This window comes from Callospermophilus lateralis, chromosome 20 (genome assembly GCF_048772815.1).
Source record: "Callospermophilus lateralis isolate mCalLat2 chromosome 20, mCalLat2.hap1, whole genome shotgun sequence".
NCBI classification, from domain to species: Eukaryota; Metazoa; Chordata; class Mammalia; order Rodentia; family Sciuridae; genus Callospermophilus; species Callospermophilus lateralis.
This window is the reverse complement of record NC_135324.1, coordinates 1,451,632-1,574,524: the sequence shown is the minus strand read 5'-3', so window position 1 is coordinate 1,574,524 and position 122,893 is coordinate 1,451,632. Positions and strand designations below refer to the sequence as shown.

Here is a 122,893-nt window from a genome sequence, read left to right as displayed (position 1 = left end):
GGTCCTTTTCCTGGGAACAGGGTTCTCCCTGATGCCTGTGGGCTCTGCTCTCTGATTTCCCTCATGGCTTTCTTTGAGATGGAACCCAGGGGTGGCAGGAAGGGGTCACCACGGGGGCTCCCTGGGCTCAGGGTCGGGCTTCAGAGTCACTTTCTGTATTCCTTGCTGTGTGATCTGGAGAAACTGAACTCCCTTCTCTGGTCCCGTTTCCCCTTCTCCACAGTGGACCCATGGCCCCTCCTGGAGACTTGTGAGAGCCCCTAGGGCTTCCACAGGGCTCCCTGCAGGGGCTCAGGACAAGTCCCCTGTCCCTACCTGTGACCTCCCTGATTGGCAGCTCACGGAGGTGGGAGGTCATTTGTGCACCTGGGTCCTGGGGTCTGGCCCCTGGGACCGGGGGTGCTCATTGGGGTGCCTGCTTTGTGTCCATGTGAGTGTGTCCCCGTAGGGAGTGACGGTCCGGGTCCACTCCTGTGAGGGTGCGTGCCTTTGGGTGGCCGCGCGCATGCGTGGTGATCCTGCGGTCAGAGTGACCGCTGCCCAGGACCGGCCTGTGTCTGCTGGCTGGCGCCTGCAGGCCCCTGTGAGACGGTGGCAGAGTGACTCCGTGTGGGACAGGGGCCTGGGGCGGCCCAGCCAGTCCTCACCGGCCAGGCTGGGGTGCGGATGAAGGTTGTGTCGGCCCCCCCAAGGCAGCCCTGGGGGCACGCGAGGCACCCACCGTCCCAGCTGACTGGGCGGCTGGTAGGTGAGAACTGGAAGAGGCTGCTTGAGTCTGGATGGGGGATGAGCCCCTGCACCCCAGAGCCATCCACTCCCAGGATCCCGCTCTGCTGGTCACACTTTGGGTCCAGGAGGCAGGAGGCTGGAGGCTGGAGGCCGGAGGCCAGCCTCACTTGCTACAGCCTCAGGAACAGCCCCACTGATGCGGCCCCTCTCCTCTTCAGGTGTCCCCTTGGAGACCAGGGTCCTGGCCCATCTGGACACCTCCCTCTCCAGGGTGGGCAAGAACCCCCCAGGGCTTGATTCATTCAATGCTCATCCAACCCCTGCATGTTTGTTGACTGAATAAGTGATGGGTGAGATCTGGAGGAGTTGCTGTTTCTGCTTCTGGCCAGGCTGTCCTCAGAGTCCCCACCCCACAGCCGACGAGGGAGGAGCCTCCTGCTCAGGCCACCAGGACACTGGGTGACACAGCCCTCTGCCCTGCCTTCCTCATCCCCAGACTCCTGACCTTCCAGCTCAGACCTAAGGGGTCTCTGCGTCTCCCCACCAAGAATCCCGGCTTGTGGGTGGGGGTCTGTCATGCTCCCTGTCCCCACACATCCCCAGCAAAAAGATGTCCCCTAGTCTGAGCTGGGTAGAGAACAGTAAGTTTCCCTGTCAGGTGTCCCTCAGCTGTGACCTAGTGAAGGACTTGCTCTCCAGGGCTGGGGACAGGCTAAGACCCCTAAGAAGGACCTGTCCTCCCTTGCCTGCTCAGGAGCCCCCAGGAGTCCTTCAGGAGGGCCCTGTCCCCTGGGCACAGAGCAGAATGAGCCAGAGGAGTGAGCTCAACTCCAGGAAGCTCAGTATTCTGAGTAATTAGTACTTTGTGAGGATTAAATGGGATCTCAGTACTTGGTCCTAAGCACTCCATCTGAGTATTCATTACTTAGTACTCCATAAGGGTCAAATGGGATCTCAGTACTTGGTCCTCAGTACTCTGTCTGAGTATTTATTACTTAGTACTCCATGAGGGTCAAACGGGACCCCAGTACTTGATCCTCAGTACTCACTCCATGAGGGTTAAATGGGACCTCAGAACTTGATCCTCAGTACTCCATCTGAGTATTTATTACTTAGTACTCAGTGAGGGTTAAACGGGATCTCAGTACTTGGTCCTCAGTACTCCATGTGAGTATTTATTACTTAGTACTCTGTGAGGGTTAATGGGATCTCAGTACTTGGTCCTCAGTACCCCGCCTGAGTATTTAATACTTAGTACTCCATGAGGGTTAAATGGGATCTCAGTACTTGGTCCTCAGTACTCCATTTGAGTATTTAATACTTAGTACTCCATGAGGGTTAAATGGGACCTCAGAACTTGATCCTCAGTATTCCACCTGAGTATTTATCACTCAGTACTCCGTGAGGGTTAAATGGGATCTCAGTACTTGGTCTTCAGTACTCCACCTGAGTATTTATCACTCAGTACTCTGTGAGGGTTGAATGGGACCTCAGTACTTGGTCCTCAGTATTCTGTCAGTGTTTAGTACTTAGAACTTCAGGAAGATAAAATGGGATTTCAGTACTTAATGCTTAGTCTTCCATCTGGTTCCTGGCTGTTTCTAGAAGCATTAACCCTGGGATTGGAGACGGGCAGATGGGGAGAGAGGGGGACAGAGAAGCGTCAGGGAGATGGAGACAGCAAGCCCGGCTCACACTCAGGGCCACGGAGGTGCTGAGGGCCAGGCCAGGGCCAGGCTGGTGACCAGAATGCTCAGGGCCAATCCTGAAATGGCTCCGCTCTTCAACCCCCGCACGGGGCATGTGGGACCAGGACTGTGGGCCACAGGTGGCCCTGGGCCTGGAGGGTCTCCACACAGGGCCTCGCCATGGCGCACGGACAAGGTAGGGGCTGTCGCCGGCCTCTGCTGCGTGTGTCCCTGTGTCCCCGTGTGTGGCCGCCTCACGCCCTCAGTGGCTTTGCCAGGGTGCCACCCCAGAGTCCCCGAGGAGTGGACCCCGAGCCCTGGCCTGCCCACAGGGGTGGGGGTTTGTCCCTTTCAGAAGTGACAAGAGACACACAAAAGGGCTTTTAATTAAATCAGAGGCGGGGACGGGCCAGCGGCCGCTATTATGTTACCCAACGTGAAAATGGAAACTTAGTTGAAGGCTCTGGGATTAATTTGAGATTATGGAGATAGTTAATTAAAAGTGCGCCATGTGTTAAATATTATTGCAGCCCAGATTGTCATCGGCCTCCATGTAACGCGATCCAAGGGCTCGGGGACCTTATGCAAATGCTCAGCCGCAGGGACCCGGTGGCCTGGTGGCCCGGTGGCAGGCGGGGTGCCCAGCCAGGGGCTCTGTGCCTGCTGGCCCACCTTGGGCCTGGCTCCTGGACACAGGGGGCGGCTCTCCTGGGCCCCCCTTCCAGGACCCAGGGGACCAGGGCTCCCTCCAGGGACCCCATGTCCCCCAGTAGCAGGAGAAATCCCTCCTCCTGGCTCAGTGGGCCTTCAGGGGACACTGGCTACCTGGCCGTGGCTCTCAGGGACCATATGCACCAGTGTGAGCAGGGTGGGTGTGTGTGCCCCACGCTGCCACAAGCCTGGATGTGGGCAGGTGAATCTGCAGAGGTGTCCTCTCTTGCACACTTATCCTTGCACCCGGGAAACACGCCTGGCCACCTGCCCTTGTGACGAGTATCCACAGGTAAAAAGGAAAAAAGAAGGACCCATCATATTACCTTGGATCACCTCAGTCTCTCCATCCGTAAAACAGGGACAACACAGGTCTCTAGGGGACGATCACCTGAAGATTCTATGGGATCTCAGTACTTAGCATTTAGTATTCCACCTGAGCATTTAATATTTAGTATTCCATGAGGATCAAATGGGATCTTGGTACTTGATACTTAGTACCCCACGCGGGTACTTGACACTCAGTACTCCACGAGATCAAATGGGGCCTTGGTACTTGATACTCGGTACTCCATATGGGTACTTGGCACTCAGTACTCCACGAGATCAAAGGGGCCTTGGTACTTAATGCTCAGTACTCTGCCAGGATGCTTGGTACTTAGTACCCTGTGAGAATCAAATGGGATCTCTGTACTTAGTATACAATATTCCACCTGAGTATTTAGTACTTAGTATTTCATGAGGGTTCAATGGGATCTCAGTACTTAACAGTGTCCATCTGAGTATCTAGTATTTAGTGCTTCACAAGGATTCAATGGGATCTCAGTATTTAGTATTCCAGCTGAGTGATACTTAGTACCTCATGAGGATTCAATGGGATCTCAGTACTTAACACTTAGTATTCCACAAGTTTTTAGTGCTTATTCTTGGGGATCAAATGGGTTCTCGGTACTCCATCTGAGTATTTAGTACTTAATGCTTCACGAGGACTAAATGGGATCTCGGTACTTAATGCTTAGTACCCATCAGAATATCTGGTACTTAGTACTTCACAAGGATTCAATGGGATCTCAGCACTTAGTACTTAGACTAAAAGGTAACCGAGAGTAGTTTCCCAATTTGATTTGGCGCAGACGGCTCAGCGCAGTGTCCTTGCGACACTTTTGATCAGTGCCATCCGTGGTTTCTTCTTGGAGGTGGCAAGGTCCCCTAGCACAGCTCAATTCCCACTGGCCACATTTCAAGGGCTCAGGAGCGGCCTGGGGACGTCACAGTCTTTCAACTCAAGGTCCTGACACTGAGGCTGGGTCTCTGCGAACCTGGGGCCACCTCTCTTGAAGGTAGGAGTCCCCAGGGGAGGACACCCTTGGAACCCAGCGCCAGGCCCAAGGCCACTCTGTGTGGCCCTGCAAGGGGGCGGCCCCGCGCACCGGCTCCCTGCCTGCTCCGTGCCCCTGGATCCTGCGGGCCAGGCACAGGCTCTAACGGGGACCCAGCGCCCTGCGGCCTGGCTGAGCCGCGGGCTGCTCCGGGCGGCGGAGGCGCGGCCCGCTCCTGCCCTCTGTCGGCGCCCGGCGGCAGTGCAGCTCCCCATCCGGGACATCTGCCGGCTCTTTCCCTGCTCCAGAGGATCCCTGCGCCCCTGACCGGCTCCTGTCACCACGGCCACCACCACGGCCACCCCGGCCACCGCGGTGCCAGGCCCTTCCTCACGCCTTATCCCACCCTATTTTGACCGCAGCGATGATGTCTCCTTGATGTTACAGATGGACAAACAGAAGCTCAGAGAGGGCCAGGAACTTGCCCAGGGTCACACAGCATGGCTGCCCAGAGGGATAGAGCTAAGGGCTGAGAGTCCCACTGGGTTCAAATCCCACCTCCGCTTCTCTGGTCCTGTGCCCGAGACAGGTGACAACCTCGCAGTTGCTCAGTCATCAGCAGGGGGCTGGCAGGACCCTTCCTGCTTGGGGCTGCTTGAAACGCTGGCCCCCTCCATCTTGGATTAAGTGGATCCTGGATTAGTTTAACCCCAAACTCACCCGGATGGGATTATTCGCTCTAAGGGTCGTTTTTTACTGTCACATGTTTACTGTGACTTTTGAAAAGGTCACAGAGTCGCAGGTTCTCAGCGTCAAAGGGGTGACAGAGCCCCTCCTGCTTGGGGTCAGGGAGAGGGGACAACTGATTCAAGGTCCTGACCTAGAGTCCCCTGCCTCCCCCAAGCACGGCCATTGGCATGGTGTGCCCCAGGTTGGAGACTGAACAATCTCTCTGAAAACAGGAGGTGGGGGAGGAAGGAGGGGGACAAGAGGGTGACCCTGTGGCTTGGGCCACTCAGAAACAAAAACGGATTTTAAAATGAGACTCGAACCCAGGAACATTCAGGCTCTGAGCCCCGTCCCCAACCTTAAAAAAAAATTTTTATTTTGAGACAGGGCCTTGCTAAGCGGCTGAGGCTGGCCTCCACCTTGCGATCCTCCTGCCTCGGCCTCCCACTGGGGTGACAGGCGTGGCCACGGCGCCCTACGACACACGACGTCTCCCAGGCATTTAGATCATGCTTTCGTCCAGTGACTGACCCTCGGTCACTTGAGGAGACCAACTCTGCTTGTCCATTTATCGGCCCATAAACACCTGTTGATCAACAGAGTTGCTTCTGCTTTTTGGCCGTGACTCTCGGTGACATCGTTGCGAAATACCCAAACTGTTAGCCCAAGTGGTGGCCGTCGGGCCTTTAGTGAGCCCCTGCTGTATGTCCCTTCTGGTCTCCCAGTGAGGCAGGTCCTAAGGCTAATTTCATTTTGCCCAGGCACAGAGAGGGTGAGACACCTGGTCTGGGCCTCCTTGGATCCCAGATCCGTCTGAGTTGTTCAGAGCGAGGCTGCTGGGGGGGCTCCCTTTGTCCCTTCCGTGGTCCCCAAAGCTGCAGCGTGGAGGCAGGGGAACTGGAGTGACATCAGATAAGCCTCCCCACCCCACCCCCACGCCCCTCGGGAGGTGAGCAAAGGAAAGAGCTGGAATCCTGGGGAGGGGATGAGCTGGCGAGGGCTGGTGCTGGGCAGCCGTGGCTGGGGCGGGTGGCCCTGCTGCAGGACCCCCAGGCCTGGTGGCCAGCCACGTCAGCAGAGGGTCAGGCGGGCACTGCCCAGCATGGACGTCTCCACCCGAGATCTGGGCACCCCCGCTGGGCCTCCCCCACCTTCCGGCCACCGGGAGATGCTTGTCGCTTTATCAACGCTGCCCCGTGACTGACAACCGCCTCTTGTTACGGGCAGCCCAGCCGCGGGCTGTCCGTGGGGGCAGGACTGGTGTCCTGGCCTCTGGGCAGCACTGTCCTTTGGGCTACCCAGGGCCAGGAGAAGGTGGGGACCCCCCTCCCCAGGGAAGGTGGCAGGGACGCAGCTCAGGATGGGACCTCATGTGACCGGGAGGTTGCTGCTTCCCCGCCACAGACACCTGCTCCCAGAGGCTGAGGCAGGAGGATCGCAAGGTGGAGGCCAGCCTCAGCAGCTCAGCAAGACCCTGTCTCTAAATAAAGAAGAGGGCTGGCTTGGCTGCGGGGTCCCCGGCAGATCTGAGGGGACACTTGGGGTAAGGGGGTGGTGACCGTGGAGTTGATCTCTGCAGCCTTGGGAAAAATCTGTGGTCCCAAGGCCTGTCCCGGGGCTGAGGGACGCCACACCGGGCTTGTCCCCTCCTGCCTTTTGAGATTTTTTGGGTACCCAGGATGGAACCCCGGGGTGCTCGACCCCTGAGCCCCGTCCCCGGCCCTTTTTATGTCAGGGTCTCGCTGAGTGGCTGAGGCTGGCCTCCAACTTTTGATCCTCCTGCCTCAGCCTCCCGAGCTGCTGGGATGACAGGCGGGGGCCACCTTGCCGGGTCTTGGGACCTTCTCTGCTGTGACCCCCTCACCTGTGAGGCTCAGCAGGGCCCCGTGGGGACCCAGGTGGGATACCTGGAGGCTGGGGTGTCCCGTGGAGGCGGGAGGCAGCCTCTGGGCCTCGCCTGGTACCCAGCCTCCGGTCAGCCAGGGCTCCCTGTGGCCTTTATCTGGGGCCCCAGCTGTGGCTGTGGGAAGTGACCGTTTCTTCTGGGCATGATATCTTGGTGGCGGGTTGAGCAACCCGGGTGGCCTGGGGGGGGGGGACAGGGCCACGTGACCTCTGACCTGCAGGTGCAGACGGGGCAGGTGGGCAGCCATGGGAGACCTAGGTTCCGACTGGGTGCCGTCCCCCAGGGGCCTCCATCCCTGTGGAAGGCCACCCCTTTGGGCCTCCTCCCGGGTCTGTCCTGGCCCCCAGGGCCACACGCCTGTCACCCAGTGGCTGGGGAGGCTGAGGCAGGAGGATCTCGAGTTGGAGGCCAGCCTCAGCCAAAGCGAGGCCCTGAGCAACTCAGCGAGACCCTGTCTCTAAATAAACTGCAAAATAGGACTGGGGACGGGGCTCTGTGTCCGAGGTCCCCTGAGTTCAATCCCTGGTACCCCCTCCACCCCCCCAAAAAAAAATCGCATCCTGTGGCGTCTTAGTGGCCTCTGCCCTTTACAGGGCTCATGGGGTCCCCCCTCCCCTGGGACCCCCTCCCTGCCAGCCACTCAGCCCTGTGACTGGCCAGAGGACCAACAGCCCGTCCAGCCACTGTCCCAGAGGCTGGGAGGGACGGGGAGATGCTCCCTGGCTGGAGCCTGCTTCTCGGCCAGGATGCTGCGAACTCCTACTCAACCTTCGAAACCTTACCCAGATGGCCCCTTGGCGGGGGTCTCCGTCACCCTGGGTTAGGGCCACAGAGGCCACACAGGACTGATGTGGGGGCTGGGAGATGGTGGCCAGGGCCACCGCCGGAAGGGAGCCTGGACATGCTACATGTCACTCGTCAGGGGAGGCCGGGGAGGCCAGAGACCCGGATCAACCTGAGGGTCTTATTATTATTTTCGGTCCCAGGGATGGAACCCAGGGACACCTGACCCCTGAGCCCCGTCCCCAGCCCTTTTTAGATTTTATTTAGAGACAGGGTCTCACTGAGTGGCTCGGGGCCTCGCTAAGTGGCTGAGGCTGGCCTCCACCTTGCGATCCTCCTGCCTCAGCCTCCCGGGCCTGTGTCCCAGTGCCTGGCCACCAGGAGGGTCTTGGGCCACCCGGCGGAGGACCCTGCCTGGTTCCTTGGCATGGTGAGTCCCTCTTCTCTGGACCGGGAGAACATGCCACCAACCCGAGTTGGGGGCAGGAGCAGGAGCCTGGGAGACCAGAAGCCACCCGCGTGCTGCCCGCGCCCCAGGGCTTCCCGTCCTGCGACCTTATCTGTCGCAGCTCCATTAGCCCAGAAGCCTGCTCCGTCCAGTCTGGTTCCAGGGACAGATAAGCCTTATCTCCTGCCTGTGCATTAGCCCGGGGTGGGGTCCTGCCAATCAGGGCCACCTATGACTTCACCAAGTGGGCAGGCGGGGGACGGCGGCCTCCACCGGGCAGGGTCCCCCAGGGGTCTCCCTCCACGGCGTCCAGGGACCCCCAAAAGCACCCGAGTTCCAGTCTCAGCTTTCTGCAGGACGCTGGGCGCTGGCCACGGTCTGCTGTCCCCATGCCCTGCCGGGGTGGGTTCTCTGGGGGACAGAAAACACGGGTCTGGGCAGCTGAGGACGCTGGGCACCCTCTGAAGGTGCCCAGCCCTGGGGACAGGGGACAGGCCTGTCCTGCTCACCTGCCCGGCTGGGCTACGGCTTCGGGATGCCAGGCCCCATAGAGGGGCCACACCCGTGGGTCACCGCACATCCCAGGGTCCCACGCGGGGCTCCTGCTCCCTGTGAGGGCTGTGGCTGGCCTCTCCTCTGCTGTGGGCCTCCATCTGTCCCCTGAGTCCACTCTGGGGTTTTTTTTTTTTTTGGTCCCAGGGACTGAACCGGGGACACTCAACCCCTGAGCCCCGTCCCCAGCCCTTTTTAGATTTTATTTAGAGACAGGGTCTCCCTGAGTGGCTCACCATCTTGCTTTTGCTGAGGCTGGCCTCCACCTTGCAATCCTCCTGCCTCAGCCTCCTGAGCCCCTGGGAGGACAGGCGTGCGCCCTGTGACCAGCTTTCCTGGGATTTGGGGGCCCGCAGTGGGGTCTGCTGTGGGGATGTGGAAAGGGTGGCTGGTTGGGTGGTGCCACATTGGGGGGCTGTGTCTCCCCCCGATGGGTCCTGGGCCCCCCTGGCTCTCCGTGGGACCCGTCTGCTGGCCACCTCCCAGGCTGTGAGGAAGTGGGTGGCCACACTCCACCAGGTAAGTCCCCTGTCCCAGGACCTCACAAGAAGTGGGTGTGTCTGTGTCTCTGCCTTTGATAACTGGATGCCAAGGCACAGGCTGGGGACATGTCCCTGGTCACACATCCTACACAGGACAAGACCCACGGCTGAACCCAGGCTGCTGTCCCCCCTGGGAAGGGCTGGGAAGCAGAGGTCAGGCGCATGCCCCTTGGTCAGGGGGTGTGCTCTGACTCGGGGGGACGGAGGGACGTTGGGCTCAGCTCTTGGCACCGATGCTGCTGCCGGATGCTGTCACCAAAGAAGGGAGGTCCCAGTGTCGGGCTCCTCCCTCCCCAGCAGTTCCCGTGGCGCTCGGGTGGGGCCAGCCTGGGACCCTGCCTGTGCCCCCGTGTGTGTGGTGGTGGTGGGGGGCTCTGGTCTCCTGGATCAACCCTGACCTGAAGCCCTCACCTGAGCCTCATCTGCCTGACCCACGGGGGGAAGCCGCGCTGTGGGAGGAGGGTGGCCACACAGGCCCCTCAGCTGGGGGGTGGCACTGGGCGGGTCCCCAGCCCCTCGTCTGGCTGGGAGCAGCCGCGCCTAGTCCTGGGGGCGCAGGTGCTGGGCCGTGTCACAGGGTCCTGGGGGGGGGGTGCTGGCCCTGTCACTGGTATCTAATTAGGGCCTCCTGGCTCCCCGGCCACAGGACGCCGTGTCCCTCCCCTTCCCTCTGCCTTCAGCCCCGGGGCTCGGCGGCCCCAGTCTCCTGGTCACAACGCGCCCTGCTCCTAGTTAATGTCATTTTTTGCAAATTAAATCACAGCGCGCGATTACCAGGACGAGAGGAGGCGGCCACGTCCGTCTGCGGCCACCAACAGGGACAGGCGGACGCCTGCTCCTCCTGGACGTCTCGGGAGGCTTTGTCCCCCCCCCCAGCTGGTCCCACAGGCCACCCTCTGCGGAGTCCCCGGCCTTTTAAATGTCTTATTTAAAGAGTCAGGGCCTCGCTGAGTGGCTGAGGCTGGCCTCCACCTGGCCATCCTCCTGCCTCAGCCTCCCGAGCCATGGGGCCGGCCTCCTAGAGATTCCTGAAAGTCCCCTTGGAACAGAGCTGGGAGGGGTGGGGACATCCTTGAGATCACAGAGACTGAGACAGACAGACAGACGGACAGACAGACCAGCAGGCGGGCTGGGGCCATGCGGTGTTTATTCGCAGCTTCCAAGGGCCCGTCCTCCTGGGCAGGGGCTGGGGCCACCAGGCAGGTGCCAGCTCTGGCCACAGCCCTTTCCTAGGTGGGGGTGGCCGCTGTCCCCGGGAGAGGGCGCAGGGGGCCAGTCCCAGCCCTGGTCCTGTCCCTGGGGGAGGCGGAGGCACGTCAGGTTTGGCACACGGTGGCCTGGCCTGGCCAGGGGAGGGGCCTGCGGGTCACCTGGTCCCTCAGGGGGCCTGGACCATGCGTTTCTGGGTGTCGAAGACGTAGCGCTTGAAAGACAGGCTGAGGGTCACGTGCTGCGGGGGCTCTGGCCGCTCGGCGCCCTCCTCCTGGCGGGTGGCCTCCCCGGGTCCCCCGCGTCCCCTCTTCTTGAGGGCGGGCGTCAGGATCCTCTTGGCCTCGGGGCTCAGGCCACCTGCAAGAACAGAAGAGGCCGGTCACTGCCACCCCCAGAAGCCCCTTCCCTGGCCGGCTGCACCCTGCGTCCCCCGGGCAGGGCCAGGCTCTCGAGGCCACCAGGGGCCACCAGAGGCCACCAGAGGCCCCGGGAGGGACGGAGGGGAAGAGGTGGAGGACGCGGCGGAGGCCACCGCACGGTCTCCTGGACACCTGGGGTCCCCTCAGGGGGTGGGCACCGTCCTGTGTGCACGGGTGGCCTCTGCAGCCCTCTGTGACCCCAGGTTGGTGACACGCTCCCCCGGCTACAGGAGCTGGCCCCGGAGGCGGTCGGACCCTGGACTGGCCTGGGTCCAGCGTCCCCCGTCACAGAGGCCGGGCACCCACCAAGCAGCCGCCACCCGCGGGTGACAAGAGGGCCGTGTCCCTGACGGCTGGACGCGCTGAGTGGCCTTGGTCCCCAGGAGCCTCTCGGCCTGGTCCACCTGGAGCCGGGCCCTGTGTGCACCCAGGTCCCCTCCTGGTCCCTCACCTCCCTTGTTGTCACTTGGCTAAGGAACAAGGTGGCTCCCCAGGCCACCACGTCACGGGGCCCAGCAAAGCGCGTCCTGCCATCTCAGAGCAGTGACCGATGGCCCGGTGTCCGGTGCCAAGTGGAGGGACAGGAATGCGCCCAGGTGACGGGAGCCCACAGGGACGCTCCTGTCCCCCTGCAGACCTCCTGGCTCCGGGGGCCACGTCCTCGGGCCTGGTGCCACCCCCCGCTCTGCGCAGGAGGGACAGGCTCTGACCTGGGGACTCGGGGACCTGCCCCGCGCCGTCCCAAGAGGCCACCTTCCCCTGGGGACAAGGGCAGGGTCCCGTCCTCACGTCAGGCACCCAGAGTCCCCAGCCTTCCCAGGTGACGGGGGTGACAGCAGTGACCGTCCACCTGTCCCAGGAAACGGGACCCTGTGCGAGGTGCAGGTCACCCCTGGCCCCGACGGTGCCCATCACCTGCTCCCTGCCCACTCCTGTCCCTCTCAGGCCCAGGATGCAGGGGTGGGGACGGGCTGCGTGACCCGGGGTGACACTGCTTCCTGCGACTCCCCTTGGGGACACTCTCCCAGGGCCGGTTGGCCTCTTCTCACCAGTGACCAGCTGGACACAAAGGCCCGCAGGGTCCTGGCTGGGGCAGACTCAGTGGCCTATGGGGCTCAGTGCCTCTGGGCTGGTGGCTGGGCCCAGGCTGCGCAGCTACAGGGGACCAGAATGTGGCCGAGCAGGGCAGGAGGAGCCTGGGGACGTCGGCCAGGCACGGGTGGCCCTACACAGGGCCCCTAGAGGCTGCATGTCCCGACCTAGAGGCTGCCGAGGACACCCTGGTCTCGCAGGTGACCAGCTGAGGAGCATCCCGGGTGGTGACTGGCCCACGGCCCTGCAGCAGTGTGTGAGGCTGGGCGTTGAGGACAGGCACAGGGCAGAGGCTCGGGGACACCAGCCTGGCTCCTGACCCAGCTGGGCTGCCACACTTTGTTTTTGGTCCCAGGAATTGAACCTGGGGACACTCAACCCCTGAGCCCCGTCCCCAGCCCCTTTTTCTATTTTATTGAGAGACAGGGTCTCGCTGAGTGGCTCAGGGCCTCGCTAAGTGGCTGAGGCTGGCCTCCACCTTGCGATCCTCCTGCCTCAGCCTCCGGAGCCCCTGGGATGACAGATGTGCGTCACAGCGCTTGGCTTCCAGCTGGGGGACCGAGAGGCGAGGAGGGTGGTGCTTAGCAGGTCCCCTGGGGGGGACCGAGAGGCGAGGAGGGTGGTGCTTAGCAGGTCCCCTGGAGCCAGCCAGGTCCTTCGGGGTGCTTCTGAACCCCTCTGGGAGGAGCCCCAGCAGCTCTGGACCGTCCCAGACCTGTCAGGCTGAGCTCTCCTGAAGTCGCCTTTGGGAGCCACCGTCTTTAACGTCCCCGTCCCTGCCTCTCTGGCTGGGTGTGGGCGGCCCCCCAAGATTTCTCCCCTTCCTTCCCTGCGAGGGACCCCGTGTGTAAACAAAGATGCAATTTGCTGTGACAAGATAAGGTGATTAGGCTTTATCAGACCTGGGCGACGCTGTCCCCAAGACAAAGGGAGTAGGGAGCCGGCGGCGGGCGGCCCACGCACCCCTTTGATTGGGAGGAAGCGGAGGCTGGGGCGCCCGCACCCCCATTTTGATGTCTTAATGTTGCTTAAATCCCCCTTTAATTTCTATTAAGCCTCTTAGCACAATGGAGGAGTCTTCAAAAACACAAAGGGCCCTTTGCTGAATCCTTCCCGCCCCATGGAAACCGAAATGGGGACGCGGGGCTTTGGAGATTGGGGGGCACGTGGGGAGGAAAATGGGGGTGCGGAGAGGAATGGATTGTCAATTTTTTTTTAAGGCAAAAAGGAAAGCGTTCTGGGCCGGGCAGGAAGGGGCCAGTCTGCAGAATCCAACCTGGGCTCCATTTGCAGAGGGCGGCCTCCAAGGAGGATATCTGCACCCTAAAATTTTTTGGGGGGGTACCAGGGATTGAGCTAGGGGGCATTTGACCCCTGAGCCCCGACCCCAGACCTATTTTGTATTTTATTTAGAGACAGGGGCTCCCTGAGTTGCTCAGAGCCTCGATTTGGCTGAGGCTGGATTTGAACTCCCGATCCTCCTGCCTCAGCCTCCCCAGTTGCTGGGAGGACAGGCGTGTGTCACCGTGCCCGGCTGGGTGGCCCTCAATTCTGAGTCCTTCTGTGACTAGCCTCTGGGAGGGACAGCTGGTGGCAGCTGGCCAGGGCTCTGATCAACTGAACACAATCAAAGGTCAGTTTCACACTGTCACCCACCTGAGGCTCCCAGCATGCTCCGTCCCCGGGATGTCACCCTGTGCCTGACGGGAGCCGAACCAGCCAGCAGGCATAGGCGCACAGACAGACGGACAGATGGACGGACGGACCCCACCCCACGGCCCCCGGGGGAGCACTGGCCGGGTCTCCAGAGTCACATGATGAACCCGGTGGCAGTCACAGGGGATGCTCACCACATCCTCACCGGGAGCCACCCTGAGTGCCCGTGGCCAGCAGCACTCTGGTCCCACAAGCACCCGTGGTGGGGGCAGGGAGCGCCATCCGTACACCAGGAACCAGGCACAGAGACGCTCAGGCACTTGCCCAAGGACACACAGCAAGGACAAGTGGGTCGGAGCTCCAAGGTCCCCGAGGCACCACTGCCCTGCGCCCACGGGAGTTGACTGATCCTGGCTCCCGGCGGCTGTGAGGCGGTCCCCGGGGACGTGGGAGCACACGAGCTCACGTTCTTGCACAGACAGGGGACCTGCGGGTGCAGAGGCACAGGGACAGTGGGTGATGTGTCCCCAGGAAGGAGCAGCCGGTCACTCTGTGCCTCTGTTCATGTCAGGAGGGCAGGGGACCCCGCCATCGGGCAGAGACTCGGACAGACTGCTCAGTGGCTGAGGCCGGCCTCCAAATCACAGTCCTCCTGCCTCAGCCTCCCGAGCCGCTGGGAGGACAGGCGGGTGCCCTGGTTCCCGGCTGGGTGTGGGCCTTTAGAAGACCTGTGCGTACACGGCAGCGCCTCGCCCGCTCGGGCCTGTCCCCACACACCTGCCACGCCACTGTCACACAGGGGGTGCTGGAGGGGATGGTGGCTGTCCTCGCCCAATGGCCTTGAAGGTCACCTTCCTACCTGCACGACAGTGAGCTCAGGTCGGCCGCTGACGTGCCAGGGCTCACGCGGACAGACGGACAGACGGACAGGCGGACAGGCGGACAGACACACGCCTCTGGAATGAAGGGCCCTCCTGGGGCCAGGGGCCGTCTGGCCAGTCTTCGGTGATTGCCAGAGGAATGCGACCAGGCCCGGGGACACAGCCAGGGGACCTGGCTCTGGGCTCTGGTTTCCTGCTCAGTCCCCGTGAGGGGCTATGGGGGCACAAGAGCAGCCATTCTGGTGACGGAGTGGCAGGTGTGCAGGGGACGGGCCTGGCCAGGAGAGGCGCTGCCGTGAACGCACAGGTGTTTTAAATGCCCGCACCCAGCTGGGCACCAGGGCCCACGCCTGTCATCCCAGCAGCTGGGGAGGCTGAGGCAGGAGGATCGCAAGGTGGAGGCCAGCCTCAGCCACTTAGCGAGGCCCTGAGCAGCCACCCGCGGCCCTGTCCTGTTTATAAAGTGGGGACCCAGGTACCAGCCACGCGCTTCTGTGTGTCCAGGGGCTGCTCTGGCCCCAGGCACAAGGCCAAGGCCACACAGAACGTCCCGTGGGGGACCAGCCACGGACCCCAGCGCTGTCCCCTGCTCCTGGAAACCAAAGCTGGGACCAGAGGCAGCCCTGGGGAGCGGGCAGGGGAGGGCCGCTCGTGTGGCCTCTCAAGAGAGCACCGTCCCCGCCCCCAGGGAGCTGAATCTTAATGTCCCCAACGCTCCCTCCCCAGGCGCGTCCCCTCTTTAGCAGCAGTTAATCTTCAATTAAAATACCTAGAGCCGAGGCGCAGAGCGCGGTTGAAAAGGCAGGGCTTAGTGACAATAAAAGTCCCCTTCATCCTGCGTTTCTTAAAAAGAGAAAAAAGAAGATTCCACATATTAAAAATGTCACTTTTATGAGTTGGGAAGAAAAAAAGAACCATCCAGAAGAATGTGCCGAACAAAAGCTCCGAGCTGTCATTTCCCAGGGCCCATGTGTGGCCTCCTGATTACTGTATCGGGCCTCTTCCCGCGCACAGGGAGACGCGGTGACCGGGGCAGGCCGGCGGGGACGCAGGGTGGCACTTGGCTGGTCCCCACGCGCCTTCCTGAAAGCGGCCCATTTTTTCTTTTTGGTGCTGGGGATTGAATCCAGGGGCCCTCGACCCCTGAGCCCCGTCCCCACTAGAGACAGGGTCTCGCTGAGTGGCTCAGGGCCTCGCTAAGTGGCCGAGGCTGGCCTCCACCTTGCGATCCTCCTGCCTCAGCCTCCCCAGCCATGGCGCCCGGCTGAAGCTGCAGAGGCCCTGTCTGCCTGGTGGCTGTCCACCCTGACCCCAGCCCATGTGGCCCAGCGGGTGTCCAGTCCCCAGCACAAGGCCGGGGAGAGGAGGTGACCACAGCGACCACGTCCTGGCCTCTGTCCCCACACCTGGCTGGGCGCGGCTGCCTGCTGGCACAGGCCGGCTGTGTCACGGGGGACATGTGGTCCTGAAGGACCTACCGAGGGTGGGCACTGGGTTCTGTAGCTCCCCCGGGTGCTGGGGAGGCCGCTGCAGGCCCCTGGTGGGGGGCCGAGGCGCCAGGGTGGGAAGGGGTGGGTCTGGCCTGGCACTGGGCAGAGTGGCCGGGCGTGCCCCACTGGACACGCCACGCGTCCGGGGCAGCCAGCGAGGGGCACCTGGGTGGGTCAGTCCCCCTGGACTCCGGGTCCCGTGTGGCTCCCAGGCCCTCAGAGTCCAGCCGAAAAGGAGCGGCAGGTCCTGGAGGCCCCCAGCAGGCCAAAGGGTCACTGCGACGACCTAATGCACTCAGTCTGTCAATCCATGGTCACTTAACAGCACGGCGAATACTCAGCTCATCCCAGTAGACCAGGCTTTACCATCTAGAAGAGTCAAGTCTGATATTAACGAAACGGAGTCGATCATCTAATAAACGGAACAATTAGATGTTAAATATGTTTAATTGCAAATGAGGGAATAATAGGATCATTCACAGTGGACACCATCGAGGACGTGATTATGTCACCACACCCATTTAATGAGATACTACAGCGTGATGAGAGATTGATGGCTATTGATTGTCATTGATGGTAATAATTATTAATAACGTATCAAATGTGGCTCTGATCTAAACACATTTAACCATATAATCAATATACCCATAATGTGATTGATCACGTGGGGCATTACTATATCATTAAATGCATTTAAATAATAGTTAAATTAAACGGGATCATCTGCACCGACCGTCCCTGTTTAGCTACGTGAGACCTCCCAGGTCTGTCCTGTCTGCTCACCTGGGTGCCGCGGGGACGGACCCAGTGACCCCCAGGCGCGGGACAGGGCTCTGTGGCAGGCACATGGCCGCGCCCGTCACGGCTGATCGATGATCAATTAGTTAAACATGTTGATATGTAAATGAACCTGGTCCACTTAGAATATTATTTGAATATAAACGAGCTCTTCAAGTGCCCACGTGGGTTATTTAAATGTCATCTGAATGATGGGGACAGTCCCTGGGGACAGTGCGCGGGACCTGTGGCCGGGGCCACCTCTGTCCCCTGTCCCCTGTCCCCAAGGCCAGTCTCACCACAACCCGAGGCCCTGGCCTGGGGTCTGGAGGGCTCCCAGGTGTCGGGCCCCTGCCCTCTCTGGAGGCCTGGGGACTCAGGTCACAGGGGTGGCTCTCTGAGGGGCTGAGGGTCCTCCCGGGGGACCCTGGGCTCAGGGCGCCTGCAGGGGTCACCACAGGGACCAGAGACGCCCTGTGCGGGTGGCCCCTGCCCTGCTGGCCCACAGCGAGGTGTGGCTTGTCCCTGAGCGGGCCACCCCCTGGGAGGGGCAGCCCCATCGGCCACCGCAGCCCAGAGGGACAAGCCCTGGGGCCAGGCCAAGGCCACCCCCGCGTGGTGGCTCCCCAGCAGGGCGCGGCGTGAAATCAGTGTGTCCAATGCAAACCAGACCCTCCCTCCCTCCAGAGCCACCCGGTCCCCTCCCGGTCCCCCACCACAGCCTCCTCCTTCCCGTCACTGGGCCTTGTTTATAAACTGGGGCTCGGTGGCCAGGCCACCAACCCCACCCAGTAGCGTGAGGTTGGGGCGGTTGGGGGCTGTTCCAAGGACCCAGGGCCAGTCCCTCCCAGGGACACCGAGAGAGACCCGGGCTCTGGGCCTGGGTCCCCTGCGGACGGGCGGGGCAGGCTGCCACGTGCTTACAACACCCGCTCCCTGGGAGGCTGAGGCAGGAGGATCGCCAGGTAGAGGCCAGCCTCAGCCGCTGAGCGAGACCCTGTCTCAGAATATAAAATGGAAAGGGCTGGGGACGGGGCTCCGTGGGGCAGTGGCCCTGGCTTCCATCCTCAGCCCAACGACAACAATTAAAAAAGTTGCCAGGTGGCCCTGACGACCCCCCAGGAGACCAGCGGCTGGGACCGTCCGCCTCTACTCAGGACAGTAAGATGGCCGCCCGTCCACCCACGTCTTCTGACTCAGGGACAGAGCTGGCAGAGTGGCCTCTCCCTGTGTGGTGTGGGAGACTGGGGGAGGGGCACGCGGTCTCAACAGACTGTCCCAGGCAAGGGGACACTCACAGGGCAGGGAGGCCTGGCCGGTCCGTTCCTGGAGGGCAGCCAGCTGCGGTGTGTGACTGGGTGGGGACGTGCAGCCTGGGCAAACACCGGGAGACGCATGCGGGACATCACAGGCACAGAGTGGCCCTGGGAAGTCCTGCTCCCTGTAGCCAGAGCTGCCCCAGAGCAGGGCGTGGGGTTTGGTTAAACTGAGGATTGAACCTGGGGTGCTGACCCCTGAGCCCCTTTTAACATTTTATTGAGAGACAGGGTCTCCCTGAGTGGCTGAGGGCCTCGCTAAGTGGCTGAGGCTGGCCTCCACCTTGCGATCCTCCTGCCTCAGCCTCCTGAGCCACTGAGATTGCAGGCAACCTTGTCTGGCCCAGATACCTTTGGGGATTGAACCCAGGGGTGCTGACCCCTGAGCCCCTTTTAACATTTTATTTAGAGACAGGGTCTCGCTGAGTTGCTCAGGGCCTTGCTAAGTGGCTGAGGCTGGCCTCCACCTTGCGATCCTCCTGCCTCAGCCTCCCAAACTGCTGGGATGACCGCTGTGGGCCACTGCACCCGGCTTAAAGCACAAAGTTCCAAGGCACACTAAGGGTCAGGCAGAAGAGGCACAGAGTGACCCCCCGGTGGTCAGGGGACCTGGGGAAGCCAGGGGTCCGTGTGCGGACTTCCTCCTGGCCTGGGCAGCTGGCCTCTCAGGCAGGCGGTAGGAACTGTCCCCCTGTGGGCCCCTCTGCTCCTTCTCCCCCTGACCCTGGGCAGGCCCTCTGTGGGGAGGGTGGATCCTTCCCTCTCCCTCCTCCTGCGCAGGCTCCTCCCTTGGCTGGACCCGGGGAAAGGGCAGGAGTTGAGAGAGTGACCAGGATTTATGGGCCGGGCCTGGGGGGCCCGGGGGGCTGGGGGGCGGGGAACAGGGGCGCCTTTGGCCAAAACAATATTTAATATTTTTTTTCAGGGCAGCTACAAAGCCAGGATGAGGCTCCGGGCCCTAAAACAAGCCCATAAAATCGAAAAATATTTATCTGGAAGGGTGGCAAGTCCCATAAAAGTTTTATGAAGGTTTTACGGCCACCCCGTCAGGAAGCTGGCCGCCCGGTCACCTCCCTCCTACCCAGGGGGAGCGGTCAGCCCAGGCGCAGGCGCACCCACGTCCACACACAGGTGGACACGCAGGCCAGCCGCGGGGAGGGCCCCTGACCGGGTGACCTTGGGGCCTCAGCTCTGCGCGGCCTCCCCCTCCGCCCTGGGTCTCCGCTCTCACTGTGCCAGGAGCACAGGGCCCGGGGGGTCACAGGCTGGGGGTCCTGTCGGGGTTCTTTACCAGGCAGCCTGGGAGGGTTTGGGGGAGTGGGCAAAGACGGCCAGGGCTTTGCTCAGCTCCTGGTGAGGATCCCCAGTTGGTGGGCACAGTGGCCCACGCCTGTCCTCCCAGGGGCTGGGGAGGCTGAGGCAGGAGGATCGCAGGGTGGAGGCCAGCCTCAGCCAAAGCGAGGCCCTGAGCAACTCAGCGAGACCCTGTCTCTAAATAAAATGCAAAACAGGGCTGGGGTCGGGGCTCAGGGGTCAGGGGTCCCTGGGTTCAATCCCTGGTACAAAAAAATAAAAAATAAAATAAAACAACAATCTCTATTTTAGAGAGAAAGGCCCAGGAAGTGGCTCAGGGAGCGGCAGGCCCAGGCCTGTCTCCTGTGCTTGGTCGTGTCCTGAGGTGGTGGACAGAGTCCTCCAGGCCTCTCCCAACAGGGCCCACTAAGCCGGTGACGTCCCCCATGACTGTGCCCAGCCACGGGCCGTCTTCGCCTTTCCACACCATTCCTTTCCTACCCCAGGGCCTTTGCACAGACTCCCTCCTTTAACACCCTCCCTGTCCTGTTGGTGAGCGCTGAATCGCACGCCATCTCTGGGTGGACACAGCCTGCCAGGAGGGCTCCGTATTCCCACAGGCCCAGGAGCCATCTTGTCCTGCCACACCGTCCCCTCCCTGTCACACTTGGGTGCCTGGAAGGAAGTTTGTGCTCTGTGGCACCCACCCCACCGCCGTGGGAGTCCCAGTTAGGGCACTTTCTCTATTTTATTTAGAGACAGGGTCTCCCCGAGTTGCTCAGGGCCTCACTAAGTGGCTGAAGCTGGCCTCCACCTTGCGATCCTCCTGCCTCGGCCTCCACCTTGCGATCCTCCTGCCTCAGCCTCCCGAGCTGCTGATATGACAGACACCATCAGACAGCCTCTCTCTGGGGACCCTGAAGCATGATGGCCGCACTTCTCAGGGGCTGGTGCGGGCCCTGCCCAGGGGGAGGCCGCTGGCAGATGGTTCCCGTCCCGGGGGCTGTGCTGATGCTGATGGCAGATATTCCTTTCGCATTGTCTTACTCCATCCATCTTCGTGAGGTCTGTCTTGTAAAATGGCCTTAATTATGGGATTTTTTCGGGTCTATCTTCCTCATCTGAGTTATTTACAGGATCATCGTCTCGGTCGCGAGTGCCGGGTCTAAACATTGTTCTAGCTGGGCCTTCACATGATTTTTACAATCGCTTTCAAAAGCTTCGATGGCTGGGGAGGAGGCTGGTCCCTAGTGGGGGGACAGGACACCCCAAAGTGCTCTCTGTCTGGGCCCAGGGACTCCCCCCCCCGCAGGGTGGCCTCCGGGAGGGGCTGGCTCTGGTCACAGGCTGGTCCTGCTCTGGGGGCGGGGTGGCTGCTGGATTGGGTTTCCGAGCTGACGTCCCCACAGGCCCCAGGGCCAGCCCCACCCAGGGCCAGCGGGCGGGCAGGAGGCCTGAGATGGACAGTGGTTTGTTTTGCTTTTTGGAGGGATTTTTGGAAATGTCACCTTTCACCCCTCACTGAGTTCTTCTCCAGCGTCCCCCGTGGGAGCTGGGGCCAGCTGTGGGGACACGGTCCTGGGAGTGCCCAGGGAGGTGGATCCACACTGACCCTCCCCAAGTCCACCTTGGACCTCCCCGTGACGTTGGCTGGGGACAGTGGGTCACGGGGAAATCCGGCCAGCAGCTGAGGACCCCTGATGGGGAGGGAGGCTTCCGGCTTGGGTGGGCTCTGGGGGGACATGTTCGTCCTGAATGTCACTATGGAAACATGGACATGGCCAAACGGTCCTGTGCTCGTTACCAAAGAAATTCAAATAAAAGCCACCGCAGTGACGCACGCCTGTCATCCCAGCGGCTGGGGAGGCTGAGGCAGGAGGATCGCAAGGTGGAGGCCAGCCTCAGCAAAACTGAGGCCCTGAGCAGCTCAGCGAGACCCTGTCTCTAAATAAAATAGAAAAAGGGGCTGGGGACAGGGCTCAGGGGTCGAGGACCCCTGGGTTCAATCTCTAGGACCAAAAAAATAAAAATAAAAAAATAGAAACAGAGAGGCCATTTTCCGTGTATCAAATTACAGGGACAGACACGACAGGGGCGGCCTGCGGTGGCAGGGAGGAGGAGCCACCAACCCCTCCGTGCCTGCTGACAGAAGTCCAAGACGATGTGACACTTTGGGGACTCTGTGGCAGGCATTCTCCGGCAACTTTTAAATGACTGTGGTTATTTTCTTTGTCAAAATCAGAACAATCTGCCTTCTGAGAATCTGTCTTCAGAAAACCCCCGACGTATATTAAAATGGAGACCCACAGCGTGAGGCAGTAAGAGAAAAGGCCTTTACAGGGACATTCACTGAAAGGGACAAGGACATCACCCCGGAGGATCCAGCCACCCAGAAGAAGTCTCTGCAAAGCAAGGTCAGAGGAAGGGGGAGGCTCTTTCCATTTCTCTAACATGGACAGAGGAGAGACGGGGATGAAGGACGTCACCTCCCATGTCACATAGGAATGCACGACCAGGGACACCCCACAGCAGGTCCGTCCCCAGGAATGGAAAGTGACACCTGCGTGTGCACCCTATTGTCACAGAGAGCTAGAAGAAAAAATGAGAAAAGAAAAAAAAAAGAAATGTTCTTGAATGAGCATCACGGCTGCTTTCAGGTTTTAAAACAAGAGTTTGTGGTTGCTTTTCTTTTTTCCCCCAAACTACCTGAAAAGTCTCATTTGGAGACAGATGCTGAGGCCAGGCCCTGATCCCCCTGTGGGAGGTCGTGCCTCTGCGGCCAAAAGCTACCCCAAGACTGAGGTCAGACCGAACTGGGACTTTTGGATTTCATACTAGGCTTGGCTAGACAATGGAGAGAACTGTCAGAGGCAGAGGATGGAGGGCTAACAGCGTGGGCTCTGGGGCTCGACAGCTGTGTGACTTCAGGTCTCTGTTTCCTTGTTTCTAAAATGGAAATTTCACTCATTAGTTCTATGGCACACGCCTGTCTTTCCAGTGGCTCAGGAGGCTGAGGCAGGAGGATTGCAAGTTGGAGGCCAGCTTCAGCCACTTAGCGAGATCCTGTCTCTAAGTAAGATATAACAAGGGCTGGGGACGGGGCTCAGGGGTTAAATGTCCCTGAGTATCAAAAAAAAAAGGGGGGGGGGCCAGGGTCAGTCCCTCCCGCTGGCCCTGGAGGGACATGGAGGCTCAGGAAGCCTCCTGTGAGTGGTTGGAGGTTGGGAGCGACATGTTCTGGATTCGGATCCCAGCCCTGCTGCTCACTGGGGTCGCTCCGGGTGCCTCTCTGAGCCTCGGTCTCCTCATCTGGAGAATGGGCCGACCTGCTGCGGGGCTGTGGGGGCCAGTGGGTCTGCAGAATTGTCCATCTTGTGAGGACGTGAGGTTCTTCTCTGCCTGGGGACAGGCCCCTCTCTGCAGGGCGCAAAGCGAAGTCCCTCTGCGTTGTCACCTCTGAGTGAGTCTCCTGGAGCCCACGGAGTTGTGGTCAGTGGCGGAGAGGCTCGTTCTAGGCCACCAAAGTGGTCACGTGGGGTCCCCTGGACCGTGCCACAGTGTGGGGCGGGCCTGGAGCCTCCCGGGTCAGCTGGACGCACTGTGTGTCCCCTGTGGCTAAAGGAGGGCCCCACGCCAGCCTCCCGGGTGGCTGCTCCAGGAGGGCTTGGGCCTGGCAGAGCCGGCCACACCCCAGCGCTGTGTGGCCCATTGTCCCAGAGCAGGTGACGCAGAGCGACTGCGGGGGCCTTCAGCTTCTGCCCTGATTGTCTCCAGGGGCTTGTCACCAAGGTGTTCCCCCAGCGCACTGTGGCCATGGGGGGTGGCAGGAGCTACTGTCCCACCCACCCCTCGGGCTGCTGGTGCCCCATGTGGAGGGGAGGGCGGGCGCTGCCGGCCAAGGTGACCCCGAGGCTGGGCCACTGGGCTTTCTCCTGGTCCCAGGGACTGAACCCAGGGGTGCTAACCCCTGAGCCCTTTTTAGATTTTATTTAGAGACAGGGTCTCGCTGAGCGGCTTAGGGCCTTGCTAAGCTGCTGAGGCTGGCCTCCACCTTGCGATCCTCCTGCCTCAGCCTCCTGAGTCGCTGGGATGGTAACCTGTGCCCTCCCCCGCCCCCAGGGCTTTCTGACACTAAGGACCTTTCAGGGATGAGGCCCGCTTCATGGGCCCGACGCCCGGCATTTCAGGGATGAGGCTCGTCTGCCCACTTCATGGGCCCGACGCCTGGGGGCTCTGTGCTCTGGGGCAGGAGGCAGGGGCTGACGGGGAGGGAGGGCGTGAGACCCAGCCCCACTCCAGACCTGGAGACCCAGGACAGACGGAGCCTCCTCTCCACAGAGCCTCCCAGCCTCCTCTCTCCACCAGCAAAACTACCTGGTGTTCAGGACGACACTCAAAGGGCTCCTGTCCTCTCAGGCCTGGCAAAGGGTGGGGACTTTGAAGGCAGCTGTTCTACACACATGGGGCTTTTCAACCTGGAGGTCTGAACTGGCGATCCTCCTGCCTCAGCCTCTCAAGCTGCTGGGATTTTTTGCGGGTATGTGCCATGGTGCCTGGCCAGCTTGTTTTTAATTGGAAGGTTTTGTATAAAAAGTAAATAAGATAGAACCGAGGCCAGACATGGTGGCACATACATGTCATTCCAATGGTTAGGGAGGCTAAGGCAAGAGGATTGAAAATTGGAGGCCAGCCTCAGCCACTTAGCGAGGCCCTAAGCAACTCAGCGAGACCCTGTCTCTAAATAAAATATAAAAAGGACTGGGGACGGGGCTCAGGGTGAAGCACCCCTGGGTTCCAGCCCTGGTACCCCTCCAAAAATAAAAAACAACAAACCGAGGATGAGGCTGGAGGACAGACTCTGTTTGTTTCTCCTCCATCCTGGCCTCCACCACACCTGCTCAGCCTCCCAGGCATCTGGCCTCCCAACCCAAAGAAAGAGGCCACTGACAGGAAACCCTGAGGGCCCCTTTGCCTGTCCCCAGCCTGCCCTGCTGAGCCAGCGCTGGGGCCACCGGTGCCCGAGCCTCTCCTGGCTCCTCCCAGTCCGGAGGCCGCAGCTCCAGCACCTGGACTCCGCGCCCCACTTTCCAGCCTGCGGCTCCCCGTGCTCCCCCGCCCTCCCTCCGTCACCTGGCACCGGGTGGCTCCGGCTTCCTGAGGATTCTTTCCCAATTAAGGCGCCTCCCACAAGGTCAGAGAGAGGATGGGGCTGGGGGTGGAGGATGGGGCTGGGGGTGGAGGCCGGCGGTGGCAGGAGGAACCCACCAGTGATATTAGCAAGAGCTCGGGGCCACCCCAGGCCACACGCTGCAGGGGCAGCTGCCCGAGAGGAATGTGCGCTCCAGAGCTGGGCTGTCCCCGCGCCCCGTCCCCGGGCCCCACGCAGCGCTGGGGGCCTCCTCCCGGACCTCCCTGCTGGAGTCTGCCTGAGGCTGGGGAAGGGGGAAGCCGCCCTTGTCCTGGGGTCTGTCCCTCGGGGGAGCTGGCCTGCCTGGCCCCCGCCCAGCTCCCACCCAAGCCCACAGAGGCCAGGGCTGTGGAGCCAGGGGTCACCGTGGAGTGCGTTGACCTGCTCTGTGTCTGTGGCTGTCCCTGTCTGGGAGCTGGATCTCGCTGTGGCTGGGGCGGCCTTGAACTTCAGGGTGTGGGTGACCCCCTCGCCTCAGAGGGGACAACAGGCAGATGCCAGCACATCCGGGCTTTTGTTCTATACTTTTAAAATTTAATAACATGGATTTCACTTTGGGGGATAAAACACTGGGGTGGCCCACGCCTGTCACCCCAGCAGCTCAGGAGGCTGAGGCAGGAGGATCCCAAGTTGGAGGCCAGCCTCAGCCACTCAGCGAGATCCTGTGTTTGAATAAAAAGTCAGAAAGGGCTGGGGACGGCGCTCAGCGGTTAGCACCCGGGGTTCCATCTTTAGTACCAAAAATCAAAACAAAGGACCAGGAAGCTCACTGGACATTCTTGTGAAGGGGCCCTTTGGTCCCTCCCATGCCATCGAGAGCTGTGGTGCCACCCCCTGCAGCCGTGGCCACCAGGGCACTCTTGCCTCAAACAACCCTCAGCCCTCAAACACACCAAGCCCACTGTCCCCTCTGGACCCATGAGCTGGCTCCACTGTCCACAGAATGTCCTTTCCCAGGCGGTCCCCGCGGCTCCGCCCTCCCCGCGGCTCCGCCCTCCCCGCGGCTCCGCCCTCCCCGCGGCTCCGCCCTCCCCGCGGCTCCGCCCTCCCCGCGGCTCCGCCCTCCCGCGGCTCCGCCTCCCCGCGGCTCCGCCCTCCCCGCGGCTCCGCCCTCCCCGCGGCTCCGCCCTCCCCGCGGCTCCGCCCTCCCCGCGGCTCCGCCCTCCCCGCGGCTCCGCCCTCCCCGCGGCTCCGCCCTCCCGCGGCTCCGCCCTCCCCGCGGCTCCGCCCTCCCCGCGGCGCTACAGAGCCAACCTGGTGCCCTTCACAGGTGGATGGATAAGGAAACACAGTGGAATATTACGCAGCCTTAAAGAAGACTGAAATGATGGCATTTGCAGGTGAACGGATGGAGCTGGAGACGATCAGGCTACACAGAATAACCCAATCCCCCAAACCAAAGCTGAATGTCCTCTCTGATGTGCATATAAGGGTGGGGTGGGGGGCATAGCAGTTCCCTGGATTAGGCAGAGAGGAAGGGAGGGGAGGGGACCGGGAGAGACAGGAATGAATGGACGTCCCTTTCCATGTTCACATAGGAAAACAAGACCAGAGACACCCCACAGCAGGTCCAGCCACAGGAAGGGGATGTCACACCCCGTATGTGTGTGACACCTCCAGAATGCACACCATGGTCCCAAGTAAGTAAGAACAACAAGTTAAAAAAAAATTTAGCACGTATGCAGGGACAGAGCCATCCCCTGGGCCACCCCCTACACAGAGAAGGGGCCAAGGTCGGTGGAGTGGGAACTTGACCTTGACCTTGACCTGTCCAGACCACACCCACTCAGCCACGCCCCCACAGGGAAGCGGCCAAGGTCGGTGGAGCCGGGAACTTGACCTCTGACCTCAACCTTGACCTTGTTCAGACCACGCCCAACGTGGCCAAGGTTGGGTAGCATGGGAACTTGACCTCTGACCTTGACCTTGTTCAGACCACCCTGACCCCTGACCCCTCCCAGGCCCCACCAGGGTGTCCCAGCCTCCGGCTCTGCCCCCCCCAGGGCCGGGAAGCTGAGCCCACGCCCTGGCGCCCTCTGGGTGGCCTCCCTGTGCCCTGGGCGCCCTGGCGCAGGAGGGACGGCCCACTCACCCGGGACGTGCACCTTGAACTTGCCGCTCTGGCCGAAGGCGCTGTCGATGACGCCCAGCTCCCCGGTGGACAGCTGACCCGGAGCCCCACGAACAGCTGGATGTTGGTCTCCTTCTTGAACAGGGAGCGGCCGATCACGTTGTAGTCGTCCATCGCCTGTCCCCCACCGTCCCCGAGAGAGGGCGTCAGGACAGTCCCCAGACAGCGCCCCTGAGGAGCTGAGTCCACCCCACAGGTCGCGACTCCCACCCAAGTAGGGCAGAAACCCCAGGTGGGAGCTGGAGGGTCCCTGTCACGGTCACTCCCTTGACATGAGCACACTGTGGGCAGGGTCAACACTGCAGTGCCCAGGACAACCCCTGAGCCCCACCTTACAGCTGAGGACAGCAGGTATGGCTCGATCAAGGTGTCCAGGGCCACCTGACTTCCTGCTTCCTCTCCCCGTGAGGCTGTCCCCACCTTTGGGACCGGAGGTTGACTCCCATCCCTGGACCTGTTCTGGGTTTTACTTAGAGACAGGGTCTCACTGAGTTGCTCAGGGCCTCACTAAGTGGCTGAGGCTGGCCTCCACCTTGCGATCCTCCTGCCTCAGCCTCCCCAGCTGCTGGGATGACAGGCGTGCCCTATGGCACCTGGCTCCCCAACCCTTTAAAAAATTTTTTATTTTCTTCTTCCTCGTGCCTTTATTGTGTGCCTCAGGTTTACAGCATCGTGGGTGCACTTTGACATGTTCATGAGTGCCCAGAACACAGGCTCCGTTCCCATTCCCCGCCGCCCTGGGCTGTGGCCTCTACCCCACTGGTCTTCCTTTTACTGATTCAGTTTTCAAGTGGGTGCACCAGTGTCCCCTCTTTTCCTTTGGGTCAGAAAACATGCACTTAGCAAAGCCAAATGCCGGGGACGTCCCCTCCTGCCGGGGGCCTGCTGGGACACACTGAGTGACGTCAGAGGACTCAGGACAGAGGCCCCAGGTTGGTTTCAGTGCCTCCTAAACAGGGGCCAGGGCCAGCTCAGGGCGCCCGCGGTCATTCTATGTCCCCAGCTGTCCCTTAGCAGCAGCTGACAGCATCTCTGCACTGGGTCAGCCCCACAGAGGGGACCGAGGGTGACCATGGGCGTGGCCACCCCTGGGGAGGAGCTGAGGGGTCCCCCAGGCAGACCTGTCCCTCTGGGGCCCTGCTGGCCCTCGGCACCCAGTCTCCTAACTCCTGTCCTGGGGCAGAGGAGAAGGGGCCACGTGTCCTCAGCCGTGTCACGGGGGGTGCCCCAGGGCGCTGCTGGATCTTTAGAGATGCCCCCTGGGGTCTGGGGACTCGGCAGGTGTCACCCAGCCAGGGAGTGTGACAACACCACGGTCTCTTTTTTTCTGTCCCAGGGATTGAGCGCAGGGACGCTTACCCCTGAGCCACGTCCCCAGCCCTTTTTTTACATTTTAGAGACAGGGCCTCGCTAAGTGGCTGAGGCTGGCCTCCAACTTGTGATCCTCCTGCCTCAGCCTCCTGAGCTGCTGGGATGACAGGTGTGTGTCCTGGCGCCTGGTGCAATACCGCGTCCTAATTCAGGCTGAGAGGAGGGGACCTCTTCTGTGGCTTAGGTCACAGCGATGCCAGTTGTGCCCAGAGTGGGTTTCTCTGTCTTTGGACTCCCTTGGGCTGGGAGGAAGAGGAAGATGAAGAGGAAGAAGAGGAGGAGGAAGAGGAGGAGGAGAAGGAGGAAGAGGAGGAGGAGGAGGAGGAGGAAGAGGAGGAGGAGGAGGAGGAGGAGGGGGAGGAGGGGGAGGAGGGGGAGGAGGAGGACCTGGTGCTGGGAAGACAGGGCTTAGAAGCTCTTAAGAGGTCCTCTCTGAACCTCAGTCTCTTCCTCTGAAAAAGGTTGTCGTTCAAATCAGGGCCTGAGGTCGGTCAGAACACCAAGACCTGGTGACAGCACAGCCACCCAGGGGACAGCAAGCAGGGGGCGGAGACAACGAGGGGATCGTCCCAAATTCCAGCCTCTCCCAGCTCCAGCAGCAAGACACCAGCCGTCCCCCAGGAGGACGCGGCCAGCTGGAGGCCGCCCTGTTGGAGTCAGTCACTGTGACGTGACACGGGGCGGGCGGGGGCTGCTCGTGGGGAACAGTGACGGGCTCCGGCCACCTCCGCGTCTGCCCGAGTGGTCTGCTGTCCCTGCGCCTGGTCGCTGGCTGCCCGGGGTCTGGCTCACGTGCCAGGCGCGTCCCCAGTGTCCCCAGCGCTGAGCGGCAGCGTGGCAGCCGGAGCGCGTGATGATGTCGTTACGTGTGTGGCGCCCGGGGCTCGTCCCGAGAGCAGGCCCAGGCTCTGAGGCAGCTGGGCTCATTCAAACGGCAGAGGGGCGTCCGGGGAGGGAGGGACACAGCGGTGTCACTGTCCCGGCGAGGCCCAGGGCTGCTGTGAGGAGGACCCTGTGCCCAGGGAGGCAGGGCCTGGAGACCTGGACCAGGTGAGGTCCTCTCTGGACCTCAGGCTCTTCCTCTGAGAAAGGCCGTCATAGGGTCAGGGGTCGGTGACAGAGTGGCCACCCGGGGCAGGACCTCAGGGGCGTCCAACTCGGGGAGAGGTGACGTGAAGAGCGAGGTCCCCTCTGGGCGGATTTTAAAGGTGCCCAGCGTCCCCTGGTGTGCTGAGCCAGGCAGGGGACGGTCACATGCTCGGTGCCCGTCTGCCCACGGCTCTTGGGCTCTCTCCTCAGTTACCACTTGTCACCGACCAGCAGAGTCCTCCTGGGGGGCAGGGACCCGTAGTCCTCTGGAGCAGGGTGGCGGGGGGTGCCGGGGTCGAGGATGAGCCCTGTGTAATGCGGTGACTCTTCCAGGTCACCTGAGAGTCACCAGAACTGGAAGATTAAGAAGCTCTATGTTTGGCATCACCTACGGCCTCCCCCCAGGGCAGGGCCGAGGCCTGGCAGAAAACAGAGGCCTGGGGCAGCCCCGCACAGGGCTGGCTTCCGGGACTCCTGGGCGAGCAGGGTCACCCCTCTGAACCTCAGTATCCTCTTCTGAAAAATAAGGCAGCCGGGTGCGGGGGTGGCCCACGCCTGTCATCCCAGTGACTTGGGAGGCTGAAGCAGGAGGATCGCAAGGTGGAGGCCAGCCTCAGCAATTTAGTGAGGACCTGAGCAACTCAGCGAGACCCTGTCTCTAAATCCAAAATAGGGCTGGGGACGGGGCTCAGGGGCCCCTGAGTTCAATTCCACCCGCTGCCCCTGCCCAGGTTGGGCAGGACCTCTATCCTCAGCGGGCCTCCGCGGCCAGCCTCCGCTCCCCACTCCGCCCCCCGTGTGGCCATCAGCAGCCCCCACAGAGGCACATCCCCCTTCAGGGGCAGGTCAAGAGCCTGAGGGACAGTGGCCAGGCGGCTGGCCTTCCAGGGAGAAAGGGAGATGACCTCTCCCGAGCACCTGCTGGGCCAGTTGGGCCACCAACTCTTCTTAGAGGAGAAACCGGTTCTGGGGACAGTGGCCCTCTTCTCCAGAGCCAGCTCTTCCCCCCGCCCAGCGGCCTGACCCCGGGTCCATGTGAGCGAAGCCATTTCCACGGGAGGCAGGTCCGCAGCTCGTGACCAGCTGGACAGCAGGACGGGCCACAACAGGCTGTCCCCTGGGGCTGGGGCCTGCTCAGGAGGAGGCCGGAGGCCGGCCCAGCCAGGGGCAGCCAGGGGCAGGTTGCCTGCGGCCAGCGCCCTGGGCACCTGGGCCAGGCCGTCACCAGCGGAGCAGGCAGAGCCGGGAGCCAGGCGGCGGGGGACAGCGGACTTCAAAGCCACCAGGGCTCCTGGTGGCGTCGGCGCGTCCACACTCGGTTGGGCCCCGCCGCGGGCTCCTGCCGCCCAGCCCTGGGGCCCTCCCGAGCGGCGCCAGCGAGAGGTCCCCGTGCCTGGCCTGACCCTGGGGGGGCAGCCTGTTGTCCCCACCCACCTGGGAGCCCTGGTGTCTGGGCCTCGAGGAAAGTTCTAGAAAACAGTCCTGTGCTACCCCCCGTGGTCAGGGTCCCTTCAGGGCCTTACATGGTGTCCCTGTCCCACCCACCCCACCCCACGGGGGGAAGGTCCTCATTTTTCTCATAAGGAAGCTGTGGTGGCCCGGCTGTCCCCGGCCCTGGCAGCCGCTCTGGCCGTGTTCCCAGAGCCCTGGCCACGGCTCAGCCGCGCGGGTCCTGTCACCAGCCCAGTCTCCTGCCACGGGCACCACAGCCGGGTGAGGCAGAGCCACAGGACCATGCAGCCCAGCATGGCAGGCCACCTTCTGTCCCTCTCTGTCCCCCTCTTTGCCCGCTCCTGACAATCCCAGTGGCTGGGGAGGCTGAGGCAGGAGGATGGCAAGGTGGAGGCCAGCCTCAGTCACTCAGCAAGGCCCTCAGCAGGTCTTCTAAATGCCCCCAACCAGCCCCAGGGCACCATGGCGCACACCTGTCCTCCAGCAGCCATGGAGGCTGAGGCAGGAGGATGGCAAAGTGGAGGCCAGCCTCAGCCACAAAGGAAGACCCTGACTCTAAATCAAACATTCAAGGGCCGGGAGGTGGCTCTGTGGTCAGCGCCCCTGGGCTCCATCCCTGGGACCTCCCTGGCCGCCGACACCGTCGGGACCCCATGGACCCGGCCGCCCTCCCCGAGGAGGCCCAGACTGGAGGCCGTCGCTCACCCGCTCCACGAGGCCTTGCTTGTGCTTGAGCTTGTAGACCCTGAGGGCGGGCAGCGCGCTCTCCGCGTAGCCCTTGTCCTGCAGCCCGTGCAGCAGGCGACCGTGGAAGGCCAGGCGACACGAGTTGGCGTGGATGTCCGCGTCCAGCCGGGAGCCGATGACCAGGCACAGGCGAGGGCAGGTGACCGGCCTCTCGAACTCCACCAGGGCCCACTGCTGCCGTGGACAGCGGCCCTCGGGGGCCTGGCCGGCCCTGCCGTCCGCCTGGTCGCCCTCGGTGGCCAGCTCCCTGCTCAGGTAGCGCTCCTGGAAGAGGTACTCCTGGGCCAGGTCGAAGGAGTCCGTGTGAGGCTCCTGGTCGAAGCGCTGGGGCTCGGGGCTGAAGAAGAGCAGGCGGCCCATGACCGTCTCGTGGCCCAGCGTGATGTGGAACTTGGCCTTGGTCAGCAGCGGGCCCCGGAAGTAGGGGATCTTCTCCACGGAGATGATGGCCGCGTGCAGGGTGGGCAGCGACTCGGGGGTGCACACCAGCCCGCGCTCCAGCAGCTTCGGGTCGAACTGGGTGACGCAGATGCCCAGGCGGTCACCCTGCATGGCCGAGGTGACGGGCGTGTGGAACATCTGCATGGACTTGACCTTCTTCACCACCTGGCGGGGGGGGCGAGAGGGGTGTGAGACCAACAGGGCTGCGGGCGGACCCGTCCCGACATCCATGATCCCAGAGGAGGCCGAGGCAGGAGGATCGCAAAGTGGAGGCCAGCCTCGACAACTTAGCGAGGCCCTCAGTAACTCAGCGAGACCCTGTCTCTAAATAAAATAGAAAAAGGGCTGAGGACGGGGCTCAGGGGTTAAGCACCCCTGGGTTCAATCCCTGGTACCCCCCTAAAAAGTCACCATGACAAAGTGTACATGTCACTTTGCACACAGCAGTTTCTCTGATGTAGACCCTGGGAGGGGACCCACTTGTGGTGGGCACGGTCTAGTCTTCCTAGAGGCCACTGGGGGTTACTGGTGGCTCTCTGCAGAGGCTGGTTACGCCTCCTCAGGGCCTCGCTAAGTGGCAGAGGCTGGCCTCCCACTTGCGATCCTCCTGCCTCAGCCTCCGGAGCCGCTTGGGAGGCCCAAGTTCTCCAGGAGCCTTCTTTCTGTGACCAAGGGACAGTCCAACAAGCATCACCCGACTCTGCACAGGGTCAGCCGTGCTGGGCACCCTCTGGGATCAACAGACGCCCGGGTGAAGCGGCCTTGTGTGTCGCAGCCTCGAGATGCAGGCGATAAGGCGCTGGCCGTAATGAGATTGGGCCTCTATGATCTATTTTTCATTCCATTAATGAGCCTGGGAGCCCCTGGCTGGGCCAAAGGCGAGGGCCGGGGCCTGGCAGGTTCCTCTTTACTTAATAGAATGTAAATCGGAGGGAAAAGACACAGGAGGCTGACACTAACGAGCTGACAGGGGATCAGTTACTGGACTCCGGGAGGCTCAGGTTGGAGGCGGGGGAGAGTGAGCTTTGAGAGCCCGTCTGGCCGGGCTCATCAGCCCTGGCCCATGTCCCTTAATAAGGTTTCAATTTAACCTCCTGATTCCCCTCCTTGGAGCTGGGCCTACAGATAAGACCCTGATGCATCTGATCGCATCTCGCACAAAAATGCAAACCCGGGCTCTGGGCCTCCAAGGAGGACGCTTGGGGATGGGGTCCTGGGGGTGCCAGGGCCCCCCTGCGGGGCCAGAGCCCAGGCTCCCTGGCAGGTCCCCCCGGGGCTGCAGTCAGACGTGGGTGAACTCCCCCCCACACACACACAGACACGGATTTTGGGAAGGACTTAAGTCATTTTGAGAGGTTCAATGACAACATGACCACGCCTGTTCCCAGCACCTGGGGGTGACTGCTGAGAATCTGTCCCTGACACTTTAGGTCTTGACACTGAGTTGAAGACCCATGATCCTATTTCCTTCCTCTGGAGTAATTACCTTTATGAGTTCATTTTTTTTGGGGGGGTACCAGGGATTGAACCAGGGGTGCCTGAGCCCTGAGCCCTGTCCCCAGCCCTTTTTCTATTTTATTTAGAGACAGGGTCTCGCTGAGTTGCTCAGGGCCTTGCTAAGTGGCTGAGGCTGGCCTCCACCTTACAATCCTCCTGCCTCAGCCTCCCGAGCTGCTGGGATGACAGGCCTGCGACACGTATGAATTCCTTATGTCTCCTTCATCCTCATACATGTATACCCATGGCGTGTCCTTGAATAGCATATGTACTCTGTTGTGTATACAACGGTATAGCATTATTGTTTAATTCTCCTCTCTCTGGTGTCTGTTCACATCCAGATACATACACACGTGTGTTATTTTTGACTCCTGTATAGTACTGTTCTCTATGGAGACTCCACCTGTCATTTACCCGTGTCCTTACTGATGAATGTGAAGTTTGCTAATTTTTGCTATGAAAAATGTCACCATGCTGATGTGTTGGCCCACGGCTATCATCCCAGCATCTTGGGAGGCTGAGGCAGGAGGATCGCAAGGTAGAGGCCAGCCTCAGCCACTTAGCCAGGCCCTGAGCAACTCAGGGAGACCCTGTCTCTAAATAAAAAGTAAAAAGGGGCTGGGGACGGAGCTCAGGGCTCAGGCGCCCCTGGTTCAATCCTGCCGCTCCCTCTCACAGCAAGGTGACACTGGGTGGGAGCCGTGTGCGTGGCACCTTGTGGTCTCACTGGGTCTCCCCGATGGCTCTCTGCGGAGCCAAACAGGCTGCTCCCCACCCCGACCTGGCGCTGAGGGTCTGTCAGCTGTTGGACTAGGGTGGCCTTTTCCTGTCTCAACGCGTGTCACCTGAGGACAGGGGCCAGTCCCTCCTAGGCGGGGTCTCTGGAGACTGAGGCCTCCCAAGTCCCAGGGCGGACCCCGCTGGGAGCCCGACACCGGGCAAAGCAGGGAGCCGACCAGTCCCCGCTGGCTCTCCCGGCTCAGCTGTCCCCGGGCACCGGGCCAGGGAAGGGGTCTGGCCGCTCTCAGCAGCCCTCCCACCTGGCCTCTCCCCGCGCCTCCGAGACAGGAGTCAGCTGGCCAAAGTGGAACCAGGGCTTGCTCTGCCCCAAATTCCATCAGGCCCCAGACAAAGGTCCGATTGTCCCCTGGGACGGAGCCAGGGGGACCTGTTCTCAGAGATCCCCGTGTAGATGCCAAAAAATGACACACACCCCCTTCTAAGATCAGCTGCATGGAGTTCTGTCTGTCTGCTGTAAAAATGTCACCGTCCTGGGCACGGTGGCACGCACTGGTCAAGCCAGCGGCATGGGAGGCCGAGGCAGGAGGATCGCAAGGTGGAGGCCAGCCTCGGCCACTGAGCCAGGCCCTGAGCAGCTCAGGGAGACCCTGTCTCTCAATAAGAGGCCCCACCCCCAGGGACTCGGGGAGGACTTGAACGTCCTGTTTTGGGCAGGGGCCTGGTCACAGTGGGGTGGGTACTGCCCACGGACCTGCAGCCACTCTGGCCTCTCCTGGCCCCTGTACCCGCCCCTCTTAGTCCCCACAGGGGCCCTGTGTGGGGCTGGTTTCTGGGGTCTCCCGCGCCAGCCCCCATGATCCCCAGCCCGATGGCTGCCACATGGTACCCCCTCTGGGAGGGAGGGGACCTGGCAGTGTCCCCTGGGAGGCCTCCCTCCATGGCAACCTCACCAACAAACCCTGGCCGTCAGCCTCCCGGCCGCTGCAACAATGGGAGGCCGTAAAAGTGACAGGAGCTGCCAGGGAGCCCTACGTCCCCCCCAAAGCCACCCTCTGCGATTTGTCCCCCATAAAACTCCAAATTGAATTACGCCGACGTGGCTCCGCGGCCTCCTCACAGGGGCCTCAACTGTCGTAACGACCCTGGGCTTTTGGGGGGTAAGGAATCTGTGGGGGGGACCAGAGAGCACTGCGTCCCCAGGGCTGGGCCCAGAGGGGCCCCTGGGGCAGCGGGGACACAGCAGGCCGCCACCTGGGGCCCCCACGGGCTTGGCCGGGAAGCCACGGGGGTCTGGGCCTCCAGGCCTCCCGCTGGGTGACCGGCTCCTGGCCACGTCAGCAAGGCCCCCAGCAGCCTCTGGCCCTGGTCTTGGTGCTGTGGAGGCCGGGGCAGGAGGACGGTCAGTGGAGGTCGGGGTCGGGAAGATGGGGGTTGGCTCAGGGGAACACAACGCTGATCCTTCCAGAGCCCGTCCGCCTCCTCTGACCTGCTGCGAAGGTCACCTGCCCGGGAGCTGTTCCTCTCTGCAGGGGTCAATAATGAGTGTCCCCAGGGGCCGCCTTCCTGCCTGGACCCCGGGTCACTGCACCCTCTGGTCACTAGGCAGGACGGCAGCAGCGGGCAGGAGAAGACAGGAAACCCAACTCTACAGAGGGGCAGGACACCCCCCTCCAGGGACCAGCTCTGGACCCCGTCTCTGGGGGCGGGTCTCCTCTCTCTGTTCTTTTTTTGGGGCCCAGGGATTGAACCCAGGGTCCCTGGACCCCTGAGCCTGTCCCCAGCCCTTTTTCTATTTTATTTAGAGACAGGGTCTCGCTGAGTTGCTCAGGGTCTTGCTAAGTGGCCGAGGCCGGCCTCCACCTTGCGATCCTCCTGCCCCGGCCTCCGGAGCCCCTGGGACTCCAGGCACATGCTAACTGAGCCTCTTTCTAACCCTAAAGTCAAAACCATCCTAAGGTCTGTCCAGGGGGCCGGGGAGGCCTCTGGGCTGAGAAACTGAGACGGGGACACACAGGGAACTGGGTGCTGAGAGGTGTGTCTTTCCGTTTTTCTGTCTGTCCGTCTCTGGTTTCCAAGTTCAGCCTTTAGTATCAGAACAAAGAAAAATGACTTGGAGGAAATGTTTCGGGTCTGAGCTTCAGGCTCACATAAATCACCTGCAGTGAGTTCCACCAACAATGGAAGGCGGCCTCCAGGGGCCAGCAGGCAGGTGGCCAGGGCGGCTGTCCAGTGGGGCAGGGAGAGGAGGGTCCAAAGTTGGCATCAGACAGTAGAACAGCGACTGTTCCCTGCTGGGTGGCCTCCCCTCCTCCCTGGGGACCCTCGGGACAGCTCAGCTCCACAGAGAACCACAGAAACATGCACTTCTCACCCGATGGAATCTTCTAGAACAAAAGGACAGGAGTAACACAGTCGCAGGGTGTGGCCACCGACTGCCCACTGTGAGCACGCAGCTGCTCAAAGTCCCAGGTTGGGGGCTTAAAGATCCAGGGCCCCTGTGTGCCCTGTGCCTCCGTCGCTCAGGATCATTTTCCTGTCACCATCAGGTCTGGGCTCCATCCCCTGGCCCAGACCCCAAAGGGTCTGCTGGGTCCTATTCAGGGGAAGGGGTGCGGGCCCTCCCAGGTCAGAGAGGGGCCCAAGACGGTTTGAGCAGCACGTCCCAGCCCCTGCCTTACAGAGGGTGACGTTACAGACGAGGGCCACTAGGACCCTCGGACTCCTCATCCTCTGCTCTCTGAGGAACGTGGCTGCTCCAACAGGGCTCCTGCCCAAGGGGGCTCCCAGAGTGACCTTCACTCTCCATGTTTTAGCACGGGTGACGGGGTGGCTTCAGCAAGAAACCCCACGTCAGGTGTGGCTCCAGGGGTCCCTAGAGGTAACCATGCTGGGCAGTCCAGCACCTCTGGCTGGGCACCTGGGGGCCCTTCTCCCCTTTGGATCTCAGATATGGGGATCCTGGTCACCCACCAGAGCCAGGGTGAGAGTCTCCAGGGATTGAAGCCAAGGCCAAGGGCAGTACCTGGCTCTCAGGAAAGTGACCCTGTCGTAACCCAAGGGGGTGGGGCAGCGGGGAGCTACAGGGTCGCAGGGGGGGATGCTTTTTTGTTTTTGTTTTTTTTTGGCACCAAGAATTGACCTCAGGGGTGCTTAACCCCTGAGCCCCGTCCCCAGCCCTTTCTATATTTTATTTAGAGACAGGGTCTCGCTGAGTTGCTGAGGCTGGCCTCCAACTTGCGATCCTCCTGCCTCAGCCTCCCGAGCTGCTGGGGTGACAGTCCCTCTGAGGCTGGGGAGGCTATGGATGACTCACAGTCACAGGGACCCTGGGCAGGGCCTGCCTCCTCCACGGCTCATATGCCCATCAGGACAGTGACAGTCCTGCTGCAGATGGGCAGGCGGCCCCCAAGAGATGACAGAAGGGGACTCAGGTGGCTGGAGGGCCCTTCTGGGGGCAGGCAGGCAGGGACAGGCCAGCACACTCACACACAGCAGCTCAGAGCATGGGCCCTGAGGCTGGAGGGGGACCTGCAGGGACAAGCTGGGACAGTCACGGCCTGCACAGGCAGCAGGGCTCTGACCAGGCCAGTGGCCTGTCCAACAGCAGAAGCCCAGGCTGACTTAGGACTGTTCCCGAGAGTGAATAATGGGACAGAGGCCTAGAAAGGGAAAGGGACAGGCCATCAAAGGGATATCCCTTCAGAAAGTAGAGAAATGACCCAAGCATGGGGACCCACGCCTGTCATCCCAGCGACTGGGGAGGCTGAGGCAGGAGGATCGCAAGTTGGAGGCCAGCCTCAGCAAAAGCAAGTTGCTAAGCAACTCAGCGAGATCCTGTCTCTAAGTAAAATATAAGAAGGGCTGGGGACGGGGCTCAGGGGTGAAACACCCCTGGGTTCAATCCCTAGTACTCTGCCCTGCACAAAAGGTGACAGTGACTAGTTCAGGTTTTGCAGGCCACACAGCCTCTGTGACCTGCTATCACAGGACTTTATTTAAAACCACCCAAAGCAACCAGGAAGTTGGCTGAGCTTTGTGGCCTCCTGCTTCATACTGAGGCCCCGGGTCAGCAGCTCACCTGTACCTGTGTCAGCCAGATGCACCTGACCGTCCCGACCAATCAGGAGCCAGACTGTGCCACCCACACCTTGGTGGCAGCAGCAGAGCCAGGTGCCCCTGCAGAGGAGGCCTGAGGGATGGCGGTCATTCCCTAAGCACCTGTCATCTTCTGGGTCCCCTGGCAGAGGTCGGTGGGCGCAGACACATCCACAGAACAGTGATGCGACATTTAGATTCAGTCTCTTCATCTGTAACCTGGACGGGGCAGTGGGACCAGGTTCTGTCCAGCGGGAGGAGACCTGGGCAGCCCTGGTCGGCTGGGCTGCGGGGATTATTCTGCTCTGTCTCCTAGGAGCCGAGGACAGGGCAGGGCCACTTGAGATGACTTTCAGAAGCTTAGGAGCCTAAGCCCCGTGGAGCTGCCAGGGGCCGGGCTCACGGAGTGGGTCCTATCTGGAATCGGAATCGGCCCATGAATATACATAATCCCCAGGTAATTCCCGCAATCTCAGCGCCGTAATGGAGCCACCTTGGCTCACTGAGGCATGAATATTTACTGTCCCCTGGCTTTACTGCTCTCGATCTGGGTTCAATTTTGCAAATTAAAATGAAGGCCGTGTGGATAGAGAGATTAGAGGGCAGTCTGGGAAGGCTGTTGTCCCCCTCCAAGGCAAAGCTGGCTTCTGCCCACTGGCCCGGGGCCCTGCCTAGAGCGGGCAGGAGTCACAGAAAGTGGGACAAAGGACCTGGGGGGGGTGGGGGGGGTGTCAGGTGTCAGGATTTTGGAAAATACAGCAGGAAGAGGAACAGGCGGGGATGTCCCCAAGGCTTCCCCATCTGGCCACTGAGGACAGGTCCTGAGGATCCACAAGATCAGGGACTGTCCACGCAGAGACCTAGGCCTGAACCCAGGGCATGCGCCCTTCACCTTGCGGCCTCGGTTTCCTCATCTGTTAAATGGGGGCACACGCCGCCTCCTCCCCCCAAGGCCGGTGTCTCCGGGTGCCTGGCCCAGGATACTCAGCCCGTCAGCTGCCACTTCTGGTCACCACAGCACCGATCAGCACATGGGGTGGGACAGTCTGTGGCCCGGGACAGGAGCCCAAGGTCTGGGGCAGACTTGCCAGATACTGGGATAAGGCCAGGGAGGGGCGGCAGCCCAGGGATCTGGGCGGGAGAAGAGGGTCCTGGGAGGGAGGGCCCCAGACAGCTCCCCGGGCACACCCTGGGCACACCCTGGGCACACCCTGGGCACACCCTGGGCACACCCGGGCCATCTGCCCAGCCCACGAAACCCAGCTCCTTGGAAACCGAAAGCCGGAGACGGAAAGGGTCACTTAATCTGCTGCAGCCAAAACACCAACTGGGACGAAGCCGCTGGGAAGCTCGGTCCAGCCAAGCTTTGGAAAGGCCAGCGCTGTCCCCTGGGCTCCGCCGGGGCCCTGGGTGAGGACCCCCCAGGCGGGCCACAGTCCCCTGGCTGCCAAGCACCGGCTGGGCACGGGGCCTCCGTTCCCCACGACGCCCGATCTAGAGAGACCAAGAGGAGCCGGACACACCCTCCTGTCCCCTGCCAGGTCCCGTGTGGTCAGCAGCCGGTGACAGCAGAGCGTGCGCCGACGGACGTGCGGCAGAGGCTGGTGCCCCTGCAGGGCCCGCTGCGAGCTCCACTGTCACCTGCTACCAGAAGGCCACCCATGAGACAGCACACAGAGCCGGGCTGTGCCATGCCACACCGATGCCATCGGGATCCCACGAGGAAGATGGGGACCAATGGGGAAAGAGGCTCCAGCCAACAGAGAAGAGAAGACTGTCCCGGGGCAGGCGGGGGACAGCAGCCCTGGAGGGCGGAGCCTCGTGTTGCTCAGAGTAGCCAGCCTCAGGCCCACTCAGCCAATAAGAAGCGGGAATGCGGGAAATAGCAAGTACACAACCAATGAGAGGCTAGGTTGCTGCGAGTATTCAGCCAATGAGATGCAGGAATGTGGCACTGGGGAGCCCTCAGCCAATAAGAGGCAGGAATGTGGGCACCAGCAAGCGCTCGACCAATAAGAGGCTGGACTCCAGCAAGTACTCAACCAATGAGAGCCAGGAACGCAGGGAGTACTCAGCCAATGAGAGGCAGGAACTTGGACACCAGAGAGCGCTCAGCCAATAAGAGGCAGGAACGTAGGCACCAGTGAGCACTCAACCAATAAGAGGCTGGAGTCCGGTGAGTACTCAGCCAATTAGAGATGGGAATGTGGGCACCAGCAAGTACTCAACCAATGAGAGCCTGGAATGCAGTGAGTGCTCAGCCAATGAGAGGCAGGAACGTGAGCACGCACGACCGTTCAACCAATAAGAGGCTGGAATCCAGCGAGGACTCAGCCAATGAGAGGTGGGAATGCGGGCACCAGGAAGTACTCAACCAATGAGAGCCTGGAATGCAGCAAGTACTCAGCCAATGAGAGGCAGGAACATGGGCACCTGTGAGAGCTCAACCAATGAGAGACAGGAACGTGAGCACCCGCGAGCGCTCAACCAATAAGAGGCTGGAATCTAGCGAGGACTCAGCCAATGAGAGGTGGGAAGGCAGGCACCAGGAAGTACTCAACCAATGAGAGCCTGGAATGCAGCGAGTACTCAGCCAATGAGAGGCAGGGATGAGGGCACCAGCCAGCGTTGAGCCAATGAGAGGTGGGAATTTGGGTACCGGCGAGTGATCAGCCAATGAGAGGCGAGAAAGCGGGTCGGGGATGAGCATCCGGGTGGAGAAGCGGCGAGGACCAGGATCGGGGGCTGTCACTCCCCTGGGGCGCGCAGGGGGACCACCCGCAGCCTCTGCAGGCCCGGCGAGCCAGCCACAGGCGTCCCCTGGGTGCCTAGCGGTCCGCACCCAGCACCGGGGACCCCTGTGCCAGGGCTGGCGCCGAGCAGGGAGCCTGGTACCAAAGGGTTACAGGCTGCGCCCGGGCCGCTGGCTCGTGGGCGGCCGTCCCTCCTTTCCCGGGCCCAGATGTGCTCCGACATCAAAAGGGAACGACTTATAAAGTCAAACCGAATCAAGGCCCGGGCGGCGCGGCCTCGCTGGACTAATCAGTCCTGCATGTGGGGAGGCAGCGCGGAGCCTGCACCGGGCCGTCAGGGGCGCGCTCTGACTTACGGGGAGGGTCGGGGCGGCCGCTGTAAATCTGACTGCGCCTCGGCCGAGATGAAACGGCCGCCCGCCCGCTCCCCGCCCCGCCCGCTGTCGTGGGTCACGGAGGGAAAATGATGGCACCGAGCGCTCCCAGGGAGGGATGGAGGCCGGCGTGGGGGGCCCAGCCTGCTGGCTCGCCGCCCCGGGTCCACAGCCCCCACATGCCCCGGTCCCCAGACCTGCAGCCCCGCGGGACGGCCCTCCCGAAAGTCAAGAGGCGCCCAGAACTAGGCTGGGCACCCAGGGTGCTGCGCCGAGCTGGTTCCGTAGCGGGAAACTGGACAGGTGTGGACCCTGAGGCAGGGGCACAGGGTGGTGGTCCCTTCTGTGGGGACAGAAGGCAGGAGGTAAACAGGGGAGTGGAGCCGGGCAGGTGGCCCATGCCCAGAATCCCAACAGATCGGGAGGCTGAGGCAGGAGGATCACAGGGGAGGCCAGCCTCAACAACTCAGCGAGACCCTGTCTCTAAATAAAATACAAAATACGGCTGAGGATGGGGCTCAGTGGTTGAGTGGCCCTAATCCCAAGGAAAAAAAAGCAACCAATAAAATGTCAACTTGCTGACACACGATCAAAGGCTCAAGAATGAGACACAGTGGTGCTAACTAGCATCACAAATGGGAATATAATATTAAGTAAAAGTCAAATACAGTGACTTCTCACTAAGCAACTATGTGACACTGTCATAGGAAGGTGAATGCAGACAGATTCATACCTGAACCACTGAAATTATGGCCGATATTTTTTTCTGTACATTTTCCTGGTTAGGTAGGTAGGCCTCGCTTTTTTATTTTAAATTTTTATTTATTTTTTTTTAGGAGTAGGGTAATCAGTTTGAACTCAGTGACACTCAGCCACTGAGCCACATCCCCAGCCCTATTTTGTATTTTATTTAGAGACAGAGTCTCACTGAGTTGCTGAGGGCCTCACTAAGTGGCTGAGGCTGGCCTCCACCTTGCGATCCTCCTGCCTCAGCCTCCTGAGCTGCTGGGATGGCAGGCGTGCGCCACCGAGCCCGGCTTGCATTGCTTTTTTAAAAAAGTCTATTCATTTTTTCGCCGCAGTTGGACACACACCTTTATTTCATTTCTTTACCTTTACGTGGAGCCGAAGATGGAGCCCAGGGCCTGGTCGGTGCTAGGAGGGCGCCCTGCCCTGAGCCCCGGTCAGGCCCTTGCGTTGCTTTTATTATCAGAAAATAAAAAAGGGCCTGGGGGTGACAGGAACTGGCCATCGCTGACTGGTGGGTGGCCCCAAGGTCCCCAAGCGCACAGCCCCACCCCCACCCCGCGCCCTGCCCTCCATGACAGCAAGGGGGACCTGGGCCGCGGGGGACTCGGACCACGGGCTGCACCAGGTGTCACCGCGGCTCCTCCTCCTCCAGGACTCAGTCCCATCTCGGGGATCCGGTAGGTGCCACGCAGCCCGCGGCCATGGAGGGGCCACCGCGCGCCCACTTCCCGGCTGGGCAAACTGAGTCCCTGAAGCGGTCACTTAGCCCGAGTCACACAGCGAGGCAGGGGGGGCTTCCCAGCGACCCATCACACGCCACAGGGCGCTGTCCCCGTCCCAGCCCCGGGCCTCGCTGCCTCGTCCACGTCCAGGGGGGTCCAGGGGGTTCAGCTGGGACTGCGCGTGCGCAGGAGCCTCCGCCAGCCACGCCCCTGAAGGGCACCGCGAGCCTCCGCCAGCCACGCCCCTGAAGGGCACCGCGACCTCTGCCAGCCACGCCCCTGAAGGGCACCGCGACCCCCTGCCTTCCCGGCCACCCACCAGCCCAGGGCGGAGCCTCGGTGCCCAGTCCTCACCCAGCCTGGGGCCACCTAGGGCCGGGAGGGACTTGGGGACACCACGTCCCAGACGCCCAGGGCCACCCTCGCAGGAAGGAACCACCGGGTCCAGCGCCCAAAGCCTTGGACTTGAAAACCCGCCTGAGACGGAGGAAGAGGGGGCCTCAGTGGCCAGGTGCCTCCTGGAAAGTTCTAGAGCATCCGCCCCAGGACCTGGAGCCCAGGAGCTCGGAGCAGACAGGAGGCCCACGACAGGCCCTTGGCGGACACCCACCCCACGGGGGGACACACGAGCCAGCACCCAGCACGTGGGCACCAACCCCGTTCTTACCCAGCGGTTACACAGTGGGCAGCCTGTGGCCCCAGTGACTCCGGAGGCCGAGGCAGGAGGATCGGAGGATCGCAAGATGGAGGCCAGGCCGCACAACTCAGCGAGACCCTGTCTCAAAAGCCCAAAGGCTGGGAGCAGCACCAGTGGTGGAGCAGCCCTGGGCTCCAGGCCCAGGATTGTGGAAAACACATAAATCAATGAAAGAAAGGAGAGACCACTCTGTGTTCTACACCCAGAGAACTTAAAATCACGACAGGGACACGGCCACATCAGTGTTCACAGCAGCTCAACTCACAATAGCCGAGCTGTGGAGCCCGCCTAGGTGCCCCTCAGCAGATGGACGGATAGAGAAACTGTGGCCCATATACACAGTGGAATATTACGCAGCCATCAAAAAGAATAAAATGGTGGCATTTGCTGATAAGTGGACGGAGCTGGAGACGATCGTGCTGAGTGAAATCAGCCAGTCCCCAAAACCAAAGGCTGAGTGTCCTCTCTGATGTGCGGATGCTGACCCCCAACAAGGCTGGGGAGGGGACAGTTGGAATCCAAGGGATGAGATGAAGGGAAGGGGGTGGTTGTAGGAAAGTCAGTGGATGGACGTCACTTTCTTAGCCCTGTATGTGCACCTGTGACCTGGGCAGAGCCACGTCCCTACGGCCAGAGGAGTGGGTAGCTCGGTGCAGGTACGTGCCACCCAAGTCGGTCCTACGTCACATGGAAGTGGACAGTTTTAAGAAGCGGTGACCCCAAAATGTCAGCTGAGGGCCGCGGGAGCCCAGAGCCCAGCTCACCCCAGGGGCCAGTTCTCCACCCAGGGGACGCGCAGGGCAGGTGGCCTCTGGCTGCTCCGTGGTCAGGAGAATAGAGGAGCCTCGGCGTCCCCCGCCCCGGGCCTGGCTGTGGTGCCCGGCGTCTGCAGGACAAGCAGGTCAGGACACGAGGACGGTGGCCGCCCGTCTCTCAACTGCTTCTCATTAGCTGGGACATTCCTCCTGTCAACAGGCGGGGACGCCTCTGTCCTCCTGGGAGGCCCCGGGTGGGTGCCCGCCTCAGACAAAGGCTCCCCTATCCCCGGGCAGCCTGGGGACACGGGCAGCAGGGCCCCTCTGCCGCACCCTCCGCCTGTGGAAGTGGCCAGGACTCCAGAGAAGGGACCTGGCAGCTCTGGGGACACCCGGGGGCGCCCGCCTGTCTGTGGCACCCGGGTCCTTCCTCAGAGTGACCAGGACAGCGCCCGCTTCAGGGTGTTGAAGAAGAGGCACCGAAGGCCGTCCACCCTGCCACCCAGGGGACGGGTCCTCTGGTCTCTCGAGTTTGTTCCAGAAGCTTCTACACCAGGCCTCTTTGAGGGCCGCAGCCGACGGAGCAGAGAGGGGGATGAGGTCCCCCAGGACGCTGGACAGTGAGGGACGGCCACCAGCCAGGGCTCTGTGGGGAGCTGGGGGCGCTGGGTCGAAAGATCTAGAACGTCCTCTGGAGAGGACCCACCGAGCAGGAGGAGCTCACAGGGTGACACGGAGGGGCAGGGCCAAGTCCGTCCTTAGGAAAGGGACAGGTGGGGACAGGAGGGGACAGGACGGGGCACCACGGGCAGGGCAAGGCAGGAGGGGACAGGACGGGGCAGGACCCACAACACCACACCCTCCAACACTGGCCTGTGAGGGATCAGTTTAGTCTTAGAACATTCTAGAAGGAAATGGAAGCACAGAAAGTGGAGTCCCCAACACAAGGTCACAAGAGGAAGAGCACTGCCAAGGCCCAGGGGGGTGGCTGGGGACAGAGACCAAGCCTGCTCTGGGGGCCGGGGCCAGGGGACCCTGTGGGCTGTGAGTGGACAGGACAGTGACGCCAGAGGTCCCCTTGAGAGGGACCAAGAGAGGCAGAGGGAGGACCCGGGCCACTTCAGCGACCACAGGACGACCCGGGTCTGGGAAAATGACCACTGCCAGGGTCAGGACCAGCGAGCGGCCTTGAGCATCTCCCAGACCTTGGCATCGAGGGGACAGTGCAATTAGGGGACGCTCACGGCTGATCCCCTTCCAGACACATGAGCGCCCTCTCCGGCCGACCCTGCCCGCCATCCAGACCTCACCTAAACCTGCCCCAGGGCTCCCTGCGGCACCGCGAGTCCCGGTTTGTTGACTTGGTTTTGTAGTCAGGTTCCATTCCTGTGCAGCGTGTCCCCAACTGAGACTCGTTTCAGAAAGCCGGGCACAGGGGTGCACACCTGTCCCCCCCCAGACACACTCGGGAGGCTGAGGCAGGAGGATGGTCAAGTTTGAGGCCAGCCTCAGCAACGTAGTGAGACCCTGCCTCAAAATATAAAAGTAAAAAAAACGGGGTTTTGCTGCAGGGTGAAATGTCCCTCGGTCCAATCCTCAGCTCCAAAGAATAAAAAATAAAAATAGAACTCAAGCAGTTAAGCTGGGCACGGGGGGCGCACGCCTGTCATCCTGGTGGCTCAGGAGGCTGAGGCAGGAGGATCGCAAGGTGGAGGCCAGCTTCAGCCACTCAGCAAGGCCCTAAGCAGCTCAGGGAGACCCTGTCTCTAAATAAAACCTGAAATCGGGCTGGGGACGGGGCTCAGTGCTCTGTAGAGGCCACTGATCGGGGCCTGCTGGAGCCAGGACTTAACTTCCAGAAGCTTCTAATTCCAGCTGATGTCCCCAGACACAATCCCCCAAAGAGAAGCGCCAAGAAACCGCCGCCCTCTGTCCCGCTCAGCGCCGGGTGTCGGCCCAGCAGACTGGACTCTGAACTGGGTGTCCCTCTTCCCCAGGTCTCTGGCTCCATCTGGTGTCTCCAAGTGTCACAAGGAGCCGAATCTGCAGACGGCGTCCCCAGGGTGCCCGGGAGGGCAGGGCAGGGAGGGCTGCGGGTGGCCTGCCCCACACCTCGCAGCCAGGCTGCCCCCACTCTGGGAGGACACCGGGGCGGGAGGCGCTGGGCAGGAGGCTGTTTGCTTGACCCCTGAGCCCACCTCAGTCTGGATCCAATTAAGTCCAAAAGCGAAGTGAGTTACCAGGTCACCCTGCCGGCTGCAAGTCATCTTAAAAGCCAGAAATCATTTCAGGCAGGGTGACCTGGGTTTCCATGGTGACGGACCTGGTGAGGGGCTAAGTCAAGAGCATAAGGAGACCGGAGTCAGAAAGCCCTGGACCAAGCCAGGAGGCTGAGGCAGGAGGATCGCAAGGTGGAGGCCAGCCTCAGCCACTTAGTGAAAAATATATTTAGAGAGAGCGCGAGCGAGAGAATGTTTACATACCCCAAAGCAGGACAATAAAAACAGCCCGGGCACAAATGGCAGACAAGGCAGAGAAACATTTTTCTAACAGAATAAATGATGACTTTGAACCGAGTGGTCCCCACACATGAGCAACTTTCTATCTTGATAAGAGAGAGATTCTTCTTGAAGAGGCCCTGGGGCTTTTCCAGAACCATATATTAAGCTGTGGAGGAAAAGTCTATAAACTGAGCAGCTGACAAAGACCATATTCATCCTGCAAAGCAATAAAAACCAAACTCATGGCAAAACCCGGCGGCAGAGAGAGACCCAGGACTTGGAAATGGAGATTTCCTCATGACCGAGCCCGACAGAAGTTGGAGGATCTCTGGGAAGGAACTGTCTGCAGGAGACGGCAGCAGGATGGACCTGGGGGGACAGCCACCTTGGACACGGTGGACGCCCTGAGCCCCCCCCTTGGGCAGGGAGCTAGAGAAAAGAACAGACGACCCCCCAGAGGAGCGCAGAAGAAAGCTAAATGTGCAGCTCGTTCAAAGAGAGATGGAAAATACCAGAATTGACAGACACAGGAGGAAGCAAGTCCTTAGAAGAGAGGGAAGTAGTGAGTTGAGGGCGCGTGGCTGTGATGCCAGTGAGTCTGGAGGCTGAGGCAGGAGGATCGCAAGGTGGAGGCCAGCCTCAACCACTCAGCGAAACCCTGTCTCTAAGTCCACATTGGCCAGGTTCTGGAAGTGGCCCAGGTGCCCCTCAGGACAGGGGGGTGAAGGGAACGTGCTCTGTACCCACGATGGAGTTTGATGCAGCCATAAAGAATGGAATCCTGTCATCTGCTGGTCAGTGGGTGAGGCCGGAGGACATGGCGCTCAGTGAGACAAGCCAGACCCAGAAGGTCAAGGGTCAGATGTTTTCTTTTATGTGTGGGAGCCACAGAGGAAGGCAGAGGATCCCTGGGAAGAGGGGCCGGGGTCAGGGCTCAGTGGTGCAGCGCTCGCCTGGCAGGTGTGGGGCACTGGGTTCGAGTCTTGGCACTGCATCGAATACACCACATCTAGAACCTAAAACTTTAAAGGAGAAATAGGAGAGGTGGGGAGGTAGGTAGGAAAAAATATTCAAAATAAGATAGATGTGAGTGGACATACAGAAAAATAGCTCTAAGATTACAATAATAAATAAAAGACGAGCGTTGCTTCTGAGTTTGATTTATACAAAATAAAATTGCTTCTGGGAAAACTTAGAAACACTATTTATTTTGGTACCGGGGATTGAACCCAGGGGTGCTCAACCCCTGAGCCCCGTCCCCAGCCCTTTTTCTATTTTATTTAGAGACAGGGTCTCCCTGAGTTGCTCAGGGTTTTGCTAAGTTGCTGAGGCTGGCCTCCACCTTGCGATCCTCCTGCCTCAGCCTCCCGAGCCGCTGGGATGACAGGTATAGAAACACTTTAACTGTGGTTACCAGGAATGGATTCAGGGTGCAGGAGCAGAGACTTCCCCTTTCCTCTTGTAATTTTTGAATTTCTGAATTATATACATGATGAATCTCTATTTAAAAAAAAAAAATCAATGTGAATGTGAAGAATGAGATTTGGGATCATTTGTCCCTGTTTTGTATGAAAACGAATGAATGTGTTTAGACATTTAGTTTCCAAGCCAAGCAGCTTTATTTTATAAAGTCCTTATTGGAGAATATTTATTTTTAAGATTTCATGACTAGGATCTGAAAACTAGGCTCAGAATCAGAGTCCTCCATCTGTCTGCCTGGGTGACCCCTCTCACTATTTACAACTCGTAGACAAGAGGCCACACCCGACTTACCCCTCCACCCACCCTCGGGAAGATGACCACTGGTTTTGGTTCTGCCTTGAAACCAGAGCCACGGCTCCAGCTCCATGTGCACCACCACAGGTTATCTTAAAAAGTCAACTTTACTAAGCCGGGCACGGTGGTGATGCTGTGACCTCTTGCATTACAGGAGGCTGAGGCAGGAGGATCACAAGGTGGAGGCCAGCCTCAACAACTTAGGGAGACCCTGTCTCTAAATAAAATGTAAAAAGGGCTGGGGACGGGGCTCAGGGGTTAAGCACCCCCTGGGTTCAATGCCTAGTAAAAATAAATAAATAAATAAAATAGACATTATTGGAACAGCCTCTTTCTACCACCAAGGAACAGGGCCCTATCTCTCTGCAGTACCGTCCCGCCCTCCCCCACCGTGCCTGCCCCCTCTCTGTGCCTTTGGACCCAGATGATAAATGTCGCAGCAAGAAAGTCATCATGACAACCAATCCACTAGGCAGTGGGGGAAAGTGATCTAATTTTGACAACCAATGAGCTCTGACAAATGACTTAACTCACACTCCAACCAACTGGCTGATAAGAACCAGGCCGTGTTTCCACTTCCATGAGAAGACTCCATCTTCACCCCATCATGTAGGAAGAGCAGCCCACCCAGGACCGGGGGGCGGCCTGGCCACACAGGTCTAGACTACCTTCCCCCCCAGGGGTCCTGGGGCCTCTCTGCTCATCTCCTCATTGAATAAGTGAACACACCATAAGGCCCCTCTGGGCGGCAGGCCCTGCCCAGGCCACTCCCACCTTCCAGCTGTCACGAATTCACTCTGCAGACAGAAGGCTGAGACAGAGGAGGCTGAGGCAGGAGGATCGCAAGGTGGAGGCCAGCCTCAGCAACTCAGGGAGACCCTGTGTCAAAATAAAATATTAAAAGGGCTGGGGACGGGGCTCAGGGGTTGAGGGCCCCTGGGTTTAATCTCTGGTACCCCCCCCCCCAAAAAAAAACCAAAACCCTCAGGAGTCTTCTCCCGCACGGAGTCATAGGGAGTGAGGCTCCCAACCAGAGCCGGGGACCTGGGACGGTCCTCCAAACTCAGAACTCAGATGGAATCCTCCTCCAAGGAATCAGGGAACATTCTGGAAGGTCCAGGGTACATGGAGCAATGGCAGAGTCTGGTTGGCCCGAGAGACCAGAGACGGCGGGTCTGATGGCCCTAGTGGAGTTGGTGGAACTTTCTAGAACCCGAGCGACCTTCCTGTCCAAGGTGTCCGCCCGCAGGGAGCCTGAAGGGCCTTCAACTGTCCTCCAGGGAAGGAACTAGAAAGGCGAGGCTCACAGCCAGCTCTGGGCGGTGGTCCCCACCGCTAGTCACCAAGTGGGACCCACAGAGCAGACTGAGCCTGGCCCCGCGCCACCCACACCAGAGCCCAGCCCTGCCCCTCGGGCTCTCAGGGGCCATAGGGGCCAGCGGATGGCCACAGACAGGTACCGCGGTCATCAGGCACCTTTCAGAGGGACAGGGGGGTGCCCATGTGCAGGTGGAGGGGACAAGAGGGAAGGAGGAGGGGACCTGAGGCTGCTCAGTGTCTGCACAGATGCAGGCTGGGGAGGCTGGGGAGGCCCAGGGAGGCCAGGGAGGCCCAGGGAGGCCAGGGAGGCCGGGGAGGCCCAGGAGGCCCAGGGAGGCCGGGGAGGCCGGGGAGGCCCAGGGAGGCCAGGGAGGCCGGGGAGGCCCAGGAGGCCCAGGGAGGCCGGGGAGGCCGGGGAGGCCCAGGGAGGCCAGGGAGGCCGGGGAGGCCCAGGGAGGCCGGGGAGGCCCAGGGAGGCCAGGGAGGCCGGGGAGGCCCAGGGAGGCCGGGGAGGCCGGGGAGGCCGGGGAGGCCCAGGGAGGCCAGGGAGGCCGGGGAGGCCCAGGGAGGCCGGGGAGGCCCAGGCCCTTCAAGGCAACAGGTAAGTGGAGGCCGGCAGCCCAGAGGAGACAGGAAGGTACAAAGGGCTCTGTGAGAGGAGCCAAGGCCACACCAGAACATCCCCCACCTCCCTCCAATCAGAACGGCAATGACCAAGTACACAGGTGGCAGCAAGTGCTGGCCAGGTGTCGGGCAAGGCCACTCACACAGGCTGGGGCTCAACCTCGCTGCCACCACTCTGGGAAGCAGGCGGAGATTCCTCAGAAAACTGGGAATGGAACCACCATGGGAGCCAGCTGCCCCACTCCTCAGTTTATACCCAAAGGACTTAAATCAGCACACGACAGGGACGCAGCCACATCAGTGTTTATAGAAGCTCAACTCACAATAGCTAAGCTGTGGAGCCAACCTAGGTGCCCTTCAACAGGGGATGGATAAAGAAACTGTGATCTATGTACACAGTGGAATATTACGCAGCCTTAAAGAAGGATGAAATGAAGACATTTGCAGATAAATGGATGGAGCTGGAGATGATCGTGCTGAGTGGAATAAGCCAGTCCCCCAAAACCAAAGGCGGAGTGTCCTCTCTGATATGGGGACACTGACTCACAATAAGGGGGGGACAGCAGTTCATTGGATGAGACGCAGGGGAGTGAAGGGAAGGGAGGGGAGGGGACTGGGAGAGACAGGGGAGTGAATGGATGTCCGTTTCCCACATTCACATAGGAACCCACGACCAGGGACACCCCACAGCAGGTCCAGCCACAGGAGTGGGACGTCACACCCCGTGTAGGTGGGACATGGCAGGATGCATGCTGCTGCAACAGAGAGCGTGGTAATGCACGCCTGTCATCCCAGAGGCTTGGGAGGCTGAGGCAGGAGGATCGCAAGTTGGAGGTCAGCCTCAGCAACTTGGCAAGGTTCTGTTTCTAAATAAAATCTAAAAAGAGCTGGGGATGGGGCTCAGGGGTTAAGCGCCCCTGGGTTCAATCCTCAGTACCAAAAAAAGAGAGAGAATGTTCTGGGCTCCCATCCCCTTAGTGAGACCCTCACGCAGCGGGAAGGCCGGGCCAGGGACCAGTTGGGCCTCACATATGGCGGTCTCTGGCTCCCTAGCTGATGGCTGGTCAGCTGCCGGGGCCTGGGCCAGGAGCCAGGCACGGAACCGCGTGACCTCCCTCAGGCCTGGGTCCTTCTCTGCTCCCCCCCAACCCCAGCCCCAAGGAGAATCTAAAAAATAATAAAGTAGAGGGGCCCGGCGGTGGCAGGCCACGTAACGGGTGCGGGATTGTTTGTTCTATAAACAAACCAACAAACCGTGCTGAACTTTCGGTAGGACATCAGGCCTGTCCCTGTGCCAAGGTGGGGGGGCAGGAGGAGCGCCTGGGGACAGAGCGCGGGGGCTTCCTGTTATGAGATACGGATGCAGGTCCCTGAGCGGAACCAGGCTGATCAAAATGCCAAATCAGAAATCCCCAAACTACAAACAGGTGACAGATGGGAGCTTGATTCCTCTCCTGCTCCGACCCCAGGCCGCAGCCAGGGGCCAGCCCTGCTCCTGTGGTCGGCCACTGAGGGGACACAGCACTGCCTCCAGGGCTGGACAGGGAGCACCTTGGAGGACTCTGGGATTCACTGGGGCTTCGAGAATCAGCCCCTTCCTTTCTTTTTGGTCCTGGGATTGAACTCGGGGCCCCTCGACCCCTGAGCCCCGTCCCCAGCCCTTTTTTTATTTTATTGAGAGACAGGGTCTCGCTGAGTTGCTCAGGGCCTTGCTAAGTGGGTGAGGCCGGCCTCCACCTTGCGATCCTCCTGCCTCAGCCTCCTGAGCCCCTGGGATGACAGGCGTGGGCCACTGAGCCTGGCCTTGCTTGTGAGGTTTGATGGCTTCCCGGTAGGTCCCTGCCACTCAGCCCAGGAGACAGCAGCTGGTGACGGCCCCCCTCACCCTCTGTGACTGGGACAGCAGGAGGCCACTTCGAGGGCCCAGCAGTTGACATCTGCTGTGTTCAGATATGACAGGGCTCAATTCGCTCCTCCCGTCTAAGTGCCCTATTTCTGGCCGTCCTCAAGGGTGCGAGGGACAGAGGGCCCACCCAGCTGGCCGGGGACCCAGGGAGGAGTCTGGGCTCAGACACGGCAGCCGTGACCCCTGCCCCCAGCAGCACTCAGGGGGCCCAGCAGACAGGAGCTCGGAGCCCAGGGCTGCGGGGACGGCCACCGCAGAGAGGAGCCTTCTCCCCTGAGCCCAGTGCACCTGGCAGGTGGCCGTCGGTGACAAGGGCTTCCCCAAACCCTCTGAGCACTGCAGCCACGAAGAATGTCACCTACAGGCCAAGGTCTGGGTGGGACTCTGCACACGTCTCCTTCAGCCTCAGGCCCTGTCCAAGGTCACGCGCAGATGAGCTCGGGTCGCGGTTCCTGCAGGGCAGGTTCCAGGGCAGCGCGGCCAGCAGGGGACGGAGGGAGGAGCGGACGGCCCCCCAGGAGGCTCCCCTGCTCTGCTGGCCTTCCTGAGCCCTCAAGGCCATGCCAGGCCACCGTCACCGCTGTCACCCGCCCACAGGAACCTCCAGCGTCACCCGGCTCGTCCGCGTTCTTGGTGAGTTTTGCAGGAGGGACCATAAAGGGTCACCAATGGACTCCAGAGCAGGGACACGGCAGGACGCCTGTCCTGTGGCCACCACCCGTGGAGACAACAGGTCAGCCAGGAGCCCCCCGAGCCGGGGACCAGACAGCCCTGAGACGCTGCCTGGGGTCAGGGGGAGCCGCGACCAAACCCCGAGACGGTTTCACCCAAGGACTTCAGGTGGGGCCCGCACCGGGGGACGCTGGGGGGGACGCACAGGGGGACGGCAGTGGGTCCGTCAGCAAGGAGACCACCTCAGCTCTGGCCTCCGTGGAGGAGCTGGATAAAGACCCCCTGATTGTCCCCGAGAGAGACGGGGACAACGGGGAGGGGGACTCAGTGGGCCAGGAAGCCCATGAGCAGAAAGAAAGGGGCCAGGCCTCAGCGGAGGCTGGAAAGGCCAAGGGGACGGACAGACACCAAGGGCCAGGGGGGCCGTCGATATCGGGAAGAAACCATGGGGCTGCCGTGGGGTCTGAGTCCACAGAGAGGTGACAGAGGTGTCACGGTCACATCCATGATCGGCTTCTCGTGAAAACACAACGAACGACGAGAGAGAGGAGAGCTGGGAGGACTGAGTGTGGATGGGTGTGTGCACACGGGTGTGTCAGGTGTGTGTCAGGTGTGTGCGCAGTGGGGGGGGGGTCCTAGTGGTCACAGCTACAAACCAGGCCCTGACCCTCGGGGAGACCCCCCTGCGTTGCCGCAGGTGACCAAACGCCACATGAGTTCAGAGAGGAGGGTCGCCGGGCCACAGACACAGGAGCAGGCTGCTGCCTGTCCCCGAGCACCTGAACCCGACACTTAGGGACGGGCAGGACAAGCGACCATGGAACCGCACTTAAGGCTGGGGAGGTGGCTCAGGGGGTAGTGCGCTCGCCTGGCACGTGTGGGGCCCGGGTTGGATCCTCAGCACCACATACAAAGATGGTGTGTCCACCAGAAACTAAAAAATAGAAATCAAAATTCTCTCTCTCTCTCTCTCTCTCTCAAAAAAAAGATAGTGTCCACCTAAAGCTAAAAAAAAGTAAAAAAAAAAAAAAAAAAAAAAAACTTGCACGTGAAACCAGGGAGCAGGGCTGGGGGGAGCCGAGGGCCCGACCGGTGGGAGGTGTACCATGTTCATGGACTGCTGGGCCAACGCCGATGTGGACTGTCCCCACCACGTTTCACAGATCCCACCCGATGTCAACCAGAATCCCAACCAGCTTTTGTTTTTAAACAAAAGTTAAGTAGATTTGAACATTTCTGTGGATGCAGAGAAACCAGACAAACAAAACTAGTGTTTGAAAGGAACAAAGTTCACAGACTCACGGCCTGATCTGACCTCTACCGTGAAGGTACGGTGGCCAGACGGCCTGAGGTCGCAGCCAAAGGAGACGTGCAGGTCAACAGCACCCAACGGACTCCAGAAATAGACCCACAAGTATTGTCATTCCATTTTTTTAAAAATAAAAATGCCAAAGATATTCAATGGGGGAAGGCAGATCTTCTTAACTAAAAGGCACCCAAAGAGGACTGGGGTTGGGGCTCAGGGTAGAGCGCTCCCCTAACACGGGCAAGGCCCTGAGTTCGATCCTCAGCTCCACATAAAAATAAATTAATTAACAATATTGTTTTTTTAAAAAAGCATCAAAACAATGACATAAACACTTTTACAAAAACACCCGCCCTTGCTTCACACTATGCAAGAAATCAATCTGAAACAGAACACAGACCTCGACATAAAGCCACACCCACAAAGCTCCCAGAAGGGCACATGGGAGGTCACCTTCCCAGCCTTGGGGGAGACAGATGCAAATTTTCTTGGGACACAAAAAGCATAAGCCCCATAAAAAAACGCCGGAAGTCCATCAAAACCAAGACCCTTCCCAAAATATCATTAATTAAGAGAATGAGAAGGTAACCCACAGCTCAGAGGAATGGCCTCAGGAAGTGTTTTGGGGTAACAGCCTTGTGCCCCAGACGTTAGAACTCTTATACAACAACAAGACAGATAACCTGAAGTGGGAAGGAACTCAGTGCCTATGGACAGACCGTCCAGAGAGGAAAACAAGACTCAGGAGGCTAGGTGCAGTGGCCCATGCCTGTCGTCCCAGCAACTCGGGAGGCTGAGGCAGGAGGATCACAAGGTGGAGGCCAGCCTTCATAACTAACTAGCGAGGCCCTGAGCAACTCAGCGAGACCCTGTCTCTAAATAAGATATAAAAAGGGCTGGGGACGGGGCTCAGGGGCTAAGCGCCCCTGGGTTCAATCCCTGGTACCAAAAAGAAAAATAACCCTAATATTGAGTGAAACGAGCAAGCCTGGAGTAGGGCAGACAGAGCCCACCACCATACAGCTTGAGAACATAGAAAACCGTGCCACGTATTCGTGACTACAAACATGTGGGGGAAATGTTTACATCAAATTCCAGATAGAAAAAAAAAAAAAAAAAAAAAACTAACCAGCAGAGCAAATTGATGAGTGTAGAGTTATTGTCAAGTAACAAGAGACGGTTGAAGTTAAGCTTTGCCGTGTGTGTTGTTAAAAGCCCCCTGAGAACCGCCGACGCGCTGCAGAGACTCAGGAAAGCCAGGAAGAGGCTGGGGAGGGGCCAGGCTCCAGGTGCCTGCAAGACCTAGAAGCTGGTCCCAGAGGTGGGACAGGGGCAGGATGAGGGAGCACGTAGTCTTCACTGCATTGGTGACTACAGGGGCAGCATGAAGAAGGGAACTAGGGCCTTACGGCAGAGCTTGCCTGTGATCTCAGTGGCTCTGGAGGCTGAGGCAGGAGGATCGCGAGGTGGAGGCCAGCCTCTGCAAAAGTGACATCCTGAGCAGCTCAGGGAGACCCTGTCTCTAAATAAAACACAAAATAGGGCTGGGGACGGGGCTCAGGGGTTGGGTGCCCCTGAGTTCAATCCCTGGGGTCCCCCCAAAAAGATGCCGACTAGGAAGACCTGAAGGCAGATGTTCCTACAGGCAGGACCCAGGCACGTGGCCTCTTCTAGGAAGGACCATGGAGTTGGAGGAAAGGGAGATGAGACCATCCGAGGCGGACTCCCAGATGTCACACGATTACTGTGCGCTTTGCTGGCAGCTCCGTGACTATCTGATCTCCGTTTGTGGAGGAGGAAGGATGCCCAGGTTGTGTGGGGGAGGCCGGGACAGGAGGCCCCACAGCGGGGTGGCCATGGAACTACAGGGTCCCATGGTGAGGCCACACTGTGCGCTCTGTAGGGCTGAGCAGGGAGATGACCACGCGCACATGTGATGACAAGGGGACAGGAGACCATTTGTCTGTCCTTTGAGTAGGGTGGAAGTTTTGGGGATAAGCAACTGTAGCTTTTAAAAACCTGAGTAAAATATTAAGATGTGAGCATCCTCCTGCCACTTGGGGTGCAAGTGAAGGTGTTCCCCAGTCTCCAGGGTGGACACCTTTGTGGGTCTTAGAAATGGATGATGTGGAAATGAACAAGTGACAGCAGCATCACCCAGGTGTCACCCCCCCACAGACACCCTGTTCTGCCAAGGTGTGGGCTACCCTGTGAGCCGGCAGGGCCCCCGCCTAGGACCTGACTCCCAGGGGAGACAGTGGGGACACACCCTGGCCGATGAGCCCTGGCGTCCGCAGCACTGCTGGGCAGAGGGAGCTGGAGGGCAGCCCGAGCATCCAGGAGGCCATCCACGACAGAACCACCCAGAACAAAGACGGGGGAGGGGGCGTCCCCTAGCCCCAGACTTGGGCTCACGTAGGAAAACCTGGACTTTGACATTTCTTCTGCTTTGTTTTCTTATTTTCATTTCATTTTTTTCCCTTGCGTTTCTTTCTTTTTTTCTTTTCTTTCTTTCTTTCTTTTTTTTTTTTTTTGGTGCCTAACCCCTGTACCCCCTCCCCACCCCCTTTTTAAAAATTGAGACAGGGCCTCACTGAGTTGCCAAGGCTGGCCTCCAACTTTCGATCCTCCTGCCTCAGCCTCCAAGCCCCTGGGGCAACAAGACCCACGCCCGGCGGCCTTGACCTTCCAATTGCAGAAGCAAATCAATTTCCTTCCTTTGCTCTGCGCATCTGAGCCGGTTCCTCTCCCTGGACCTGTCCTTCTAGACATAAAAAGCTCCTGTCCAGCCAGACCCCAACCGAATGGCTGCCCTCGCTGCCCTGCGGGGCTGCCCGGGACAGGAACGAGGCTCAGCCTTGAGGCCTCCAGGCTCCGTGGGTCCCGGCGACAGCCCGGGCTCCTGGTGCCCCACAGCTCTGCAGCGGCCCAGCGGCCCCCGGGGGCGGGGCAGGGCACAGGACCCGGGCAGCCGCCTTGCACATGGCTCCCTACGGGGAAGGAGGAGCCTCCAGAACTGCAGGCAGGTCTCGGACAGAAAGCACGGCCTGGCCCCCACAGAAGCCTCTCATTTAGGGGATGCCTCGTCACACGGCCCCAGTGTCCCACTCCATGGCCCATGGCCGACTTCCGGCACAGCCCCAGCTTTCATTTCCGGGCCCATGGCTGACTTCCGGTTATGCTCCCAGCATCCCACTTCCGGGCCCATGGTTGACTTCCGGTTAAGCACCAGAGTCCCACTTCCTGGCCCACGGTCGACTTCCAGCTCGGCCACAGCGGTCCACTTCCGGACTCATGGCTGACTTTCGGCAGGACCCCAGCGTCCCACTCCCTGGCCCATGGTCGACTTCCGGTTATGCCCCAGCGACCTCTTCCGGGCCCATGGCTGACTTCCGGTTGCGCCCCAAGGTCCCTCTCCCTGGCCTGTGGCCGACTTTCAGTTGGGCCCCAAAGTCCTACTTCCTGGCCCAAGGCCAACTTCCGGTTAGGCCCCAAGGTTCCACTTCCTGGCCTATGGATGACTTCCGGCTCGGCCCCATTGCCCCACTCCCTGGCCCATGGCCGACTTCCGGCTGGGCCCCGGCCGACTTTCGGCACAACCTCAAATTTCCACTCTGTGGCCCATGGCCGACTTCCATTACAGTCCCAGCGTCCCACTTCCGGGCCCACGGCCGACTTCCGGCACGGCCCCAGCGCTCCACTTCCGGCCAGCCCTGCTTGCTTCCCGCAGGCTCTGAGGCCCAGCCTGGCCTGGGTCCCGCACGGGCAGCCTGAGAAATGGAAGGAGCCAGTCGTGGCCAAGGGGGCTCGGGCCCAGAGCAGGGAGGCCCGCAGCGGAGCCGACCAGGGCTGCACCCACCAGCCAGGCTGCCTCTCCAGGAGGGGACAGTCCCCCGCGTCGCCCCACCTGGCGATCGGCTGCTGCAGCCCTCACCGGGCGCCACCCCGGCCCAGGGCGCGCTGTGCGTGCAGCGGCGGCCGCGCGTGGACCTGCGGGTCTGCTTCCAATTGCGCTGGAGCCGTCCACCTGATAAACAAAAGCAGATCCCAAACAACCTTTGGCGAGCGGCATATTTTTAAAAGAAAGACGGTCCAGCGAGCTGGCAGGGGGACAGCCTGAGCAAACAACCGCGGTCAAGGCAAACATCCGTGGTGCACGTCAGACGTGCCCCGAGGGCTGCCCGTGAACCGCGACCGGCAGCGGGAAGGGGGCTGAGCCTGGCGCACCCCGGGCCGGGCAGATCGGCCTCCTGCTTCCCCCGCGCGGAGGCTGGCATTTCGGGGGGTCACAGGGTGAGGCCCGGGCTGCAGCCAGGAGGTCTGGTGGCCCTGGGGAGGTGGCAGCCGGCCCGTGGGAGTCAGATTCCAGGGACAGGCTGGGTGGTGGCCTCTGGGTCTCCTGGCGGATGGGGTCTGCCCCCGCCTGCCTGGGATCTCACGGCCACCACCGCTCCGTCTGCTGCCCACCCGTCCTCTGCGACAGAATGCAGGGGACCAGAGCCTAAGGGCTGCTGGCCCAGGACCCAGGGCCACCTTAGAGGCCGCTGGCCTCGCGACTACAGCTTTAACAACCGGCTCTGGAAAGCTCTGGAGCTGGGGGGTCCCTAGTACTGAACACCTCTAGGACTCCTGGCACCGAGCCCTTGCCCCCTTCCTGCCCGGCTTCCTGGGGCTCTTGAGCCTCCTAGGCAGAGGCCAGCTCCTAGCCTCCTTGCCTCCTTGGCCGCCCCACCCCTGACACACAGCTTCCTTCTGTGCACAGAAGTTTCTGGAACACCGTTGCTAGAAGTGGGCTGTAGGCAGCCACAGCACACAAGACCCCTCCTCTCTCAACCCCAAGTGTCAGCTACAAGGGAGAGGGACCTGAAGGAACCGCAGAGCCCAAGGTCAAGCAGCACTGACAAGCCAGGGTCACTCCCAGGACCCAACAGAGGCTGGAGACAGGCGGGACACAGAGAGGCCAAACCTGGGGACCGTGCCAAGGATATTACTAACCGTCACAAGCTCACAGGACACAGGGGCAGGGGGAGGGACCAGAGCCACACGTCAAACAGGGTCTCCCTGAGTTGCTTAGGACCTCACTAAGCTGATGAGGCTGGCCTCCACCTTGCGATCCTCCTGCCTCAGCCTCCCAAGTCACTGGGATGACAGGCCTGGGCCACATGCTCATGCAGCCCCATTCTTGAAGGCCTGGGGCCAAGGGCCTGAGGGGACTGCCAGGTGAGAGCAGGCTTCTGATAAACAGAAGTATGTCACTGTCACCACCAACAGGTAGAGACTCGCCTGTGGAGAGCTGGAATGGAAGGGTGCGTCTGGTCTTCCATAAAGAGAGCAGTCCCCGCAGAAGGGACAAAAGTATTTGTATATGCTAATGTGCAGGAGGCAGGGGACAGCAGGGGACAAGTACAAAACAACATGTCTGTTCTTCTGTGCCTGAGGGGAGAGAGGACAAGGGAGGGGGCGGGGCTGAGAGCCTGGAGACAGCTGGGGGAGGGGCAGGGAGGGACTGCAGCTGCCCCCACTGAGCAGGCCCCAAAGAGGGGACCCAGGAGGCTAGAGGGCTGTGTGTCAAGGTGAGCACAGGGCAAGGAGCTGTGATGCAGCATGGCAGCCACACATAGGCACAGGGTGGCACAGGCCTGTGATCCCAGCAGCTGGGGAGGCTGAGGCAGGAGGATTGCAAGTTGGAGGCCAGCCTCAGCAGCTTAGCGAGGCCCTAAGCAACTCAGGGAGACCCTGTCTCTAAATAAAATAGAAAAAGGGCTGGGGATGGGGCTCAGGGGTGGAGCACCCCTGGGTTCAATCCCTGGTGCCAAAAAAATAAAACCAAAAATGGGCACTGGGTGACTCTGAGCCCACCCAGAGGCAGGGAGGCAGGCCTCGTCCAGCCTCCCGAGGAGTGGCCCTGGGGATCCCCACCCAGCGGCCTCCCCAGCAGAGCTCGGCTTTGCAGGCCTTGGCCGGTGAGAGGGAGGCAGCGAGCAGAACAAAAGTCGTTCTTCTCTGGTCCTTTGTGTTTTTTCCTTTCAGCAAAGCCACACAAGACACAGATGAATACCAGCTTGTTGTCGGCCGCGCACCAGTGACGTGGGCGCACATGAAAGCCCCTTCAGTCCCTGGATTCCAGTGACTCGGGCTCCCCCAGGACGCGGCCGGGTTCCCAGCGGGCTGGGCCTCCTTCCAGATCTTTCTGGATGCATCAGCCCACAGAAGTGCCCATGCGCCCGGCTCTCCTGTCGAGCGAGTCCCACGTGGTGTCCCAAGAGTGGCTTGGCACTCAGTGCTGCGCTTGTCATGCTGATTCGCAGGGCACTCCTGAGACCCGGGAAGGGCGACAGCACCCTGGCCCTCCCATGAGGGGGTCCTCGGGGTTGTCCTCCTGCAGGGATTTGCATCACTGCAAAATCGTCTACGTTCTAGAACTTTCTAGAACTTTCCAGAACTTTCTAGAACTTTCCAGAACTTTCTAGAACTTGCTGAATCTCCTCCACATGGGACCTCGGGGTCTACATAAGCAGTCCCCTGTCGCTGTGTGCTGTGCTGGTCGCTGTGAACACCTCGGTGGGGACACTCCTGTGTTCCTTTGAAGAGGCAGAGAAGAGACTTCGGAATGCAGCCCTGTTGGTGGCCAGAGGAGCCCATGTGGCGCTGACCAGCAGTGGATCACAGCTCAGGCTCCAGCTGGCCCTGCACCCTGGGGCCATCTGGTGTCCCCTGACTCTTGTGGCTGTTGGACTTCATGCTCAGCCCCAGGTCATGCTTCCATTGAGGAAGCTGCCTGGTGGGTCCCCCAGGGGACACTGAGAATGTCTGGGCATGTTTTTGTTTTTCTTGGTCCCAGGGACTGAACCCAGGGGCACCTGACCCCTGAGCCCCGTCCCCAGCCCTTTTTCTATTTTATTTAGAGACAGGGTCTCGCGAGTTGATCAGGGCCTTGCTAAGCTGCGGAGGCTGGCCTCCACCTTGCGATCCTCCTGCCTCAGCCTCCGAATCCCTGGGAGGACAGGCGTGGGCCCCTGCACCCGGCCCCTGGGACATCACTGTCAGGGTAATTCTGGGAATTGTTGGGACAGAGACTTGTTGGGCACAGAAGGCAAATGCCAAAGCAGAGAAGCCTGGCTTTGGGTTCAGCACCCACAGGGTTAAGCGGCTCACTGTCCGGGCCTCCTTCCTGCCCGCCTGCCTGCTTCAAGGACTGCATTAAGCCTGGCCAGGAGACAGCCCTGCCCGCACACCGTCTGGTTTGCATTAGCGGCGCTGCGCTGGCCCCTGTCCCTCTGGCGGCCTGCCTCCCTCCTGCCCCTCACTCCGCCCCAGCGCAAAAGAAAATACCAGGTCCACGTTCAAACCCGCTCCCGGCTCAGCTCAACTCCTGACCTTCCGCCCGCTCACCCCGTGGGGTTTTTTCTCGGTGGCAGCAGCAGCAGCAGCAGCGCAGTGGGCAGCCTGGGGGAGAGGGCCCGGCCCTCTGTGACCAGCTGCCCTCCCCCCAGAATGCCACAGCCCGTGCCACCCAGTCCAGGGCGTCTCCTGGGAACCCCTGGGGCAGGTGGGGCCACCGAGAGCTCGCGAGCCTGTGTCACCCCAGACTTGTCTTAGGTCAACTTACTCTAGGGCTGGCCAACGTTCTGGAACTTTCCAGAACTTTCTAGAATGTTCTAGAACTTGCTGAAGCCCCAGCCAGGATCCCAGCTGTGTGCACGCTCAGCTCCACAGTGCGTGGACATGCAGTGACTGCCTGGCTGCTCCTCGAGCCAGAGATGGGGGCCTCCTGCCATGCCCCCCACGGGGCCTGCCAGCCCACCTCCTCAGTGGCAAGGCCTGGGCCACCACCTCAGTCTCCCCGGGCTGTGGCCTCCTGCCTCCCGTCCCCAGGAAGCGAGGCCCCCGCAAGCTCATCCTCCACACTGCCCGTCTCCCTGCACACCAGCACCCCCTACGTCACCCACACCACGCGCCCACCTTGACCTGCAGCGGGCCCACCTTCCTCTCGGGGGCCTCTAGCCCAAACTCGGCCAAACCCCCTACCCAGCCTTCACACTCACTGAGCTATCTCCCACCACAGGGCCTTGGCACTCGCTAGAATTTTCTATTTGGACCAGGGATTGAGCCCAGGGGTGCTTAACCCCTGAGCCCCGTCCCCAGCCCTTTTCTATTTTATTGAGAGACAGGGTCTCGCTGAGTTGCTCAGGGCCTTGCCCTTGCTGAGGCTGGCCTCCACCTTGTGATCCTCCTGCCTCAGCCTCCCCAGCTGCTGGATTACTGGTGTGTGTCCCCATACCAGGCTAGAATGTCCTCTGACCCACACTCCCTCCTCCTAGAGCCTGGGCGAGCCTGCTCTGACCGTGGCCTAGGTCAGGTGCCCTGCCCTCTGCTCAGACCAGTCTTCCTGTCCCGGGAAGGCCTCCCTCGGGCTCACACAGGGACGGGGCTGCTGCCCCCACGTCTGATGGCAGTGTCCCCCACAGCCAGCCAGGGAGGTGGCTTACGGCCTGGGGGCGGGGGACTGCAGTGATGTCCTTTCCAGCAGCCCAGGCAGCCCAGGGACCCACAAAAGCTGGCTCAGGCCTGTCCAGCCCTGGCCCAGGATCAGCTCATTTAAATACTTTGGAAAAGAAAAAAAAGTCTGAGAACCCTGAGTGGCAGGAATGTGCTTTTCAACAGGAACAAGTTCTAAGGCTTCAAACAAAAGCAGCAGCGAGCCCCTGACTCAGGAAGGCTCCTCCCGCCCCGTCACAGGTCACGGCCTGGGAACGGTTAGAGCAGTGTTTACGGTGTTTTTATTATTGCTTTATTTCTTAAAAGAAGGAATTATAAATATTCTGCTTAAGTGGCTCCTTGGCTTGATGCACACCCAGGGGACACCCGGCTTTCCTTTAAGGAGAGAAAGAAAGGTCACAGCAGAGACCCCAACTGCAGCCAAGGCAGGGGGGGCCAGGCCAGAGGGCTGCAGGGGCCGAGTGCGGAAGGACAGGGACAGTGGAGCCTGCGTCCCCAAGGGGAGCCACAAGCGGTGCAGGTGGGCACTTCCCGGATATTCCTGAAGCATATCCTGGGTACTTCTTAAAGTACTTCCTGGAGCTAGCCAGCATTCTGGAACATTCTGGAACTTTCTAGAACTTTCTAGAACTTTCTGAGGATTTCCTGGATACCTCCTGGAGCTAGCCAACATTCTGGAACCCTCTAGAACTTTCTAGAACTTGTTAAGGATTCCCTGGGTACTTCCTGGATACTTCTTGGAGCTAGCCGACATTCTGGAACTTTCTAGAACTTGCTGTGGATTTCCTGGGTACTTCCTGGATACCTCTTGGAGCTCTTCCTGGAGGGTTTCCTCAAGTGCTTCCTGTGCCCCCCACCCCGGCTGCTGCCCCGACCCTGGCCTCCATCCCCACCTGCTCCCTGGCTCCTCCCCGGATGTCCGAGTGGCCCCTTTGTCACCGTCTCCCCAGGAAGCGCTCAGACCTTCAGGAACCCTCTGGTCCTCAGTCCCTCACCACAGAAACAGCCTGATGCTAGAAGGTCCATTCAGCAAGGACCAAACGCTGACCGGCCTCACCTGCCCTGTCCCCGGTGGCCTGGCCAGGCTTGCACGTGGCAGGAGCTCTGTGGTGACTGCTGACTGAGCGAGCTGGACGCGTCACGGGAAGCCGTCACCTCCTTTAACCCCCCCACACCCCGCAGAGCTCAGAAAGGTCAAGTCACCAAGGCTGCACAGCAAGTCAGACATCAGAGCCCAACGCTTCCCCCAAACTGTCCGAGCAAAAGACTCGCTTCAGGTGATCTGCTTATTGGGAGCCCAGGGGACCTATTATGAAAACTAATTCCCTGGCTTCAGCTGACTGTGACTTGGGGACTGCTGAGGGACGCAGAGTTTTGCTTAATTTTTTATTTGCTCTTGGCCGATTTCACTTAGCATGATCGTGTCCAGCTCCACCCATTTACCAGCAAAAATCATAAAGCCATTCTTTTTCGTGGCTGAGTAATATTCCATTGAGACCAAGACTGTTCAATAAGCACCAGCTGTTCCAGGCCCACCTTCCCCCAGACACCTGAGAGCTAAAGAGCGACGGGTCAGACCCCATTACCCCCAAACCCAAGAGCAGAGGCTGCCTGTGAGATTAATCCCACATGGGGCAAGCATCAGGGGGTTGACTGGGGTCCGAGGCGGGAGGGACGGGGGGAACTGGAGGACGGGGCCACTGCACGGACTGCAGACCTGGGTGCCAGGCCACACAGCCCAGGGCCCCCACCCTGCCCTGGGAGACCTGCCGAGCACCCCAGGCCCCAGGCCCTCAGCTGTAGGGCACCTTTGTAACGTCCCTGTCACCCGCAAGGCCCAGCGCCAGGACCCCTGTCTGAGAAGCAGGCTGGAAGCCCTCTGGGCTCTGGAAGCCACTTTACCCAGCACCCTGCCCGGGAAGAGGGGACAGGGACAGCCAGCCCCACTGTGACACTTTCTGATGTCACAACCCCCAGAGCCACACCACAGCGAGGAACATGGCCAGCCCCAGGTCTGGAGGCCGCGTCTTCCCGGGCGGAGGCCGGGAGACCAGAAGGCCGGGCAGAGGCTGGTGGCCTCCCTGGCTGCGGGGCGTCCCCCTGCCTCGCTCGCCTGCTCCCCCACTTCTTGGTCCTGTAATGAGCCCCAGCTGGGGACGGACGGGGCAGCACGGGACTGTGGCCGGGGGAGGGAGGCCACTGTTTATTTGGACTGGCCGCGCCCCGCCCCCACGGGAGTTCACGCGGTCAGAAGTGTCCGAGTCGATTAGGGAAATCTGACAGGGATGTCCCTGGGCCCGGGGAGAGGGCCGTGGCCTGCGATGGCCTCTTGCTCACAGGCGCTGGCCACCAGTCCCGCCAGGCGAGGACGGGCAGGGTGAGAGGTCAGGAGTCCCTGGACCCGGGCCTCTAAAGTGGGCCTCAGGCTCGCAGCTGCCCGGGGCCTGAGACCCTGCCCAGGACCACGGGGGACTCGAGGCCTTCTCTGGCTGGAGTCCCCTCCACCCACAATCGGGGTCATTCCCTAGGAGTGTCGCGACACAGGGCGGCCAGGCCCCGGCTTTGGACCATAGATACGGTTCCCACGGTTCTGGAGGCCGGAAGTCCCCACAGTTCTGGAGGCCGGAAGTCCCCAAGCGCCAGTTGGGTTGGTCCCCAAGGCTGTGAGGGACACTGGCCCTGCACCCCACCACCTCGCCCCTTCTCCACAGGGACTGCCTGCGGCGAACCTCTGCGTCACCTTGTCTGTCTCCTACAAGGTCACCTGTCACCAGAATCACTGTCCACCCCTGTGGTGGTCAGCTATCTTGCCACAGTGACAAGGACCCTCCAGTCCAACCGCAGAGGGGGACAGTGGACCTGGGGCTCAGGGTGTCCACAGACGGCGGCCCCACTCCTGGGCCGAGGGGAGGCAGGACATCATGGAGGAGGAGTGTGGGGAGGGAGCAGCTCCTATGGGGACCAGGGAGCAGGGACTCCACTCTCCAGGGACAAAGAGAGACCCCAGGCCACGCCCCAGGGCCACCTCCTCCCCACACCCCACCAGGGGACCCCCAGGGAGCCATTCCCTGCGGGGTTCAGGCCTCACACCCCTCACTCCTCCCCTGGACCCTCCTGTGTCACCTCCCAGGGGGGACTCTGGGGACACCCACACCAGGACAACTGGTGATGGCTTTGCAGACTCATGGTGCTCAGACCCTCGTCCTCCTCCCAGTCCCCCCAGAGTCACCCTGTCCTGACATCTTGGGGAGCGGCAGCGGGGCCCTCCTCCAGGACACGGGGACAGCCCAGGGGACCGGCCCAGGGTCGCGGCCAGGACCTTCCTTTGGTCAAACTCCAGCGGTTTGTTTTCATAATTTTACGTCGTACTTTCCAGGATTTGCACTTAGCTCACGGCTGAGAACGGCGAGGGGACGGGGCTGTCCTGGGTCTGGGAGGAGGGGCCCCGGCCCAGCATTGGGGACAGCCCAGGCCACGCCCTCTGGCTCCTGCTGCCCTGTCCCCAGAGCCCTGGGGCCTGACCAGAGCCGAGTCGGGGGCCTCAACACCATCAAGGGGACTGGGGTGACCCCGAGGTCCCTTCACCTGGTGCAGCCGGCTCACTCCTGTCCCCCTCCCTGTCCCAACCGCGCTGCCCCAGACCAGGGACGGCTCACGCTGTGTCACTGTGTCAACGTGGGGGACCACAGTGCCCAGGGAGGTGCTCCGACACTACTCTGGACCACCGAGAGCTCGCAAGCCCGTTTCACCCCAGACACCTCTTAGGCCCTGCTTTCTAGAGCTGGCCCACGTTCTAGAACTTTCTAGAACGTTCTGAACCTCCCCCCGCACACTGAAACCCCAGCCAGGAGGGCGATTTTTCATTAAAACAACTAACACTGACATTGGCAGCCGTGGGGCAGAGCAGGGCACCCCACGCAGTCCCCCGAGGGAGGGTGACGTCCACCCACAGGTGGCCTCTGAGCTGCAGCGTGCCCTGGGCGTCCACCGCCAGCCTGTCCAGCAGATTCTGGACTCACCAGGCCCCATAATCACGTGAGCCAATTCCCTGAAACACGCTTCTCTCTCGTGAGACACGGGGTGGGTCAGTCCAGGGTCAAGAATCCAGAGACAGCGGTGGCCCTGCCTGTCATCCCAGCAGATGGGGAGGCTGAGGCAGGAGGATCGCCAGTTGGAGGCCAGCCTCAGCCACTGAGCGCGACCCTTTCTCAAAATAAACAGGGCTGGGATGTGGCTCCGTGACCAAGTGTCCCTGGCCTGTGCGAGGCCCTGGGCTCACCCCCAGACTGAGAACCGGACCACCTCCTGGGGACCCTCACAGGCCTCGTGCTGTCAGGGGGACAGGGCGAGCGGGCGATCTAGGACCCAAGGCAGGACGGGTGGGAGCCAGGGAGGAGCCAGGCCCAGGAGGCACTCGGGACACCCCGGCCAAGGACGGTCCCCTCCCCTGCTGCTGGAGGGGACACCAGACAGACAGAGCCGTGACTGACCTTGAGGGCGGGGATCTCCACGCTGTCGCCGAGGCTGATGGAGCCTGAGAGGACGGTGCCCGTCATGACGGTGCCCTGGCCCTTGATGGAGAAGCAGTGGTCCACGGACATGAGGAACGGGCCCGAGGGGTCTCTCGTCGGGACGGAGATCTGCGACTTCAGGAGCTGGAGAAGAGACCCTGCTGCCACAGCCTGTCGCAAGGGCCAGGGGCCAGGGGCGCGGGGGCCTACAGAAACTCAGGAATCCAGAGACAGCCCGGAGGCTGAGGCAGGAGGATCGCAAGTTGGAGGCCAGCCTCAGCCACTTAGTGCAACCAAGGTCAGAGGGACCCCTAGTAGTAGGCCAAGGGGCTGCTGTGTGTCCAGCAGCTTCTGCTGTGTGAGGAGGGAGAGGGACTGGGGACCTCCTCACACTCTCCTGGGGGACACTCGGCTAGGACCCTGCCTGTGGCCCCCACTTCCCAAGGCCTGCAGGACCTGGGATCCCCCACCTCTAAGCCCCGGGTACCAGGCAGGCCACATCTCCCCTCCCCACATCTTGGGTGCCCGCACTGTGAGCCCAGAGCCCCAGGTGGCCCAGGCTCGGCTGCCCCCTGACCACACCCTGGAGGGGCCACCCCCGCAGACACCAGACACTGTCCTGGGGATTTTTTTTTTTTTGGATCCTGGGGATTGAACCCAGGGACACTTAACCCCTGAGCCCCGTCCCCAGCCCTTGTTATATCTTATCTAGAGACAGGGTCTCGCTGAGTGGCTGAGGCTGGCCTCCACCTTGCGATCCTCCTGCCTCAGCCTCCTGAGCCACTGGGATTGCAGGTGTGGGCCCCTGCGCCTGGCCATACACTGTTTTGGTCATCTATCTCATGGGCTCTGAGGACCCTCAAGAGTGTCTAGAAGCTGGTGCCATATCTGGGGGACAGTCACATGAAGAGCAGAGAGGGCAGGAGGAGGGAAGGCCTGTGTGTGGAGGTCGCAGGACAAGAGCAGTCAGTGGGCAGCCCTGCGGCCACTTCTCCAGGCCCCACAGAGACAGAGGGCCTGGCTCGTGGCCAGCACGGCCCCCACGCTCTGTCCCTCTGTCTGGCCCCGCTGTTCCGCTTTCCATGTGCCACCTACGTGCTCCGAGATGCTGTTGGGGCCGATGACCAATCAACACACGAGCATCACAGCACGTCCCCCACTCCGGCTTCCCGAGGGGGCAGGTGTCACACAAGTATTCAGCGGGGAGCGTTCCAAGGTTTGAGCTTTGTGATAACAATTCCTTTGGAAAAGCAGGGAAATTCAAAACAGGCTTGGCCTGAGATTTGAGGAGAGGTTCTTAAAGGAATGTACAGGCCTCTCCCAGCCACATTCTGGTGGGTTTTCCCTGAATCAAAACAACTGTCCCGGCCTGTCACCCCAGGGCCCTGGGAGGCTGAGATAGGAGGATCGTGAAGTCAAAGCCAGCCTCAGCAAAAGCGAGGCCCTGAGCAACTCAGCGAGACCCTGTCTCTAAATATAATGCAAAATAGGGCTTGGGGACGGGGCTCAGGGGTCGAGGGCCCCTGGAGGAAGAGGACCTCAGAGCTGAGCCCCAGCAACCAGCCTGGGTCTGAACCTCAGCTTTCCTATGCACTTGCTGAGCCACCCTGGGCAACTCACTTAACCTCTCTGATCCCCAGCCCCCTCCTGGGGAACATGGAAGCCTTCCAGGGTTGCTGAGAACGTTGGTCACCATGAACGGAACCTCAGTCCTGCCCCAGGGCCAGGTGCAGGATCCCTCTGCCCAGAGTGGCCCTGAGTGGCTCAGAGTGCCCAGCAGTGGGACCCTGCCACCTTCCTGGACACCATCGCTCATGCACCTGCTGCTCCTGCTGCCCGCAGTACTGCCCCCTCCTGCCTGATACTGGAGGGACAGAGGTGAAGCTTCTAGAATAGCCAACATGGCCCGGGTCCCAGGCTGTGGGCCACTTTGTGGGGGTGATCCGAGGAGGGGCGGCCAGATGGAGGCCAGGGTGAGGAGGCCCACAGAGCCTCGGGCTGGGGGTAGAGGCCTGAGGCCGGGCAGGCCTGAGGGTGGTGGCCGAGGTCTCCCCTGGGAAGGAGCCGCAGGTGTGACAGGGCCAGAGACCCACTCCCCAGGGCGGAGGGTCGGCCGGGGTCTGGGTACCTCGATGAGCTCTGGGATCCCCTGAGGAGCCTCCGTTTCGGGGGCCTCCGGGCCCCCAGGCTTGGCCGCCACGGGAATGACGGGTGCACCCCGGAACCTGCAACCGAAGAACAGCAGCGTTAGGGGACAGGGCCGTCAGCAGGCCGCGGAGCACCAGGCGGACTAGCAGGCACGACAGGGGACACGTGCCACCCACTGTCAGGGGACACCAGGAGACACCTCGCGTTGGGGCACCAGAAGGAAGGGGCTCCCCTGGGCCCTGAGGGTCCTCCTCAGGGGCCACCCAGGAACCCACAGGGACCCTGGCCCCCGCCTGTGGCCCTCCAAGGGCAAGAGTGACCGTCGCCCCAGATTCCCCAGAGACGGGACCCTGGGTGGCCCGCGGGACCCTGAACAGGGCTGGGGACGGGGCTCGGTGGCTCACACCCTGGTCCAGGCCCTGCACCAAACAATCAGTGAAACAGGACGCTGGAGGCCAGGAGGGGGCCACCCGCACCTCTGTCACCTTGCTCTCGGCCAGCGGGGGACCCCGGGTGGCTGGAATCCCACCCCGCGTCCTGAGGGACCCGCCACTGTCACATGTCAGAGCCCAGGGGCTGGACCAGGGGCTGTGAGCTTGGGGCCTGAGCCTGGCCCCCGGGTCCCCGAGTGTCCCCCACACGCCTGCCCCGTGGCACGGGAAACCGCGGCAGCGTGGAGACCCCTGGGCAGACCCCGACCTGCCACCGAGTCAGAAAGATGTCAGGCCTGTCCCCCGGGAGCCTGTGGAGGGGACAGGGACCAGGGGCCTCTCCTGCTCCCCACTGTTATGGGGGGCCCCAGAGAAGTGTCCGGAGAGTCCCGCCCAGGTCCCCTCTTGGCTTTGACGGACAGCGGGGTGACACCAGACGGCCGGGTCCCCGGGGCCATGGTGACAGTCCTAACTGGACGCTCCACCTGACCTTCTCACTGACTTTATGGTCAGGAGGAGCCACCTTCCCTCCCAGAGCTGCAGGACTGGTCACACAGTGTCCCCTTCAGGGTGACCCGGTCCCAGTGCGCAGGCCGTTGGCTGAGGACGGTGACACATCCTGTCATGAGGCCAGGCGGGGCTCAGGTTAGTGGCCTCTTGGGCGTCACGGGGGTTGGGGACAGCCCCGGGGACCTGCTTCACAGCCTCATGTCCCTCCATCGTCACCCTCTGTCCCCTGACCACTGTGGCCACTGGACTCTGGAAACCAGACCAGAAGGCGGAGCCCAGGGCGGCCACCCGGCCCCCAACCCAGGCACGAGGAGGGGACGACAAAGCCCCACAGTGCCCCGCTCCTGTCCCCTCCCGTCAGTGTGACCTGTGACCCTGGCCCGGCCACCGCCCCTCCCACAGCCTCCCACCAGCTGCCCCCCGGGACGCCCCTCATCCACTGTCTCATCAGGGACCCGTCACGACCTAAACGGCAGACCTCGGCCACGTGTCACCCCCAAGGTGGCAGACGCCCTCCCAGGTGGCCGGGGGCTGTGCCTTCCGCGCCCACAGGGAGCCCTGGGCCTGGCACCCGGGGAGCAGAGCGCCCAGACTGGGCACCACCTGCGGTCACAGGTGTCTCCTGGGCTTCTGTCCCACCGGCCGACCTGCGTGCTGAAGGCCACGGGTGCTGCCACTGAGTCGGAAATGCCAGTCCCCAGTGTCACTTTAACAACAGGATTCAGTGTAGCATCAGGAAAAAGAGACGCGGCCTGTCATCCCAGCAGCTCGGGAGGCTGAGGCAGGAGGATCGCCAGGTGGAGGCCAGCCTCAGCAACTCAGGGAGACCCCGTCTCTGAATAGAATGCAAAATAGGGCTGGGGACGGGGCTCAGGGGTCAAGGGCCCCTGAGTTCCATCCTGGGTCCCCCTCCCACCCCCCAAAAAAGTGTCTTCAAAGCAGGAAACACGCGTCTGGGGGGGGAAGATGGGCCAAGGGTGGTGTCAGATGATGACATTTAGCGGAAAAAATAAACAGAAAAGCCCAGAACGCCGAATCGTGTCAACGTGGTGATAACAACCACCTCGAATTGTGTACCTGTGGGGAAGCCGTCCGGGGGGACGGGAGGAAACATTTTAATTTGATGCACTGGGAAGATTGGGGTGCGTGTGCATCTCCCATTTTGATTTCCGCGAACATTGATAAATGCTTATGCGCGAGTCATTTTAAATGCTTTCAGAGATAAAGAAATCACAAAGAAAAACAATCAAAGAGTGAGGCGACGTGGAAATTAGGAACTTCTATGTGTCCCCAAAAAAAGGAACCCGGATGGAGGGACCCGCAGCTGGGGGGGACGGCCAGGTGGGCAGGAGGCTGGCACCACCTTTGTGGATATTAGACGCATAAATATTAAAATGGCCAGAGGCCAACAGACCAGATATATGTGCCCAGGTCACACGAGTCTGACGCACTTAGGAGAGATGTGCCATGTCCCCACTGATTCCAGAGTCCCATGTTGAAAATAAAATGGCATTTGTAGTTTTAAGTTTCAAATATATTTTGAAGGCAGAATATGTTCAACATATGAACCCAAGTCAGTTGTTCACTCACCTGTCAACAGGAGAACCCCTTTAGAAAATATCATGGCAGGCCAGGCACCGGGACACACACCTGTCATCCGCAGCAGCTCAGGAGGCTGAGGCACGAGGATCGCAAGGTGGAGGCCAGCCTCAGCAACTTAGCAAGGCCTTAAGCAACTCAGGGAGACCCTGTCTCTAATTAAATTTTAAAAAGGGCTGGGGATGGGGCTCAGTGGGTAAGTGCCCCCTGGGTTCAACCCCTGGTACAAAAGAAAAAAAAAAAAAAAAGAACTTTTGTATATGAGAGGACCCTGCCAAAAAATCAAAATGACAATCTACGGACTGATAGAGAAGAATCGCAAATCCTACCTATGGCAGGGGTCAGTGTATAAATCTGCAATTCAACAACAACAATCCAATTAAAATGGGCAAAGGATAGAAATATTTTTCCATGAAGCTATACAAATGGCCAATAAGCCCCCTGAGATCTCAGCCTCACTAGTCGTGAAAAACAACAGTCTCATTTCCTACCTCCTGGGGCTGGTTTTGGACGGTAGGGGTGGCAGGGACGGAACCCAGGGGCACCTCACCACTGAGCTACACCCCAGCCTTTTCTTTATTTAGCTGTTGAATCGTGTATTTTTTTTATTTCTTAGATAGGATCTTGTCAAGTTGCTCACGGCCTCACTAAGTTGCCGAGGCTGGCCTCCAACTTGCAATCCTCCTGTCTCAGCCTCCCCAGCTGCTGAGATGACAGGCACGTGCCACAGCACCCAGCTAGATATTTTATATAAATATATTAGTGTATGTATAAATGCCATTACATATATCTGTGTCTATTGGGGTGTACGGGGATAGAACATGTTGGGAAAACACTCGAGCCTGGAGCCGCCACCTAGCCCCAATAGAGTCTATATTCAAAGGACTTGAAATCAGGGACTTAAACAGATATCTACCTCTACACCCAAATTCCCAGCACGATCATTCATGACAGACAGGGAACAACACAAGTGTCCATTAAGAGAAGGATGGATCAACAACACAGGGCCCAGGTACACCACAGAATACTATACAGCCACAAAAAAGAAGCCAAGTTCTGAAACCTGGTACAATATAAATAGAATTTCTGGAAAACTTTATGGTCTGTGAAATGCAGGATTCCCCTCAGCTCAGGGACCTAGAACAGGTGAAATTCACAGACAGAAAGCAGAACAAGGGCTCCTAGAGGAACAGGAAGAATTGCTTCATGGGTATAACTGATTTGGGAGATCGTGAAAAGGTTTTGGGAGATGAGTATAAAGTATTGTGACTGTATTTGAGGTCACTGAATCGCAGTTACAAGTGAAAATGATAAATATTGTGTATATTTTACCACAATTAAAAAAAAAATGTGACAGGGCGCAGCGGCTCACACCTGTCATCCCAGCAGCTCGGGAGGCTGAGGCAGGAGGATCGCAAGGTAGAGGCCAGCCTCAGCCACTCAGCGAGACCCTGTCTCTAAATAAAATAGAAAAAGGGCTGGGGACGGGGCTCAGGGGTTCAGCACCCTGGGTTCCACCCCTAGGACCTAAAATCATGTTAAAAAAAATTGAAAGTCCCCACCAACGGACCATCCCCTTTGGCTCTGTCGTGAAGTCTGTCATTTGACCTTCAACTACGACATTCCAACAGGAAGAGCCATCTCAACCTGCCGATGAGGGATCTTCCTTCACGGTCACTCATGGACGTGGCCAAGTATGAACTGACCCTCCAGAGTCCCTCCGGCCTTCCCAGAAGGTCCCATTCCCGGGGTCAATGACAGCGACATTGCACGGCGCTTTCTCTGCGGGGTCCCCGAGACCTGTTCTCCCGCTCTGTGACAAGTAAATAAAGCGGCAGGGAGATCAAATAACTCACTCCAGAGGAGATATAATTTTTTATCTCCCTTTTTACAGCCTCAGGCCCACTTCCGCCGGGAGCCGCAGCGCTGCATGCTCATGCAACACTTCTCTAAATGTGTCGATTTTATCGGATTGATGAATTTTGGTCACAAAAGGCAGCGCAGGAAAATCTTTTATGACATATTTGGTGCATTCACGGGGCTGGGGCTTTAATTTAACCAACTGGAGAATTCTGCGGAAGAGCTGCAGGTGGGAGATTCTGGAAATAAAAAAAAAAGAGCCATCATAAACGGGGAAGCAGATCCATCTTGGCAACAAGGACACAAAGAGCCTCTCTGGGCGGCCTCCACGGGCAGAGGCAGGAGGTGGACGGGGCAGGATATTGTTCCCGGCTGCATAGCCAAGGGGAGGCTTCCCTGTCGCCCGGTGACCGCTGTTTAGTATGGATCACCAGGGACACGGCCCGCGGAGGAGGAGGCTGGGAACAATTAGGCTGCGGGGACAGGGACAGTGGCTGAGTTGCTTGGCCTCGTCAGAATCAGTTATTGGGCCTGAGCGACCAGGTGGCTCTGGGTCCCTGGAGGCCCACCTGCCTCTCGCTCCCTGGTCCAGCACAGGGACGCGGCCACCTTCCTGGGCCCCCTGAGCGTCCTCAGGAGCTAGGGGTCCCCCAGGTGGCCTCCTCCGCCCTACACGGCCTCCACCCGGGAAGGTGCCTGTTCTCCCTGGGAACACGCTCAGCCCAGACGCCTCGGCCTCCCACAGTCACCCTGGGTCCTCCCCGTCAGTCCAGCCTCCCACCTGCGGACAGTGATCTGATGGTGACCTCCTTCAGTCACCCCCTCCCTGCACAAGATTCTCCAATGACTTCCCACTTTATTTTCTTTTTAAAACTAAAGATTGAACCCCAAGGTGCCAATCACTGACTGAGCCCCGTCCCCAGCCCCTTTTTCTATTTTATTTAGAGACAGGGTCTCCCTGAGTGGCTCAGGGCCTCGCTAAGTGGTTGAGGCTGGCCTCCACCTTGCGATCCTCCTGCCTCAGCCTCCCCAGCCGCTGGGACACAGGTATGTGCCACCGCACCCGCACGACTTCCTACTGTCTACAAAATAAAACTGACAACTCCTAGGCAGGAAAAGCCACCGAGGTCCTTTGTCACACAGGTTAGCATTTCCAAATGTGGTCTCCAGCAGCAACGTCCGTCCATCTGTCCTCCTACCCAACTTGACAAACCTCTGTGACAAAAATAGTCACCCACCCCAATTCCCTGTCCGGTGTTGATGGTCCAGTTGTAGAGACGCAGACGGGGACAGAGCAGGATTCTCGGTCTCCCTGGCGCTGAGGTCTGCCGGGAGGCATGAGCAGAATTCTGTCCCCACCCAGAGAATTCAAGAGGACGGGATCTATGTCCCCAGGCCCAGGCCTTCCACATGGGGGAACCCAGGGGTGCTTCACCCCTGAGCCCTTCCCCAGCCCTTTTTATATTTTATTTTGAGACAGGGTCTTGCTGAGTGGCTGAGGCTGGCCTCCACCTTGCGATCCTCCTGCCTCAGCCTCCTGAGTCTCCAGGATTTCAGGCCTGCACCACGGCACCCACAATTTGGGGCTTCTTTTGAGCAGCACCTTCACAGGCACCCGACTCAGTGTGGCCCTTGATGTGGCCAGCGCCTGCCCGATCCCTGTTGATGACAAGGAGCACCCACACGTCCTCTCCCATGGGACCGTGTCTCCAGGGCAGACCTACTTGGTGCTCTCCAGGGTCTTCTGCATCTTCTTCGTCATCTTGTCGATGGCCGCCTGCCTCTTCCCTTCGGGTAACAGGTCTATCTTGTTCAGCACCACGACCAGCTTCTCGCAGGCGATCTGACCAATCACGAGGCACTCCGCCGACTGGGTCTGCATCCCCTTGGTCACATCGATGACCAGCATCATCAGATCGATGATCTGGGCCCCTGGGACAGAGAACAGCAGGTTAGAAAGGGAGAAGAGGGCTGGCGGGGTGGCGCACGCCTGACGTCCCAGTGGCTCCGGAGGCTGAGGCAGGAGGATCGCAAGGTGGAGGCCAGCCTCAACCTCTCAAAATAAAAACTAAAAAAGGAAACAAGAGTCACTGGACATTTTGCTGCCTCTGTCATTTTCAAGCAGGGACATCTAGAAACCATCCCGAACAAACTCACATTGAATTGTGGACGGACACAACACCTTTGTTTTATTTTTATTTATTTTTACGTGGGGGGAACCCAGGGCCCCACAGATGCCCTGGTGACAGGGCAGGTAGTAAAGGACACAGCTACAAACCAGGGGAGACCAAGCACCTCGAGCAACTCCAAGAAGCTGCGAAGAAAGAGGGACCGTGGCCCTATCGACACCTACCAATGCCGGAGGCCGAGGCAGGAGGACCAATGCGGAGACCGCTGAGCCTCCACCCCGGCCCCATAGAGTCATGTTCTAAGTGCATCAATCAATCCATCCATGGATCCATCCCCCACAGACCTGGCGGGTTGACTTCCTGTGACAGCCCCCACTGTCCTCTGGATAAGCAGCTGTGGCCTCACTGTCCCCTCCTCTTGTGACCAGCAGGTGCTTCACACTCAAGTGGGCCACGCAGGTGACTTCACACTTGGCACACCCCGTCCCGGGCTCCCTCCTGGCCCCACGGCCCTGCCCTATTCAAGGTGAAGCTGAGCCCACCTGGCCCAGAAGAGGCGACCTTCTGACCCCCGCAGCCTCCCACACAGCAGAGCGGGGGCAGGGGGTGGTGAGGACGAAGGCCGTGGGGTCCCAGCCTGTGTGACGGTGGGTGAGGGGACCCACAGAGCCAAGGCTGCACAGCCTGGTGGGGTCTTTAAGGGACTGTCAAGAGCAATTCCACCTGTCAGCTCAGTAGAGCCGGAGGCTGAGGCAGGAGGATTGCAAGGTGGAGGCCAGCCTCACTTAGGGAGGCCCTAAGCGACTCAGGGAGACCCTGGCTCTAAATAAAATAGGAAAAGGGCTGGGGACGGGGCTCAGGGGTTGAGTTCCCCTGGGTTAAAGAGACTAATTCCAACGCTCCAGGTCCCCTCCTGAGCCCAGACACCACCTGCGACCTTCCAGACCCAGTTACACAGCAGACAGGGGTCAGCAGAGATTTGTTTTCTTGGTATCAGGGATGGAACCCAGGGGCCCTGGACCACTGAGCCCCGTCCCCAGCCCGTTTTTCTATTTTATTTAGAGACAGGGTCTCGCTGAGTTGCTCAGGGCCTCGCTAAGTGGCTGAGGCTGGCCTCCACCTTGCGATCCTCCTGCCTCAGCCTCCTGAGCTGCTGGGATGACAGCTGGGTGCCACCAGGCCCAGCCAGAGCAGAGATCTTACCCCATGTAGAGGCTCATGACCAACATGCCCCATGGCCTGCCCTGACCAGGAGGGAGCCGGGCTGCATGCCAGCTTCCTGTCCTCTAAGTTTTACCCTGCCTCCACTTTCCGTTTAGGAATCAAGGCACATGCCCCATCCGTGTCCCCCGGGTCCCTCCTCACCCGCTCCCTGTGCCTGCACACCTGCGCCTGCTCCGCTCACCCCAGCCCGAGCGCTCACAGCAAGGCCTGGGGCTGGGATCCGTTGTCACAGCACGAGACCCGGCCAGGACCCCACGACATAGATCTTTGTTGAGCTGACCAGAGCCAAGGTCAGAGCCTGAGCCTCTTCCACTTTATTTACCAGGAACATGTCCCTTTCCTCGTCCGGGGCTGAGTGCCACCAGGCGCCTCGTCTTGCCCACTTGTTGGGACCCTGCGATGGGAAAGGAGTGGACGGACACACTCGGAGCTTTGAGTACAGACAGAGCCCCTTGGTGGCCTCCTGGGGCCCAGAGGCGGCCTTTGTTCCCACCAGCACACAGCTCGGCCCCAGCGTCCCCTCTGCAGCCGGCCCAGGGACACTTCTAAGGGGGTCAGAGGTCACGGGGACTTGTCGGGCCACACTGAGAACCAGGGCACCGCGGGAAGCCGGGGTCAGCTCCGGGCCTGCTGCCTGGCAGCGGTTTCCTCGTCCGACTTTTGATCAGGCCCCAGGAAGTGACAGGGCTGGGCGGCCCGGGGCTCGGGGCCCTTCATCTCTGCCTGGAATGAATCGGGCAGTGTCCCTCCCGGTTCCCACGAGCCAGGGTCGGGAAATGGCTCTGGGACGAGTGGGTGGGAGCCCGACAGAGACACGCAGCTCACAAACGGCCCTCTGTGCCTCCCGCTATCAGGGCTGTCATCTGCTGGGGACCACGGGGTCCCTGGAGGGTGCGCAGAGCCATGACCACAGGGTTCAGGGCTCTCGGGGCGGTTCACAACGACAATCCCCAACTCCACAGATTCTGTATCTTAATCGTTTCAAAAATAAAAATAGTGAGAAACTCACAGAAGTCAGCATTGAGCAGAGCCTCGGGGAGCTGGGACATGTCACTTCCCTTGTGGGACAGAGGAGGGGAATGTGTTCAGGGAAAAAGAACATCAGACTTTGAACATAGTCGAGAAACCTCGAAAATCAGATTTTTGAAAAAATCCAAAGGTATTCTAAGAAGCAAAATGGTACTGGATTTAAAATCAGGAGCCGGGCACACACCTGTCACCCCAGCAGCTCGGGAGGCTGAGGCAGGAGGATCGCAAGGTGGAGGCCGGGCTCTGCCACTTAACAAGGCCCTGAGCAGCTCAGAGAGACCCTGTCTCTAAATAAAATAGAAAAAGGGGCTGGGGACGGGGCTCAGGGGCAGGGCACTGGCCTCATGTGTGAAGCACTGGGTTCAACCCTCAGCACCTCATAAAATAACAAGTAAAATAAAGATTTTGTGTCCATCTGCCGCTAAAAGTGTTTTTCACGGGGATGGAGGACTGGGGTGTGGCTCAGTGGTTACGCCACTTCAATTCCCAGGACCAAAGAAAATTAAAATAAAATTGAAATTGAAATTAAACTAAATCAAAAGTAAAATAAAATCAGGGAAAAAATTGTGTTCACCTGGTGACTCTTTAAACTGTGCCCCTGACAACGCAAAGCCACCCAGGGAACGGCAGCCTGTCGCTGTCACGGCCACTTGCCACCCACACCCACCCCGTGCCCACCCTGGTCACAGCAGGACGGCGCCACACAGCACAGCTGGGGCAGAGTGTGGCCAGGGGCTCACCACAGACAGCTGCAGCCCTGGTCCACCTGGGCAGCTGTGCCACGGACGCAGCACGTCTGCCATCGCCCTCTGGGGACAGTGACGTGGGTGCTACAGATGGGAACAGGCTGAGAGGCGCGGTGGCCGCGTCAAGGTCAAGGAGCCGGGATCCAGACAGATTCGAGCTCAGACCACGGACCTCTGTCCACCCCAGCACCCCACGCCCCGAGGGCAGGATCCAGTCCAGAGCAAGACCGTCGCCCTGTCCCTGGGCGGGGGGTGCACGCAGGAGCCCGTGAGTGCTCCAGGACAGGTCCTGGGAGGGCCCAGAAGGTTCCTTCAGGAAGGTCCCAGAAGGTTCTAGAAGGTTCCTTCAGGAAGGTTCTAGAAGATTCCTTCAGGAAGGTTCCAGACGGTTCTAGAAGGTTCCTTCAGGAAGGTTCCAGAAGGTTCTAGAAGGTTCCATTTTTAGCTGCAGAAGGCTCTTTCCAAGAAAGTTCAGAATGATCCTTCCAGGAAGGTTCTAGAAGGTTCTCTCTACAGTGGTTCTGGGAGGTTCCTTCAGGAAGGTTCTAGAAGGTTCCCTCCTGGAGGTTCCAGGGGTCCCTGCGTGGGGGCAGGAGCTGGCCAGCTCAGGCGCCAGCATCAGGGTGGTGTCTTGACTCACTGTCCAACGTGTCCCTCCCCATTTCAAGGCCCACACATGTCTGGTCAGTGGCTCAAGTGGCCCAGCTACGGGTGGGGACAGCCCCCGCCCAAGGAGCCGGCCGCTCTCTGCCCTCGGTGGACCCCTCCTGGGGCTCCCCGTCACACCCCGGGTCCCAGGAGGGCGGGAGTGTGTCCCCTCGTGTCTGTGCTGTCCCCTCCTGGCTCGCGGTCAGAGGCTGGGAATGGAACGGGCTGGGCCAGGAGGGTCAGCCTGCAGATGGGGACGGGCCACCAAGGCGGGGAGGCAGAAGCAGGCTGGGGGCCCAGGCTGTGTCCTCATCACGGTCCCCAGTGCCTCCTCTGGGGGCCAAAAGATCCCGACTGCAGGAAGGTGGGGGGTCCCTGCCACTGTGGAGAGCAGGTGGAGGGGCCGCAGGACACTGGGAATGGAGCCACCCTGGGACCCAGCCGTCCCAATCCTCGGTCTATACCCAAAGGACTTAAAATCAGCACAGGACAGGGACACAGCCACATCTGTGTTTATAGCAGCTCAGTTCACAATGGCTAAACTGTGGAAGCATCCTGGGTGCCCTTCAACAGGGGATGGATAAAGAAACTGGGGCCCATATACACAGTGGAATATTACTCAGCCATAAACAAGGATGCAATGATGGCATTTGCAGGTAAATGGACGGAGCTGGAGACGATCACGCTGAGTGAAATCAGCCAGTGCCCAAAACAACCATATCCTCTCTGATATGGGGACGCTGACCCACAACGAGGGGGGCAGAGAATAGCAGTTCATTGGATGAGACGCAGGGGACTGGAGGGAAGGGAGGGGAGGGGACTGGGAGAGACAGGGGAATGAATGCACGTCCCTTTCCCACATTCACATAGGAACCCACGACCAGGGACACCCCACAGCAGGTCCAGCCACAGGAATGGGACGTCACACCCCGTGTAGGTGGGACATGGCAGGATGTCGCTGCTGTCACAGGGAGCTAAGGAGAAGAAATAAATTTATAAAGTGAGCATTAATATAGAAGTTGGGCCAGGCATGGCGTGGGGAGGCCGGGCACCCGCGGGCACCCGCACACACAGCTCTGGCCCTTCTCCTTGTCCCCATCCCCAGCTGCTGCCCACCACCAGGCCACTCCAACACCAGGGTACACTGGGGGTCAGCTGGGGGCTTCTGCCACCCTTCAGAGGGGACCAGGAGGCCAACAGAGGTCCTGTCCCTGGAGGAGGCCCTGGGGACCCCGTCCTTTGTCCTCAGCAGACAGTCACCTTCACCAACCCACGGTGCCCAAGGCGGGGGAGGGGACACAGTGACAGGACTCCCCCGGCCCCTGCGCTGCTCCTGCCGGGTCTCTGGTCGCTGGGCTCACAGATGGCACCCAGGGCAGCTCAGAGGGAGGGTCTATCTGCTCTGGGCCACAACAGGAAGTCCACCTGACTCCCAAGGCAGAGTCCTAGGATGGAGGCAGAGGATTGGAGGCCGGCAGGCCCCGCCCCTCACCCACTGCGCAGCTCGGGCCAATGCACATCTTTTTTGGAGGGTTAGGGGTGCCAAGGATGGAACTGAGGGGACTCCACCCCTGAGCCCCGTCCCCAGCCCTATTTGTATTTCATCTAGAGACAGGGGCTCACTGAGCTGCTGAGCACCTCGCTAAATTGCAGAGGCTGGCCTCCACCTTGCGATCCTCCTGCCTCAGCCTCCCGAGCTGCTGGGATGACAGGTGTGGGCCACCCCCTGACTGCATGTCCCTCTCCTTCTGTCCCCAGCTCAGCCCTTGAACTTGAACCTTCTCCATGAGCCCAATCCCCACACAGCCCAAGAGGGGAGCCTCCAGAGAGACGGGACTTGCACAGAAATAGATACTGGAGGCCAAGATGGAAGCAAGAGCCGGTTCAGCGTCTGCCCTCCCCCCTGCCCTCCCCCTGCCCGCATTCCTGAGCCTCTGGGGACCCTGAGGCCTCCTGAGCAGCAGGTGGGCCAGGCCCGCAGGTGGCAGAGGAAGGAGAGCAGACCGCGTGCCAGGGCAGCCTGCCAGCGTCCCCCAGGACACACGTGCCACCTGAGGCCCGTGCCATAGGAGGTGGGGAGGGGGACATTCATCAGCACCTCGGCAGCCAAGGGAGAACAATGGACCGTGTCAGCAGCCCAGGAGCAGGAGCCATGGCCAAGAGCGGCCCGAGATCAGGGGAGAATGAGCAGCCAGAGGCCAGGCAGAGGTGCGGCCGGGGGAGCAGCCAGGAAGGCTGGGGACGCCTCAGAGCGCCACAGGGACACAGGGACAGGGGGCAAGTCCGGGCCGAGGCCAGGACACCTGCGGGCTGCGCAGTCTTGGGTCAGGAGCTGTCCTCCTGGAGCCACATCTGTACCAGGACAATCACCCAACTGTGGCCTAGGCACAGGGGGAAGCCATCGAGACAAAGATAGAACTGGATCTCTACCTTACAGGGGACACCAACACCAGTGACAACCAGATCAAAGGTTCCAGTGTAAAAACAGAAAATCTAGAGAAGCTGGGGCGCAGTGGCACACGCCTGTCATCCCAGTGGTTTGTAGGAGGCTGAGGCAGGAGGATCGCAAGTTGGAGGCCAGAGCCAGTTCATTTCAGAATGTCTGCCCAGAGGTGGAAATAACTGTGGGGATTTTTTGGTACCTGAGATTGACCCCAGGGGTGCTTAACCCCTGAGCCCCGTCCCCAGCCCTTTTCATATTTTATTTCGAGACAGGGTCTCGCTGAGTTGCTCAGGGCCTCACTTTTGCTGAGGCTGGCCTCCACCTTGCGATCCTCCTGCCTCAGCCTCCCAAGGAGCTAGGGACACCCATATGTACCACTGCCCCTGGTTACAAAGTGACTCTGTTTGTTGGTTTTTGTTGGTTTGTTTCCGCGCCAGAGCTCCAACCCAGGGCCCTGCAGATGCTGGACAGGCGCACCAAGCTACACCCCAGCTCATGAGTCATTTTTATAACTCATGCATTTATATAAAAAACTTGCTGGGCACCATGGGGCACACCTGTCATCCCAGGGGCTCCGGAGGCTGAGGCAGGAGGATCGCAAGGTGGAGGCCAGCCTCAGCCACTCAGCAAGGCCCTGAGCAACTCAGGGAGACCCTGTCTCTAAATAGAATAGCAAAAGGGCTGGGGACGGGGCTCAGGGGTGGTAGGGACAGAGCCAGACTGGTGTTCCCAGCCCGGGAGCAGGCCCAGGGTCCCCAGCAGCCCGGGGTGCCTGGACCCTGGGCCCCCAGAGCTCCCGTGCCAGGTCTCTCTGGGGTCCTCTGGGTTTTCTGCTGACTGTGCACAGGGGTCCACGTGCTGCTGGGGCGAGAGGCAGCCAAGGAGGGAGTCTGAAATGTAGGAATAAAATAATGGTGGGCCGCGGGCTCTAATTGGATTTCATGCTTTGGGAGGAAATGAATGGAGGCTGCTTTCAAAGGTCTCCTCGCTGGGCCCCCCCAGCCCCCCATCAGGGGCTCCCCCACCGCCCTGGACCTTTCTGAGGATTTCCTCCAGCACCAAAGAGAAAATCGGATTGTGGAAAAGGCTCTGTTCTCAAGTGTCCCTGGACTCGGGGCAGGCGGGTCCTAATGTGAACTTCCCATTTTGGGTAAGAGGAAATTCTTCAATTAATAAACCGGGGGTGCACAGGGCCAGGCCTTAGGTCCTAATCAACTGCATCTGTACTGAGGATAAAAAGACTCACTATTCTGCTTTTTTTCCCTGTCTCTCTCTCTCTCTCTCTCATTTTGCTTCTTGCAAAAAAAAAAAAAGAAATAATAAAATGAATGTTTTATTTGAAATTCTTTGAGGTTCGTATCTCCTGTTTCAGGAAATATTGTCTATTTCATGCAATGGATGCAGCTCAGTCCCCCCGCCCCCTGCTGCCCTGACTATTCTATTTCCTTCTTGAAACTTCTGCTAGGAATCTGGAGTCCCCCCCCCATAAATAAATAAATAAACAGCTGGATTCTTGTCTGCCCCCCTCCGCTGTAAGGGCCTGGCAGACACCTTGAAGGCTGGGAGAGGGAGGGGAGCGAGACACATGGCCAAATATGGATGGAAGAACTTCTTCTGGACGCAGCGGTAAAGGGGTGGCCGCGGGAATGGGGACTGGGAGGGGACCCCGGGTTAAGCTGGTCTGGGTGAGGTTCACAGCCAGCACTGAGACCCAGCCCCCGGGGAAGGGGACCCTGCCCAGGCATCTCTGTGGCTCTCAGCCAGGGGTGGCCCAAGAAGAGGTCTTAGCCTCTCAGGAGAAAACCAGGGTGGCGCATACCGGTAACTCCAGCGGCTCGGGAGGCTGAGGCAGGAGGATCGCAAGGTGGAGGCCAGCCTCAACCACTTAGCAACTCAGCGAGACCCTGTCTCTCAATAAAATAGAAAAAGGGCTGGGGACGGGGCTCAGGGGTGGAGGGCCCCTGGGTTCGACATTTGGTATCATAAAATAAAAAGATAAAAAGTTAGAAATATCTGAACACATAGAAAGCACCTGCTCAGTCAGTGGAGGTGAGTGAAGGAGAGGAGGAGGAGGGAGATGAGGCAGGAAGAGCGCACCCTGTCTGCCTGACCTGGGGCCCATTCTTTTTTTTTGCTTAGTGCCAGGGATTGAACCCAGGGGCCCTCCACCCCTGAGCCCTGTCCCCAGCCCTTTTTCTATTTTATTGAGAGACAGGGCCTCTCTAAGTGGCTGAGGCTGGCCTCCACCTTCGATCCTCCTGCCTCGGCCTCCCGAGCCACTGGTGAGGCCATTCTTCTTCCACCAGGCCGCCTTCCTAAAGAGCCACCAAAGACGATTTTGCTTAAAGACAGCAGCGTGGGATCCCAAAGGGAAACTGATGGAATTGTCACCAGGAGGCTGAGCCTGTCTAGGTTTCAGGTCACCACGTGACAGGAGGTGTGGGGAGGAAGGCAGGCTTCCGGGAAACACAGATTCCTCCTCAGCTCTCGCTATGCACAGGCCTGTGCAGGGGCCTCACCTGCTGGGCCTCAGCCTCTCCCATCTGCAGAGGAAGACTGTCTACCATTGACAGGGCCCATGGGATTTGTAGAAGAGGGCTACAAACCTTACCCAGGGCACAGAACACTCCAGTCCCATGTTCTAGGATATGAGGTCCCATCCTCCCTGCTCATTTCTAGAAAGAAAAGGATAAATGTTGCTATAATCCCAGCGACTCGGGAGGCTGAGGCAGGAGGACCAGGAATTGGAGGCCAGCCTCAGCCACTCAGCGAGACCCTGTCTCTAAATAAAATCTAAAAAGGGCTGGGGACGGGGCTCAGGGGTGAAGCACCCCTGGGTTCAATCCTGGGACCGAAAAGGAAAAACAAAGACAGAAGGGGGGTCCGGGGCCAGCGGGCACCCCGAGGGGTAGCGAGGCCCAGGCCCAGGGTGCAGGGTGAGACCGCAGGAACCCGGAGCCCCTGAGCCCCATCTGGAGGGGCAGGGTCTCCCCGCTGCAGTGGGTCAGCAGGAATGCAGGCCTGGAGCTGCAAGATCTTCCGTTTTTTCAAGAGAAGCCAAAAATGCACACTATTCGATGTGATTTGCCAAATTTTAAATGTTGACAACCGATTCGAAAAATGTTTAAACTGCGAGGCCCAAAGAAAACAAGTCCGAGGGCCAGGGCTGGCCTGCTGCTCTCTGGTGGAGAAGCTCTGGGGCGAGTTTCCTCTAGGAAGTTGGAAGGCGCAGGACCCACAGCCCCCTTCCTTGGCCCTCGCCCTTCGGAGCCAGAACAGCACTCAGGAGTCATGTCCTGAGCCCCACGGGTGACAGATGGCACAGCACAGCCCTCTGACCCCAGGGACCTACATTTTTGGGGGGGAGGAGGGTACCGAGGATGGAACTCTGGGGCCCTCAACCCCTGAGCCCCAGCCCCAGCCCCTTTTTGTATTTTAGAAGCAGGGTCTTGCTATATGGCTGAGGCTGGCCTCCAACTTGCGATCCTCCTGCCTCGGCCTCCCAGGGTCAGGACCAAGTTCCCCTGGAAACAGGGCTGACCCACACAGGTTCTCCTCCTCACGGCAGGACGCAGGGGTCCATGTCACCAAGGTGCCCACAGCCCCTGGCACGTCACCTTCTCTCTGGGGCCTGAGGCCCAGGTTTCCTTGCTCAGTCTCCAGATGACCTAGGACAATGGCACTGGAAACCTCAGAGACATGGGGCTGGCCTTGGGGACAGAAGTGGCCCTCACCAGGTCCTTGGAATGTGCCCTGGCCACAGGATCCGAGGGCCCGGGCACAGGGGACGCTCCGAGCCAGGCTGGCCCTCTGTGTTTTCCTGCACCAGTGGGTCTGACCCGTGCCCAGCCACGGGGTCGTGGGCGCCCGCTCTGCAGGCAGACGCAGAAAGACCCAGGGAGGCGACACTAGAGGCTGCTGTCCTTGCCCAAGGCCACAGGGCTTGTGACTAGCAGGGACAGAGCTGGACCCCAGGTCCTCTGTGGAAACAGAGAGGAGGTCACAGTCCCCTCCCCGCCTAAGGAACAAAAAGAGGGGCAAGTCGGGTGTGGGGGCGCAAGCATGGAATCCCAGCTCCTGGGGAGGCTGAGGCAGGAGGACCGCCAGGTGGAGGCCAGCCTCAGCAACTCAGTGAGATCCTGTCTCTAATAAAATCTAAAAAGGGCTGGGGACGGGGCTCAGGGGTGAAGCACCCTGGGTTCCATCCCTGGTGCAAAAAAAAGTCACCCAGGTGACACTGGCCAACGCAGAACTAGGGGTGGGACTTCACACCTCCTGGCCCCCACCATGGAAGCCAGGTCCAGCCTCCCAAGCCGCCTGACTCCGTCTGGTCCTGAGAAACCAGTTGTCCTGAGCTCTCTGTCGCCGACACATCCAGAGCCTGCCATGTCCCGTGTGGGCCACCTGAGGGACAGGACGCGGTCGAGACCAGCCAGGGGCGAGCCGGGAAGGGCCCCGGACACTGAGCCTGTCACTGAGACCCTAGGACGCGGAGGAAAGGGAAGCTGGCTTGTGTTCCACTCTGAACACCCGTATCGTTGTCCCCTGGGCTGGGCCCCAGGCTTTAGGGATGAATGTAACCAGTCTCTGCCCAGAAGGAGCTCGCGGTGTGACATCTAGGACACACCCCCCACACACAACATCGACACAAGGACATAAAAGTGAACCAAGCTGGCGTGGTGGCGCAGGCCTGTTATCCCAGATGCACGGGAGGCCAAGGCAGGAGGATCGCAAGGTCGAGGCCAGCCTTGGCAACTGAGGGAGGCCATTTCTCTAAATAAAATACAAAAAAAGGGCTGGGGACGGGGCTCCGTGGAGAAGCACCCCTGGGCTCAATCCCTGCACCACAAAAAGGTGGACCGAGAAGCTCTGCCCAGCAAGACAGGACAGGAGGCGGGATCCGACACCTGGAGAATGAGGAGGCAGGAAGGCCAGGGGAGGAGGCCGTTCCGGGTGGAGGACGCAGCAGGGGGCGACGGAAGCCAGGCTGCCAGCGCCCGGAGGATGCTGAGCAGGCAGATCCCGGGTCTCAGGGAGAGGCCAGATCACCCGAGTCTTCTTCAGAAGGGACGGAAGGACCAGAGGCGCCCAGCGCTGGCCGGGGGACCAGCTCTGACTCAGGGCCCGGCTCACGACAGCTGTTCCCAATCTTCTCGGGAGCGGAGCACATGTGGCCCACCCAGGGGACGGCCCATGCGGGTCTCTGCGAGGGACCACGATTTATTAGGCCTCTCCACCCCAACAGGCCCTGATGTCCCATGCTCTAGGGGGCCGTCTAGTGACATCGGGCTCTGGGCCTTGACACCCCCCAACCTTCATTTCCTCCAAAGTGGAGGACATGTTCGCCCCGTGTCGCTCCCAGGACCACTCCTCTCCCCTGGTGACGGCCACGCTCGGCTGCAAGGTCCTGCCCCGGTTCAAAGCAAGGCCTGGCCCTCCCGCTGATCCCCAGTGGGGACAGTCTGCAGTCTCCAGCCTCCAGGAGGCAGCGCATCTCAATTAAAACCAGACTCGATCGGACGCAGGAAAAAATGGGGCTTCGCACACCCTGTGCGTGAAGAGGCATCAACGCCACCTGTGGGCATGGTGGCAGGACCCAGGCTAGGTCCTGGGGCACTTTCTCCTGTCCCAGGCCTGCTGGTGAACAGATCTGGTGTCCCCTCGGCTCCAGAGCCCTTCTTCCCTTTAGAGGCTGGAGACCTGCGGAGCATGATGGCCCACGCCTGTACTCTCAGGGGCTCTGGAGGCTGAGGCAGGAGGATCACAAGGTGGAGGCCAGCCTCAGCAACTCAGCGAGACCCTGTCTCTAAATAAAATACTAAAGGGCTGGGGACGGGGCTCAGGGGTTAGCACCCCTGGGTTCCATCCCTGGTACCAAAAAAATAGGAGGGGGGCAGTGTTTTAAGCAGAGAAAATAGGAGGCCCGAGACAGGAGGCCCAAGGGGGCCATAGCACACAGGGGGGTAGGTGGGTCACGATGATTCTTGCAGAGACGGTGGTCAGTTTGGATTGTACACTCTTTTGGGGGTCACCAGGGGCTGAACCCAGGGTGCTTACCTACTGAGCCCCGTCTCACTGAATTGCTTAAGGTCTCACTAAGTGGTTGAGGGTGGCCTCCACCTTGCGATCCTCCTGCCTCAGCCTCCCCAGCTGCTGGGATGACAGGGGTGTGCCCCCAGCCCAGCTGCATTGTGCCTTCACACACAATAGAAGGTCAGTGGCAGTCTAAGTTGGGGAGTGGGGTGACCTGACGCACCTTTTGGCAGTTTGTCTGGGCTGTCTGCGGGCAGTGAATCACTGAGGGCGACTGGGAGGCTCCTTGGGAAGTGGCTGTCACCGTGGCAGTGGGAGAGGGCGGTGGCTGGGGGCACGGTCCTGCTCTGCTCCAGAGCACAGGACGAACTGGGCCACGGAGGGCGGCACCGGCCACAGCAGGACTGGGCCCTGGGCTCCCCGCGGTCCTCCACCAGGCCTCGGCTCAGCCTCCTCTTTTCTGTGTCAGCTGCCTCGTCCCCGGGGCTGGGCGCCTGGGACAGCAGGCTCTGGGTTTCATCTGCACAGAAAGGGGAGGCTGCTCTTGAGCATCCTGAAGAGCTGGAGCCAGGCCTGCCCACAGCGGAGGAGGAGACGGAGGGGAGAAGGCTTACCCTCCTTATTAGGAACTCTACGGAGGATGTCTAAACCCAGCTTCACTCAGAAAGCCGCACAACAAACATGTTTTCAAAATTATATTAAAAGGATCGACTAAGCCAGGGTGGTGGGGAGGCTGAGGCAGGAGATCCCAGTGGCTGGGGAGGCTGAGGCAGGAGGATCGCAAGGTGGAGGCCAGCCTCAACCACTTAGCAAGGCCCTGAGCCACTCAGCGAGACCCTGTCTCTAAATAAAATAGAAAAAGGGCTGGGGACGGGGCTCAGGGGTTGAGGGTCCTGGGTTCAGTCCCTAGGACCAAATAATAATCACCAACGACCGCAGCCTCAGCTGGGGGAGGCTGTCCCCTCCACTGTCACGGTGCCTGGCGCCGGGTGCCCGTTTGGGAAGTGCTGATACAACACAGAACAGACGACAGACCCTGGCCAGAGCCATTCCTTCAGCCCCCAGCCCCCAGCTGCTGGCCTTGTGCCCAGAGAACCAGCTCCCACCCAGAGCCACCGCCCGGGAGGCCCCTGCAGCCGGAGGCCGGCCCAGGAAGGCGGCCTCATGTGCGGGTTTAAAGCAACTCAAAGCCAATCTGTTTCAAGTCCCAGCTGGTGTCTGGCCGCTCCGCGGAGCACTTAAGATCTAGAGCTGATTATTTTTCTGGCAATGACAAAGGCAGGCGGGAGAGGGGGTGTCCTGTTTCCAGCTGTTTCCGGAACCTTCTGGAAAGGTCTGGCGGGAGCCGGAGCCAAGCTGGGAGGGGGCTGCCCGGGCCTCAGGGCTTCGTCTTCCTTTCCTCCTGGAGACCTGCTCACCTGGGTCAGGAGGGCACAGCCCGGGGGACAGGCCCGTCCCCTCGCCCCTGCACACGGGCACTGAAGCACTCAGGCAGGACATGTCCACCAGCCTCTCTGGCTCCACTGGGGTTTGGGAGTGGACCCCAGGCCAGGTCCTTGTGGCCCTGCAGGGTGGCCTGGAGCCGGTGTCCCCGTCCAGGGAACTGGGTGGTAGAACGCGCCTGTGGGACGCAGTGGACATCACAGGACACAGTAGGTGCTCACTAAACAGAAGAGGCTCCGGATTGGGCTGCTTCTCCACGGGGACAGGGCCCCCTCCCTGGGGTGCTCCTCCTGCAACCTGCCTCCAGGACGAGGCCCACGCAGCCAGAGTGACGCCTGGTGCACCCTGGGGGTGGGGACTGTCACCTGTCACTTGTCAGGGAGTCCCCTCATCTGGACAAACTCCTCCAGGCTGCCCCCGTACAGCCACGCGTCCCCTTCTGTGGAGAGCAGGAGGGACGCGACACCTGTTTACTTCTGCTGTGACAGTGACGCAGGGTGGTGGCCAGGATGCCACTTGTACCCCAAGAGGATCCCACACAGGTGACCTTGGGTGACACGTACATCGGGGCTTTACGGCACCCGCCTCACGGGCCAGGTGCCCTTTCATGCCCTCCCTGGCCACTGCCACCTGCCTCTGTCCCAAGGAGGTGGGGACTGTGTCACAGAATGGCTGCGGGAGTCCAGCGGGGTGTGGAAAGCCCTCAGAGAGCAGGTGACGTGAAGCAGCGGCCACCGGAATGCCAGCTCTAGTCACTGACATCTGCGGAGATGACGCTGTGGTCACTTCCATGTTCTGCTTTTTCACTTCTGTCCTCTTGGTCTCTCTGGTCCAGGGGGTGAGACCTGAGGCCGCTGGGCACTGAGCCCCTTTTCTATTTTATTTAGAGACGGGGTCTCACTGAGTGGCTGAGGGTCTCGTTAAGTTGCTGGGGCTGGCTTTGAACTCGCGATTCTCAGCCACATCAATGTGCACAGCAGCTCAATTCACAACAGCTAAGCCATGGAGCCAGCCGAGGTGGCCTTCAACTGATAAATGGACAAAGAAACCGGGGTCCGTATACACAGTGGAATATTACGCAGCCATCAAGAAGGATGAAATGACGGCATTTGCTGGTCAATGGGTGGAGCTGGGGACGATCATGCTGAGTGAAATCAGCCAGTCCCCCCAAAACCAAAGGCGGAGTGTCCTCTCTGATATGGGGACGCTGACCTACAATAAGGGGGGGACGGCAGTTCACTGGAAGAGACGCAGGGGAATGGAGGGAAGGGAGGGGAGGGGACTGGGAGAGACAGGGGAATGAATGGACGTCCCTTTCCCATGTTCACAGAGGAACCCACGACCAGGGACGCCCCACAGCAGGTCCAGCCACAGGAGTGGGACGTCACACCTGTGTAGGTGGGACATGGCAGGATGCTCGCTGCTGTCACAGATAATTAAAAAAGAACAAATATAAAATGAAGAAAAGAGATTAAATTTTTAAAAATAGCAGAACCCACAATCCTCCTGCCTCGGCCTCCCCGGGCAGCTCTCCTCTGTCTGCCGTCTTCCCAACTGAACTGAGACGGTTATTTGATGATAAATTTTAAAAACTCCATAATCAGAATCCTCGTGTCCTAAAACACTCAGGTAAGAAACCTGCAGAGTCTCCGCCCCGAGCTCAGCGTCTCAAACCACCTCAGAGATGAGCCTCGCCTGGTGACCAAAGAGTGTCCCCATCGGCCCCTGAGACGAAAGGACTCTCGACCTGCCTGTGGTCCCACTGCCTGCCACCAGTCACAGCTGATGTGACGACACTGGGCTGTCCCCAAGGGTGACCTGCCGAGAAACTAGCCACAGACGGGTGACCTCTGTGAGCTGGTGACCAGGCTCCCTGAGGCTCTGGGGGTGATTTCATGGGAAACTGGACCAGCAGGCTGGGCACTGGGGTGAAGGGTGTGACCCCAACATCTGGGGAGGCCTGGGGGCCAGCTGCAGGTGCGAGTGGGCTGGTCCAAGAGGACACACGGAGGGGGTCACATATCCAGGCCAAAGCCAGGCACAGTGGTCCACGCCTGTAATCCAGAGGTTTGGGAGGCTGAGGCAGGAGGATCGCAAGGTGGAGGCCAGCCTCAGCCGCTTAGCGAGGCCCTGAGCAACTCAGCGAGACCCTGTCTCTAAATAAAATGCAAAATAGGGCTGAGGGGGGGGGGTTCAATCCTTGGCTCAGGCCAAGGCAGGTGGGAGGTTCAAGGCCAGGGTGGCCTGGTGTGGCCAGCCACCTGCTCCACGGGTCCCCGCACACCTCTGGCCTCTCTCCAGGTCCTCTGAACACAGCCTCCCTGAGCTCCGCCTGCTTCCCATCACGGAGGGAGCCTGAACTTGGACTTGGGGGCTGCACAACTGCTAGCAGCCACGAAGCCACCCCAGAGCCAGCGGAGCTTGGGGACAGGCCAAGCTTTGATGCTCCTCCATCCCCCGACGGGCCCGTCTCGGGCGTGTTTATTTTTCCTGGGGAACTTTGCAATGTTCCAACTAAACAGCGCGGCTTCGTCAACAAGTTTTGGAGCAAGAAAAATAGCAACAGGCTCGTGTGTGCAGGGCCGCTGGGCGACGGCGGGAAGCGCCCCTCCTGGGTCTGCGAGGCCAGGCAGCTCTGCCTCCTGCCACCAGGCCCCAAGTGTCCCTTCTCTCAGGACCACCTTTCACCCTGTTTTTTTCTGGTGGGGGATACTGGGGATTGAACTCAGGGGCATTCAATCACCAAGCCCCAGTTCCAGCCCTGTTTTTTATTTTATTTTATTTGAGTGGCTGAGGCTGGCCTCCAACTTGCGATCCTCCTGCCTCGGCCTCCTGAGCCACTGGGTTCTAAAAAAAAAAAAATGCAGACAGAAGTGGGTGAGAGAGGAGTCCAGAGACTCCCTGCTGACCTGAGCACTGAGTTGGGAGCAGGAGGGTCTCCTGCCCGGGGACCCAGGTCACCAGTCACCTGAGCCCAAGCTCCTTCCACTGCAGGGGAACACAGGACTCTCGCTCTCCTGGGATCCCAGCAGGGACCTTGCACACACACCCCTGGTTCCTGGCTCCTGCTGTGCACCCCACTGTCCCAGCACCCCGCCCCAGCAGCCTGGAGAGCGACCCTCACTTTGCCAACAAGCAGCGAGCTCCCGGGGACAAGGGGTCAAGCCGGAGTCCTCCCTGGATCTCGGTGGCTCTGAACCATGGCTCTCCCTTTTGGTAGGGATCTGGGGACACAGACAGGCGTGTCCCTGGACGCCTCCGTGCAGACTTGGGCGGAAGCCCCCCAGCACCAGCTGATGGATGCCCTGCGCCTGTGCCCAGCCAGGAGACCCCACGACCCCCCTGGGCCCCCTCTGCCTGAATGTCCCCAAGTCCTGCCACTCTCTCTGCTGCACTGTGGAGGGACAGAATGGGAACTCAAGCCCCGTAAGAGCAGCCGGGCTGTGGCTGTGAGTGACACACGCAGGTCTCCTTAGGGACACTTCACACCCTAGAGGCCAGCAGGGGCTGACAGATCAGCTCAGGAGCAGAAGGAGGGGACAAAGCAGCGGACCCAGAACCCCTGTGGGTTAGAGCAGTTAACGTCCCTAAGCCGTGAGAGCCCAGAGTCTCCAGGCTGTTGACGAGCTTGTCCCCACATGAGGAATGCAGAAGGCCTCTTCCGTCTCCCAGCCTCCATGCCCAGCAGCTCTGGAGGCTGAGGCAGGAGGATCGCAAGTTGGAGGCCAGCCTCAGCCACTCAGTGCTATCCTAAGCAACTCATCGGGAAAAGAATAAGCCGGGCTGCGCCCGGGGTTTGGACTTTGGGGCTCCTCCTCTGGATGCTCCTGTTCCAAACCTTCAGTTCCCGCTGCCAGGAGTCACGGTCCCAAGTGGCAGGTGTCTGGTGGCACGCTGTGGCACTGCCTGGTAAGGAAATCGTTAACTTTCTGGTTCTCTTTCAAAGCCTCAGACTCAACAATGCGCAAATCCCCATTTGGGACACAATTGGAATGAACGCCTTTGTAAACCACTCTAATCTCCCTTTGTGACAAAGGCAAGGCACAGGTTCACAGCCAGTGGCAGGCTGGAATCTGGCCCGGGATTGGTTTTCGGTGTCTGCGCCTGCGCACCCCACTGTGTATCTATTCCACCTGCAGAAAGGGCGCTGGATTCCAACTGCCTTAGTGATTCCAAACTTCCTTATTATGCAAAATTTTAAGGTGGATTATAAAATTGCGATGAATCAGAACACTCATGGTGGAGTCCTGTGCGGTGGCCCACGCCTGTCATCCCAGCAGCTCAGGAGGCTGAGGCAGGAGGATCACAAGGTGGAGGCCAGCCTCAGCCACTCAGCGAGACCCTGAGCAACTCAGCGAGACCCTGTCTCTAAATAAAATAGAAAAAGGGCTGGGGACGGGGCTCAGTGGCTGAGTGCCCCTGGTTCAATCCCCAGGACCAAAAAATAAAATGAATAATTAATAATAATGATCCACATATTCATCATCCAAACCAAGAACTACCTCCCCAAAGGAAACGCTATGCGGTCCCCGGGAGACATCAGCCTTATTAAGTTGACCAAGTGACAGCAACAGAACCAGACCCCAATTTGGAAATGGACAGAGAATTGGTCCCTGAGCTCAAGGGCCACCATCAAACGAAATGGTTGTTCCAAAGTGCAAAAGGTGGCTGGAGGCAGGGAGGCCTGGCCTCTACTTCTCTCCCCGGCCTCCCCTGCAATAGCAGGGCTCAGGGCTCCCACATGCAGTAGCTGTGGTGTGTGGGGGGGTGACAATAGCTCTAGACACTCTTGTGCCCACCCTCCCGGGAGCTGAGAACCGCAGGAACAAAAGGTTGGGAGGAGGGGAGGGGGGGCGAGAGAAGAAAAGCTTCAAGATTAAAGTCCCAGGCAGGGACAGACGGCTCCGTTTTTTAATAACTGAAAACACGAGTTGGGTCTGAATGTGGCCATTGTTTAGCAGAGGGGGCAGTGGACGCGGGCAGGACTGGCTGGCGACAGGGCTGCCTTCCCATCAGAAATAAGATTTACCAAAAAAGGGGGGAGGCCCGGCGGCCTCCACCACCAACTGCCTTTACTCTAAGGATGCAGCGCCAGGCAGCCAGGTGGGCATCGGCTGCAGATGGGTGCCACCTTCCACAGGCCACCTGACTCAGAAGAGAGACGATGCACTTGGATCCCAAGATGCCACTTCTAAGACTCGAGTCCGGGGACATCTCGCAGCCCAGGACAGACCTGAATGCACCAAGATATTGTGAGCAGCATCGTCTGCAAGAGCAAGGATTCGGAAACCAGCTGAGTGTGCAACACTAGCGCGTGCGTGTTTATTTATTTATAAACTGTCTTACTGCAGAGAGGATGTAGGGAGGCTTAGCAAAATACACAGAGCAAGGGAGAAAATGTCAGAAGAGGAATCACGACACGGGAGAAAATTATTCTTTAAAAAAAATAAATAAACAATCCAGGGCTGACTGCAAATTTTTAACCTGCTGGGATCATTCAAAGGCTTCCTCCACCTCTCTGGGCCTGTTATCCCAACAGGAGGCTGAGGCAGGAGGATCGCAAGGTGGAGGCCAGCCTCAGCCACTTATTGAGGCCCTAAGCAGCTCAGGGAGACCCAGTCTCTAAATAAAGTACAAAAAGGGTTGGGGATGGGGCTCAGGGGTCGGGGGCCCCTGGGTTCTATCCCCAGTGCCACAAACCCTACCACCTCTACCACCATTAATAATGGCAGCTACTACTTGTTAAGTATCTGGATGTGCCTCTCACCAATAAGAGGTTCTTGTCAGGAATCTGGACAAGGTACTTGTCATTTTGTCCCCATTTTATAGATAAGGAGGTCTCAGCTCCCAGGGCCACCCAAAGCCAGTGAAGACAGGTGTAGATTTTGAACACAGGTTTCTCTTAGGTTCATATTTTCCAAACTCCTTGGTACTTAGATGAACTGTCTGTTCGTACAATAGAGCTCCTGGAGGCAGGGAGGTCTGGCCTCTACTTGTCCTCCGGCCTCCCGTGCAGTAGCACAGAAATGACAGTGACAGAAAGTAATTAATGGTGTGGGGGGAGATGCTAGAGATGTAACATTGGATTTAAATAATAGCATAAAATGGCATGAAATGTAATAACTGTGACCACGTCAACCACAGGAGGATGAGTTTCCTATAGTTTTGCTTATTATCCAAATTTTGCAAAATAGTTCTGCATTAGTTTTGTGGGTTTTTTTTTTTATTATAGGAATTGAACTCAGGGGCACTTAACCACTAAGCCACATTCTCAGCCCCTTTTTAATATTTCATTGAGATACAAGGTCTCACTAAGTTGCTGAGGCTGGCCTCGAACTCACGATCCTCCTGCCTCAGCCTCCGAGCCACTGGGATGACAGGCCTGTGCCCTGCACCTGACTTCTGCATTAGTTTGATAACCAGAAAAAGAGATGTTGTACTAAAAGAGTAAAAGGTCACTGTGATCGCGTGCCACCCGTATGCACACCAACTCACTTTTGTTTAAAATAAGTCTCTATAGACGTCGTAAACCAGAAAATATACACCCAGAGTCATGCAAAACAAAGTCCTGTGCTTGCCTTTGCCCTGATCACCTAAAAGGAATAATCTCATCTGGCTGGAAGTCTGTCTTTGTAGTTACTTGGGAGTGCATGTGTCAGAAGAGGAGTATTAAAATCAATTTATTTCCTTTCTCTTCAGAGAGACTCTCACAAACACATCAGCAGACAGGCTTCCCCAGACATTCCTCCTGGCTACCCTCCCACATGGACAAGGGCCCCATGTTCCAGCCTCCCCTGCAGAATGGCCAGGAAGGCCACCCCCGAGGTCACCCCTCCCCAGGTCTGCCCAGGTCACCAGTGCTTCTGGAAGGGGGCTCTTTGTCTGGGGCCCGACCGTGTGACACAGTCACGTGCATTCTCCTGGGGACAGGGCGAGGGCTGTGTCACATCTGTCAAGGGGCCCTGCAGTCCCTAACCTCGACACGGGTCCCAGTCGTGCAGGGAACTGGGGGACCAAGCCTTGGCTCTGCCATCCTGGCCCTGTGCCCAAGCCCCAGCCTGCCTCCCAAGGAGGCTGGGGGAGAGTGGCCCTGGAAACTGGCAGAAGGACACGTGGGGAGCCAGGGTGGTTCCAGGAGGCCAGGGGAGGCCCAGCACAGCCAGGCCCCTCCCCCCACTAAATCAGACCTTGTCAGGGCCTTGGCTCCGAGGTGGACTCTGGAGTGTCCACTTCTGGCTGGTCACCAAACACGGCGCTCAGCTCCAAGGCACAGGCTGGGTTCTCCATCAGGAGAACGTGTCCCGAGGGCCACCGAGGCTTCTGCGTCCCCGCGGGCTGCTGCCCCCACGGCTGGGCTCGGTGAGCTGAGGGGACGGCGTCTCAGCCCAGATGCCGTGACACTAAGCAAAGAGAAGGCTGCTGCTGCGTCATGATCCCTAACTCCAAACGCCACGGGACAGTGTGGCCCCCAAACTGGGAAATGAGTTTAGATTCAAGGGAGCGTCGCTGATGCCAACAGACCCAGGACGACCAGGGTCCGAGCCGCTCACTGGACGGCCGGGACGCCCACAAGCGGTGGCAGCGGAGGACGCCTGTCCGCAGGACGCAGGCGCCTGGGAAGGGGCGGAGTTTGGGCAAGGGGCGGGGCTGAGGAAGGGCGGGGCTCGAGCACAGGGCGGGCTGAGGGGCGGGACTCAGGCAAGGGGAGGGGCGGGGCTCGGGCACAGGTAAGGGGAGGGGCTGAGGGGTTTAAGGCAAAGGAGGGGTGGGACTCGGGCACAGGGTGGGGCTGAGGGGCGGGGGCTCAGGCAAGGGGAGGTTCCAGAGAGGGGCGGGGCTCAGGCAAGGGGAGGTGCCAGAGAGGGGCGGGGCTCAGGCAAGGGGAGGTGCCAGAGGGGCAGGGCTCAGGCAAGGGGAGGTGCCAGAGGGGCGGGGCTCAGGCAAGGGGAGGTTCCAGAGAGGGGCGGGGCTCAGGCAAGGGGAGGTGCCAGAGGGGCGGGGCTCAGGCAAGGGGAGGTTCCAGAGAGGGGCGGGGCTCAGGCAAGGGGAGGTGCCAGAGGGGCAGGGCTCAGGCAAGGGGAGGTGCCAGAGGGGCGGGGCTCAGAGAAGGGGAGGTTCCAGAGAGGGGCGCGGCTCAGACAAGGGGAGGTGCCGAGGAGAGGCGGGGCTCAGACAAGGGGAGGTGCTGAGGAGAGGCAGGGCTCAGGGCTCGGGCACTGGGCAATTGGGGAGGGGCGGGGCTCAGGCACACAGCGGGGCTGAGGAGGGGCGGGGCTTGGGCAACGGAGGGGCTGAGGAGGGGCGGGGCTTGGGCAAGGGAGGGGCTGAGGAGGGCGGGGCTTGGGCAAGGGAGGGTCTGAGGAGGGGCGGGGCTCAGGCAAGGGGTGGGGCTGAGGTGCGGGATGGGCGGGGTTAGAGTGGGAAGGGCCCGGGGAAAGGCGCAGGGTAGGCGGGGCCAGGATTGGGGAGGGCGGGGCTGGAGTGGGCGGGGCGGGCCGAGGTGGGGCCGGGGGTCCCAACCTGAGGAGCTGGGAGTTCTGTGGATTTGGTTCAAGTCGCCGATGGACACACAACTGTATTTGGTCTGTTGATCTCGATGCGGGGCAGAGAGGGAACCCAGGCCCCGCAGGCACTACGTGGGCGCTCTGCCGCTGCGCCCAGCCGGGTGTTGGAGGAGGGGACATGGTGGCCCTGAAACCGCGTCCCTGAGGAGATGGGGAAGGAGCCCTGGGTTCAGACAGAGCCGGGCGGGCTGGGGCCCTGGGTTCGGCTCTCAGCACCGCATAGAAACACGTAAAAAATATGAACATTTATTAACAACCAAAAAATATTTTTTAAAAACCCACATTCCTGCTCCTTAAGTGGAGCTCACCCTTTTTTTGGGGGGTGGGGGCGCTGTGGATTGCACTCAGGGGCCCTCGCCCCTGAGCCCGGTCCCCAGCCCTATTCTGAACTTTATTCAGAGACAGGGTCTCACTGAGCTGCTCAGGGCCTCACTTTGGCTGAGGCTGGCCTCCAACTTGCGATCCTCCTGCCTCAGCCTCCCGAGCCTCTGGGATGATGGGCCTGAGCCACCGTGCCCAGCTTGGTCACCCCCTCTTAACACTGCTGTCTCCCTACTCTTTCCTGTGCCTGTGTATTTCTTCTATTATGGAATCAAGCTGAAATGGCATTCCGGGCCCTGACTGTGCACCTAGCATTACATTTAATGTGATTTTTCGTATTTAAATGGTTGGGGAGAGATCACCCGAAGGAAGAGTGGCACAGAGTGCCTTCATCTGCTTCCTGGGTGGCTCCCGACCTTTTGCTCTCATAAGAAATGCGGTACAGAACATCTTTGTGCAGACACAGCCCTGGCTCATTTCAGATGACTTCCTAGAAGACGAATTACAGAATCACAAAGTAGAACTTATTTAAGGATTCGGAGAGATTTTCCACAAATCCCCTGAAAATCTGGGCCAAGTCGAGGCTTTCTAGTAACTTCTGGTTACAACAGCAGGCCACGCCCACCCAGCCACCCAGAGGCAGCTGATGGCTAAGGTCTCCTGGAAGAGGTTTTTCTATCCTGTGCCAGGAAAAGGAACAGCCTTGGGACAAGGCGGATACTGAGCCCAGGCAGGAGCGGAGCAGCCTCCCAGGAGGCCAGGGCTGGGCGTCTGAGTTTGCTAGGAAACCACGAGGCTCAGCTCCCGTGGAGGCCAGGTAAAGGGGAGCTCACTCGCAATTCCAGAGACTGGGGAGGCTGAGGCAGGAGGATCGCAAGGTGGAGGCCAGCCTCAGCCACTTAGTGAGGCCCTATCTCTAAATCAAAAAATTTAAAAGGGTGAGGAGGCAGCTCAGAGGTGAACACTCCTGGGTTCAATCCCCAGTACCCCAAAAAAGAAGCCACCAAAAAGGGGACATGGCTGTAATTAATGGGACAGTGACATTCCAAAATTAGAAGGCACTCAAAAAAATATCTATGACATATGCAGCCACAGTGGACCAGGACGTTGGGGAACAGCCCGGTCATGTGAGGGGGTGCAGCAGCGATGCCCAAGGTCCCGAGTGGGACGCGTTGGCCACGCATTCCACACCCCTGACTGCAGGCCCGTCTGCAAGGCCCGGCCCTCACCATGCAGCAGAGGGTCAGCAACACCAGCCAGCAGTCCCCGAGCCACACCTGATTGGCATAGAACAAGTCAAATGGACTCGCTTTCATCTGCCCCACAAAAGACGGGCCCTGGGGCTGCTGCCTGCCTGCCCGCCCTGGCCCCGTGCCTGCCAGGCCTCAGAATGGCCACGGGGGGCCTCAACCTGTCCCCACGCCTCCCCCTCCCATGACAAGCACCCTCTCCCCACCCACCTCCCCTTGCCACCCCTCTCTTTCCTTCTGCCCCATGGGTAACACCCTCCAAGTCTCCTCATCTCTCCCTTTCAACCGGCCAAGGTCAGGGTGAGCTGTGGAAGCCATAGATCTTCGATTCTCTGCATAAAACCCTTCAAAGAGGCCCGCTGCCAGGTGCACTGGGGCCCACCGGTAGTCCCAGTAACTAGGGAGGCTGAGGCAGGAGGATCTCAAGGTGGAGGCCAGCCTCAGCCACTAAGAGAGGCCCTGAGCCACTTAAAAGGACCCTGTCTCTAAATAAAACATAAAAAGGGCTGGGGATGGGGCTCAGGGGTGAGCAACTCAGTTCATTTCTCAATACCAAAAAAAAAGGCTACAGCCTCCAGAAAAACTTTCAATATTTTTACCCAAGATTCAAGGTCCATCATCATCGGCTTCCACCAAGTGCAGCAGCTCACCCCGGCTGCGCCCCCTGAGCCCCCAGCACCTGAACGGCTCCAGCTCTCCCATCAGGACCCCACACCCCACTGAGGTGTTCTTGGGTCCCTGGCTGAGGCCCAGCACCTGACATTCGGGACACGGGCTTCTGAGTCCGACTCCTGCCCCCCGACTCAGCAGCAAGAGCAACAGAGGCCAGGCACCTCGCAGAAGCTCCGTGAAACGCAGCAGCAGAAGGTTCTAGAGACCCGGCACCTTCTCTCCACGCAGTAAATGATTTCCATCAATGTGCTGGCCTCCAGAACCTCCATTTCCCTGCCTCCTTCTCCCAGATTTCAAATTCCACAAGGAAGAACTTTTTTTTTTTGGACTGGGGATTGAACTCAGGGCACTTGACCCCTGAGCCCCGTCTCCAGCCCTATTTTGTATTTTATTTAGAGACAGGGTCTCCCTGAGTTGCTCAGAACCTTACTAAGTGGCGGAGGTCGGCCTCCACCTTGCGATCCTCCTGCCTCAGCCTCCCGAGTTGCTGGGATGACAGGCGTGCGCCACCGTGTCTGGCTAAGACACCCTTTAATTCATGTTGGCTGGGGAGTCCATCCCTGGACAAATCAAATATGGATGGAGCCAGGGGATCTGGCGGGCATCTGGAGAAACAGCACCCTCCCCTGGCTCAAGAGCAGCCTCTTGTTACCTTGTCCCCAAAACCAAAAAATAAATAAATAAATAAAGTGTACAGTCCAGGATGGGAACAGAGCTGACCCCGCCACAGCTCAGCAAGGCGAGCTACAGAACGCAAGCAGGCACACTCCCCCACCTCTCCCCAGCGATTGACCTGAGATAAGTCTACAGCTCAGAAGGGTTTCCTAAGTGGCTTAAGATCACTCAGTTGGTAAAATTCAAGCCCAGGGTTAGCAGGATTCCAAAGAGGAACAAGATCACAGGGTGCAGAAGAAGAGAAACTGAAAGAAGGCGCGCGCCTGTCATCCCAGTGCCTCGGGAGGCTGAGGCAGGAGGATCGCAAGTGGGAGGCCAGCCTCAGCCACTTAGCGAGATGCTGTCTCAAAATCACAAAATCCAAAAGGGCTGGGGATGTAGCTCAGCGGCATTCCCGTGTTCGTTTTGGTTTGGAGTCTCTCCCCTGAACCTGGCATGAGGGTGACAGCGGGCAGGGTCCCTGGGGATCTGAGGACCCAGGACGCCCGCCCACGTGCTCAGGGCTTGTGACCTGTCCCCAAGAACGCGGCCCGACCAGGGGTCTCGATGGGTGGACAGGAAACAAACAGGGGACCTCAGAGCCGCTCCGCGCACAGAGGGGACTTGGGGACAGGAACAATGAGAGTGCTTATCCTCCATCTGAAACAGAGAGTGTCACATGGGCTGGGCAGGGCGTGGCCCCACAGGACGCCTTGGAGCCCTGGACCAGGGAGCCAGCCACACGCCCACTCCCCCAGGCTCAGTCCCAGGCTCAGTCCCCGGGTCACTTGGCCATGCGTCCCCAGGCCATGTCCTGAAGTGGCCCCTGAAGCAGACCAGGCCCTGTGCTTTGAAAGGGGACCATGGCCCCAGCCAAAGGGCAGAGGCTCCAAGAAACAGATTTCTGGGGGGCTGAGGTCCCCAGCTTCTTGGAACGAGGCAGGGGGGTCAGATGGAAGCCTCCGGAAGGACAGAGTCTCCATAGAAATGCAGAAAAGGCTCCACCGCCCAGGAGCCCGAGGGGCCTCATTTACCTATTTATTTATTTATTAATTCTTTCAAATTTATTCAAATTTATTCATTCCTTCCTTCATTGGTCCCAGGGACTGAACCCAGGAGCGCTAACCCCTGAGCCCTGTCCCCAGCCCTTTTTTGTATTTTATTTAGACACAGGGTCTCGCTGAGCTGCTTAGGAATTTGCTAAGTTGCGGAGGCTGGCCTCCACCTTGCGATCCTCCTGCCTCAGCCTCCGAGCCCCTGGATGACAGGTGTGCGTCCCTGCACCTGGTCCTTTTGCATTTTTAAGGCGCATCTGATTCTCCAAGACTGAGCTCTCCTGCCACAGGACAGTCCCCGTCTTCCGCAGTGACCCTGCCAGGCCCTGGGCCCGCTGGCTCCCAGGAGAAAGGGCTGGGCTCTGGCATCCATCAAGGGCAGAGGAGGCTGGTCTCACTAAGCTCCTCCTGGGCCGGCTTCTGAGCCCAGGCAACTGCATGAAGCGCCTGCCCTCCCCTCGCTGCACAGTCACTGCTGCAAAGCCACAATGTCGCACAATGAAAACACACACGAATCCCACCAGGTGGAAAAACAGGTGAAGGGGAGAGGTTTGCTGAAAGGAACTGAGGCCCCCACCCCCAGGTCACCATGGTCAGGAAGTCGGCCGGCAGCTGGGACTGAGCACATCTGGATTCATAAAACCCGGGAGCGCCGAGCCCCAGAGCCCACTCCTTTTCTGTTTTGTCTTTTAAAGTCCTCGAGCTGATGGGACGAAAACACCTTCACATGTGCCGATCGGTTCCGTGAAAGAGAGTGAAAAAATTTGAAAAATCTTTTAAACTTTTTAAAAAGACCAATAAGAACCTGAGAACCCAGGGTGTCTTCCATACTGTGCAAAATGCAAAGAACAGATCAAAATAATTTTTTTAGCCGGATGTGGTGGCGCACGTGTCTAATCCCAGCAGCTGGGGAGGCTGAGGCAGGAGGATCGAAGGTGGAGGCCAGCCTCAGCCAGTGAGGCCCTGAGCAACTCAGCGAGACCCTGTCTCTAAATAAAAAATCAAAAGGGCTGGGGATGGGGCTCAGAGGTCAAGGGCCCCTGAGTTCCATCCCTGGTACCCCCCAAAACTATTAATTTTTTAAATGTGATTATTCTCCCTTGTGTGTTTTGGGGTGGTTAAAACAGGGCAGAGTCTCTGCAACATAAAAATCTCCAACAATGGGATTTTATCTACTTCCAAAAAAGTATGGATCTTGGGGAAAGGCTTCTCTGGTGCCCTGATAAGACAGCAATCTCCAGCTGCTGACTCAAACGTACCTGCATAGTAATTGCTGCAGACCCCCCCAAATCCTTGCTGAAGCGGCTGAATCGTGGGCCAAGTTCAATAATCTAGCCGGTCCCATTCAATGCAGCACCGAGATAACTTTGCATGTTTAATTTAAAAGTACTGATCGCTTTGAAATGAAATGCTAACGCAAGGCCCTCGGCCTCAGCCCCAGCCCGGAGGAGTCTTGATGGACAGGCTGGAAGTTAGAGGCTCAGCAGCCTCCGCCCAGGGAGAACCCAGCTGCTGTCTCTCCGCCAAACGATGGCTGTTCCCCCAAATGCAACTTTTCCAACCTGCGCCTGATGCAGAGGCCAGGAGATCCAGCCTCGGATTCTCCAGCAGCATCGACTGGGATGGAATCTGATTAGTAAGAAACACAGCAGCCTCCGCCAGCCTCCAGTGACCTGGGGCATGTCTTTGTCTGTCTCTCTTGCAACCGTGTTCCGTGTTTGACCCCTGAGATTTATTTTAAGTCCTTTTGCAAACAGTTTCCTCCTGCACGGAGCTGGAAGCTCACGTTTCTGGCTCACAGAGCGGGTTTTGTCCACCCTGGGAAGTGGCACTGGGGACCACAGAGGGAGACTGACTCGTTGGGTCAAAATTGCAATCAATAGGGTCCCATCGGTCCCAGGGCGAAGTTGTTTCTTGGACAGGGACACGGGGGAAGGGGAGCTGTGACGGAGCATGAAACACAAGCGCCTTCCTCCTGCGATCAGAGTCAAGACAGGGACAGGAGAGAAGTCCCCAGTCCCCCGAGCCACTCGCCCGTGCGAATGAATGGGCAGCGCCAAAGACTCTTTTGCAACCCAATGTCCTGCAGCTGGGAACCGCGATCCCTGGTGCAGCCAAGGACAATCGGATCCCAGTCACCGGGAGGCGACAGGGTCACGGACAGCGCACAGGATCGGCAGCTTTTCATCCTGGGACAGCGAGCAGAGAGGGACCGACAGTCCAGGGAAAGAGCTGACCACTCAGATGCGTTTTTGGATTCTGGGCTTCAAGGATCAGAAATGTCCCCTTGGAAAGATCCAGTGTGAAGTTTTTAAAGTGTTTAAAAGAAAATGAGTTTAAAGAGGAACAAAAAGAAAAAAGTGTGGCTGTGTGTGTGGCTGGTCCTGCTCCCGATGAGCCTGTCCCCCCAGACCTGCCTGCCGTGGGTCTCCCCTCCAAATTTCACTTGGGAACCAAGTTGGGGTCTAAACTCACCAACTGCAACATCTGATCATGACCCAGACCATGTCCCTGTCCCTGTGGGGATCTGCCTGGTGGCAGCTGACCTCCCAGAGCCCAGGGACCCTCCCTGGGAGCTGGATCTTGCCGTGCGACTCCCCTGTCCCAGGATCCAGGGGACTCGGAACGACTTCCGGTTTCACTTTAGAGACCAGGAATCTCCCAGGGAACAAAGGTATTTTCAGTGGTTTGTTTTAGAGGAAAAGAAGATGATTTTTTTCCTACTTCAAATTGTCCCCCAAAGAAATGGGGCTTTGGGGCCATTCCAAAGAGTGACCGCAAGATCCAACAGTCTTCCCTGAGCATCACTTGGGTGGTGCGTTCTGCATTACCTGGACCCTGAGCCGCTGTGGGCATCTGTCACGCTCTGTCATTTTGAGTCTCCACCCCGGGGACCCGGGCTCAACCACCTTCAAGTTCAAGGTCTGGGTCAAACCAGCACTTTCTGGAGGAGCCGGACGGGCGGCCTCCCCACCACATCTCCTGCCCGCTCTGCGTTCCTCTCTGCAAATCAATTTTCTCGTTTTAAAAAAACAAAAGCAAAAAAACAAATATATTTTAAGCCTGTTCCTCTGGGTCCGATTGCACCAAAAAAACGACTGGGTCTGTGTTTTGAAAACTCTGCACCGATGTCCAGAAGCTTCTAGAAATCGAAGCTTCCAGAAATCGAAGCTTCTAGAAATCGAAAGTTCTAGAAATCTCAGAGATCTGCAACGACAGGGGGGGAAGCGGAAAGGGATCAAGATCTTTCCAAAACCCCTACAGACGTCCCGCGCCTGGGGACAGCGTGAGACTGCGGAATGTGTCACTCACGGCCTGGGCCGGGGCTCAGGGGTCCCGCCCCAGCGGCTCAGAATAAGGAAAGGAAATAAAGATGTGTCCAGCTGCAACGAAAAAATCACTTTTTAAAAAAATAGATTATATGTAAGATTTAGATTTGATTCACCTAGAAATCAAAAGTCAACTCAAGGGGAGATTTTTTTCCCTCATGCAAAGCCATGCACCCTGCAAAGTCTAGGAGAGACTCAAGTTTGTTTCTGTTTTTTCTTATTTTTTTTTTTTTTTTACTTTAAATATTTCTCTTTCCTAGCCAGGACTTAGGCACAGGCCTAACTCAGCTTTTTGTAAAATATTAAGCTGTTAAGGGCTTGTTGGGATCTGTTTTTTAAAACAAAAATCAACAAAAGGGAGATTTCCAAAATTCTGCTCCTGTGCGTTCATTTATAAGCCTCTGACACTGGTAAAGTGCAGACGAGCTGAATCGATGCCCCAGGCCACTCGTTTCTAGTACAGGGGGAAAATTTTTTTTTTTAAATTAATATTTCAGGGAGTCCAGAGAGACTAGGAGCCGCTGTGATGAGTGGCCCGTGTTGGTGACAATGCGACAGTGTTTACTAAGAGCTGATCACGGACCTGATACCGTTTCCTTTTCATTCTCACAACAGTTTTTTCTGCATTTTGCCCAAAGAAGTTGAGGCCCAGGGAAGTAGAGTCAGCAGCCGGCTCCTGGCTCCTGGCAGCCAGGGCCCAGACTCGGCCTCTAGCCCTGGCCTCCAGCCCCTGCGATCACTCCATGTCCCTGTTTCATGCTCTTCTATGCTGTTTGGTGGGATTTATTTTTTCTTGGACATTGATGCATAAATTAGTTCAAGGATAGTGCAGTTCCTTGACCACGGATTTGGGGCACTGAGTAGTGACGGATGCCTATGAGCTTTCAGACCAAAACACACCCGTCCACATTGGAGGCCCGTCCACGGCGGCCTCCCCCTTTTAACCCCAGCTGTCCTCAGGACCCCAGGGCCACATCAGCACGACTGAGCTGTCGCAGGCTGACGGCCTCAAGTGGGTCCTGTGGTTTCTCCCCAGATGCAGCTTCACCAACTGAGGAGCAGAGACAAAGTCGTGTATGAACCCGGTATCAGACGCTATCCATGCAGCACACACCACCCCGAACACCAGGAAAGCGACGTTCCTAACAACTGACTTATATTTATTTGAACAGTCTGGTGAGAATTTTAAAAATTAGCTGGGCGCACTGGTGCACGCTTGTCATCCCATGACTTGGGAGGCTGAGGCAGGAGGATCGCAAGTTGGAGGCCAGCCTCAGCCATTTAGCAAGGCCCTGAGCAGCTCAGCGAGACCCTGTCTCTAAATAAAATAAAAAAAGGGCTGTGGACGGGGCTCAGTGGCTAAGCACCCCTGGGTTTATTTCCCAGTACAAAAAGAAAAAAGAAAAAATTTAAAAATTCAACTATATTGGGGGCTGAGGTTATAATTCAGCAGTGGAGCGTTTGCCTCACACTTGGGAGGCACTGGGTTCGATCCTCTGCACCATATACAAATAAATACATAAAACAAATAAATATATTGTGTCCATCTTTTAAAAAAAACTTAAAAAAAAACAATTAAACTTTATTTAGGGACTGGGGTGGTGGCTCAGTGGCAGAGCACTTGCCTACCAATAGAACTGGGTTCGAGTCTCAGCACCACATATGAATAAATAAAGTCCACTGACAACTAAAGAAATATTTTTAAAAGCTGAACCGTATTCAATGATGAGCACGTCAGAGGTCCCACACCCTGAGATGAGCATGTTCAGACCTTGTCTCTTCTGATTCTCACCAAAGACATTGCAGGGTCATTGTACCCATTTAAAAGAAGAAGAAACTGAGCCTCAGAGCAGAACACGTCCCAAGCTGCCCCCAGGATGGGGTCCGAGCCCTTGCTGGCGCGCTGAGGCCTCACTCCTTCTAGAACCTTCTAACAGGCGCAGTTGGGAACCAGGCAGAGCAGGGAAGGGGCGGATCCAGGCCAGCACTACCCAGAGGTAAGGCCTCTCGTTCCATCCATGCCCGGCTTACCCATGCCCTTGCTCACTCCAAAGTCACCCTGTCCCCACCCACTGCCCTGGCTGGACTGCCAGGCCACCCTCCAAGAACGGCCCCCACGCCTGTTATCCCAGCAACTGGGGAGGCTGAGGCAGGAGGATCGCAAGTGGGAGGCCAGCCTCAGCCACTTAGCAAGACCCTAAGCCACTCAGCGAGACCCTGTCTCTAAATAAAATACGAAATAGGGCTGGGGACGGGGCTCAGGGGTGAAGCACCCCTGGACTCAATCCCCAGCACCCCTACACCCCAAAAAAAGGCCCCCAGCCCAGCCCCAGGAGTAGCACCTGTGGCTCCCACAGAAAGAACAGGAAATGCTGGAGAGGCACCCGGGGTGACAGGAGAAGGGTCCCCAGCATCAGAGAATGTGCAGAGCTGGGCTGGCCCTGCAGGCTGCAGGCCCGGGACTGAGCCCAAGAGGAGGAGGAGGAGGGGGAGGGGGAGGAGGGGAGGGGGAAGGAAGGAAGGGGAAAGACGAGGCCCGTGAAGACATTGGGCAGGAGAGAGGCCGCCTTTGTCCGCATCTGTTGCTCAGCCAAGCAAAACAATGAGGCTATTTTTTTCCCCCTCTCCAGTGCCTTAAAGAAAAAAAAATTCAAGAATTTCCTTTCCTCCTGTGAAACACAGCTCTTGCATAATTTTCATGCTTCCCCGCAGTCTGAACTGCTGACGGAAGGGGACAGCAGACTGTCCCAAGGACCTTAGAAGTGGAAAGAGCCCAGGGGCTGACCCTGGGGCACTCAGTGGCCCTGGAGTCTGCCCGGAGGGACCTGGCGTCTTCCAAGCACCCAGGAAGAGGCTCAGGGTACCCCAGATGCTTCTGCTGATCCTACTAGTGAACCCACAAGCATTCCAGAATCTGTCCTTCCCTTTTTGAAACCCTAAGGTTCAGACATATCCGATGTCACGGCAAAGCCAGGAGAAGAACCACAGTTCACCAGGAGGCTCGGGAGGCTGAGGCAGGAGGATCGCAAGGTGGAGGCCAGCCTCGACCACTTAGCGAGGCCCTGAGCCACTCAGCGAGACCCTGTCTCTAAATAAAATCTAAAAAGGGCTGGGGACGGGGCTCAGGGGTTGGGGGTCCCTGGGTTCTATCCCTGGGACCAAAAAATTTTTAAAGAGCCAGGGTTTCATTCTGAACCTGCCTGATGTCAGAGCCGAGGCCGACTGCACTGCAGCTCTGTAGCTCTCTGGAATGTTCCAGAAGCAAAGGCTGAAACCCGCTTTGCATCTCCCAGAGGCAGCGATTCACCAGGCCCCACAAGCAACGACCCGAGCTCGCAGGGGGGTCTGCAGACGGAGACCAAAGCCAACCTGGGACCTGGGCCTCTCCAGGTTCAAGTCCACGGCTGGGGGGGCACCCACGGGCACTCGGGGACCCTGCCTGAGCCCTCCCACAGTCGGGGACAGCTGTGCCTCCGGCTCCTGCCCATCCAGTCTACAGGCTCTGGCAGGGCTCAGGTGGCCCCAGAGAGCCAGGCAGGGCCAAGAGGGTCCCTGACGGGGGTGGCAGGAAGGGCCTTCCCAGAAACCGTCCCAGGAGGGGTGGCCTGGAGGCTGGAGCTGGGCGGACGGGCCAGGGACCCGCAGGCCAGGCCCCCAAAGTCCCCCACGACCCGGCTGCTCCTGACACATGTCCCCCGTCCCGCTTGGTGGTGGCACTGATGACTGCGGATCGTCACCTCCAGATGCGAAAGTGCTGGGCGACAGGCTCGTCCTTCACCTGGGAGCTGACACGCGCGTCTGCCGTTCCCTTGAAAAGACCGACTAGAATTTGCTGGAACCTTCTAGAAGGGGGGACTGATAAGGACAAGAGAAATGAGGGCCCTGCTGTTTCCCGGGGTCCCCGGCTGGTGGAAGGGGACTCTTTTAAAAGGGGGCCACTTCAGAATGTGGCTGCCACCTGACTTTCCCAGATACCACGGGACGTCGCCTGTCGCCTGGCGGGACGCGCCTATCACGGCCGCCATCTCCCTCCTGGGAACATGTGTCCCCAGGTCGGGGAGGAGGACACCCCGCCCTGCAGAGGCCACTCTCCACCCCCAGCACCCAGGTGCCTGGGGAAATGCGGCTCCTGCATTCTGCAGAGATCCTGCTCCTGGGACACCAGGGCGCAGCTCTGTGGCTGCCCTTGGGGACAGCCAGGCCCCGGGCTTCAGGGGGCAGCGCTCCAGGAGGCCACCCAGGGCCCCTCTCCTGTGCACTGGCAACGCGGACTTTGTATCAAATGTCACAGGCCAATTAGAAGTCGTGTGGTGTCACACCCTCATCTGTCCCACAGCCTCTGTGACATCCATCTCAGGGACACCTCCTTTGGAAGATCTGTGCTGTGATCCCGGAGATCAGAGGACGACACCTGATTTCACAGGGGCTCCGCCTGGGAACCGCTCTGTCCCTGTAGGGACAGCCACCACGGGTCCAGGCAGCAGCCTGGCACGGCCTGTCTCTATGTCACTGCGCTGTGCCGTGGAGCTCAGAGGAACCAGGCACGACCTGTCAGTGAACCAAGTGACGAGCGACCTACACAGACACAATTCCTCCTCAGCAAAAACTGCACACCTGTCATTCCAGCGGCTCAGGAGGCTAAGGCAGGAGGATCGAAAGGTGGAGGCCAGCCTCAGCCACTCAGTGAAGCCCTGAGCCACTCAGGGAGACCCTGGCTCTAAATCAAATAGAAAAAGGGCTGGGGACGGGGCTGAGGAGTTCAATCCCTGGGACCAAAAGAAAAAAAGTCTTCACAGAGAAAAACCGTAGAATATCTGAAAACAGGAGGCCGGGAGGCAGGGAGGCCGGGAGGCCAGGAGGCCACTTTTTTTTTTTTTTTTCTCCCTGTGAGCAATTCTTTGTGTTTGGTTGATGAACTTCTAGAAAAAGAAGTTGGGTGTGGAGGCCGCTGGCTGGAGGCCCCAGCTCCGACGGCTATGAGGGTTAAGGGGGTAATCTCAACACTGATGTGAGAGGGGCCCGCAAATACAGCCGGCCTCTGACTTCAAACCCACGTCTCTGCATCTGGTTTTGGATCAGAAAGCCGCTGTTTGGCTTCTGTGATCCTTTGTAACCTCTGCCGTTTAGGTACAAGCCCTGCAAAGTGTGTTTTCCCTGATTAAAGAGGAAAAAAATGAAAAAGAAATGTTGGAAGAAACAATATTTTCTTTTTCCAAAAAAAAAAAAAAAAAAAAAGACAGTGGCCGCCAGTCTCTGGCAAGGTCAGGGTCTTAAAGGCGCAGAGGAGAGGCCCGCGCACCTCTGGCTTCCCCGTTTATTTAGTCTTGAGAGAGGCCCGGGTCGTTCTAACTGTGCTGACCTGGGAGCCTCCACGTGCATCGCCCAAGTGCAAGTCCCTGAGCAAATACTGCCCCCTGCTGCACCAGACGGCCTCTGCAGGGGACAGTGCCACCCACCGCCCCTGGGTCTCTGGGCTTGGAGGAGAGTGTCAGGAAAGAGACGACGCACATCTGCTAGGGAGTGCCTGCAAGGACGGCCCCAGATTGCCCCGGGAGGCAGATCAGACAGGAGGACGGGAGACTCCACTCCAGAAACGAGGCCCAGAGGACTGGCTGTTAGCCTCCCTGAAAATATTCATTCCTTGCAAAGAAACTTTTCTGACCATGTACTTTTAAAAAAAAGTTGAGAAATGATTCAAAGAACCCATGATAATGGGTAAATAAATAAATAGCACCATTTTTTAAGCCCAGAAATCTCCACCAGAAGAGGTTCGATTTGATTCTAGAAAGGGAATAAAGGGGACTAGGGGGAATGACACTCTCTCCCCCAGCCTGGGGGTAGGGTTCTGTCCCCACCAACCCATGTGGCTCTCAACAGGGCCTCAAAGTTCGAGTGCAGTGGTGCACGCCTATATTTCCAGAGGTCCAGGAGGCTGAGGCAGGAGGATCGCAAGGTGGAGGCCAGCCTCAGCCACTTAGCGAGGCCCTGAGCAACTCAGGCGAGACCCTGTCTCTAAATAAAATAGAAAAAGGGCTGGGGACGGGGCTCAGGGGTTCAGCACCCCTGGGTTCACTCCTCATTGACGCCTCCTCTCATGACTTCATCCCAAGAAACACGGGGGCAGGAAAGGGGACGGAGGACACATTCAGGAAGAATGTCCCATCAAAGTGCGCAGGGAAATAGCAGCGACCAAGAAATCAAAGGTGGGCTAGTGGCCGGTGACATTTCCCCCCCTTCCTAGCTCTGTGACCCAGACCCCTGGTCGACACCTCTCAAGTCTAATTCTTGCTTCGAGGTTCAGGAGCCTCCTCAGCCTCCACAGAGGCTGTCAGCCACGGAGCCACCTGCCGAGGTCTGAAGACCAAGCAGCTGCAGAGTCGGGAACACGTCCCACTCCCTCCACAGCAGGACGTCTGCCAGCCCCGTCTCCACCCCAGGCTGGCCTCTACCATGGGAAGAGGAGGGGGACGCGCACCGGACTGAGAATGGAGGCCAGCGCACAGGTCAGCCAGCCTGGGGCCACCCACGTCCTGAGGGCTGGCTCATCTTCTCCCATTTTCCTTTCTTTTTTGTGTGCACTGGGGACTGACCCCAGGGGCCCTTGACCCCTGAGCCCCGTCCCCAGCCCCTTTTTCTATTTTATTTAGAGACAGGGTCTCGCTGAGTGGCTCAGGGCCTCGCTTTGGCTGAGGCTGGCCTCCACCTTGCGATCCTCCTGCCTCAGCCTCTCGAGCCTCTGGGATGACATGGATGTGCCACCGCACCCTGCCTGCCTTCTGAGTCTTTTGGTCCTCAGATGAGAACACAAGGTACCATTACTAATCCCCCAGTAAAACCAGGGCTGACAGAGAAGCCAAGCGCACACGCTTCTCCCAAAATCTCTCCAACTGCCCAACGCCAGGCCTGTCCACAGAAGCTGGCTCTGATGGCCTCCCACCTGCACATGAGCCCTGCGCTGAGTCGTGCCCCAGGGCCTTTGCATATGCCCCTCCTCTGGTCTGGGGCACCCCACCCCCAACACTCCGTGGCTGGCCTCCCCTCCTCCTGCAGATTGTGGCTTCCAGCCACGGCCACAGAAAGGTCTTCCCTGGCCTCCACACTCAGGTGGGTGCCCCACCCACCAGCTCCTCCTGAGTGGAACCACTTCTGCCTTGCTGGCCACGGAAACCCCGCCCCTGGCTGCACCAGGTTGCTCAGAGTTGGCTGGGTGCATGAGGTGACCCGTAGTCCCTTCTGCATCACGCAGGGCTTAAGGCACAAGGTCACCTACTCAAAGGTTTAAGACACTAACAATCCTGGGGGATGCTGGGCGCAGTAGCCCACGCCTGTCATTCCAGCAGCTGGGGAGGCTGAGGCAGGAGGATTGCAAGTTGGAGGCCGGCCTCAGCCACTCAGCAAGGCCCTGAGCAACTCAGCGAGACCCTGTCTCTAAATAAAATGCAAAAAGGGCTGGGGACGGGGCTCTGGGGTCAAGGGCCCCTGAGTTCAATCCCCAGTACAAAAAAAAAAGAAAAAAAAATCCAGTCCTGTCTCAGGATCAGGTCTGAATTAATCCCCTTCCTCCAAAGAGCTGCAGTAGCAAAGTGGAAACAGACCCGCAGACGGTGCCCTCCGAGAGCCCCAGCAGAGGACCCCTCAGGTTAAAGGTTCACGGAGGCAGAAGAATTACCAAAGGACAAGTTTGTTCGAATTTCCTGCAGCAGATCCAAACAGCCGGGGTCAAGCCGGAGCCGGCCCCAGCCCCCAGCGACGGCCAGTCGCGCAGGGAAAGGGCACTGTGGGCCAGGAGGGTCTGGGTCGGGGTTTTTAAAAGCGATCGTAAAAGGGCCACCATCCTTGTCACCTGTGGAGGTGCAGGAAGATGGCCTCCCTAAACCACAGGGATCCACCATCCAGGCCTCAAGGAGACGGTGGGGACACGGAGCACAGGTATGAGGGCCTCAGATGAAGGGCACCTCATCCAGCCTCAGGGGGACAGAGAAGTGGGCCTCCCAGAAAAAACGTACAGATCCAGCCAGGCCTGTCACCCCAGGAGCTCCGGAGGCTGAGGCAGGAGGATCGCAAGGTGGAGGCCAGCCTCAGCCAAAGCAAGGCCCCAAGCAACTCAGCGAGACCCTGTCTCTGAATAAAATAGAAAAAGGGCTGGGGACGGGGCTCAGGGGTTAAGGGTCCCTGGGTTCGATTCCTGGGACCAAAAAAACCCAATTCTGCGGTCCCCAAGATCAGGCAAGGCAGGCTCCACAGGCCGAGTCGGGTAACGCGAACCAACTTCAAGAAGTAATTTTCAAAAGAAGAAAAGTCAGGTTTATCTTTAGGTAGCACCTGTGCCCGCCACCAAATAAATATCCTCGGGAAGTAGGTTAGAGACAAAGGAAATGATTTGAGTCTTCCTGGAGGCCCCAGACTGGAGAAGCGAGATCTCAAGGCGACAGATACGGGGACAGAGAAAGTCACTTGTCCCCACAGCCTAGCTGTTTTTTCTCTTGCCAAGAGAGGATCGCCCCATTCCTGGAGTCCTCCCTACCCGCCCAACCAGGGCCACTTCAAAGCGGCAGGAGCCTAATCGCACAGCACAAGAAAATAAAAGACCTAATTAACCAAAACAAAAAGTCAAATAATCCAGGGGAGAACGGAAGCAGAAATCTCTATTTGCCACCATTCGATTTCCTGTGTGTGTACAAACTGTTCCTTGCCAGTGACAGTTTTCTTCCAGCGCAGGTATGGCTCAGGCGGGGCAGGGCCGTGGCTTCTAGAAGGAGAAGTGAGGCAAAGGTGGGCGGGGTGGCCCGCATCTGTCATTCCAGCCATTTGGGAGGCTGAGGCAGGAGGATCGCAAGGTGGAGGCCAGCCTCAGCCACTTAGTGAGACTGTCTCTAAATAAAATACAAAATAAGGCTGGAAAGGGGACTCAGGGGTTGAGGGCCTGTGGGTTCAATTCCCCCCAAATCCGCAAGGCCAAGAGAAGTCTGGCCATCAAGCTCCAAGGCAAGGGAGCCTCAGGCCCAGCCTGGTGGAGACTCCCTTCGCCATGATGGGCTGTTTCTGGGGCCACCTGCCCAAATCCTGCATGGAGTGATCCTGACGCAAAACCCAGGGGACACGCAGATGGCAGACCAAGGAGCTACTGGGGGAAAAGTTGAAAATAAATTAATTTTAAATGATCCCAGCTTTGCCCCAAGTTGGGCCCATAGTTCTGACTTTGATCCTGACCTTCCAGCCCAGTGGGGCCTCCACCGCGGAGGCTGCGCGTTCTTTGCGATTCCTGGCAGGACTCGGAGAATATTCTTTGATTGAACATTTGATATGTTCTGTTCTCAAGGGCGAAGCCCCGGGAGAAGAAAAATAGGCCGCAACAGGATGAAATATGACTCCCTGCGTCCATTTTTCTTCCCGTGTGGCTTCCTGATCAAATATTCTGCATGAATTGAGACTCAAGGCTGCGGCGGGGACGTGGGCTTCCTCCCACCCTGTCACCCAAAGCAAAGCAAAGTCACCCGCTGTCCAGCGCCTGGAGAAAGTGCTGCCCAGGAAACTCGCCTGCAGTCTCCTAGGGACAGTGGGGGACACTGCATTTTGGCAGGGGGCAAGGGGTGGGCGGAGTGTAATCAGGTGCCAGGAAACGCACTCCTGTATGGAGGGGCGACTGCAGGAGGCTGCCTCCCGGACAGGGAGGCCCTGGAGGAAGTGACTGCAGGGTCAGGCCCTGTGACGCTTGGTGGTGGAGGACGTCGCAGAAATGACACTGGAGGAAAGAAGGTTCTGGATATGGGGTGCCTTTTTAAAATATTTTTTGTACCAGGGCCTGAACCCTGGGGTGCTTAACCCCCGAGCCCCGTCCCCAGCCCTTTTTCTATTTTATTTAGAGACAGGGTCTCACTGAGTTGCTCAGGGCCTCACTAAGTGGCTGAAGCTGGCCTCCACCTTGCGATCCTCCTGCCTCAGCCTCCCGAGTCACTGGGATGACAGGTGTGTGTCTTTTAATGAAGAAGAGGCAACAAGTGTCGCTCACTGGGTCTGCTCACAGGAACAGGGAACTCAAGGCTGCACATTAGGAGGCAAAGACACTCAGATGAAGAAGGCTCTACCCCTGGACGCTCACACCTTTCAGTGAGCCTCAATATCTCAGGACGAACACGTGGTCAGCACAACTGGATACGAGCTCCTGCAGCCGGGGGCAGTGGCACACCCTGGAATCCCAGACTAGGGAGGCTGAGGCAGGAGGATCACAAGTGGGAGGCCAGCCTCGACAATTTAGTGAGATCCTGCCTCTAAAAAAGGGGCTGGGGATGGGGCTTGGTGGTAAAGCATCTCTGGGCTCAATCCCTGGGACCAAAGAGAGAGAGAGAGAGAGAGAGACAGAGAGAGAAGGAGAGGGAGAGAGACAGAGAGAGAGAGAGAGAGAGCGCAAAGCAGCTCAAGTATTGCCAAGGACGTGCTCTCCAGGCTGCAAAGACAGAACCCCCCCAGGCCCCTGCTGGGTTCCCTCCAGTCCCACCCACGAGCTGACCACTCTAGGCAGGGCAGGCCCAAGCCAAGCAGGAAGCAGCACTTGCAGCCTGGGCACAGGAGGGGAGCGCCGGGGTGACGAGCCGGGAGAGGAGACCCTGTTCATTAAGCACCCGGACAAAAGACCCGGAGCCGCAGCGCCGTTCATCCTGGCGGCCACCAGAGCAGGATGAATGGCCAGACCTGGATGGCAGCATTTTTCAGATCCCCTGTCCCCCAGAGAGAGATGAGGACGCGTCGGCCTCACCCCACGGGTCTCCAGACACACGTCACTGCATCTTCCTGGAGCTCCCACCCGGGAGACGTCCCGCCCCGACACAGCGCGACAGGGGACGGGGACGGAGGGGACACGTCGCCCTCCACACTGAGGGGGCCACAGTGGGGCGGGGACGTCAGATCTGCGGGGTGGCAACTAACGCTGGCGTGTCCCAGGAGCCGTGGCCCTCGACCTCCCCGGGCTGCTCGGCAGTGACACGGGACAGGGCAGGGGTGACCCCAAGAAATCACTGGTAACTGCGAAGGGCTGTTGCCACTACTGACCCCACAGGGCCACGGGTCAAGGGAGATGAAGCCCAATGTTCAGCTGGGCACAGTGGCCCACGCCTGTCATCCCAGCAGCTGGGGAGGCTGAGGCAGGAGGATCGCAAGTTGGAGGCCAGCCTCAGCCACTTAGCGAGACCCTATCTCTAAATAAAATAGAAAAAGGGCTGGGGACGGGGCTCAAGGGTGAGGCACCCCTGGGTGCAATCCCTGGGACCAAAAAAAAGGAGAGAGAGAAGCCAGTGTGGTCACCGTGACCTGCCTCTGATGGAGGCCCACAGTTGAGGTCAGAGTTGGGCCTGGTTCTAAAAGCACAGCGCTTCTTGGCTTAACAATAAGGTCACCAAACGTTGAGGACAGTCAGACAAGACGCGTCTCCTACTAAGGACCATCACGGCTCAGCGAGGCGGCACACCTCGGAGCCTGGGCTGTGTTCCTTGGTGATCTTGTGGTCCACTGGGAGCCCCAGCTCGCTGTCACTGAGCAGCATCTCGAGGGAGTGTCTACTGCACATGGCTCACCAGGGAAGGTCACAAGTGGGGTCTGCACTGACGTCAAGTCCTGTGCACACCACCCTAGTCAGAAATCCTGAGCAGGATCACTGTACGTGGGCTTCCCTCTGGAGGTACTAGGAAAGGCTACGGAGGGTGGAACCCAGGGGCCCTCGACCCCTGAGCCCCGTCCCCAGCCCTATTTTGTGTTTTATTTAGAGACAGGGTCTCGCTGAGTTGCTCAGGGCCTCGCAAAGTGGCTGAGGCTGGCCTCCACCTTGTGATCCTCCTGTCTCAGCCTCCCGAGCTGCTGGGATGACAGGGCTGCGCACTGTGCCGGGCACCTCCTTAGGATTTTAACCTGAGTCTCCCACCTCCACCCAGAGCAGCCTAAAGTCCTCACAGGTTCAAGCTGAGACAGTGACTAAGGGCAGGCAGATCATCAGGAGGGAAGATGGAGGCTGATTCCAAGAAAAGGAAGCTCACTATTTACCCTCCAGAGCTGTCCCCAAGGTCCCCACCTCTGGGGACTCCCTCTCCAACACAGCAGGGGCTCTTCCTGCACTGGGCAGGTGTGGAGGGGCAGAGGCCCCCCTGGCTGGCTGGGTCCCTGCGTTTTGGTCCAGCAGGCAACGCGGGAAGAAGAGGGGGTTTGGGAGAAAGGAAACCTGGAATCCACTGAGAGCCACACTGGCCTCCCAGGGACACAGCTCCCCGTCCTGCTCCATCCCCTCAATAAAGCCTGCTTCCTGCCCCAGGGGACAAGGACCCGTCCCAATTTCCAAGACCAGCACCAAAGCCCCCCAGGACGGGGCGGATGACCCACAGCAGCGAGCGCAGGGGACAAGAAGGGACCAAAGCCCCCCAGTCTGTCACTGAGCCTGGGACCCAGGACGCCCAAGGACCCACAGACCCGGCCACCACCAAGCAATCCCCCTCTGCCCAGGACGCACGTCCCCGGCACCTGCAGGCCCTCAGAGGATTTCTAGAAGGAAACACATGAGAATCAAGACAGGGGACCAGGGTCAGCAGCCAGACGCAGACTCCTCTTACGTACGCACCCTTTGGGGCCTGATGCTTATATTATATCACTTTTTCCAAAAGAAAAACACATTTTACAGTCCTATCCCTCGATTCAAGTGTCCTTACATGGGCTTGAAAAATAATCTACCAACACAAAAGAGTGGGCTGGGCTTGGTGGCCCGGGCCTGTCATCCCAGCAGCTTGGGAGGCTGAGGCAGGAGGATCTCAAGTTAGAGGCCAGCCTCAAAAACTCAGCAAGGCCCTGAGCAACTCAATGAGAAACTGTCTCTAAATAAAATAGATAAAAGGGCTGGGGACGGGGCTTAAACATCCCACGTGTGGCTGGAGCTCATCCCCGGGGAACACAGCCCACACGCCAAGGACCTCTGTTCTAGAACATTCGGTCAGTGAACACTGGCTCCCACACAGAGGCTCACCATCCAGAGGCTGGTGGGGGCTGTTGGCCCAGTGGGCCCTGGAGACGGGTCTGCTCTGGTTTGGTCGGTTTGCTTGACTCTGGGGCAGGGCTGGGGACAGGACCCGGTGTCCCTCTATACCACTGAGCTCCACCCCTGGCCCTATTTTTATTTATTTGTTTTTACTTGGGAGGATCTCACCGAATTGCCCACTTGCAATCCTCCTGCCTCAGCCTCCCTGGTCTCTGGGAGGCCAGGGGTTCAGCCTCAGACCTGGCTCCAGGTGACCTTTACAGAGAACAGGGTCCTTTCTATGTGAGGGTATGGGGCACTCTCTAGGGACCAGGAAGCCAAGCGACCAAGGGACAGGTGAGGGGTGACTTTCTTGGCTCTGGGGACTCAACCTGGGGGGATGTCAACCCCTTCTATGTCTGTCTGTCTCTGTTTTCTGGGGACAGGGCCTTGCTCAGGGGTAGAGGCCGGCCTCCACTCTCCATCCTCCTGCCTTAGCCTCCCGCCATCAGGCTACTACTGTTCAACGCAGACCCTCCCCGCAGGTTGGTGCGCAGCGGAACCCGGAGGCGCTGGGTCCCGGCACCCGGGGGGGCGGGTCTGGGGCGGCGCACCGCAGCGTCGGGCCGACAGCGCCCCCTGCCGGCGTCCCTCCCCTTCCGCCCGCGCTCACCGCCGATGATGGTCCGGATGAGGGAGGCGTGGCCCGGGCAGTCGACGAGCGTCACCTGCAGCTCGGGCGCGCCGGCCTCGGGCAGCGGCACCGCGAAACACGAGAAGCCCAGGTCGAGCGTGATGCCGCGCTCGCGGCTCTGCGGCTGCCGGTCGAAGGCGGCGGTGGAGGCCGTGGTGCTGAGCGCGCGCGCCAGCGCCGTCTTGCCGCTGTCGATGTGGCCCAGCACGCCCACGTTCACGTTCCGCCGCGCCGCCATTGCCGGTCCGCCGCCGGACGGCCCCCCCACGCGCCCCGAGCCGCGTGCGCGCGCGTTCCGCCCCCCCCCCCGCCCCCGGAGCTTCCGCCCGGCGCACCTCGTGGGGCGGGGCCGCTCGCCGCCCCCAGCCACTGCCCAGACCGGAAGGGGATCCCGCGGGCCCCACCGCGTGCTCCTAGTTGGCGCCTACTGGGTTCCACCTGCGGGGCGCGGGGACAGACTACACCGAGGGACCCAGGAGGGGACCCTGCCGCGTCGGAGAGCGACGGGCCCCTGGAGAAAATGACAGCATCGAGAAATAGCGGGGCGCCCGGGCGCACGCCTATCATCCCTGCAGCAGGGGAGGCTGAGGCAGGAGGATCGCAAGGTGGAGGCCAGCCTCAGCCACTTAGGAGGCCCTGAGCAGCTCAGCGAGACCCTGTCTCTAAATAAAATGCAAAAAAGGGCTGGGGATGGGGCTCAGGGGTGAAGCACCTCTGGGTTCAATCCCTGGGACCAAAAAAGAAAATGAAAAGTGACAAAGAATGTGGGCAAGGATTGGGGGGAAAGGGGACACTCATCCATGTCTGGTGGGACTGCAAATGGGTGCGTCCACTCTGGAAGGCAGGACGGAGATTCCTCAGAAAACTTGGAATGGAACCACCATGGGACCCAGCTGTCCCACTCCTCAGTTTATACCCAAAGGACTTGAAATCCGCACACGACAGGGACACAGCCACGTCAATGTTTAGAGCAGCTCAATTCACAATAGCTAAGCTATGGGACCAACCTAGGTGCCCTTGGACAGATGAGTGAAAGAAGAAAACGTCACACACACACACACAAAATGGAGTATTACTCAGCCATGAAAAATAATGGCTTTAAGGACTGGAGACATAGTTCAGTTGGTAAGGTGCTTGCCTCGCATGCACAAAGCCCTGGGTTCGATCCCCAGCACCACTAATAATAATCATAATCAATAATAATAATAATAATAATAATAACAATGGATCAAACTGGAGACGATCATGCTAAGTGAAATAAGCCAATTCCCCCCAAAAAACAAAGGCTAAATGTCCTCTGTGATAGGCAGATGGTGACCCACAATAAGGGGGGCATGGCAGTTCACTGGATGAGACGCAGGGGACTGGAGGGAAGGGAGGGGAGGGGACCGGGAGAGACAGGGGAATGAATGGACGTCCCTTTCCCATGTTCACGTAGGAACCCACGACCAGGGACACCCCACAGCAGGTCCAGCCACAGGAGTGGGATCCCAATTGGAACAGGTCACACCCCTTGTAGGTATAATGCATCCAAATTCACCCTGAGCCGCACCCCCAGCCTGCAGTCTCTGCCTTGGGGTGGCCACAGCCGGATGGGAATCGGGGACAACCCCCTACAATGTGGCATTTATGAGCTGAGGGAAGGCAGGTTCGCAGGGAGGGTGAGCGGTGTCCTGGGACGTGCCATCAAGAGGCTTCTTGGGACGGTGACACCTGGTCCCCATCAGGGCTGGGGATGAGGCTCAGTGGCTGAGCTCTTGCCTGGCGCCTGTGAAGCTCTGGAGTCACTCCACAGTGAGCTGGCACCCAGCGGAGGGCCCCCTGATCCAGCAAAGATCTAGAGGCTTGACCTGGGACAGGGTCACTGAACATGGCAGAGCACAAAGGGACAGGAGGAGGCCTAAGAATGAAATCCATTTTTTTTTTCTTTTAGTACTAAGGATGGAACCCAGGGGTGCTTCACCCCTGAGCCCCGTCCCCAGCCCCTTTTTTCTATTTTATTGAGAGACAGGGTCTCGCTGAGTGGCTCAGGGCCTGGCTCAGTGGCTGAGGCTGGCCTCCACCTTGCGATCCTCCTGCCTCAGCCTCCCGAGCTGCTGGGATGACAGGCGTGGGCCACTGCGCCTGGACACCTGTAAATGTACCATGACCCCAACTTGAATGGGACTCACCCCCAAAGCCTAGATGGGCATCTTCCTCCACAGCAGACTCCCCGGGTCCCATACTGTCCCCATGGCCGGGCACAGTCCCTGGGGACGTGACTGCCTGCAGAACTGTGATTATTTGGAATGTGTCCCTCCTGGTAATGGGATGCCGGCTTATTTCTGTGTCTTCAATGCCATTTTGAAACCAAGGTGGTTCAAAGTTCTTCACAAACAGCCCCGTAATGAATGCGACTTCATCAAGGCCTATTAATCCAGGATTAATTATAAATTGGCCCAGAGGAAGTTATTAGACTGTTCCTCTTTGATTTGAATTCGGGCTTTCAAGATGCTTTTCAGGAGGGAAATGGAAATTTCTCTTTTCTCGGAGGGGCCCTACCTTGCCGAGCGATTGCGAATTAACCCCGTGTGTTCCTCAGCGGGTCCTACATCCTCCAGCCTCAGAGGAGACTGTCCCCCCAGGCCTCCACCTGAGCTCCCTGTCGTTCCCAGAACTGAACACATCCGCTCAGGCCACACTGAATCCAAGGTGGGGGAAGTCTGACGCAGTGGCAGCAGCTCACTCCAGCCGGGCACCGTGGTATCCGGTCGCCTGGCATCCGGGTTGGCTCGGGAGGCTGAGGCAGGAGGATGGCAAGCGAGTGTGAGGCCGGCCTCCACAACTTAGTGAGACAGTGACTCCAAAATAAAAACACCAAAGAGAGCGACGGATAGAGCACCATGGTAGAGCCTCCCCGGGGTCCATCCCTAATAGGACAATAAATGAGAAAAACTGCTGCTGAATATGGTTTAAAAAATAGCAGATTTTGGGGGGAGGAATTTTGTATCTATGTTCACGGGGGATATTGACCTCGTTTTTTTTTTTCTTTTATTTCTTGTAGAATATTTGCCTGATGCTGTCATCAAGATAATGCTGGCTTCATAGAACATATTAGAAAACATTTCTTCCTTTTTAATTTTTTTTTTTTTTTTTTTTTTTTTGGTAAGAGTTTGAGATACATTTGGTTTCATTGTTTTGGCACGGGGATTTGAACCCAGGGGCGCTTACCCACTGAGCCCCCTCCGAAGCCCTTTTTATGTTTTATTTAGAGACAGGGTCTCACTGAGTCGCTCAGGGCCTCGATAAATTGCTGAGGCTGGCCTCCAACTGGAGATCCTCCCGCCTCAGCCTCCCGAGCCCCTGGGATGACAGGCGTGGGCCACTGTGCCCAACGGAGAAAAATAAATGACTTCTGTTTTGCTTGATTCACTATTGTCTTGAGTCCCTCCGTTGATGCAGCTGTACTAATATTCTAACTAACACAACATTAGATCATCACGTGCCCAGCTGTGACTGTTCACCTGAGGTCGGAGGGCATGACTACACAAGGGCTCCCGGGGAACCCCGGGTGACTTTCTCCTTCTGAGCAGCAGCATAGAAGGCAAGGTTGGCTTGATCCCAGGCTTGGGGGTTCAAAGGTCAGATGGGACAGAGGTCAAGGCCGGCAGGGAGCAAAAGAG

The 122,893-nt window shown here is 59.2% G+C and overlaps 1 protein-coding gene across 1 annotated transcript; it reads right to left on the bottom strand.

The window, feature by feature from the left end:
- Positions 1–10,518: 10,518 nt before the first annotated feature.
- On the bottom strand, positions 10,519–119,497 carry Eefsec (eukaryotic elongation factor, selenocysteine-tRNA specific). The gene is given in 8 exon segments (XM_077106192.1): positions 10,519–10,976; positions 26,824–26,898; positions 26,901–26,979; positions 31,480–32,127; positions 67,441–67,605; positions 69,590–69,686; positions 75,734–75,941; positions 119,211–119,497. Coding segments are annotated over 8 exon segments (1,722 nt in total). The 5' UTR covers positions 119,470–119,497; the 3' UTR covers positions 10,519–10,785.
- Positions 119,498–122,893: the final 3,396 nt, after the last annotated feature.